Genomic DNA, 123,157 nt, shown 5'->3' with positions numbered 1-123,157 from the left:
TTCTCATTATTTAAACTGGTTAAATGGCTATTTGAATTATTAATAATTAACTGGATCTGCTGATTGACGATGAATTGATCACCAGCAGGAAGGAGTGAAAGACTGAACAAAGGAAGAAGAGATTTGAGACATTCACATAAGTGAATTTTTATAAAGATTTCTTTGGAATAGTTATTACTAGTGTGGTGAATGACTGACATCTGGTGGTAGAATTTGGTAATAAATAACTAAACAAGGTGGATCTGTGCACTCAGGAAAAATAAGTTCTGTACACTAAATGATGTCTTTAAATAGGACAATACAAGCCAAGCACTGGTAGCTCATGCCTGTATCCTAGCTATTCTGGAGAAGATCTAAGGATCATAGTTTGTGACCAGCCTGGGAAGAAAAGTCCAGAGACTGGTCTCCAGTTAACCACCAAAAAGCCAGAGTAGTGGCTCAAGTAGTAGAGCACTGGCCTTAAGTTTACAATCTCAGGACTAGTGCCTAGGCCCTGAGTTCAAGTCCCAGGACACACACTCTCTCTCCTCTCTCTCTCTCTCTCTCTCTCCCCCTCCCCTCTCTCTCTCTCTCACACACACACACAGGATAACTTAAAAGGCTGCTATTTATCCAATTGTTAGGTCAAAATCACTCCAAGTAGCTAGATACTTGAAAATATCTGCAATGTGAGATAACACCAACAGAGTCACTATTAACACACTAAAAAGAAAATGATTAAGTGTGCTAAACTTGGGTGATCAAATAAATCAAAAGGAACTTTTAAAAAATACAACCACTATCAATGAAATTAAATGATCATCTATTACTTTATTGTTCTCTACTAGATTCCTGACTAAATTTATATTGACCCATATTAGTTTGTTTTTTTGTTTAAACTACTAAACCAATCAGCAACTCAACAAGTATGTATTGACTCCTTACCCCATGCTCAGTTAACTAAGATAGTACATAGAATTATAACTAGGATTTGCATTTTGTCCTTAAAAATCTACAGCCTTATTAAAAGAAATAAAAAATAATTTATCAAAAACATAATATATTATGCCATATATAATGTAATTGCTATAATTTCCTCAGAAAATAAAATCTGGAGTTTTCAGGTATATTGTATTTGAGGTAAGTTTCTATAAACAAGCAAGATAAGATGTGGAGCAGCTCAGAGTAAGTTTTGTGAAGGACTGTTGTGGGGTTTTGTGTATTTATACAACAAGAACTTGGCATGTTTATGCTTTTTTTCACCTGGTAGTGACACAATAAAAATATGAAGATGAGGGGCTGGGAAGGTGGCTCAGTGGTAGAGCGCTTGCCTTGCATGCATGAGGCCCTGGATTCGATTCCTCAGCACCACATAAGCAAAAAGAAAAAAAGCCGGAAGTGGCGCTGTGGCTCAAGTGGTAGAGCGCTAGCCTTGAGTTGAAGAGCTGAGGGACAGAGCCCAGGCCCAGAGTTCAGGCCCCATGACCGGACAGCACCCCCCCCCCCCAAAAAAAAAAATGAAGATGAATGGGGAAAGATTAGATGAGGAATTGATAGCTCTTGTTGGGGGGGAGGGGAGGTGTAAAACGAAGAGAAGCTCCACTGTTCCTCAGTCATTCACTGTATTATTTTTCTTATTTCAAACAGTTTCTTGTCTTAACATCTTTGAGAATAAAAGGTTCACTCCAATTTTACAAGAAAATGTTAAAGAAAAATTTGTATCATTCATGCATTGAAAATAATTGTTAAAGTGAAGTTGTAGAGAAATAGTAATAAATATTTAACTGCAGAATGTATACTCTGTATTACAAGAAAAATTTAGTAAAACTGAGTGTACAAAAGTACAGCCCTTCCCCTCTCCCAGCCAGCGCCAGTGGCTCCTGCTTGTAATCCTAGCTACTCAGGAGGAGGTCTGAGGATCTGAGGATCCCAGTTCCAATTGGGCCTGGGCAGGAAAGTCCTGTGAGACTCTGACCCCAATTAACCACTCAAAAACCAGAAATAGCACTGTGGCTCAAAGCTGTAGAGAGGTAGCCTTGAGCCAAAGAGAGATGAGGAACAGCCTCAGGCCCTGAGTTCAAAGCCTATGGCAGATAAAACACAAACAAAAAAAAGCCTTCTTAAAATAAATATGAAATCTCCTAGCTAGAAACAAATGTATTGGCAGCAGGTTTCTTTGTTGTAATCAATAAAACATAATCCATGAACTCGCACATGAAATACTGTGCTACACATGTATACAATGTTTTATAAATACTAGTAAAATTTATGTGTTTTAATTTCTTTGCCAATTGTGACAGCGGCCCCATACTTCAGGGGAAATAAGACTTCACTGAATCAGTCTAGTCATGTGACATTGATCAAAATGCATTGATCAAACTGATTTATTAACTCCTGTGTATATATAAGTAACTCCTGTGTATAGATAAGTACTTGAAGATAATAAAAGTAGAATTTTAAAAGGTAATAAAAATGTTTATAAAAAAACAGAAAATAGTATCTTGAAAATATATAATTATAACTCAATAATAAAAGACAACTTAATATGCAACTACATAGTATATAAATTACAACTCAATAAATAATATAAAAATACCTCAATAATAAAAGACAACTCAACTTTAAGCAAATAATCTTAAGAAATGGGTCTCTGAAAAGACGTACAAATGACCATTAAGAAGATGAAAAATGTTTAGCATGACTAGTTTTCAAAAGGGAAATGCAATAAAGTCACAATAAGACATTGTTTTAAACAGTTTTCCATTGACACAAGAAAAATACCTGAAATAATACACAAATAGAGAGAACATGTCTAATTGGGCTCACAGTTTTGGAAATTTTGGCCCATTATTGATTGGTCCGATTGAGTCTGTGGAAAGGCAGACATCATAGTAGAAGCACATGTGACACAAATCATGGCCATGGAATGACAAACTGTAAGAGGTAGCTGTTGAAATCTTGCCAGCCCCTTCAAGGGGCCTTCCTCTATGACCTGAAGAATTCTCTATGCCTTCCAATAATGTCACAAGTAATGCATTTAATAGTCAGGTCTTTACGAAACACCTCAAATGAAAACTATAATGAATACATTTTTCCATGCACTGATAGCTATAATAAAGACAATGAGTTTATGAGACAACATGGAAAAATTGGTACTTCATATGTCATACATTGATATAGAGATGCAAACTGGTCCCACAGCTTTGGAAAATAGTGTGGCAGTTCCTCGAAAAGGTTAAACCTCTACCTCTATGTGTATACCAAAAGAAAAGAAAATGAGTATAATAATGAGGATTCATGATAACGTTACTCACAATAACCAAATGTTGGAACCAAATGTTCAGCAAATGATGAGTAGATAAATGTTTTAAATATGTATTCATTTATAATGCAATATTGTTCAGCAAAAAATAATGAAATACTGATATATAGTTCAACAATCATGAGTTCCGAAAGTGTAATCCTCAGTGATAGAAGCCAGTCACAAAGACCATGTACAAACCGACCAATAGGCAAATCTGTAAAGATGGATTACAAGCTTTTTTTTTTTTTGATTGGTCGTGGGACTTGGACTCTGGGCCTGGGCACTGTCCCTGAGTTCTTCAGCTCAACGCTAGCTCTTTACCACTTGAGCCACAGCACCACTTCCGGTTTTCTGGTGGTTAATTGGAGATATGAGTCTCTTGGATGTTCCTGCCTGTGCTGGCTTTCAACTGCGATTCTCAGATCTCAGCTTCCTGAATAGCTAGCATAGGATTACAGGCATGAGCCACCGGCACCGGGCAGATCACATGCTTTTTTAAGGTCATGAATGGTACAGCATTTCTAAAATGGGTATGGGGTGTGGGATTTATTTATCAAGTGATGACATGCCCTAAATTTAGACTGTGCTGATTTACACAATTCTGTGACTATAACAAACTACCGACTTTTCACTTTAAATGAGTGGATTTTATGCAATGCTACTTGTATTTCCATAAGGATCTTTAAAAATGAAAACACAACTGTAGTTATCATTAAGCCAAACAAATCACCATCCACCCCTCATGACCCAAAAGCTCTCTGGCACATCTGGGCCATCATTTTTCATAAGCTTCCAAAACTGATTCACAGCTCCTTCAAACATGGAATCATCCAAACACTACAAGGGCTTTAATAGAAATTCAGACATGTGACAACACACTGCATGTATCCTGCTTAGTCCAGCAGATACCCTCTCCCAAGGTGTCCTTTAGTAAATACACCATTCTTGCTCAGAGAGGCCTATAACATGGGAAAGTCATGTGTAGAAGTTTGTGTTTCACAGTACAATCATCCTTTGCTGCTGTCCTCTTGCCCCAGTTAACACTCCCCCTCCCCTGCCCATTATTGGGTAGATTGATTCTTATTTTAGCTCCTCAACCAAGGAAGCCTCAGTCTGTAAGATTCAAAACCTAATGGATTGAAAGCCTCTCCTGGGGGAGAGAAGCTAATATGGAAAGAGCTGAATTAGCTGCTTGCCCTCAATGCTCATTCTGCCTTGCCCCATTTTATATGATTTCCAGTTACTCATGGCAGTGGGGATAACACAGTGGATCTACACAGTTTTCTCAGCTCTGAGCAACATCAAAATGTTCTGCAGAGCAATAACCTCTATAGTGAAGGTGTCTTAGTAAGAATTATATACAATGTTAAGATTTTTAAATTCAGTGACAGAAATCAAAGTTTAGAAGTAAAATTGTGAATTGGAATAGAAAATATTCTAAAGAATTTTTATTCCCATTCTGAAAAAAAAACAAAACATTCCAGTTTTCAAATTCTAAATTGAGGTGAATATGAAAAAGTGACATTGGAACATCTTCAGACATTCTTCTGCATTAATTAAATTGGATTGTAATGTTCTAGGCAAAGATAAAGTAATATATACTCTCTAAATTACTGAGATTAATATTCTCCTTCATTCAATTTCCACTGTCAGAAGAGAATGCTGCCTATTGAGAACTTGCCTGCTTTATTTGTGGTCCCTTAAGCATGGTTGTAGGATTAGCTATATCTGCCAAAAAGATTAGTGGACAGAAAACTTGGCTGCTGTCATTCATAAAGCTAGGAAACATACTGGAGCATCTGCTTCCTGTAGCAAATAATGTATATATTGCCAATGAGCAATTTTTTAATCACCAGAAGTCTCAGACCACTTCAGCTTCAGCAACAGTTAACCAGAAATGTGGCACATCTATGTCAAATGAAGATCTCTGCAGCAAAGAGGAAGTCTTCACCTCTCAAAAGAAATAAGCAGTAGCAAACGTTTTCTTTTTGAGAGTTTTGGATTTGGCTGAATGGTGAATTTCTATCCTCTGAATTCTGACGCACATCCAACTGTTCTTTCAACAGATCTGATCAGATATGTAACCTAACATGTTCAAAACAGAACTTACCAGACCTTTACTTTCCAGACCTGCTCCTCCCTGTCTTGCTCATCTTTCTAAAAGTTGGAAAACATGTATACTCTACTCTTTCCCTAAAGACTTAAAATTAATATGTCATCAGTTTCTACCTTCAGAATATGACAGCTGATTTTTTTCTTCATTTCTGTATTACTGCTTCCATCATCTCCCACCTGATTCCTTTTCTACTACTCCAACGCTCTTTCCCCGTCTATTCTCACTCCAGTTGCCAGTGATTCCTGAAAATGTAAGTATAATCATGTTACTCTCTTCAAATGCCTCGTTAGTTTCCAGATTGTTTAAAATTGGCCTAGAAGCTCAGAAACAATTTACTCTACCCGCCTTACCTTTACTTCTATTTATATTCCATCTTACTCTGGGTACCATAATATGCCTCAAAATTACCAAAGAAAGATCACTGTGTCTTTAACTTGTTTCTCTTCTCTGGGATGGTTCTTCCCTCAGGTTTACACATAGTTCCTTTTCTTACCTTCTTCAAAATTCTGCTCATGTCACACTCGTTTTTTTTCTTTTCATTTATTTTTTATTGTGAAAATACTGTACAGAGGGGTTACAATTACATGGGCAAGATAATGAGTACATTTCTTATCAAGCATTGTAGCCTCCTCCTTTGTTTCCCCTTCCCATCCCTCCCCCTCCCGCCCACCCAATCCTCCCCGCCCACCCCACCAAAGTTGTAAAGTTCGTTTCTACATAACGACTTGTACTTCTCATTGTTGCAACGGGTCCACCTGTATCCCTATTTAAACGATTTGTTTTTCCCCTTCCCCTCCACAAATTATACCGACATCAAATACAGTGAAAGCAGGGGTTATACTGTGGGGCAGGGACATACAAAGCAACAAAGAAATTATCTTATAAATGCGTTAGAAACAAATGCATGAAGGAAAAAAAAACATTTGAATACATATCTTAGAGTTCATTTCCCTAATATCACCTTATCTGACCTTTTCTGCTTGACTCAGACATATACTAGATATTGCAAATAAGGGAAACCATGGGACCTATGTTTCTTTGGGCTTGGCTTACTTCACTTAATATAATTAAGTGAAGTAAAACACTTGTTTTTTTTTTCAATTCTCATTGTGTTCATCTATTTTGCCTGTTAGATGTTTCTTTTATTCCCACAGCTATGCAGTATTCCATTATTTAATAAATTATGACTAATCATATCTATTCCATTGTTGAAGGATATATAGGTTTTTACCAATGTTCTGTTAACAAAAAAATCCTGCTGTAGCATTCCTAATTTCTTGAGCAGAATTCCCAAGTATAGGTATAAGTATCTTTATTATATAATTCTAAATTGTTTTTCCAAAATAGTTATATCAATTTACACACTTACAAATAAGCATATTGTGTGTGTGTGCCTTATATATTTGCTAATAGTTTTGTTATATTGCCAATTTGGTAGGTTTTAAGCAGACTCTATTAATGTATTTTTGTGGTTACTAATAAATTTTATGTTATTGGCTATGTTTGGATTTCAAATTAAGAAAAAAATGACAAGATAAAGATAATCCAATGGAGGTAGGAATGGTCGCTCAAGCCTGTAATCCTAGTTACTTGGGAGACTGAGATCAGAGGATTGTGGTTAAAACCCAACCTGGGCATAAGTTTGCCAGACTCCATCTCCACCAATGGCTGTGCATCTGTCACCCTCAGCTACAAATAAGAGGACAACAGTCCAGGCCAACTCAGGTATAAAAGGAGAACCAAGCTCAAAAATAACTAATGGTATAAAAGGGGGCTACAGGCATGGCTCAAGTGGTAGAGCACTAGCCTTAAGGGGAAAAATGGAAGCTCAAGGACAGCACCCAGACTCAGAAATTAAGACCTAGGACCTACGGCTGGCAAAAACAAAATGGATCAACATGTGCATGGAGTATAGAAAATCCATTGAACCCCTAATGATTTTTTTCACCTCTAGCCTCAAAAAGAAAAGTTGATGAGGATACTGGAATACAAAATTTTCTTAAAGGGCAATGGCCTTTCTTTGAAAGAACACCCACAGTGCGTAAGAGAAAAGGAGCACCAATATCCTAACTTCATCAACCTCTCTGTGTTTGATCTTCTACCAAAAGATAATTTGCAAATGCCCACTGACCAATGCCATCTGTAAGTTAAAGGGGATAGTACCTCTGCTGACATGTATTCAGAGGCTAGAATCTTGGACAAGAAAGTTGATGTAGTGGGCATATAGAGACAAACAAAAAATACCTGTACAGACAATTTGGTCTTTCTCTTCTATGAAGTACCTATTCAAAAATCTTATTCATTTCTACATTATGTCATTTATCATTCTTATATTAACTTATAAGAATTCTTAATGTGAAGTTGTTTCTGCTTTAATGTTTTCTTTTCCAATCCTTCTGACTTTTTTCTTGCCTTAACAATGCTAGTTAGAGCTTCCAATACAGTAGTGATTCTTACTTGTTCATTCTTCTCTTAATTATGTTTAAGTTTCCTAAAAACTTTCAACTGGACATTACTACTTACCAAATACTTTTCTGCTTTTATGAAGTTAGTGTATAAAAATTACTACCCTACAAGCCAAATATAGCCATATATATACATATATGCATATACGTGTGTTTATGTGTGTATGTGTGTGTGTGTGTGTGTGTGTGTGTGTGTGTGTGTGTTGGTCCTAGGGCTTGAATTCAGGGTCTGGGTGCTGTTTCTGAGCTTTTTTTCCCCCTCAAAGGTAGATCTCTGCCTCCTGAGAAGCTACAATTACATGGGAGCCATGGGCATATAGCCTCTACATTTTTGTAAATAAAATAGGAAACATCACTCTATTTGTTTAGTGCATATGCCTGTTTGCACATTATAGTGGTAGAGTTGTGTGATTCAAAGACCAGACTGTCTACAAAGGTGAAAATATTTGCTATCTAAATAGCTCTTTAAAAATGTTTGTGAAATCACGGCTGGGAAGGTGGTTCAGTGGTTGAGTGCTTGCCTTGCATGCATGAGGCCCTGAGTTCGATTCCTCAGCACCACATAACCAGAAAAAAAAGCAGGAAGTGGTGCTATGGCTCAAGTGGTAGAGTGCTAGCCTTGAGCTGAAGAGCTGAGGGACAGTGCTCAGGTCCAGAGTTCAGGCCCATGACCTGACCCCCCCCCCCCCAAAAAAAAAATTTGTGAAATAAATGAGTGCATCATTTAACTTCATTTTTCATGTGATGTTGCTAATTAATCTTATCTTGCTTACCCCAAATCTATTATCTGTACTTTTCTGCCCCTTTCACTTTGGTATTTTTATTTTCTACTCCATTACTTTTCCTTATCTTGATAACTTCAAAATTTGGTTTTTAGTATATTATTTCTTAATGCCACATTAAATTGCTTAGCTTATTATTATTTTGGTGGTTCTTGGGTTTGAACTCAGAGCTTTCAGCTTGCTAGGTTCTGGCCCAGACACTTGCCTAAAGCTTTGTTTTATTCACTAGCTATTTTGGACATGGAGTTACTTTTCTGCCCAGGCTGGCCTTCAACCAAGATTCTCCATCTCAACTTCCTAAGTAGTTAGGATTACAGGAGTAAGCCCATCTAGCTCATTACTTTTTAACCTTCATTTAAAAAAATGTCATAAAATTTCCTCTGAGAAACTTTAGTTGAATATTGAAAAAATAATTTTTAATTAACTTTTGTCATTACTAAGGTTTGAACTCAGAACTTTGTATTTACTATGTGGGAATGCTACCACTTGAATCACATCCCCCAAAGCCCTTTTTACTTCCATTGTTTTTCAAATAAGATCTCATTTTTTTGTCCAGGTCCAGCTGGTTTGGACCATGATACTTTTATACATTCTGCATTTTTGGGATGACAGTGCTCAGTTCATAGTGTTATAGCCCTTTTGCCTTAGAATGGCATTATTCCAGGAGTGGATCACCATCACGTACATTTCAGAGGATGAAAATGGAAGCAGATCTTTGCTGAACAAAGAATATAAGCTGTAGCAAAGATATGTGACTTCTGCTGTTTGAAGCCATCAAGATTTGAGGAAGGTTTGCAAATACAAAATAACATGACTCATACACAGAAGACAAGTAACTTTGATGAGGAACTATTTAGAGGAGGAAGAATTTTTCTTAATCACCCAGAATTTGCAATTAAGGAATGATTCTGAATAGTTACTGCTGTCTTAAAATGGAAAAAGTAAAAGGAAGGAATGTTGCTTCATCTAAGGCACAAAAAAGGAAAAAAAAAAACTCATTTATCTAGGATATGGCCCAATTAGATTCCATCATGAACTTTGTCTTGCTGATGAAAATAGGATAATTTTGAACCACCTGTATTTTCTTAAGCCTTCTTTCTGGAATTTATTTGGTCTGTGATATGAGGTCTGAGATTGATTTCCACCTGTTCCCCAGTCACTTAGTCTTTGACTTACACAATATAATTTGCAACATCACATAACAAAATTCACTATGGTTGATGAATAAAGTATATGAGATATTCTATCATGAACTTAAGATATACACCATTGATTACCAAAGCTAAAAACGCATTTAGATTTTTGTTACTCTTCTTCATAGCAAAATCCCATCAAATACCTCTTTTTATTTTTCTTTTCTATACAACTTTCCAGATTAACTTCTTAAAACACAATTCTGCTCATGACATTTCCTTATACACAGACTCCCCATAGGTTTTGGTCTCAGAAAGTAATTGAGCTAGGCACTTGTATTTTTAGTTTGCTAGCCTACTGTAACAAATACCACAAACTAGGTGACAACAGAATTTTATTGTTTCACAGGATTGGAGACAGAAGTCTGACATGAAAAGTTAGCTTCCTTTTGAGAGTTGTATGATAAAACTTGTTCCACAACTCTATCCTAGCTTCTGAATCTGCAGAAAATCTTTGTCATTTCTTGGCTGACTCATTTTTGCTTCATTGTCATATACCATTCTTCAAATCTGTGTCCAAAGTTCTACCTTTTATAAGGACACCATTCATAAGGAACTAGAGTCCATTCTATTCCATAACAAACTATATATGAAAAAACAAGGCCACATTCTGAGGCTATGAGATTAGGAATTTGGGACGGGGCACATATCACCATAAACAATAAGAGTTCTCTACATTATCATTTCATTTTAACCCTTAACTTGTTACTCTACATTCAGAGCAACAAGAACAATAAAGTGCTGCTTTTCTGTGAATCATTAAAACTTCTCTGTCCAAACATTTCTCCTCCCTTAATTCCTTTGTGTTCACTCACTAAATCCTGTACGTTTTCAAGGGTAAAGTTCAAACAATCCTTCTTACATACAGATTTTCATAGTGCTTCTTAACATTTGTTGGATAAAATTACATAGGCTTAGAAGTAATAGTTGACTTCTTTTTGGTGGTACTAGGGGCTAAATTCAAGTCTTAATGCTCACTAGGAAGGTACTCTTACCATTTATCTTACAATCATTTTAATATGCAACATGAAAATACTTTTAAAAACACAGTTTCAGATAGTAATTCCAAACCTATCTTAAAAATTATCTGAAATTGTTTAAACAGGGATACATTATAACAATGAGATGTACAAGACAGTGTCGAAAAACAAACTTTACAATTTAGGCTGGGTGGGTGGGGGTTTGAGGGGTGGGGGGGTGGAGAGGCAGTGTAGTTGTGGAGATGGGAGGGAAGGGATCAATGCTTGATAAGAAATGTACTCATTACCTTGCTCATGTAATGTAACCCTTCCTCTGTATTCTCACAACAAAAAACTTATTAAAATTATCTGAAATTATATTAAAATTCCACATTGAATATTATACATTGAAATCATTATTTGGTAAAAGCCTACTAAACAACTTTATCTCCTACAATATTGATTGTAAAAGCCCAAACAAGACAGAAAGAATATTCATACTATACTTCATTCAGTATTTGCTAATCCCATTGTAAGAAGTTTGTTTGTTTAAAAGAGGAGAATAGTTCAGGAAAAAATGAAGCCAGGCACTGATGGCTCAGCCAGGAGGCTGAGATCTAAGGATCTTGGTTCGAAGCCAGCCTGGGCAGGAAAGTCCATGAGACTCTTGTCCCTAGTTAACCACCAGAAAACTGCAAGTAGAGTTGTGGATCAAAGTGATAGATCATTAGCCCTAAAAAGAAAATCTCAGGGATAGTGCTGAGGCCCTGAGTTCAAGCCCCATGACTGACTCCTCCCATTCCCCCCACAAAACAGAGAGAGACAGAGACAGAGACAGAGAAATGAAAATGCAATTATCCATATCACACAAAGGTTTTAAAATTTGGAGGTGGAATTTATTTGCTAAGAAGCAAAAATGCTTTTCTTGTTCTTCTATTAGGAGACAACTTGAATTCTATATACTTCCTTCACACACATCATATTCAAATATACATACGCATATTTATAAATATGTATACATATACTCTGATATTCCAATGCATTACAATTTTAGATGAATTATTTATAAACTTATATGATTTAGTCACTAGGAGTATATTAAGACACATCTATATAACATATTTTAGTAGAGAAAATATGAAGATCATATGGACTTATACAATCTAAGCCAACACTTTAAATTAATTTTGGTATTTACTAACTTAAGTACTCAAGAACTTGGTTTGAAGAGTCCAACAGACTGAAAGTCTGTTTGTCAAGAGTACCATGATCTTCTATCAATGGTGAGATTTTGGAATTTGTATATTCTAATAGTTCACGATCCTTGCTTGATGTCAGCAGTTCATTCTCAACTACACCAATAGTTGTATCTTCTACAAGTATATTTGCTTGATACGCTCCAACTGGAATTTCAGGCAATCCAATGTAGTCATGATCTGCCACTACTGAACCTTGCAAGAGATAAAGACTATCTGAAAGAAAAGACATCAAAGATTGCTTTTTAGAATTATAATTAAACATCACTTTAAAATTAAGCAATGTTAAGTGAGGAATAAAGCCCAAAGTAATATAATTTAACCACCTATGAATTAATGACATATGAATTTGGTAAGCCACTAAATAAACACACACTAAAGAATGAAATATGTGTACATAAATTGACAGGTCACATAAAGAGTTCAGGAAAATCAAGAAATTAAAAAGAGTCATTTCTTTTTTTACTTTACTAGATTTTATTTGTTATATACTTATGTGTGTAGTATAGATTACGGTAGGATTAGTACAGATTAAAAATAAATTACAAAACTGCTTTTCAGATAATGATAATATTCTTAATGTACATTTGTAACACACTTCTGACTGAATTACACTATGCTCATCAAAGGTATTTTAATATAGGTGTTAACTCTTTACATTTATAATTTTAGATAATTATCCTATCATTATAGGATCCATGTTTAGAAGATAGTATTCTATTGTCACAATAGGAATAAACTAGATGAGGATAAACTGGCCAAAGATAATCTTAAGTGAAAAGAATGTGGAAGGAGGCAGATTTCCTAAAGTAGCTTTAAACGTTCAGTTTATGTAAGTCTAATTTGATACCAAAATTTTTGAAACTTTTAAGATCTAATTCATCTATAACACTGACAAGGAAGTTTTGTTTTAGTTTTAAGAAATGTATCATTATCCTCAAAAGAAGTGTTTAAAATGACAATCTGGACAATATGTTTGTTTTGGACTCTAATCATCATGGTTTTTTTTTTCATACTGAAATGAGACACATAGTGACAGATGGAATACTGTAAAAGTGAAAATGGAGAATAGATGTAATACTTCTGTGAAACAGGGCCGCTATCTTTCACATGAACTATGAGAAGCACAGTAGGAATGAAATAAAATCTCTCAATTACAAAAGATACATTTTGATGAAACAGACTATTTGAGGTATCTACAACTATAACAAGTTTTATAAAATCTAGGAAGGAAAATAAAACCTAATTAAGAGGAAAGACATGTTTCTGAATGTTTTAATCCACCTCCTCTCTCAAACAAAGGAAAGATGGAGAAAAGTGGTAGGTATTTACCTTGTTCATTGGACTCTCTTACATAAGGCTTAAGATGGGACATTTTGATAGGCCTTTTGAGTCTAGTCCCAGTATTGTCTCTCAGGACAGCACACCCATTTTCTGTAATATAGTCTATGACACAAGGACCAACCCATTCAGACTGAAAACGACCATCCTTCCACCAGTTTTTCCTTTGTCTTAAAACTTCATGACCCACTTTTAAATGAAATGGATTTAACTGCTTTGGTTTCTTTTTAACAATAATCTTGTTTTTATTCAGTTCATCCAAATTGTTGTCCTTTATCTGTAAGTACAATGAAGATAAATGAGATGAGTAATTTCACAGAGTAAATACTATTATAAAGGAAGCTATTCATTGTGTAGTACCAAAAGGTGGGCACAATTTTTAAAACAGCATTTTAAATTCTGTATTATACCCTTACTTTAGTTTTTGCTTTTTTGTGTCAGCAGTGGGGCTTGAACTCTGGACTTAGGCGCTATCCCTCAACTCTTCAGCTCAAGGCAAGTGATCTACCGCTTGAGCCACAGCGCTACTTCTAATACCACTACTTTAGATAGAAGGAAAACTAACTTAGGTTAAGTAATTTTCCAGTCTAACTACAACCAAATAGCAAAAGTACAGATTTGACTACAGCTCTAGTTTTCTACTGTCTCTCAGAATTTCATAGCTTTTAAGCATACTGTTAAAGTAAGGTAAGCAACTTGATAAACATATTTACGAGTATATATTTGTATGCATATTATGTATAGGTACTTGCATGATAAGTATCACTTTTTAGAGTTTAGTTTTCAATTTAAATAGAATCACCTGGCCCACAGATGCAGTCTTATTCTCCATTATTTTATTAGCTTCCACTTCTTTAATTGCATCTAGAATTCTGGAAAATGTACTTGCATTATCATCATCCATTTCATGAAGACCATTTGAAGTTTCTGGCATATTAGGATTTCGATTAAACATTTGAAAATATGGTGTATTTTTAGTAGGTTCCTATTTTAAGAAAAATGAACAAATTTTGCAATGAGACATTTGTCTAGTCATTTTGATAAATTTTAGATGGTCAAATGCATATAGCTATTGAGACTATGTGATCTTCTCCTAAGAATATCCTCCTTTGGTCCCACTCTGTGTGAATGCCTAGAGACCTGTATAATTTATCATGTTCCAGTGTATTTTTTTTCTTTTACCATCTAGTGTGTCTACTTGTAGATTTATAGGCACATTCTAGTTACTACAAATGAGGAAAACCATGCAACCTGTTGCTTTGGGTCTGGCCTACTTGGCTTAATATAATTTTTTTCCAGGTCTTTCCATTTCCTTACATATGGGGAAATACCATTCTTTATGATTGATGTGTAGAATTTGTGTATACATACACACTTTCTTGAACCATTTGTCCACTGAGGGGCATTTGGATTAATTCCATATCTTAGTTATGGTAATAAATGCTGAAAGAACATAGTTGTGCTGGTAGTTTTAATGTGGCCTTGTTTGTGGTCTACTGGATAAACATCCAGGAGTAGAACAGCCAGGCCATCGGGAAATTTTATGTTTAGTCTTTTGAGGAATCTTCATATTGCTTCCTGTAGTGGTTGAACAAGTTTACATACAGTGGAGTAGAGTTTCTTTGGCTTCATCTGACCATTGCTAGCATCTGTTACTGTTAATTTTCTTGATAATGGTCATTCTGACTGGAGTGAGGTGAAATCTCAGTGTTGTTTTGCCTTGCAAGAGATGTTGAACATTTCTTCATGTGTCTATTGGTCATGCTACTTCTGAGAAATCTTTAGCCCATTTATTAATTGGGTTATTGTTTCTTTGAGAGTTTATTTTTGGGAAAATCAGGTTTCTTTTTGTTTGTTGCTGTTTCTGTTTTCATTTCCATCTGTCTTGTTTGTTCTTTGGGAGGGAAATGGCACAGAAATGGTAGAATAAAGGGTGAACAAATGCATCAGTGATACTCTTAACTAGACACTGTTGAAAATGAACTGTACAACTTGCCAGTGGGAATGAGAGAGAAAATTTGGGAGAGGGATGAAGGGGTAACATTGTTCAAAAAGAAATGTACTCTTTATCTGACTTATGTAACCATAACCCCTCTGTACATCACCTTTACAATAACAATAAAAAAATAGGCACATACCAAGTGAGTGATATTGAAAGCAAATGAAACAGTTGGCAGGTGTTCATCCCAGCTGTTCGGGTGCTCAGTACAGTGTCTGGAGAGAAAGGTTTTGATTGTGCTTGGTGTACTTTCAGATGGGTTAATAGTTCCAGAGCCATGAGAAATTATAATCTGTTTTGTACCAAACAATCCATACAGCTCAATATTGATCTAAAAATAATAACAATTTAAAATTTGTGTTATTCTATTCATTTAAAAAACCCTTCACGTGCTTGCTTCGGCAGCACATATACTACAAAACCCTTCAGAAGAACTTGAGTCTTGTCTCTTCTACTTACTATAGCCAATCAAATCCCTATATTTGTTTAAAAAATTGTACAGACTGAGTCCTTACTATGTACTGGTTAGTAGACTATGATTTCCTTTTTGTAATCTAGAAAATAATAAATGAAGCTTTATTAATAATGGCTACAGACTGATAATAGCTGCCTGACTCAATTAATAAAAATACATGATATGTGATGGTACCCTGACAGAGAAGAATCTATAAAATATAAAAGTCTGTAACAGTTTCCTTATTGATGCTTTTGCTTTTAGTAGTAAATTAATTTACGATTATAATACCTAGATTTCACCATGCTATATTTGTCACAGAATGATGGGTAGTTAGCTTAAATCTCCTGCAATGAAACAAGGTAATATTAAGATGTAAATACCTACCAAACACAGAAAAAAAATGACAGAACTAATACTTGTTAGACACATTAATGATATTAAGGAAATCATAAACATCTAAATAGTCTTCCCCCAAACTGGATTATCTTACATATTTCCTTGAAGAAATCACTTCTGTTATCAGAAAAGGGAAGCAAGGTAATACTGCATTTACAAAAACACATTCATATCCTAGTGGATGGCTTAACATAACAAAATTTTACTAAGCATATGTGCAAAACTGGCTATAAATCTGGGTGCCTCTTGAAGGTAAATGTGCCCTTTAAATACCTTAATTGCAAATTCTAGATGAGCCAAGCCATTATGCATTAAAATATTCCATCATGTGGCTAGACATTTTTCTGAAATGTCATTTTTGGATAATTAGGTTGTTTTCTATCTCGCTAATATAAATGGCTCTATTTAGTCATAAAATAGCTGTTTTTTAAAAAAATTGCTTTTGGTGCTAAAAATTAAACCCAGGGCCTCAAGAATTCCTATATTAGTTTAACACTGCTCTATACCCTCAGTCAACGAGAAATTTCTAAACTTAGATGATTTAATTAGTGTAAGTTTTTAAAAAGCATTGTTTTCCATACAGCACTTTTATAATAACAATTAAGAAATGACTACTAACTAAAAGACAAAATATACTTACAGCTTTTAGTGGATCATTGGCAAATTACTCTACAAAACAGTTTCAAGCTGCAATGCTACCAATATAATTGGGTCAATTTGCTTCCTATCTTTGCTTATGTAAATACAGAATACAGTCTTGCATCTTTTAATGCTATTGAACTTAAACATTGTTCCATGCTTACAATTTCTATTCCCTCTTGAAAATTATATTAATGCTTTTTACTAAATTTATTACTTATTTGAATTTTTTTTTTGGTCAGTCATGGGTCTTGAACTCTGGGCACACTGTCCCTCAGCTCTTCAGCTCAAGGTTAGCATTCTACTACTTGAGCCACAGTGCCACTTCCAGCTTTTTCTGCTTCTGTGGTGCTGAGGAATTGAATCAAGTGCATCATGCATGGGAGGCAAGAACTACCACTGAGCTACCTTTCCAGCCCCAGTTTATTTGAATCTTTTATAAAAAGACATTAGCACTTTATTTTTTTGCCAAAGGATTTGCTTTATTTTTTTTGATCTATTTCTTGGCCTTTATGATTTGGTTATTTTACCATAGATATATTCCTATATTCCTCATTTTTATGCAGACAAATTTGGTGTTCTGCATCGAAACTTATATTGCTGTTTCTAAGCTTTCTATATATTAGAACAAGAGAAAATTACAGGATATTTTTTGATCTGAAGTAAAATTCTTTAAAGTAAAATTTTTTAATTTATCTGAAAATTATTTGTTATGCTTAATTCTAAAATCATACTACCGAAATAAATTAAAAATTGTGGAAGTGGTGCTGTGGCTCAGGTGGTAGAGCACTCGCCTTGAGCTGAAGAACTGAGGGACAGCGCCCAGGCCCAGAGTTCAAGCCCCAGGACTGACAAAAAAAAAAAATGTTGTCCAACTGCTAACTAGTTTATTACATAATCCTTCCCTTCTCCACTTACTTGTGACACTACTTATCACTTCGACTCATTCCCAAACTCTGCCATGTTAACAATAGAAGTCAATATAGGTAGTTTCAACTAGGTTAGTATAGCTCTGTTTCAACACTGGATCAACCAATAATTCTTTTGATGACTTCATATCTTTATAGAAATGATTTTTATTTTAGCCAATGTAAAAAAGCCATTTTTATGTAAAACTCAGTAGGAAACAAGAAATGAGGATTAGTTTCTAGTAGGTACTTAAGAACAAGAAATTGGTTATTTAATAGTAAAAAAAAAAATTAGTTATTTGATGCTGAAGACTAAATCAATGCAAAACTGCCTATGCACTCTTTACCCCCGACTCAAACTCCTGGTAACAACTGTTTTTAAATGGCTATATCCCAACCAGGATGATTATAAGTTGCCGGAAGAGTTGACATTGTAGGTCTGAGACTGCTATGCTTTGAAAGGCCATTTACAATTTTGGCTATTGGCTAGTGTCTAAGATCTTGGATTTTCTTCTCACCAAAAAGGTTTTCAAACTGTTCTTCAACAGATAAGAACAACTCATTTTCTAAACAGTTCACACAAATAATGTTGTCTACATTCAACACTTTTCCTTCTAAGAGTTTTGAATATTGGCATATCCCAGGCAGATGGTGCCTCTGTGAACAGCTAGCAATACAATCTCTAGGCAGTGAGTTCACAGTGAGTTTCTCTGGTTGGCAACATTCCATATGTGCTGTCTTAAATAACTGCTGGAGAAATTAAACACATCCATGTGTAACTCTACTGAAGCTTGCATTTTATTTTTTGGTCTGGATTTCTATACATACATCTTTTGTGTTTGCTGATTCTACTTTGTATCCTTTCACTGAACAAATCATTTTTCTTTTTAAATAAAGGTGATGTACAGCGTTGGTTACAGTTACATTAGTCAGTTAATAAGTACATTTCCTTTTGAACAGTGTAATTCTCTCCCTCATTCAGTTCTAGTTTTTCCCCTCCGAACTTCCCTCCCTCTTAGGTTGTATAGTTCATTTCCAACATGGTGTCTAGTGGGTTTCAGTGGGTTTCACTGATGAATTGGATCACCATTTGTTCTACTGTTTCTATGCTTCCCCTTCCCAAATCAGATAAATATATACAAGACAAGAGGTACAGAAATCAAAAACAGTGATAGGAAGGAATAAACCAAAGAAAAATTGTTGGTGGGAATGTAAACTTGTTCAATCACTTTTGAAAACAGTATGAAGGTTCCTTTTTAAAAGACTACATGTAGCGTTCCCCTATGACCCAGCATTTACCCAGATGATCACAAACAAGGCCATACTAAAGCTACCAGCAGCTACAGCAGCATTATTCTCCATAGCTAAAATATGGAACCAACCCAGATGCCCTTCTGTAGATGAATGGATCAAGAAAATGTGATATATATCCACATACATACATACAATGGAATTCTATGCCTCCATCAGAAAGAATGACACTACCCCCATTTGTTAGGAAATGGAAAGACTTGGAAAAAATTATATTAAGTGAATAAGCCAGATCCAAAGAAACATAGATTTCGTGGTTTCCCTTATTTGCAATAACTAGTATATGTCTAGGATAATCTTACCAGATAAGCAGAAAAGGTCAAAAGCTATGTACATATGACCATATGAGATGATGCTAAACAAAATGAACCCCAAGATAGGGACACAAGAGGTTTCTTCTTGTCACTGTTGTTTTTAATGTACTATGTGATTTTTTTTGTTTCTTTTATATGTTCTTCCCTTATGTTATACGTATAACCCCTGTTGTTACTGTATTTGATTCCAGTGCCCTGTATCTTTTTTTTTTTGTCAGTTGTGGAGCTGAACTCTGGGCCTGGGCGCTGTCCCTCAGCTCTTCAGCTCAATGTTAGTGCTCTACCAACTTGAGCCACAGCACCAATTCCAGCTTTTTCTGCTTATGTGGTGCTGAGGAATTGAACCCCGGGTCTCATGCATGCAAGGCAAGCACTCTACCACTGAGCCATCTTCCCAGCCCCTGGTGCCCTGTATCTTATATATACATTTTTCTAATTTGGGGAGGGTAAGGGAAATAACAAAATGCTGAAACAAGGATACAGGTTGACCTATTGTAACAATGAGACATACAAGACACTATGTTGAAAATGAACTTTACAACTTCCAGGGGAGGAGGGGAAGGGGTAGTTAGGGAGGTGGGGAGGGAAGGAATAGTAGGGGAAAAACAAAGGAGGGGGTAATAATGCTCTATAGGAAATGTACTCATTGCTCATGTAATTGTAACTCCTTTGTACAGTATCTTTACAGGACAAAAGAACAGTACAATAAAAAAACCTCTCGTTTCTATTTCTTAGAGAACATTTTGATAAGCTTCATTTTATATGATCATATGCACATAGCTATGGAACCCTTGTGATCCTCTATGATATCCTCCTTTGTTCTCACTGTGTCAATGTTTAGATTGCTGTTTAATTAATCATGTTTAAGTATACTCATTTGTCTTTTACTATCCATTGGGTTTATTTGTAGATTTATAGGCACATTCTAATTACTACAAATGAGGGAAATCATGCAGCCTGTGTTTCTTTGGGTCTGGCTTACTAAACATAGAGCTTCCCTCTGAACCAGTAATTCTACATCCTGGGCATCTATCCAACTGACCACAAACCAGGCTACACTAAAGCCATCAGCATGACCATGTTCACTGCAGTATTGTATACCATAGCCAAGATATGAAATAAACCCAGATGCCCTTCAGATGATGAATGGATCAAGAAAATTATAAAAATTTTAAATATCACTTAAATTTAATAGTATTATATTTCTTTTTTAGAGCTTTCAACATATATTCTTGCTTGCTTATTCTTTCACTCAGGTTAATTGGAAATAAGGCCAAAGCAAGGGAAAAAAATACTTTTCAATATTGAATAGTCACATTCATTAGCATTATGCATTTTCACTTTTAGTCAAGTCCCTTTTTACCTATCATTTATTAAAAAAAAATAAGCTAGATAAAAACCATCTTCTTTTTGGTTTAATCTTCTCATTGTAATCTGAAGATACCCAAAGAGAGGTTTAAAATCCTTAATGTCACAGTATGTATTAAAATCAGTTTCCTAATTTCTATCTCAATTACCTTTGTAGTATACACTATATATCTCTATACTTATAGCAATTTATCTGAATTTATCAAGCACTCTATAATATAGAAAGCATTATTTGTTGTTCTAAACTTAAGCAATTTGCCTTACCTGTTGAATGAATTCATCACATTGATCCATTATTATTTTCTGAGGAAGTCCATACAAGAAAATTACATTGAGAATGGCTTTCGAAATTTCTGATGCTGAAGTATCATGGAGGGGTAAAAGCACAACCCACTTTGTGAATAAATCTGTCATGATTATAGCATATTCATGACTTCGGTGGCTTTTATGAAAAGGTCCCATCAGATCAACTGTAATTACATTCCATGGATTTTCCACCTTGAGAATGTGCTGTTTAGGTGCTAGAATAACTGCATTTTTTGCCACTTGGCAATGCTGACAAGCATATACCTAAAAAGAGCCAAGAATTAAAGAAAATATTATCAAATATTAAAATATTCAATATAAAATAAAGTAATCCTATAAATCAGAATTTTCAAATCGGTTGATAGGTACTTTGTAAGTTGAAGAAGAAACTTTTGGAGTGAGAGAAGCTAACTGAAAATAGCCTTGTATTCAAAACAATATGAAAATACTAGTTTTTTCTTTTAAAAAAACTATCTTTTGGGATCATATTTGCAACATAATTCTGGCTCACATTAATACATTTATTAAATCAGTAGATCGTAAAATAAGCTTTCCACTATTTCAAATGGACATACAAAAATTGTACATATTTATGAAGTATATGTGATGTTTCATTGACCTATTTATAACAGGATATAAATGTTCACAATTTCTATAGACAGAAGATACTTCCTCCTGAAGTTACTCTGAAGTTCATTCGTTTACTACAACATAAGTTGAATTAAACAATATTACAGATACCAGAAGTTTCTCTAGGCCCTGGGATAGGATAGTGAGCAGAAAAAAGTCTATGTTCTCATCAAACTTTCATTTGAATGATATGAGATCATTAACTCATAGATGATACCATTTTTCAATGTATTTCTGGAATTTCACTTTGGAAACTACTAACATTATACTAACTCTGGAAGAAACAATTTAGTAGACATTTTATTACATTATAGTCAGTTAATTCTGATGAACACTTTCACTTTTCAACTTAAACTTATTTACTAGATGTAATCACCAATATTTCTAAAAGCACATAACTATTCCTGAATGATAACGATTTAACAAAGATTTAACTGAACATTGTAAAGAAATGCATGGAAGGTTTACTATTTGATTTTGCATCTGCTTTTGAGTCTCGGCTATGGCTGACATTTTCTATCTAAAGAGGGAATAACACAAAACCTGAAAGCCCACAGTGGGCTTGACTTAATATGAACAGCACATTTATTATCTTCCACTCAATAAAACCAGTAGTACTGGCATTATGGCAATAAACATTTAATCAAGAGAAATCAAGTCTCAATTTCTTTTTTTTTGGGGGGGGGGAGGAGGAAGGTTGGTTGTAAGGCTTGAACACAGGGGCTGGACAGTGTCCCTGAGCATTTTTGTTAAAAACTAGCACTGTATCACTTTGTTGTTGTTGTTTCTGTTGTTGTTTTTACCAGTCCTGGTGCTTGAGCTCAGGGCCTGGGAACTGTCCCTGAGCTTCTTTTGCTCAGGGCTAGCAGTCTACCACTTGAGCCACAGCTCCACTTCTGGCTTTTTCTGTTTATGTGGTACTGAGGAATTGAACCCAGGGTTTCATGCATGTTACACAAGCACTCTACCACTGAGCCACATGCCCAGCCCCACTCTATCACTTTGAACCACAGCACAACTTCTGGATTTTTGATGGTTAATTGAGATAAGAGTTTCACAGACTTTCCTGCCCTGGCTGCCCTTTTTCCTCAGATCTCAGTCTCCTGAATAGCTAGGATTATAGACATGAGCCACCAGTAGTACCCTACTTCAATTAAATTTTGACTACATAAAAGAGTTCAGTGATAAAATCCTGGTTTTAAAAAAATCTTCTTACTAAATAGTTATTGGGCCGGGTATGTGGCTTAGTGGTAGAGTGCTTGCCTAGCATGCATGAAACCCTGGGTTCAATTCCTCAGTACCACATACACCGAAAAAGCTGGAAGTGGTGCTGTGGCTCAAGTGGTAGAGTGCTAGCCTTGAGCACAGAGAGGCTCAGGGACAATGCTCAGTCCCTGAGTTCAAGCCTCAGAACTGGCAAAAAACAAAAAACAAAAAACAAAAACAATTCCTCGTACCACATAAACAAAAATAAATAAATATAGGCTGTACTATAAAAATCAAAATCTAATTATTTCTCAAAAGCTTAAAGATTTTTTTTTACTACTTTAAATTATACTTTAGTGGTGGCTTAAAAGAAATGTGAAGGAAATGTCCCTTTAATTAAAAAAAAAATTTCCACAAGAAGTCCTGAATACGAGGTGATATCTACAGTAAATCTAGGGAATAATGAATTTTGTACATTCATAAGAAAAGTATGATTCAATATATCCTAAACACACAAGCCATACCCACTGTTTGACATCATTGGTCACAGAAGTCCAGTAGTAACTGGATTCCACTAGAGTAAGGGTTCTGGATATGCCATGATGGACTCCTGTGTCATTCTCGTGGCATTCTCTTAGGGCTTTCTTTTTTTCTTCATCAGAAACAATTACCAAACGATTTTGTTTTCTTTCTTTTCCAACATAAAATAGCTTTTTCTCTGAAATGATACCAGAAAGACAGAACTGTAAATTTTCATAGACTTATAGTGTTAAGATAATCATAGAGCCGGGCGCCAGTGGTTCATGCCTATAATCCTAGTTACTCAGGAGGCTGAGATTTGAGGATCACAGTTCAAAGCCAGCACAGGCAGGAAAGTCTGTGAGACTCTTTTTTTTTTTTTTACATTTCTTTTTATTATTATTATTGTGAAAATACCATACAGAGGGGTTACAATTACATGGGCAAGATAGTGAGTACATTTCTTATCAAGCATTGTTGCCTCCTCTGTGAGACTCTTCTTTCCAATAAACCATCTGAAAACTGGAAGTGGCACTGTGGCTCAAGTGGTAGAGCACTAGCCTTGAGCTGAAGAGCTGAGGGACAGTTCCCAAACCCAGAGTTCAAGCCCCACAACCAACCAAAAAAAAAAAAAAAAAAAGATAATCATAAAACCATAAGGGTTTTTTAAATTTTCATTTTACAAAATCTTTTTCCATTTAATAAAGCAGTATTTACTTGTAATGATGGCATCATGCAACTAGAAAAGGTTATCCACTGTTATACTCACTAAGTATGTAGGTAGAATACTAGCTGTAATTGTGTAGTTATAAGTGTAAGTTGAGCTAACTTTTCATCAAAGCATGTGATAAGGAAATAGGAAACTGTCATATGGGTGCACTCAAAGTAGGAAAGTGTACAGATGATTCCTGAAAATGGCATAAATTAAAACATAATGTGCTAAAACAACTCCCTAGAGCAGAATTTTCAAAAATATTGCATCATAACTGTATTATTTTTGTGAGCAGCCATGTCTCAGTTTTATCTAGACTTAATTAGAAGATACAGAGTATAGAGAACCTTGACCCTCACATTTTGCTTCTTTAAGTGAAGCAACCAGGGGACTAGAAAAGCCATTATTTTTACAGGATGGATGGAGTAGCTACTCAAATTTAAGAATGTATCTTTAAGATGTTACATGCTAACCTACATACTGACTATAAGATTCCTAACTGAAGTAGGCAGCCTATGACTACCTATCTAGCTAGGTCATCCAGGTATCTCCAGGTCCTACGATGTACTAAGAAAGTAACATCATAAATGATTAAATGAATGACAGTCTTCACTCTTTAAAGATCTAATGGTTCTGATTATTATTAAAAAATAAGGAGTTTGTGGTAGGTTATACACAGAGATATATGACCAGAAGTAGAGGCATGCCTCAAGTGGTACAGTGACTGCTGTGAATGGGAGAAAAAGCAAGAGGCCATGAATTTAGGACCCAGTAACAATGCATATACACACTACTAGTGGCATTAATATTCATTTAGTTATTTGGTGATTACTTTTTCCCTTTGAAGGAGGGCAGGAAAAAAAATGAAAAAGTGTTATGAGCTTTCAAGATAAGCATCCTACTGTCCTTTAAATATTAAATCTATCCAGAGGAAGTCAGGGTCCAAAAAAAGGTAATACTGAGAATATTTAATTATAATTAGATGGAGAGCAACAGATATGAATACATTTTCTATTTTAGTAAGCAAACTACTTAATGCTGTTGATTCTGTCACATTGAATACCAAGTAAGTTCTACACTGACAGTAGCATCAGTGCTTAAATGTGCACTATAAGAATAAGAACTACTGTAGAGCAAAAGCTGAAGAAGTTAATTTAGGCAAATATATGTAAATCTTTCTCATGGTATTTCTTTGATCTGTAACTTAAAAGGCCTTTCTTGGCTTTAATGCAATCTTCATTTTGCTTTCAATTGAATATTATTGTTAACTGAATTGATAATTGCTTAGCAACAATCAATTTCTATAGAAAGACTCAGGATTCCATAAAGAACATACGTGAAGAAAATTCTATAAGTTATCAAGAGTTTGGAAAATAACTTCACCTTTGAATACAAATTTTTTTGCTGCTCTTCTTATGCCACTTCTCTCGCTTGGCAGTGTAGTTGAATGATATTCACCTGTTCGTTTATAATATGCAATCTGCTTAAGATGAAGATCACCATTTTTCCCACTTCGAACCATCATGAACCTATTGAAATAACAAGATAATTTAGTTGCTATTTCAGTTCAGGATTCTGCCACATTTCTGCTTATGAATGAATAAAGCATTCCCAGAATATTATCTGTGAGGGCGATAATTGTGGTACAGGAAAGGAACAGAGTGATGTATATGAATGTAATATCCAAATGCTATTTTTGAGATGCATCATGACAAATTATCTTGTCCCTTTTGATGTGTTAAGAAATGCTGAAGATTTTCTTTATTCTGGAAAAAAAGAGCTTCAGCAACAACAACAAAAAATACTTCAACATCATCATCAACAACACCACCACCAACAAAAACCCATTTTCTAGGACTTCAGTTCTAGAGGTAGAGGCACTCAGAGGCAGAGGGTGAGAAAGTCATGGCTTGAGGACAGCTTGGACAAAAAGTTTGAGGGACTCCAAGTTTGTGGGACTCCCACCTGACAATTAAAAGCTGGGTGATGTGGACATCATCCAGCAATGCAGAAGTGTGAACAGGAGTATCTTGGCTCAGACTGGCCGTGGCACAAATATAAGACCCTATTAGAAAAATAATTAAGCAGAAAGGTCTGGGGGCTTGGCTCAAGGAATTAAATGTTGGCCTACCAAGCACAAGTCCCCGAGTTTAAATGCTACATGTACAACCTCCCCTCAAAACAAAATAAAACTAAATAGCCTAACTCAAATATATAGATATATTTTGTAAGTTATTAAATGGAAATGGTAGATGTTTATGGCCAAATCTCATAGCCTATTCTTGATATGCAAACCACCTGCTCTTAAAAAAATATGATTTTTTTTATGGTCCTATGTATACTTTTTCAATGTATGAAGAAAAATCTTTCTGTAGTGTAAAAATCAAACGCTTACACAATCAGGAATGAAGGGAACATAATGAAGGGAACAAAAAACATAATTTCATATAAAAGAGACTATTCTGTGACTTTTGGCCTTTGTCTCCTGGCTGCCAAATTCTTGAAGACTCATCCTGACAGAATGCACTTAATAGTTTGATTAGAACTGTCCAATAGGAGGTACTGGAAAGGCAAATCAGAATGCAGAAGAAAGAGGTCAGAATATTTATAGGATATGTCACTATGCCAAGCCCTCAATTTTTGAGACATACTACAAAATAAGATAGTGTCATACTTGCATTTCAATAAGTATATTATATGCATATATGGAAATGTCATAGTGGAACTGTATTTTGTACAATTAACTTATACTAATAAAAATATCCCATTTAAAATAAACATTTTAAATCTTCCCCAATTAAAAAAAGAAGGAACAGACAAATAGGGAATCTAGAATAGGAAATCCAGCATTACATCTCTACATAAACTTTACATCTCTACAGTTCAGATGGTAGATTTATAATAATAGCTTCAATACCATGGGAGAGGATAGGGTCTTTAAGTGATGCTGAAAAATAGTTCCTGGATAAAGAGAAAAAAATAAACCATAAACACCTACTTTGCATTACTTAGAAAAATAATTCTATGTGAATCATAAATCTAAATGTGAAAGGTAAATGACAAGGGTTCTTAGAAAAAACACAGCCAAGTACCTTCAAAATCTTGGAATAAGGTAAAAGTTTCTTAAACAAGACACAAAAGACTCTATATAAAAGAAAAAAATGTAACAAGACTTTATCGAAATCAAAAGGTCTGCTTATCAAAAGATATGACTAAGACAATGAAGAGATAAGCCACAGACTGGGAGGGATATTTTTAATAAACACAGTAGACATTTAGCCAAGACCAAAAGTGGATATATACAATTTAAACACAACTGAGTGGTATAACTTGTATGTGGATTTTTTTTTTTCATTTTCACTGTGCTTTGTCAAAAGTGTATGTAGTGAATCTATGATTAGGAGAGCTCACTAGCTCAACAAAGGACTCATATGTAGGTTCTACAGGCTTCTCTCCTCTTAATGGCAATAGTTAAAGTAGAGCAGAAACCACCTTTTAATGAGATGAGATATGGAATGGTCAGATATTGATAAACAAGAATGAATGAACTTAAACTTAGCTATGAAAGCAAGGAGCCGTAAGATAGTTGTTAGAGACAGATATGTTCATTTACTGATCAATTTGCATATTCAGACACAGCAATGGAGAAATAACAATCAAGATGTACATCTCTTGATCCATATGGAGTTTACATTCTAGTAACAATCACTAGTTTACATTCTAGTAACAATCACATTCTAGTAACAATCTAGTTAACAATCACTTTCATAGCACCTTTATTCACAATAGCTAAATAGTGGAGCAACCCAGGTAACTTCTGATAGACAAATGGATTAAATTCAATACATAGTGAATTGTTATTCAGCCCTAAAAGGAAGGAGATTCTGACAAACACTACAACATGGACAGATCTTGAAGACTTTATGCTAAGTAAAATTAAAAAGTTACAAAATGGCAAACACAGTCAAATTCATAGTGATTGGGCTTAAGAAGGAAAACAGCAAAAAATTAGTATCATCTAACATGTACAGAGTTTTATTTATATGATATGAAAAAATTCTGGAGATGGATGGGTGGTGATGGTACACAGGAATAAAAACACAGTTGATGTCATTGAACTTCATACTAAAATGGCTAAGATGGTACAGTTCCTATTATGTGTACTTTACTACAATTAAAAAAAAAACATTAAAAATAAATTATGCGGTTTTTAAAAAGGAATAACCCCAAAAGTTAGATTTTTAATGGAAGGGCTTTTAGAGACTATTGGAAATAGAAGGGAGAAAAACTATGTGACTAATAATGGTCTGAATGGCATGATCTTTAGACTGCAGTAAGAGATAGTATCTGACTCAGAAAGTTATGGGTCTTATGATCATTTCCAGTATATAATGAATAAGCAATGGAAAAAATTACTCTTCCTAAAATACTAAAAATTCCTACAAAGGCTTCTGTCTACAATGTAGACACTCTAACAATGAAAAAACCTACAAAACAACATAGGATGACAATTACTATGCTATAGATTAAATGCAATCCCGATTGGAAACAAGACTCTTCCCATCCACCCTGCAGCTCTTTTGAAGAAACTGTTAAGCTAATTCTAAAGTTGATGTGGAAAATTAAAACAAAACAAAACAGGACAGTTAAAATAACTTTGAAAAAATGGACATTGTTGAAAAAATTCACAATATCTGATTTTAAAACTTCCAAAAATGCTATATTTTATGATATATAAAGTCTGTGTGGTAATGGCAAAATGGTAGCCTTCACCCATGGAACAGAATAGTGTCTAGTGACAATCATATATAGTAAATTGATTTCCAACAAGCTAATTTAATGAAGAAAGACTAACATTTGGAACAAAATTCTGGAATAACTGAATATCCATACAAAAAAGATGAACTACAACTCATACTTCCTATCATATGTAAAAATTAATTCACAATGAACAAATGGAAAGCCTAAAACCATTTAATTTCCAGAAAAAATATTTGTGAGTTTAGGTTAGGCAATCACTTCCTGGAGAATAAAATGAATCATTTAAAAAATATAAAGTGAAAACTTTTGTTTTTTAAGTTATTGGTGAAAACAAATCACACCTGCAATCATTTTTAGTATATATGAAAAAAATGAAAAGAATTTGCACCTGGAATTCATAAAGAACTATCAAGTTGGGCGTGGTGGGACATGCTTATAAATTTGAGTTACCCAAGAGAAAGAAACTGGAGGATCATAACTGAGGCCAGCCCAGGAAATAAGTTACTGTGCTTCTATTTCAACAAACAAGCAGCATGAGACCCTATGTAAAAAAAACAAACTAAAGCAAAAATGGATAGAGGCTCAAGTGGTAGAGTATGCATAGCAAGGGGGAAAAAAAAAAGCCATGAGTTGAAATCCTAATACCACCAAAAGAAAAAACACTTGCAAAGAACATTGAATATTTTTCATATGCATCTGTCATGTGTCTTTTTATTTAACAATACATCTTCGACCAATTTAAGTTGAGCTGTTTTTTGATGGTTTTTAACTTCTTCACAGGCCTTTGGCCCCAGATGCATGCTCTTGAAGGCACCTGGGATTTAAAAACCAAAATTCCATTTTGAAAATTTCTCTATTTTTGTTCAGAAATGCCTAGGTAAAAAGGATAAAATGTTCCCTATGCATTGATTTGTTTACCACTTCTCGTGAGATCTCGTAGTCCTTTCCCGCCAGAAGAGATTTTCAACTGAGGACAAGTTTTCAGCGAGGGCAATGACAAGAGGTGAGAATTCTCTGCAGTCAACCCACAGCCCCACCCCAGGGTGGAGTCCACTCCAGACCATCGCAACTGGCAGGAAGCACGCCAACTGCGTGTCCACTGGCTTTTCAGGGCAAGGTCCTTGACACCTTGGCGTGAGCAGGAAAATGACCATGGCATTAAACAATTCCACCCACTTTAGTTACCTCCCCTATTAGCCCAACAACCGCAATTCGCCCCATCCCTAACCAGGCCAAGGTCCTCCCGCCCCAACGGCGCCTGCGCAAAACCAATCCAGACTCCTACCCTTTTTTTCCGTCAGTGAATGGTTTTGAACATTACTCTCAGGTTACACCTCACTTTCCAAAGCAGTAGATCTAACAAAGCATACCGGGATGACCACTCACCCAAGTGGTCCTTAAAATACAAACGACAGGATTTAAGCCTTCCTCTCGCGACTTATCTGGTGCTACCGGAAGCGGAACTACCCGGGTTCCTTAAGAAGGGGGAACCTGCTGGGGGATTTGGAAAGACAAGGCTGTAGATCGTTGGGCTCTTCACCGGAAGTCGTTCGGGCCGGTGGTAGATCCCTGTGAGACCCGAAAGGGCGGGAGGGAAGAGGCGTGCCCGAGATTCAAGAGGTGTGCGGAAAGCTCGCTCGGGTCCCGGGTGCCGCGGCGGCCGCGGCGGGGAGGCGTGCTCGGTCTCCGGAGCCCCACCTCACCTCTGTCCCCGGGATCAGAGGGGAGAAACCGGCGTCTGGATGGGCTCGGCTCTCCCCAACAGTTGGCGTGGCCACCGCAGCCGTGGCAGGTGAGGGCCCCAGATAACGCGGGAACCCGGGACCCGACCACCGCACCCCGAACGGGAGCTGCGGTTGCGGGGCGTGTGCTTTGACCCTTCCTTCCCGTCGGTACCGTGCGGGTCTCGGGACACATGCTCTCCAGGGAGCCGGGCGCTGGAGCCGGGGGTGGGGGGGTGGGAGGGATGGACCGACCGACCTACCGACGGACGGACGGACGGACAGCCGGGGCGGGCGGGGCGCGGGGCGGTGACAGCGCGGCCCCGAGGTCCTTAATTGTCTCGCTGTCTCTCTTCCTCCCCCTCTTCCTCCCTCATGGCTTCTCGTTTGAGTTTGGAATTTTAGTTCAGCCTGAAGCCGACCAGCCTCGCTTGTCCTCCGGGAGCCGCTGCCCCTCCGTCCAGCCGGGTGCGCAGCCGGGGTTTGGGGAGGTTTGGGGGGGGGGTTGGGGATCTGGAGGGCGGGAGGTAGGGGGGGTCGCTGTGCTGACTACTCCCTCCATTCCCCGACCCGGGGTCTTTGTTCCTCTGCCTGCCCTCGCCTCCACGCCCACTGGCCCAGAACAAAAGCATTGTGCGCTCGTGCAGCGAGCGCGGCCGAGTCGGCGGGAGGCTGCGGGTCCCGTGCCCGCCTCCCCCGGGAGACAGGACGTCGTGCCATCCTCCGGCCCCGGGGGTGACCTTTGGCTCTCACCCGCGAGTTTCTGGACGACTTCCTGGGGCGCTTATCAGGCTGTGGGAGTCCTGCGGGTACTCGTGCTCGCGTTGTAGCGTACGATGAAGGCTGGGCTGTGACAGTGAGGACGGAGGGCTGACTTCAGTGTCTCACACAGGGCTGCTGCGCTAAGTAGAGGATTTTCTTTATGCTGATGAAATTTCTCCAGTGAACTGACGAGAGTTTTAATTTCAGACAGAGAGAATGAGGATAGTTGCCATCGATGAGTCATGGTGCCAGATGCTTGACGTACATTTCCCTTTGCACCTGTCCATAATTCCGTTGCTTATCTTCGTTTATTATTCCCTCTTCCCCCGCCCCCCAAAGAAATACAGGCTTAGAGAGGTCACCCTCGTAACCTTTTGCTACAAGTCTGTACTAAAATCTGAGTATACTAGAAACCATGTATATCTAATTCTAAGTACTCTGTGCTAATTGTTATTCTGCCACAATTCCAGTTTCTACACTAAAATAACATTTTCAGTGGCTCGAAGTATTCATTTATTAGAAAAAAATTGATGTACCCCCTTATGTCAGACAAGTGACAGGCATGATCTCTATGGTTATGGATCAGCAGTATTAATTCACAACTTCAAATACTGACTGCAGCATTATTTTATAAAAAGCCAGTAGTTAAATTGATAATGCAGAAGGTTCAAAGTTAATCATGGATTGCTATTTAAGTTTTAAACTCATGAATAATTGTGAGGGTATTAAATTAATTAGATAATAAAACATAAATACCCTGCATCAAGTTAAGTACTGGGGATATATAGATGAGGCCCTTGTTCTCCCAACAGCTGCATTGCACCTGCATATAGAACATGTTGTATAACTTATTAATTGTCCCAGGTGGATGTGGTATTGTGGTTAGTGGGAGAATGTACTTTCTGTTCTAGATGCATATTTCAAGGTGATATGTGTTGAGTTGATGTACTTATTTTCAAATGCTACAGCAAATACATCTGTATGGGTGTATATAAAGAGAAGTAAATATGAAAAGATTGTCCATTGGGATAGGTACATGGACAGATAACAGTATAGTCTTTGAAACTTTCTGAATATCTGAAAATTTTCATAGTAAGAAAATATGGGGGAAAGCCCGTTCTGATAGAATCAGATATTATAAAGATAGATCTAAAAGTACCATGAAGCATAAAGGATTTTAAATGGAGCTCTGTGTTTTGGGGGGCCTGGTAGGAAAGTTGTCAGGAAAGCATTTCTTGGAGTTTTTCAGTTGGTTATTTAGAGGAGAATAGAAACTTCATGGAAACAGTGAATTCTAGGCAGAAAGCAATGCAGGCTCAGCAAGAAGATATTGTATAAATATTTGAAAAGGAAGAACAAACCAAGTTGTGTGGAACTTGGAATAAAGAATCTTAACAATGCCAGGTGCTGATGGTTCATGGCTGTAATCGTCAGGAGGCAGAGATTGACTGGTTTGACATTTGAGGCCAATCCAGGCAAAGGTTTGCAAGACCTTCAAGACTGGGTGTGGGAGTGTGCACTCATCATCAAAGCTAGTTTAGGAAGTGTAAATAGAACAATAGAAAAAAAGGGAGAGCCTGTCTCAAAAATAAGAAAAAAAGAAAAACAATTTTATGAATAATCATTGTTGCCTTTACCAGCTCTGCTTGCCAGAACTGTACTCAGTTACCCCTCTTAATGTATCTTACTAGTACTACCCTGGAATTTAACCACCATTTATAACAGTGCTTCCACTGGAAATGCTTTGGGGGGTTGGGGAAAACTGGTTAAGTGTCTGTGTTCAGGTTGAGCAAAGGGAACTGAAATTACCATTTCAACTTCAGAATTGAAAGTAAAATAACAAAGTAAAATAACAAACCATGGAGAATGTGCTTCATCTTGTATAATTCTCATTAAATTTCACTTTGTTTCAGAGTACCTGCTGCTGAGAGAGGAAAAAAAGATTTATTATATATTTTTATTTTTCTAAGAACTCATTTAAAAATATTTACAATAATGAAATAAGAATTGTCCACTTCTTTTTTTCTCTCTGCTACATGAATTTGTCTTTGATTTAAACAGACCTGACATTTACAACTTTTGTTGTGATCATTGGTTGATTTAATCAAGTTCAAATTATATAAATAGGTTTCATTTGTAATAACATGATGGACACTTATATCAAGCATTTATAAAATGAAGAAAATGCCCTATTCAGGCTGTTCATTGTAGTTACCTGTTTCTCAACTTTTTTCACATTGAAAGATACATAGAAAAGGAGTTGGAAGTTTTCAAACTGTAGGCATAGCTCAAGTGGTAAAGGACTAACCTTGAATGAAAAGCCAAATGATAGTTTGAAGCCCTGAGTTCAAGTCCTACTAGCAACGCGTGTGTGCATGCGCATGCGCGCACACACACAATCACAAACACACAGGGTAGTATTTATAATGTATCTTGGGAAAAGAGAATACTTGGCCCTGCTTAGAGGATAACAGTAAATTTCATTCCCTTGTGCAACTAAGGTCAAAATGCATAATAACGACAAGCAATCTTGAAAATTATTAAGGAATGTTTTGTGGAGAAGTATTTATCAGTTCCTTAAGAAGTGCCAAGCACTTCATCACTATTTCTTATTCATTATAGGTGCCCAATAGAATTCCCATATTGCTCCCATACTGTCATAACATAGTGACCATGTGTTTTAGTTATTGTATGCTTCATTTGTTTTACCATGCTCTCCATTTTTTAAGGTAATATACAAGTTCTTAAACTTGGCTGCTCATTGGAACCACTTGGAAAACTTTAAAACTACCTGAGTCTTACTCAAATATTCTGATTTTAATGGTATGAAATATGGTCTAGAAATTGGGACACAAGCAAGAGTTTTGAGTCCTTACAAAAAGTTACAAGATAGGTATACTGTACAGATGAGAAAATTGAGGCCCTGAGAGATTGGTCATATAGTTAATTGGAGTGAAGAATCAGCTATGGTATTTTGGCTCCTAAATCCATCCTCTTAACTATTATCTTGCAGCCCTTCTATAATATATTTGAGAACTTTCATATAACGAAGTGGAATGAGTGATTTTTAAAAAGGACTTTCTCAACTGTTTACTATTCTGAAATCTGTTCTGACCACCTTTATAACAAAAATTCTACAATTGTTTTTATAACATGTCTTTACTTTCCTTGCTTTGGTTCTCTCAAATGTAGTAGATAAAACTGAATTTTTTGTCTTAGTCCTCTATGAATGTTAGCTCTTTCTCCTACTTTATTGTCTTCCATTGCTTGCTTGCTCCATCATCATCATTATTCTTTGAGCAGAGGAAATATGCTAAACATACTTCTTTTGTTGTTGCTGTTGTTGTTTTTGTTGTTTTTTGTTTTGTTTTGTTTTTTGTTTGTTGTGGGGCTTGACCTCTGGGTCTGGATGCTGTCCCTGAGCTCAAGGTGAGCGCTCTACCACTTGAGCCACAGTGTCTCTTTCAACATACTTATTTGATGTTTTTTAATCTGAAATGCTGATTTTCCTGATTTTGTGTTTCTAAATCTGAAATGGTTTATTCCTTCATTAAATGTCTGCTCACGTGTCATCTAAGGAGAGGTCTTCCTAAGCATATTTATGTGTTGACTTATCTATTGCTATTGTCCAAAGAATGAATAAGACATTGTTTCATATCTAAGCTTATAATCACATGAGGGACATGTAACTACACATTCAGGCAGCATTAAGACCTCAATTGAATTTGAGTAGCTGCAAATTCATCAGTTAATTCATTCCTTTGGGAAAATATAATGGAATGCATACTCAAATCTGATTTCTATTCATACATACATGTGTTTTATAAAATATGTAAAAAATATCAGGAACCATATTGAAAAGATTACTAGAATAAGTAACCCAGTTAATACAAATGAGAACCACAGCCATGTCTACCCCAAGAGGTCATGGGATTATTAACTGAGTTTCAAATTTTTATTTTATGTGTCTCAGGTATTTCACAATGACTACTTTAAAATGGCAAAAAAAATTTTTTTTAATTTAGTTTTATTTCTTCCCCTTGAAACAAGATTTTGTTATCTGTTACTTTTTTTTTTTTTTTTTGTCGGTCGTGGGGCTTGAACTCTGGGCCTGGGCACTGTCCCTGCGCTCTTCAGCTCAAGGCGAGTGCTCTACCTCTTGAGCCACAGCACCACTATTATTTCTTTTTATAATTACTTTAGAACATAAATTAGAAGTACAATTGCCTACATTGAATGCTTTCCGTGATAAGTACTTTTTCTTAGCATAAATATATTCATTTCAATAAACAATGAACAAGATTGTTTTAGATTTCCACATACTACTAGTAGGCAGCTTGATTTATAGAAGTGCATATAGATCTGGGCATTACTGAGTATTTAATATCTTTCAAGAACACTACCTCACATATAGCAAGTGTTAGTGTAATTGAAGTTACATACTGTTACTATATTCTTTTTTAGTAAATGAAGAAGCTGAAACTAGCCTAAGTTGCTAGTTGTTTATGAGTATATTGAAAAAGGTATATTTAACTCTATAATCTTTAGTGAAATATTTAGAGTATACTTAAATGGGAAGAGTTTTTTAAGTGAAATTTCAAAATATTTACCATTTAGTACAGACCTGAGGTTAATCTAGTCATTGCTTCCAAGTTTTACAGCAATTGCAAGGTGTTCTTTTCTTTTCATTTCTTTTCTTTTTTAATATGGTTTTTATTGTAAAAATACTGTACAGAGGGGTTACAGTTACATAAGCAAGGTAATGAGTAATTTCTTATCAAGCATTGTTACCTCCTCCTTTGTTTTCCCCCTACCCTCCCTTCCCTCCCACTTCTACAACTATACTCCCCCCTCCTTCCTTACCTCCCTCCTCGCTTAAATTGTAAAGTTCATTTTTCAACACAGTGTCTTGTACATCTCATTGTTACAGTGGGTCACCCTGTATCCCATTTAAGCATTTTGTTTTTTCCCTTCCCCTCCCCAAGCTCGAGAAGTGTATATACAAGATGCAGGGCACCGACATCAAATACAGTGAAAACACAAGTGTTTTTTTTTCTTTCTTGCTATTGTTCCTAACATATTTATAATGTACCAGGTGATTTTTTTGTTTCTTTATATGTTCCTCCCCCATGTATAACCCCTGTCTTCACTGTTCTTTACTTTATCAGCAAACATTTAAAAATGCTAAATGGTGCAGAAAGAATAGAAACAAAAATCTTACTTTATAAATTTTTTCTTTCATTTTTTAGTCACATATTGTTCCAGATTTCAGAACACTGTGATTTAAAGATGGATGAATTCAAGGCTGACTGAGCAAATTGGTTTTAATGTTTCCAAGACAGTTTTAGGAAATTTGACTTTTGAGTTGTGCTTTCTCTGGCCTAGATATTATGTTGCTCAACTCTTCTTAATAAATATTTGATCAGGTAATTTCTTACCTTACCAGTCATCAAATGCAGCATTTTATTTGCAGTTTCATCTTGGTAGGTAATTTTTATATTACCTAGGGTACAACTGTCCATAAATAACTGTGGAATGGCATATTTTGAAACTCTATGATAGTTTTTAATTTATTTTTTCATTAGTGCCTGATTATGGAGAAATGTTATTGATTGTCAATGAATCACATAAAGGTCCTTGCATAGTTTATACACCTATAAATTGAGAGAGTCTGTAGACATTATAAGAGTTGCTGAATTATTTTAATTGTTTTTTATCTTTTTAGCAGTACTTAGTGTTTGAACTCCAGGTATTGTACTTGGCAGGCTGGTGAGGTGACCATGCCATGCCTCCAGCCTGTTTTCACTGGTTATTTTTAGATTAAAGTCTTGATTCTGGCCTGAACAATGAACCACTTACTTGAGGCTTCCTATCATTGCTGGGGTTACAGGCACACACCACTATATCTGGCTTGCCTGTGTGGAAACATAGTCTTGAGAACGTTTCTTTCCAGAATGGCCTGGCTTCCCAAGAATCTTAATCTCAGGCTCCCAAGTATCTTGGGAAATTAGTTGTGGTCTATTTCACTTACCTGTGGATTGAGAAGAGGTCTAATGAACTTTTCTGCCCATTTGGCCTCAGACAATAATTGTCTCAGCCTGGCGCTGGTGGCTCACGCCTGTAATCCTAGCTATTAAGGAAGCTGAGATCTGAGGATCACTGTTCAAAGCCAGCCCAGGCAGGAAAGTCCATGAGACTCTTATCTCCAATAAACCACTAGAAAACCGGAAGTGGTGCTGTGGCTCAAGTGGTAGAGCGCTCACCTTGTGCTGAAGAGCCCAAGGACAGTGCCCAGGCCTACAGTTCAAGACCAACAACTGGCCAAAATAAATAGATAAATAAATAATTGTCTCATTTTTATCCTCCCAAATATTTAGGATTATAGCTGTAAGTCACTGGTCCCCAGATAGATTTGCTAGAAAATTTTTTTTTTTTTAGGGTTTTAAAAAATATATTAATTTATTTTTATTAAGTAGTTGTACAAAGGAGTTCCAATTCCAGAAGTCAAGGCCACTGCGTCCACCATTCTCCCCCATCTTTTCCCCTCCCATCTCTACCCTCAAGTTACACAGCTCAACTTTTATACAATGTAAAATGGATATGACTGTATTTGTTCACCTCTCCTCTCCCCATTTGTGTGTTCCCCCCCCCCCCCCCCATGCCCTCTCCCTCGCTCCAGAGCAATCTCCCGTCATTACAGTGAAGTTTCATTCTATGAATTGCTTGAGTCAAAACTTTTGGAGCGTGACTTTCTGCTTTCTTTCAGATTCCACATCCTAGATGACAAAATCTCCAGAAGTATGCTACCAAAATACACCACCTCTGTTGCCACTACCTCAGTCCTCACAAATCTCCCCGAGAATCACCACAGTATCCTCCCAAGTGGTCTCCATGCTTCCACTCCAGCCCTCTTCCTTCCTAACTAGTCTTCCACATTCTCAGCACATGAGCTAGAGTAATTCTCTTGAAATACAGGTCAGAGTTTATAATGCCAAGTTCCAAACTTTCTACTGCTTTAAAAAAAAATCTCATTTAAAGTAAAAGCCAAAGTCTTTACCACAGCATAAAAGTGCATCATCATCTGGCTCCCAAGCTTCAGGCACATTCTTCTAGTCCTCCTCAACCTTGCCACTCTTGTCCCTCTAGCCTTCCCTTGCTTCTTGAATACATCAAGTCTGTTCTCAACTTGGCCAATGAACTTGGCACCCTTTTGCCAGGAATGTTTGTCCTCTAGATGCCTACATGGCTCAGTTGTTTTGTGATACAATGCTGCTCAAATGCTACCTTCTTATTGAGGGCTACCTGTTCATCCTTGAAAAGCATCTGTCTACTCAGCTCTGCAATCCTCTACTGTCTACACAACGCACCCTTGCTTTTTATTTTTTTTTCTTTTTTTTTTTTAAATTTAATTTAATTTTATTTGTGAACATACTGTACAGAGGAGTTACAGTTACATGGGCAGGATAATGCGTACATTTCTTACCAAGCATTGCAGCCTCCTCCTTTGTTTGCTAGAAAATTTTTAACTACTGAAAGTTTAAAACCTATTTGGGAGAAACCTTGTTTTTATTCTGGTTTTGTTGTTGATTGAACTATGAGACTAGAATGCAGAATAAAGTAATGTTTCCTTAAAAACTTATTTTTGACCTGGCCTGTTACATTTTAGGTTGACTTCTTGTTGTTAGATTCAAAAGGGGAAAAAAACGCTAGAGTAGAGGTAGACAAAGAGATAGATCAACACCAGTGCAGGTCAATTAGGGCAAAAAAAGGTAAATTACTCCAAGTAGGAGCTTCCAGCCAGAGCCAGAAACTCACTCCCTGCTTATAATCGGAAATGTTTATAAGTAGGTCTGAAAGAATGCTAAAACTGTCTAGTGGAGGTGCTTTGAAAATAACTTCTTGGGCTGGGAAGGTGGCTCAGTGGTAGAGCGCTTGCCTTGAGCTGAAGAGCTGAGGGACAGCTCCCAGGCCCAGAGTTGAGGCCCCATGACCGGACCTCCCTCCCCCCCCCCAAAAAAAAAGAAAATAACTTCTTGAGGCCTCAAGGTAAGGTCATCTAACAGTTACTTTAGATGATCATTTTTCAGTGTTTCTTTTGAAATGCGCAGTATGTTTTATATGTTTTGCTCTGTTTCATAGAGATGTTTCTGAACTATGTTCTGAGAGACTTAACTTTAACTTAATTTTGTTATGATTTGAATATTTTTCCTAATCTGTTAGATATTTTTGAATTTGAGGAATTTAATAGCTTGTTATTTTATATCATCTTATATTATTAGGTTGTATTATATTGAAGACTTAATTACTTAATTTTATGGAAGAAAATACTGTTATAGATACTGATTTTGCATTGTAAGTTAAAATTGTTTTTACATGAGTATTTTTGAAGTGCACTTTCTAAATTAATTTTTTTCACTACATTTTAGGTAAAAAGGTTGCCGTATCGACTCAGGGAAACAATAGCCTCACGATTTTTATATTTTAAACTGTATATAGCAGCAACTTCTGTATCAACAATGAAGTAATGCTATCTGAAAACAAAAAAGCATTTGCCAACTAACTCAACAGTTTCAAGTGGCTGTATAAGAAGAAAGGCACTGTAGCAAGCCTGCATATCAGCTTGTACAGAGAGAATGCTTTCTTCAGAAACTATTTATTTAAAAGTAGTTTTAATATAGATCTTGTAAGTTATATCAGATGAAATCAAAATGAGTGAAGCCCCCAGCTTCTTTGTTGGAAATGAAGATACAGAAATAAACCCTGGAAATTACCGACATTTTTTCCACCATACAGATGAAGATGAGGAAGAAGAAGATGAGTCTGTAAGTTGCTTTCTCCTTCATCACTGTGGTGAGAGAATAGTACAAGGATTTTTATCACTCTTAGTATGAATTAACACTGTGATTTTACATTAAAGTAGTTGCTACGTAAAATTTGGAAGTTTTTTTGTTTTTTGTTTTTTGTTTTTGGTCTGGTCATGGGGCCTGAACTCTGGGCCTGGGCGCTGTCCCTCAGCTCTTCAGCTCAAGGCTAGCGCTCTACCACTTGAGCTATAGCGCCACTTGCGGCTTTTTTCTTTTTGCTTATGTGGTGCTGAGGAATTGAACCCAGGGCCTCATGCATGCAAGGCAAGCACTCTGCCACTGAGCCACCTTCCCAGCCCTGGAAGTTTTTTTAAACTGTAAAAAAATGAGTGATATTATTGAATTAGTAAATAAGAAAATACAGCAAATGTACTTAGCCATCAAATTTATACGTTGTTAAATGATGCTTACTTTAGTTTTTTCCAGCTTCAGAATTGGATAGAAAAGTGACCAAGAAAAAGAAATCTGGGCTATATGTCAAAAAGATTTCTGTATATTAAATGTATAACAAATACATCATGAAGGAAATGACTATAAAGATAGTAAAGAATGATTATTCAACCAAATTTGTTAAGCACATAACATGTTATCAGTACAAATGCTCATTGATCTAAGATATCTCTATTAACTGTTCAGAAGTCTAAAAACTGAGTGAATTGAGAGGCTATGTTAAATCTGCCTGAGTATGTGTTAAAAGTGGTTTTTTTTTCTCTGATATATTAATATTGGGAAAACAATCTGTACTGTGTCTTAGGAATGACATATCTGGAATGTTAATTTTTCTAGTTATATCAGTTATATTGATATAGACATATGACTATATATATTTATATAACTAGAGATAGATAGATTGTAGATAGATAGTTATCAACCTATTCTCTAAAGCTAGTTATATCTGGTTGTATCTAGTATTCATTACCCAATTTTTTTATATAAGCCAATATTATTTCATTCTGAGAACTGATTTAAAATACAGACTTAATACATGTTTATCTTTCTTATATTTCAAATTGTAACAAAAATTTAAAAGGTAAACCTGTCATAGTTGGGAAAAGTAAAGCTAAAACAAAACTAATTATTAGATAACTCCTTAAATGGTTTTCCATAATATCATCTTCATTCACAATGAAGTTATATACATATCAAATACAAACACAAACTTAAATAATATATAAATTAACTCAAAATAGTCTTTTAAAACCTTCAGTTCAGAGCACATCCCTACCCACTACCTATGAAAAAATAATAAACTTCAAATCTTATCCTTACCACCCAAATTTCTCTTCATCTTCTTTGATTTACTTAAGCTTGAAAGCACTACTGACTCAGTCTCTACTAGTCTTACTCTTTTTCTTTGGAGTTCTGAACAGTATGAAGACCTATAGGAAAATCAAATATAGGTTTTTTTATACAGGAAATAAGAGAGTAAGAGAACATAAAAATTGATACTCAAAAGAGATGAAGATAGCAGATCCAAAGGTTACAGTTTATAACCTGTGTAATAGATAATGAAGTCCAGTGTTTGATTTGGACTCTTTGTTTTTTGTTTGTTTTTTTTTTTTTTGGGTCCGGTTGTGGGGCCTGAACTCTGGGCCTGGGCACTGTCCCTTTGGAATAGGCAGTGTAACTGTGGTAGACCCAAGAGTCATGCAAAAATTGAAGAGTGAATCTTGAGTAATTTTTTGAGTCTCTGAGCTACTCATTAAATTATTATTTATATAATCTACCCTTTTAAGCCATGATTTAGTCTAATACTGCTGAGATTAGTAATATCATGAAGTAGGAATATTGAATATAAAGACTGGAATGTCAGGGATTGGCAATCTCTGTTGACTGAGTGGCTTTCTCTAAAATTTCTTTCCATGTTGTCACTGATGGCCAGCTAATGTTGAAGATAGATTTATAAAAATAGTTCTTAGAGAGTTATGTAACTCTCTAGTTGGAAATACATTTTATTTTAGGCAACAAAATTCTTTAATAATTTCCATTGGTAGATTTACTTGAATTGGATGGGTTTGAGCCCTTATTTTTCCTTTTCTTCTGTGAGAAGAGAAAATAAACGCTACAAACATTTGAAAAAGGGGAATTTATGTTTTTGATTAAACAGAGTTGAAATGTGATGAAAGTTTTTATTTTAAAATTTTATTTCCATACCTTTGTACAAAGCTATTCAAAATGTATTTATTATAACAATGCTATACTTTAGTGTCTTTGTTGGGTAATGTCACTTTAAATATATTGAAGGCATCACCTCCTAAAAAGAAGGTAGTTATGTTTCAGAGTTCATGTTAAGTCACCTGATTTGCGGTTGTTGTTTTTATCTTTTAGCCACCAGAAAGGCAGATTGTGGTTGGAATATGTTCCATGGCAAAGAAATCCAAATCCAAACCAATGAAGGAAATTCTGGAACGGATCTCCTTATTTAAATATATCACAGTAGTAGTATTTGAAGAAGAAGTTATTTTGAATGAACCAGTGGAAAATTGGCCTCTATGTGATTGTCTTATTTCTTTTCACTCTAAAGGTATTAAAACAGGAAACCCTTTATTCTGAGTATAAATATAATGCATATTATAGAGTATTGAATAAGGCTGAAAATTAAAATTGTTCTAACTCATAGGAAAGTGATATCAACATTTTGACATACTTCTTTGCATTCTTTCTTTTTCCTGTGTATTTTTTTTTAAATTTAGTGTGGTATATATTTTTTTCATTGTTACATCAAGAGGATTTTTTCCTTCTACATCACTCTTCAATTAATTTGAGTTTTATATGGCATAATAATCATTTAGATATACTATAACATTTTTAATATCCAAATGCTTAGAATAGTTTCCAGTTTTCATTGTTAAAAATTAGAGTGTGATCAGTTCTTCAAATATATCTTTATTTGAATCAACAAATATGTCAAGCCCTACATTAGTATCATATTGAAAGCAATCATTCTTTCTTTAGGTCTTACATACTGTTTTTTAAATTAAAAAATACCATTTAAGTTTAAACATTGCTTTATATTAAAATCCTATAATCAAAATTATTGCTAAATATATATCAGAATGTATAATAAATGTGGTGAATGAATTTCCCAGTAAGCAGTAATTTAAAAGATGTACTCAATATGAAATATATTCATTTTTATTTTTTGAACATTTTTTAATGTTATCTTATTAAGTAATTGAACCAAAGAGGTTTTAATTCATCATGTCAGTTCATGAGTACATCTTGATCATGTCACCTTTCATCATTACTACTTGCAAAATAAGCAGTACTGAACTAGGTTAAAGTTGTACTTATACTTCAGCATGTGGGAAAGTTTGGAGACTTTGCATTCACCTCTAGTAAGTTGATTTTCATTATTCTTAGAGATGCATAGCTCTGTTGTTGCTGATAGAGGTTCCTTATTTCAAGAAACTTCAAAATTTATTAATCCCTGGGGATGTGTTTTTCCTTGTATCATCACATGATATTTCCTATGATAGTTATTTACCTCTAAAACCTAGGTGCTGTGTCTGAGGACATGGCCCACCTACTGTTTCTTGGTAAGAAAAAAGTTATCCTTTTTAACAACAAAAGCAGCGAGCTGATTATAGGTGTTTTCTATTTGCTGAATTCTAGTATGAGGTTTCAAGTCAGAAATATTGAGACATCTTTACAAGCGATGAATTCTGAATCTAAAGACTTGAAACTGATTCTGGTATATGGTATCTGTATTTAATTTTTAAATAGGCAATTAGGAATTACCCTCAGGATAAGTATGAATAAGTCATGTTTAACAGAACATACCTTTTTATTTTAGTATAGCTTTAGTATATTTTAATATTCTGTTCACTTTTCTTTCATTGCAGAAATACAATATCTTCACAGACTTAATGTTCAGTAGTTAAATAGTAAAGTGGTGTGTGCTCACTTATTTTTTTTTCCTATGCTTATTGTGGTTTTTGAACTCAGCCTCATGCTCTTGCTCAGCTAACTTGCTCTTGTCTGACCTTCCAGCCCTGGAACCATGCCTCCAATCTGACATTTTGTTGGTCAGTTGGACAGGGAATGTCACAGACTGTTCTATTTGTTCTCAAATTATGATCCTCCAGCTCTCAGTCTTCTGAGTAGCTAGGCTTACACGGGTGAACCTCTAGCACCTGGCATGCTTGCTGATATTCTATCATTTCTATTGATAGGATAGGTAATTATTAAAATATTGTCATTTTAAAAAGTAACAACATTTCATTTTTAGCACTTAATTTGCCAGCTATACTATGCTGTGTTTAATATGTACTTTGTTATTTGATTTCTTACCAATCCTACTAGATAAGACTGATATAATGGTCATTTAGAGCTGAGAATATAGGTTTAGAGAGGACAGATATATTTGCACAAGGTTTCATTGCTAGTAAAAGATGCAAGCAGGATTTGAACACTCATGCTTTTAACTGCTGTGGTATACCTCCCTTTAGTAATATATATTATGGATAAAATTAGTCAGTATAGGGAGTAAAACCTAACTATTAAAGTTATTTTAGGCTTCTTACTATATTTTATTCATTTTCATTGTAATTGGTAATTTTACTAAAATCTAGAATTTTTGTAAATTGATTTTCAAAATCTTAATATTGGTCCTAGCATGGCATGCTGCTCACACATTTCTATTATATACGTTGTATTAATTCATTTTTGCTTCTGCTTCGGTTTTAAAATGTAGATGAATTTTTTGAGTATTAGCTGCTTTGTATGCCTAAACATCAAAATTTCAAGTGATAAGGAATTGTTTTAAAAATCACCCAAGTGGTTTTGATACACTACTGTTATTTATGTCTAGCTTTCTCTTTATAGGTGTGGTAATTTTACATTCAACAAATGACTTGAATAGTCAGACATTGACTAAGATGTCAATGCCATAATTTGGTAATATAACCACTGACTTGGTATGCTTTATTAATAACCTAACTAGGAAAAGTGAGATTTAATAGTATAAGTTCAAAGTCTATATTATTTCATACCTTTTATTGAAGGTAGAAATGTACATGATGAAATTATTCTTTTATGAAAGGTAGCATCAAGTTAAGTGTTTAGATGTCAACTTACTTTGAGATTGTACAGAATATGTTAATAATATGTGTTCTTAGGATTTCCACTGGACAAAGCAGTTGCCTATGCAAAACTCAGGAATCCATTTGTAATCAATGACTTGAATATGCAGTATCTCATACAAGATAGGTGAGTGGTGAAGTTGGCTGAATTAAGGAAAGGAAAATTAACATTTATTTAGTGCCTACTATAGAATGATGTGGCATCAGGTGTTTCCACATATAGTGTGTTAATTCATTGCATACTTAAAAAGTACTCAGAAATAGGTATTTGTTAACTAAATTCATAGATGAGGGAACTTGAGAATCAGATAAATTGTTTTATTTAAGTGCTTAACAGACATTTAATTTCCAAATCCAACCAAATCATGGAAAATGAAACAATCTTTATATCATGTGACTGCTAATGAAATTATTTAGTTAGATTTTTGTTTTTGTTTATCTGTTTGTTTTAGGGGTATTAGTCTTTGAACTTGGCCTTACAGATGGTAGACAGGAGTTCTGTTTCGTGAGGCATGCCCTAAGTTTTATAACTAAATATTTTTATTTATTTTATGATTTTTTAAGTTTTAGTTAGAACTAATTTAGTGTAGCAAGATTAAAATAAGGAACATTTTTTTTTTAAGGAAATGATAGTTGGAGTAACCCATTTCATTGTAAATTTTAGCATTCATTGAGTAAGCCAAAAGCATAATTTTCCAGTTGATAATGTAAAATGTGTGTACATTCATCTATTTCATATCATTGGTGTTTCACTTGGTAGTTACTGGTAATTTCATCTGCATTAGCTATTATAATATGACACTACTTATCTTCAAGTACACCTGTAATTTTTTTTACTCAGTAACATTATTAATATTAAAATTGAAAAACACTTTTCCTTTGAATTATATAGTAATGTGCACTTGCATGTATTATATATGCATATTAAAAATGCTTCAGTACAAGCATAAGGAAAGCAATCCAATTCTGTTACCATATATATTGTATTTTTCATATAGGAATCAATACATCCCTACTCTCATTTTTCAGATGTGAACATTGACATACTATGAACATTTCCTCATGTCATTAACTATTATATTAACCTAAGGTTTTTAGTAGTTAGGTTCTAATCTGTAATTGCAGTTTGTCACCTTTTACGATTTCTTTATATATATTTTCATTTTTGTTTCTTAGGTTTCAGAAAAGCATTATATACAAATTTTGCTGAATATTTTTTCTCATTTTAAAAATCATCTTTCAGTAGTTATACAAAGGAGTTGTCATATAACAAAGCAGTTTATACAACTACAATAAGTCTTTTTTTTTTTTTTCTTTGCTGGTCTTGGGACTTGAACTCAGAGCCTGGGTGCTGTCTCTGCGCTTCCTTTGCTCAGGCTTGAGCCACAGCTCCATTTCTGGCATTTTTGAGTAGTTAATTGGGGATAAGTGTCTCACAGACTTTCTGGCCCAGGCTGGTTTCAAACCATAATCCTCAGATCTCCGCCCCCTGAGTAGCTAGGATTACAGGCATGAACCACCAGTGCCTGGCTTACAATAAGTCTTTTTATAGAATTGTTTTCAATCTTTAAAATGATATATTTATTTGAAAATTTAAAAAGATTGATGATATATTCTTTTTAGTTAAAAAACACAGTAAGATCATAGTTGCATAATAATACATTAATATATTAATTGTGAACTAGAGCAGTAAAGTAGGATTTTTTTTTTTTCCTTCAGGAGAGAAGTATATAGTATTCTTCAAGCTGAAGGTATTTTACTTCCTCGTTATGCAATATTGAACCGTGATCCAAATAATCCCAAAGGTAGGAGTAAGTGAAGAGATTTTAAACAATATAATGTTTGCTCCTGACATGTTTGCTTCTTACATTAACCAGGTGGAATTTGTAGTACTCCATTTAATAAGCTTTTTTTTTTTAATAATCTAAACAAATAAGTGTTATATTCATTTACAGTGTGACACAGCCTAGTATGTGGCACATCTTGTAATTACAGCACTCAGAAGGAATTTGAAGATTGGGAAGTTGAGGACAGCCTTGCCTAAATAGTGAGTTGTAGGCCAGGCTAGGTTACACAGTGTGATTCTGTTTCAAAAACCAAACAAAAAGTAGCACTGTGAGTTGCAAGGCGCACTAATAATTTAGGAGTTAAATGCACTACTTTTCTATAGTCTGTGTTTCTAAAAATCAAAAAAAATTTTGAAATTACATGCTTATAAATTTGTTTAGGGAAAAATAAGTGGTTCATCTATGACTTAGAAACTATATAATAATGATGTCATGATTAAACATCTAAGGATAGGAATTTTGAAATCATTTTAAAGCATCTGTTATTCTTTCTTTCTAGTTACCTTTAGCATGTTTTAGCTCGTCAGTATAACTTACACTAAAGAGCAAAGTGTTTGACTAAGGAGTTAATATTCTGAACCAGACGTTCTAGGAGAGACTCCTTTCAGCCAATAGAAAGCTGAGTGAGGTGGTACATGTTTGTCATCCCAGTAATATGAGAAGCATAAGTAGGAGGATCATGGCCTAAGTTGGCACAGGCAAAAACATGAAAAGAGATTGGAATTGTGGCTGGACATTGTGCCTGCCTTCAAGCCTTCAGTCCTTATTTTCAAACCCTAGTACTGCCAAGGAGAAAAAGAGATCAATGTTATGGTAATGGCATTTTAGGAAATTTAATAACTTATTAGACATAAAAAGCACCTTCTTTTGCGAATTATATATAATATCTAATCTAAGAAACTTCTCATTTGTATACAGGTGAAAAATTAATTTCCTATTTGGATTGATCACTCTTGTGTATGAGTTACTTTTCAGACTTAAATGATTTCATGTTATATAATAATTGGGATTTAAATGCAGATAGGCATTTCTGCATTTCTATCTGCATTTCTAGAAATAGTCATTCTACAGTCAATTGTCAGTTTCTTTTAATGGCATGATTTTATATCTGACTTTGAATTTTATGCCAGGATTCTATGAAATGACAAGTTCATAATATTCTGAGGAACAATTATAATTTTTGTGCCATTTTTGCCATAAATGTTGGCATGTGTTGTTTTATAAAACTACCTACCTACATTATCCAGGTTTACTTTTCTCCATAATTTTCTCCTAGTTAAAAAGAAAAAAAGTCTTTCCAGGCACTGAAGGCTTGGCTTGCACCTGTAATCTTAGCTACTTGGGAGGCTGAGATCTGAGGATTGTAATTTAAAGCCAGCCTGGACAAAGAAGTCCATGAGACTTTTATCTCCAAATAACTACTATAAAAATCTGAAGTGGAAATAGTCTCTCAAGTGATTAAGTATAGCCTTGTGCACAAAAGCTCAGAGCCACTTCCTGGGCCCTGAGTTCAAACCCCAGGACCTGCAGAAAAGAAAAAAAAAAAAGAGAGAGTGTGAGAAGGAAGGAAGAGAGGGAGGAAAGGAGATAAGAAAGAGGGAGGGAAACAGAAGGAAAAAAGTAAGTCAGAAATTCTCCAATATTCAGTGAAAAATTTTTTCATTCTTTTTTTGGTGATATTGAAGTTTGGTCATATTGAAGATTGTGCTTGCTAGGTAGGTGCTAGCCCTGTGCTTGCTAGGTTAGCTGCTTCCCTCTTGAACCACACCCCTTCTGCCAGCCCCTTGCTTTTATTTTTTATTTTTTTATTTTTTGGGTCCAGTTGTGGGGCCTGAACTCTGGGCCTGGGCGTTGTCCCTCAGCTCTTCAGCTCAAGGCTAGCACTCTACCACTGAGCCATAGCGCCACTTCCGGCTTTTTTTTCCTTTTTGCTTATGTGGTGCTGAGGAATCGAACCCGCCAGGGCCTCAGGCATGCAAGGCAGGTGCTCTATCACTGAGCCACCTTCCCAGCCCTTGCTTTTATATTTTTAATAAAGGTTATTTCTCCTTATTTTTAAACAGGGTCTCTTGTATGTACTGGGCTGCTTGGTTTACAAATCTTATTTATGCAAAGCACCATACCAAACTTTTTATTGGGGTCTCACAGTTTCCCTGGCCTGGTCTTAAACTATAATCTTCCAAATCTCTACCTCCAATATAACTGGGATTACAGAAATGAGTGAGCTGTTGTGTCCCACACAATACGATATCTACATTGAAAACTAAATTAAACTTAAAAACAAACATGAACTATTCATCTTTTAAAATTAGAATTTATTTTCAAGTAGTGCTGTAAAGTCTTTAATGGATATCAAAGATTTTAGCCATGACTACAAATCAAGTACACAAGAGGAGGTTTTTAAAAATGTTTATGTTAGACCCTACTCACTAAGATTTTATATATGTAGTTTTTCCAAAGCTGCTTGGGATGAATGATTATAGCATGCAGTCATTAAAATAAGAGAAATTCAATTTTTCTTTATTTTTCTTTCTGTGCTGGGCATTGAACCTGGGACTTTATAAATGCCAGGCCAGCACTCTACCACTGAGCTAAATTCACTTTTGTTGGTAGGGCTCAAACAGCTTTGTTGGAAGTTAGAACAATAAATTTTATTGCTTTTTGTTTCTTTTTTTAAAAAATGCTATTTAGATGTTATAACACAACGTGTTTTTTTTTCTTGCTTTTGAATTTGTCTTATAGAATGCAATCTGATTGAAGGGGAAGATCATGTAGAAGTAAATGGGGAAGTTTTCCAAAAGCCATTTGTAGAAAAGCCAGTCAGTGCAGAAGATCACAATGTTTACATTTATTATCCCACATCTGCTGGAGGTGGAAGTCAAAGACTCTTTAGGAAGGTAAACTTTTGTAACCTTTGTATGAATAATATTCTTCATTTTTATAGAAATTATATTGACACTAAGTAAGCATTTACTTATAGTTACATATTAAACTCTCAGAAATACATCATTTGGAGACAAATTCCCCAAAATGATAATTATATTCTGTTCAAAAAACAAAGCATCATTGTAGCTATTTAATAGTTTGTAGGAAAATTCCTTCCTTTAAATCCCAAGAGAGTTCCTTGGTTTTTTTCTCTACCTCCTGTTTGTGTTTCTGTCAGACTAAAAATTCAGTTCAAAATACACAGTGTTTTTGAAATATGGTCCACAAAAATAGTTTATAAAAAAGTGCTACTGAACCTCAGGCACTGGTGGCTCATTCCTATATCCTAGTTACACAGGAGTCTGAGATCAGAGTATCGTGGTTGAGATCTGAATATTGTGGTTCGAAGCCAGTCTGGGCAGAAAAGTCTTAGAGATTTTTATCTCCAATTACCTACCCAAAAAAAAAAAAAGCCTCCTTAAGTGGAGTTGTAGCTCGGTGGGAAAATGCTGGCCTTGAGTATAGAAGCTTTGGGGACAGGGACCAGGCACTGAGTTCAAGCCCCAGGACTGGCACACACAAAAATTGTACTAATAACTTTTATATGCTTAATTGCATCCATAATAAGTAGTTGCACACATCATCTGAAATACTATATTTTAATGCTTTATAGATTTACAGAGATTTTTTTTAATGAGGTAGTTGAGAAGCTTTAGGCCAAATATCATTGTCAAAAATAGAGTCTTTTAGTAACATAGTTTAGCAGAATATCAGAATTAAAAGTAAATTTGCAAATAATCTGAAATGCAAATTAGGAACACAATGAAAGAGCCAGGCCTTCGTGGCTCATGCCTGTAATCCCAGCTACTCAGGAGGCTGAGATCTGGGGATCACGGTTCAAAGCCAGCCCGGGCAGGAAAGTCCGTGAGATTCTTATTTCCAATAAAATCACTAGAAAACCGGAAGTGGCGCTGTGGCTCAAGTGGTAGAATCCTAGCCTTAAGCTGAAGAGCTGAGGGACAGCGCCCAGGCCCAGAGTTCAAGCCCCATGACCGACAAAAAACAAAACAAAACACGCACACACACACACACACAATGAAATACTATTTTTACTATAGTGTCAAATACTACATTCTAGCAAGTACAGGCAATGTAGAACAGCCATAAGTCCATTATGTATTGCCAGAGAAACTAAATTGTTAAAGCATTTTCTTAAAAACTTCTCCAATATATGTGTAATTTTTAAATGAGCCCATTAAGAATTCCTTATAGAGCTGGAAGTGGCGCTGTGTGCTCAGGTGGTAGAGCACTAGCCTTGAGCTGAAGAGCCGAGGGACAGCGCCCAGGCCCAGAGTTTAAGCCCCATGACCGACCAAAAAAAAAAAGAATTCCTTATAGACACATTTGCACATATGCCACATGGTAACACTTATAAGAATGTTTAAAGCAACATTGTTGTAATACTCAAAGATTAGAAAACAATCTAAATATTCATGAATAGGTAAATGGATACATTCTGACTTAGTTATACAGTGGCAGTTTTAGTAAAATTGAGCATAGCTGAGTTACATGTGACAACATAAAGGAATTCTAGAAACAATTCTTAAGTGTTACTCAAATTTTTATGCTTTTTAACTTACCTATAAATTACAGATACTGCAGGGAAGAATATGGTGTCCAAGACATAGTAAGCATTGTTGAATATTCATATATTTTAAAAGGTTTAAAACTATAAGATGTAAACAGTCATTATATTATTAAAATAATTTAAAATTAATTTTATATTGATGGGCATCTTTTATTTCTAGATCGGCAGTAGAAGTAGTGTATATTCTCCAGAAAGCAATGTACGAAAAACTGGCTCATATATATATGAAGAGTTTATGCCTACAGATGGTACAGATGTTAAGGTAGGATCGATAACAGTGTATTTTAAAATTCTGTACTTAAGGTGGGATGATGTTAAGATGTAGTGAATTCAGGTATTGTTGATCCTTGGCCGGTGGATGACATTATGTCTTGATAAACTTTCTAAGTAAAAAATACTTAGTAAATCGGTAGGGAGGGGAAGAGGAAGAGAGGGGAAAAGAAAGAAAATGAAAAGAATACTGTAACATGAAAATGCATTTAATAAACCTAACCTGAAAAGTATAGCTACTAGCATGGTATACTATAGATAGTGAATATTTTACAAAAGCCCATTATCGTGTTGCTGCTGTACCAGTGACTGGCGTGAGAATCTTACCATCTGTCACGGGCTCATGGAAAAATTAAAACTCAAAATTTAAGTTATGACTTCAACTGAATGCATTGCAAGTCAAGTGAAAAGTTCATAACTCAAGCCATCTAACATGGATACCATGTAGATTTTAATTTTGAATTTTGAGTTTGCCAATAAAGGATAACCATTTAGCCATATCACATTTCTGTTCTGTGTCTCTTGTGCACTTAAGGATTTTAACCTGATTTTTTGATCCAGGGACAGCTTTGGCAGTTGGAAGTTGATGGATTCTTTTTTAAGAATAGTGTTCTTATATGGTAAAACACCCAGAATTGCAACTAAAATGATTTTATTAGAATATAGCTATTAAAACATTTTAAACGAAACTTTTAATATAGCAATTTATATGTAATTCATTAAAGTGTCATTAATAATTAAATATTAGGGATAAGGATTCTAGTAGTTATTAATTTCCAGACAATGACTAACGTAAATAATACTTTGAAATCTGTGACAACGTAATGAAATATAAAATATTGCTCGTGATTTGAGTTAGTGATAAGAGTTTAATAGCTCTACTGTCAGTCAATATTTCTCTCATCAGACTGTTTCAAATGTATAAATGCCATCAGAAACCTATCCTTATAAAATCATCTGATGAATCCCACCAACTACAGGAGAATATCAACAGTTATAAGTGCTGGGTACCGGTGGCTCACATCTGTAATCATAGCTCAGGAGGCTGAGATCTGAAGATCGCTGTTCAAAGCCAGCTGGGACCGGAAAGTCCATGAGAATCTTATTTCCAATAAACCACCAGAAAACTGAAAGTGACACTGTGGCTCAAGTGATAGAATGCTACCCTTTAGCTGAAGAGCTGAGGAACAGCCCCCAGGCCCAGAGTTCAAGCCCCACAACTGACAGAAAAAAAAAAAAAGACATAAGAGTAGCATACAAGATAATTAAGTCTTCTGCCTTACAAATCTGATTTTACAGTGTGATATACAATAAATAACGTTTCCGCACATGAATATATCATGTTATTTTATACCTCTGTCCTTTGTACTCATTACCTTTGCTTAGAATGCCTTACCTGGCATTTTAGAAAGCAAAGTTTAGGATGGTTTCATTTACAGCTATCCTGGGCAAAAAGTTAGTGAGACCTTAACGAAATGTTAATTTAGTCAGGAAGATTTGTAATCTTAGTTGTCCAAGTGGCAGAATTGTGCTGTAAGCCCTGCTTAGGTAAAAATTGTAAGACACAAGTTATTTTTCTTTTCCTTTGTTAAATGTAAACAATTTTAGGATGAAGCCTCACTTTACCTTTTATAATATAACCTTTTCCAATGCATTGAAACTTTTGCTTTGTAAAATAAAACTATATACCCAGATTATACTACCTTTTATTGATTTCTTTTGAATGTATTGCTTGCTGATTATGTATTTAACCAGTAATGTATACTATATATATTTAACATTTATGAAAGGTTTATACAGTGGGTCCAGATTATGCTCATGCTGAAGCTCGAAAATCTCCAGCGCTTGATGGCAAGGTAGAACGAGATAGTGAGGGAAAGGAAGTACGATACCCTGTGATTCTCAATGCACGAGAGAAACTAATCGCTTGGAAAGTCTGCCTTGCTTTTAAGGTAAGATGTTGTATAAGCCATAGGGGCCCTTGTACTAGAATTTGAATCTTCTTTTTTGAGTAAGATACATTATTTGGACTTATATAATTAGATAAACAAGCTGAGAAAGCAATTCACACTTCTGAACTATTCATATACTTTTCAAGTGGTTCTATTAGTGTGGATATATATTTTTGTATTACTTTATTATTCTGTATAAAATAGAAAATGAACATATTTAAATCTATTCAGAAAGTACAATTACAGAATAATTCAGTGAACCAATATTTAAGACTGCCTAACTTACTGTAAGAAACTGATTGTATTGCTTTCATAGAATGATTTAAAATATTTTAATAAGCAATCCATTGACCTGATATGTGATAAAAAATGTTTAAAATATTATAAAATATGAAAGCAGTGTAATTTACTTTTAAGGAAAACTTTTAAATTGTAATATTTGACTATCTCAATTAGTCTTTATTACTAACTTTTTATCATAATACTAATAATTAAGTAGAAGTACTGCAATTTGCATTAAATGACAGATAAATTTTGCTCTTTTAAGTTTATATTATAGCAAGCCAAGCACTGGTGGCTAATGCCCATAATTCTAGCTATTTAGGAGAATGAGATCTGAGGAACTTGATTTGAAGCCAGCCCAGGCAGGAAAGACCATGAGACTTACTCAGTTAATCCCAAAAAGCTGGAAGTAGAGCTTGAGGCTCAACTGGTAAAGCATTAAATAAAAAAGCTCAGGGACAGCACCTATACCTTAAGTTCAATCCCCAGAACAGGCACAAAATAACTTTTTAATTAATACATATTACTGGTCATTAAACTTTAAAAACATTTTACAGGTTAATAATAATTTGAAGTCTCCTTTATGGAAGAAATGCTAGTCTGTAAATACATTTTAATAGATTTCTGTAACTTTTTAAAAATTCAGATTCTAAAAGCTCAAAATCACATTATACCAATATGTGATGATATGAGGATAAAATATGAAAGATAAGAATGTTCTTACAACCTGAGCAGGAACTGTATACCTCTCAGTGTATTTTATCTTTCAATTAAAACACATTTATTTCAGGTCCTCACAAATATGTGGTTATCAAGGTTTAAAATAACTTAACTACAGAACTTCAGCTACTTTTTTTTTCTTTTTACTCTCTAGTCCCTTCTTCTATATTAACTTCATGATAAGAAACTTAGATAGTTATATGGAATTCACAATGTACCTTGGTTTATGCAAACTACAAATACGTAACTTTTTGCTATCTGAAGTTGATTGAAAAATACTGTTTTTAGGCAGTTATAAAATATGATATAGTCCAATAAGACTAGGAGGGTGAATCATAATAATTTAAATGAAACCTTAAAGTTTATAACTTATTTTAAATAGCAAACAGTTTGTGGCTTTGATTTGTTACGGGCCAATGGACAGTCCTATGTCTGTGATGTCAATGGATTCAGTTTTGTGAAAAATTCCATGAAGTATTATGATGATTGTGCAAAAATACTTGGGTAAGAATTTATTACATTCCTTTTTCTTTTTACATTTCATTAAAACACTAATTTTTAACTTTTCTTGAGTAACTATCAGTGTTCATAAAAATGAGACTTCCAAAGACAGTCAGATCCCGAATTAAACTTCAGATTATCAAGGCTAGATATGATATGATCACTATAGATGAACGCCTAAATAAAGTTTTAAATTCAGATTTAAAATGCTATAACATGGTGATTTTTAGTCAAAACTTTCATCAGTTTTTCCTATATAATTATAAATGAAATGTTTCATTGTCCTATTTACTGGTACTAAACTAACATTTGTGAAATAAGTAACCTAAGTAAAATAGAATTCAGGATTGTTTTGGATGATAATTCTTCCTAGATACATATTTACTTGAAGATATTATTATAACATCAAGTTAATGTAAAAGGAATTATTATTTTATATTTTTGGTCAAAGACAATAGGTCTGTTTTCTTTATATCTTGATTCAGGAACATTTTAAATACATTTCAAAGGTATGTGAATGTGACAGAATAGTAGGAAAATGAGCACTTTAATAGTCACCTTTTATAGAATATTTCCAGTTTGTGAACTTATCCTTAAAATAAATTGAGGGGAGAATTTTACTATTAGTAAATGCTATATTTGAACACAATCAGAAGATGTAGTTACTTGAAAATCCCTTCATTGTTATGCCTATATTAGTACAGTATAGTAGTAATTTATTAAAAATAAATATGGTACCTAAAATAGTTTTATAGAAGGTATGATGTGGCTCAATGGTAGAGTATTCAGCATTCACAAGCCTCATTCAGTCCTTAGCACCATAGTGCTAAAGACAATCTTGGATTTGAGGATATAGCTAATTACAAACTATATAATCATCATGATTTATTTAAACATGGTATTGATTTCTATTTCAAAACTGAAGTAAACAAATCCCAAATTTGTGCTATTTTTACTACTTAGTAATATATTTCTTCGGTTTTAAAGGAATATTGTAATGAGAGAGCTTGCTCCACAATTTCATATTCCTTGGTCAATACCCTTAGAAGCTGAAGACATTCCAATTGTCCCAACTACATCTGGAACTATGTAAGTTTGAACTATTCTTATTCAGAACTTCCTTAAGATTTAATTAGTCTGTGTTATTGTAATAAAAAATAAAATTTGGAATGATTATTAGACAGTTTATTATTTATGTTTTCATATAATTTAGTTTGATGATGGAGAAAGAAATTATGTGCTTTTACCAGGGTCCAGGAAGCTGAAAGTCATATAATATTTTAAGTAAAATCTTAAAACGTGATTAATTAACTATTCATAGAACCACCGAATCAGCCATATAACAGTATAGATAACAATCAGTACAAAGGTTCCTAGTAGTCTTATAACTTTGGCTCTCAAGTTACATCTTGAAGTAAGTTAATTAAACCAATATTATCAGTGTTTCATAACACTGTTAAGCTCTTTGACAAGTCAGATGTGTTGAATGAATGCTACATATTCACTGCTTAGAGATGTATAGTATCATGTTAAACATTCTTGTAAGTACTGATTGGGAAGTTTATTCAAGCCAGCTTTTTCCAAATATATTTCATGTTATTTCTTTTACATAATTGTAATAATCCCTAAGGATTGTATACAGTGGTTTTACCCTTTGTCAAATGCTACATTATATTTCTTAACCTTTGCATGCTTCTAAAACACTTACCTTCCAGTAATTTGAATTATTTAAGTACTTACTCTTCACATGAGAAAAATAGAGCAAATATATAACAACCATCGAGTAAAGCTGTTTGGTTTGATTTAATGAAATTTCAGCCTATAATACTCTTAATGGAACAATATGAATATTTAATAGAGTTCAACGATCAGAGTATATTCTCTTTTATCCCAGGGTTAACACTGTCATCTCTAGGAAGAGAAAGTATTATATTATATATCTTAATATCTTCCCCTTCCTCTGGCTGCTTAAATCCTTTTCAGGATTTGATCTCATAAAATGAGACTGGATTATTATAAATACTGTTTTTTATGGGAAAGATCTTAAAATGGTAAATGATTGTCTTCAGTAATTGATTGGACACTAGAATTATAGAGTACATATCTTTGTAAGAAAATTAAGAGCATACTTTTCTTTCATTTTAGGATGGAACTTAGATGTGTCATAGCTGTCATTCGTCATGGGGATCGAACACCAAAGCAAAAAATGAAAATGGAAGTGAGGCATCAAAAGTATGGTTCAAAAAAATAAGTTAATGCTCATAATCAGATTTAATGTTTTGATATGTTAAGCTTTTTTGATAAGTATTTCATATGGAAAAAATGCTAGTATTTCTTGACCATGATAGATAAACCACTAAATTCATACAAATTTATTTAAAGAAAATATAGATGCTAATTCCTGATATTATTGTGGCTGAATCACTAAATCTTAGTCTTTTATAAAGGGAGTTACATTCTCTTGCATTGCATTCTGAAAACTATTAACCTCTTAACCTTTTGGAAGAAAAATAGTGAATTCTAAACTATGCACTGACTTCAGAGAATATATTTTTGTTTAATTTCTGTTCAGTTTTCATCTTGAGAAAAAATTTTAAATATTATACCTATTAATGTAGTTGAGGAAGGTTCTGAGTTTTATCAGAAAAGTAGAGAAGCAAAAGGTTGGTGTATTGAGATGCTATTTTTCTGAGCATTTGTACTTGAGTGGATTATGTGAACCCAAGAATTTGAGGTCAAGCTAGGCAACACAGCAACACCCTGTCTCTGAGGTAATATAAATAGTAAAGTTTCAATAAGATACAGTGAAAGTGAAAACACAATAATTACAAATCTGTAGATTTTTGTGTTTATTTCCACATTAAAATTTTGAATATATGATTTATATATGTGAATTCATTTATTTTTATATCTATCTATGTAAATGTATAACAAATAACTAACAATGCTCTATATTTTTCACAAGATTTTTTGATCTCTTTGAAAAGTGTAATGGATATAAATCAGGGAAGTTAAAACTCAAGAAGCCAAAACAATTACAGGCAAGTCTGTTTACTTTTATATTCTTTTAAAGTTTTCAGTAAATTTAAATAAAAATTAAAATCTTTTGTTAATTTATTTTAAAGGAAGTGCTGGATATTGCACGACAACTTCTAATGGAGCTGGGACAGAATAATGATTCTGAAATTGAAGAAAATAAACCAAAACTTGAACAACTTAAGACTGTTTTAGAAATGTGAGTATTTTTTTTTGAAAGTCTTAATTTTGATAACTACTTATAGTTCTTTTTCCATATTAGTTTTCTACAGCTTAAACATTTTTGTTTTCTTCTTGATCATTACAGTTAAAAAGGAATACATAAAAATCTAATGTGATAAAATAGGTTTTTATATCAATGAATTTCATTTTAATGGAAAGATTAAAAGAAGAAACATCATATTTTGATATTCCATGAAATACTACTTAGAATGAATTTCACATTGCAATATTAACCCCAGATTCAGTGCTGTTTAAATTTAAAAATGTTTCAAACTATATTTTAAGCCATCAATTCTGGAAATAAAATTTACATGTCAGTAATAATCTTAGGCTCTTTCTTACTAAAGGTAAACACTTTGATATTTTTGTATGTGTCATTCTGTTTTACTTCAGAATTGTCTAACTTTTGTCAAAACAATTTTTTACATTTTATTTTCAATAGGTTAGAATGACTGCTGTGGTACAAATTTTCTAGGAAAATTTGAAGTTTACTAAGGCTGTAACAAAAAAAGGCAGTATAGAATTAGTATTTCTCTGTTCCTCCATTTTAGTGTTCCTTAATACTAATATTAATACTAATCTTCACATTATTCATCAACACTTTATGAATCCTATTCATTTGGCTTGCCATTTTATTTTTCAGGTATGGCCATTTTTCTGGAATAAATCGTAAGGTCCAATTGACATATCTCCCTCATGGTTGTCCTAAAACATCTAGTGAAGAGGAAGGTTTGTCATTTTAATGTCTACTAAGTTTTTATATTTAGTTAAACTTTCTATGCATTGTTGATTCTTTTGAATGCTGGCCAAATCACTAAGAAGGGAAAAAATAATTCTCTGAAAAAACTGGGAGCCTTTCCACATTTGAGATTTTAAAATTAAGTAATATTTTCACAGGTACAGCAAAAGTCATTTTTAATGGAAGCAATATCCCACAAAGTAGGTACATTTAGAAAATATAATAATTTATACATGGTCCAAATTTAACTGCAGAAGAGAACACAGTGAAAAAGATTTGACATGTTTGTCAATGAACTTAACATTTGTGTTATTTGCTCATGTATTTTAGATAGTCGAAGAGAACAACCATCCTTACTTTTGGTTCTAAAATGGGGAGGAGAATTAACCCCTGCCGGCAGGGTCCAGGCTGAAGAACTTGGAAGAGCTTTTAGGTGTATGTATCCTGGAGGGCAAGGTAAGTCTTGAAATTTCTTGAATGTAATGAAAAACATACATTTTATTTTCAAATCCTGGTTTATTTTGTGATACTGTTAAGCACATGTAGAAATACAGTGAAATAAAAATATAGCTTAAGTGATTTGAGGATTTATTTCCAGGAGATTATGCAGGATTTCCTGGTTGCGGTTTACTTCGATTACATAGCACCTACCGACATGACCTCAAAATATATGCTTCTGATGAAGGACGAGTCCAGATGACTGCAGCTGCTTTTGCAAAGGTATATGAAAAAATAGTTTTAAAATTACTAGCATTTTCATCAAGTATTTTTAAACATTTTTGCCTTAGCAAAATATGAAAAACTTCAAATTTTGAACTTCCCACTAAAGACATCAATTAGCAATGACGAACTACTGTATTGTTAACTATATATTACGTTATTTTGCAGATGTGTAAATTGTTGATTTTATTTCATGTGTTTAGGGGTTATTGGCTCTAGAAGGAGAGCTTACACCCATTCTTGTTCAGATGGTGAAAAGTGCAAACATGAATGGTCTCTTAGACAGTGATAGTGATTCTCTGAGCAGTTGTCAGCAACGTGTGAAAGCAAGACTTCATGAAATTCTTCAGAAAGACAGAGATTTTACCGCTGAAGATTATGAAAAGGTAGGTCTTAGCAAACTCATTTATATTAGGCAATAATTCATGGAGAAAAGGACATAAGAAAATAGAAGACAGGCACCCCAGTGGCTCATGCCTGTAATCTTTGCTACTCAAGAGGCTGAGAACTGAGGATTATGGTTCAAAGCCAGCCCAGGCAGGAAAGTCTGTGAGACTCTTATCTCCAATTAACCACCAGAAAAGACAGAAGTGGAGCTGTGGCTCAGATGGTAGAGCAAGAGCAGTAGTGAAAAAGCTCAAGGATAGCACCTAAGCCCTGAGTTCAAGTCCCAGGACCAGAACACACACAACACACAAACACAAGCACATACACACAAACAGAGAGCTTATTGCACCATAAGGAAAGCAAGTAAAGATGTAATCACCAGGTAGAGAAATACTAGTACTAATGGGAGGTAGTTAAAATACTTTATATACAGATATAAAAGTGGAACAATTAAGATTGTTGATGTTGGTTTGGGAAGCAGCATAGAGAGCGATAGTTGGATGAAGGTATGTTTCATGCATACATGGGCACATCAAAATAAAACCCTCTTTTACAACTAATTGATGGTTATAAAAATGGAGGGAGAGAAAATTCTTTTTTTTTGTTTTTCTGGGTTTTTTTTGTTGGTCATGGGCTTGAACTCTGGGTCTGGGCACTGTCCTTCAGCTCTTCAGCTCAACGCTAGCACTCTACCACTTGAGCCACAGCACCACTTCCAGTTTTCTGAGTGATTTATTGGAGATTAGAGTCTCATGGCCTTTCCTGTCCCAGCTGGCTTTGAACCGTAATCCTCAGATCTCAGCCTCCTGAGTAGCTAGGATTACAGGCGCGAGCCACCGGCTCCTGGTGAGAAAATTCTTTATAAATAAAAAACACATAAGTTGTAAGTTGGTTCAAACTACCTAGTCCTCTATAACTAGAAATAGAGTTTTACTTCACAAATTTTATATTTTAAAATTTTACTTCATGTGATTAACTTGCAAGCTCAGTATCAAAACTGGGATTTGGAACTATTGTACCATTAATGGTTTATTCCATTTAAAAGGACACAATAGACATAGTAACTAACATAGTGATTAAGAGTACCTCCTCTGTAGCCAGAATTCAGTGTTTGAGTTGGTTTTTTCACATAATGTTTATTTGACCATAAGCAAGTTATAGCCTCAGTTAATGACTTCATCTGGAAAAATAGAAGCTTATTATAATTACATGTTGATATATGTTAAACCTATATGTATTTATTATGTAAATCAGCCAATTCTCTTCAAATCTCATCTTTTAAGCAGTGTACTTCTGCTGAGTATCTCTGTGGGTAAGCTAATGACAGTTAATATTTAATATTTTTGTAACATGAAATATTAAGATTTCTCCTTGGATCTTATTTTACTGTATGTTAGATGGAATTCTCCATCTACTGGAAAAATCATATATGGTTTTCTGAAATAACTAGGCATAATTAAATGTAAAATGTATACTTTACTCATTTACAGCTTACTCCCTCTGGAAGCATTTCTCTTATCAAATCAATGCATTTAATTAAAAATCCTGTGAAGACCTGTGACAAAGTTTATTCTTTAGTCCAAAGCTTGACTTCTCAAATTAGACATCGAATGGAAGACCCCAAATCATCAGGTAAATATATTTTTCTTAGAGCATAAAATAAAAGTTGCTGTCCAGTTTATTTAAACATTTTTAAATAGTTTTACCAGTCTTCTGATGTTAAGAAATTGAGCCTCTCTGTAAGTATAGTTATACTATAAATTAATATATATTGAGGAAAGGAAAAATAACTAACTTACGTGTTTTATCTGAGATTGCATAAAAAAGTAGAAAATTCCCATTTGATTATTTAATTATTTAACATGGCTTGATACTAAAACAGCATTAGAAAGGGGAGAAAACAAGATGTGACTATGCTTCTAGAGTTAACAACTTGAAATTTTTTGTCATTGCTATTAATCTCAAAGATTCTTTTCTGCTAATTATGCTAATTTTTAGTCTAGCAAAATAGTATTTAGAGTTTAGACTTGAAATATAATTTTATAGTTTATTGTAATTTTTTTCTTTTTATTGCTTTAAAGTTAATAATATATTTTTAAAAAAACCTTTTGTAAACTCGGTTCCTTATCCAGGTATTTATATCTAGTACTTATCCAAGTCTAAAAAAATATAGGTAATGGTATATGCCTATAGTAATATTGTATATTTAAAAATATGCAAAGCACATGCTGTTATCACTGAGCTACACCTCCAGTTATTAAAAATATGTATAATCATATATATATATATATTATAATAGTCTCTTGGTATCCTTGTATGATACCAAGGAGACTACATTAAGGAAAAACCACTATGTTCAAAACATATAGAGTTCCGTAGTAAAGTGTAGTTACTTGATTTCTTTTTTTCTTAGTGTTGTCTCACTTCTGCTAAGGACATGCTGCTTTTCATCAAATCTAAAATTTTCACATTATTCTTAAATTAAGCACATTATATGTCCTTTTCACCTTGGGAAGACTATCATAACTTTTACCTGTGTTTTAAGAACTATTTGAGTTTTAGGAATCATTTTCATTAAAGAATGTTTCATAGAGAAACATTCAAAAAATCATACAGTGGTTTAAATGCAACCAATAATGTCTCACAATATACTCAATACTTTTCTACATCAGCCAAGTCGCATAAGGAGCAAATGGAATTTTTGTTTGTTTTTGAATTCGTTTTGTGGGTTTTTTAAAAAAACTTCTTATTTGGCCATACTTCATCAAAATGTGTAACAAATTTTTAAATAAAATGATCTGTCTAAATTATCTGATATATATTAATAGTTCCATATTGTATTTTTATATAACAACTATAGCATCTTATTGTTTTACATTTTTTCACTTAAAAATCTAGTAATAGACCAGAGTCTGTAGCTCACACCTGTAATCCTACCTACTCAGGAGGCTGAGATCTGAGGATTTGCAGTTTAAAGCCATTCTGAGCAAGAAAGTCTGTGAGACTCTTATCTCCAATTAAGCACCAAAAAAACCATAACTGGAGCTGTGGTAGAGTTCCAGCCTTGAGCAAAATAAGCTCGAGGTCAGTGTCCTGGCTCTGAATTCAAGCCCCAGGTCAAGCACACAAACAAATTAACTCTAGTGGGGGCAAAACATTGTGGCATATGCCTGTAATCCTAGCACTCAGGAGCCTGAGACCAGAGAATAGGAAATTCAAGGCCAGTCTTGGTTATAAAAATAAGTTTGAAGCTGGGCGCTGGTGCTCACGCCTATAATCCTAGCTACTCAGGAGACTGAGATCTGAGGATCACAGTTCAAAGCCATCCCAGGCAGTAAAGTCTGTAAGGCTCTCATCTCCAGTAAACCACCAGAAAACTTGAAGTGGTATTGTGATTCAGGTGGTGGAGTTCTGGCCTTGAGCTGAAGAGCTGAGGGACAGTGCCCAGGCCCAGAGTTCAATCCCCATGACCAGCAAAAAAGTTTGAAACCATACTCAACCACATAGTGACATTTTGTTCCAAAAACAAAACAAAATAAAATTGTCAACATTTCCATATAAATTCTTGAGATTTTTAAACTAAATATAATAAAAATGTAATTTGTTGTAGATATTCAGCTTTATCATAGTGAAACATTGGAGCTTATGCTACGTCGATGGTCCAAGTTGGAGAAAGACTTTAAAACAAAGAATGGAAGATATGATATCAGTAAAATCCCTGACATATATGACTGTATAAAATATGATGTCCAGCATAATGGTTCCCTGAAATTAGAAAATACAATGGAATTATATAGGCTTTCGAAGGCGTTAGCAGATATTGTTATCCCTCAGGTAAGTAATTGTTAAAATTCAATTTTCTTATGTTATTGTGTAAATAAGTACTTTGAAATATCTACCACAGGTTAAGAGCTAATTGACTTGCATGATCCTGGATAACTCATGGCTTTTATAAATTTGTATTATAAGCTTATTGTTGATATTATACATAATAGCTGTTTTAACAATTTGCTTGTAGTTAAATTAAGATGAAATATAATATAAATATATTCTCTACATATGTGCAGTAGGATTTTCTCTTGGTATGATATATTCTATGGGTTTGGGAAAATGCTGTCGAATAGAGAATCCACTTAAAATAATATACAAACTTAACAATAAAGCACACAATACAAAAAATACGTTAGAGTAAAAAAAGTTCCAGATGGCATGTTAAGATCTTTTTTCCAATTTAGTAATTTCAAATTACTAAAACAATTTGGATGTTACGAAGTTGAGATTGAAGTGGATCAGATATTCCAACGGTGAACTAAAGTTCAAAAGCAGGAAAGCATGGGCTATATATACATGTATATTATGCATATATTAAATATGTATAATATATATATATATATATATATAGTTATAGTAATGTCAGTGTTTCTTAATATTCATGGAAGGTCCAAATAAATGGGATAGACTTCAAAAATTGGGAATTCAGGTAGTATACAACCTACCTGTAGATATGTATATATGCTATTACCTATACTTTTGCTATGAAAGAACCTCTATATTGTCAAGCAGTTATACAAGATATGTGTATGGTGAAGATTATTTTTTAATTAATTTTAATAATTAGTTACAAATATAAGACTTTAATTACTACTTATGGTTGAACTGGAAAAGTAGTTCTGTTGTATAGTACTTGCCTAGAATACATAAGGCTCTAGGTTTAATCCCCAATGCTAAAAAATATAAACTTTTTATAATAATTATATTCATTTTTTCAAGTTGAGTTTCAGTATATCTAAATATTATCAGTCAATGACTAAATAAATAGACATCCTTCATGTAATTGTTCTCACAATAATTTTTATTACTTGTCTTATTTAATTTTACCTCTCTTTTTAGAAATATACATTTCTAAAATATACATTTTAGAATTGAGAATGAAAATGATGGCGTGAGCCTAGAAGAGTAGTCAAGTGTTAATGGAATTTTTGAAGATAATTGTCCTCCTTACATTGTATATATGTCTCAGTCATTTTGCTTGCACAACTGAAGAAACTACTCATTATATGCTGTAGATTAAGTATTTGTAACATTTTAAAGTATCAGATTTAAAAGAAAGACTTTTTATTGTTAAAAAGATTTGAGTCATTTTTGCCTGTTAATTTTTCAAGTGTAGTTGTTATTGTATAAGTTATTTTTTTAGTCTTAGGTCTCTTTAATCTACTTATTTAATGTGACTGAGTTTGAATTTAGGGTCTTAGACTTACTAGGTAGGCACTCTATGACCAGCCAGCTCTTAAATCTTGGGACAAAACAAAAATTATACCCAAACCACTAGTCTTATTTTTGGTAAATTCACAAATTTAAAACGAAGTTTTGTTTATTTTTTAAAATATATGTTTTGGCCAACACCAGTGGCTTATGCCTGTATCCTAGCTACTAAGGAGGCTGAGATCTGAGGATCTGGGTTCAAAGCCAGCCCATGCTAAAAAGTTCCCTGAGACTATCTCTAATTAACGACAAGAATACAGAAGTGTAGCTATGGCTCAAGAGTTTAAGCCTCATGACCAAAAAGAAAATTAGAAAAAAATATATATAAGTTTTGAACTTATTTTATAAATTCAGGAACAGAAAACTTGGACTTAACATTTTGTTTGGTAGGTCTTTATTTTGGCATAAGTGGGAATTTCTTCACTGTATAATTGGACATTGAGTTCAATTTAGTTACACTTAGCCTTCATCAGTCTCCAAAATCCCCGGATAAAATTCTGCATGTATTCATAATCATTGGAAAAGTAGTTAAAATTATAAATATTTATAGTAGTCACTTGTAATGAAATACAAGTTTGAGTAGAGAAAAAGTAATTTTACATATATAGTTCCCAAGCAAATGAATACTGTAAACTTTGAGACTTGATTACTCAAATTTAAAATTTTGACTTACTTAGAAAATGCATGTTAAGAGTAACACTAAATGTTCAAGATGTGTTTATGTATTCTGGTATACTTTAACACATTACTATGCTTCTAAAAACTTAGCTTCTGCTCTTAAATTGAATTTTTATAATTATGCTATGTGAATTACATAATTCAAATCATATCTAGGTTTACATAAGACAACAAAGGTCTATACAAATCATTTTAACAGTTGAAGTAACTAATTATGCTAGATATTTATGCTATTATAAATTTAACATTTCCCTTTTATCTATCTTACCAGTAAATTTGTTCTCTGATTTAAAATTGTGCGTTAAAATAGTCATGAGAGCATGATAATAGATAGAATATGTAAAGCCCAAATCTGATATTAAAATTCTCTTAGTTAAGACAGCATACATTTTGAAGTTTGAAGATGATTACTTTCGTTAATTGTATATTATGAAATGCGGAAAATTTGTGCCATAAACTCCAACACACTGTCATGGAAATCATCACAGAAGATTTTAAATAGCCTCATCTGGTATTTTAATCAGTTCTGTTTGTGTGAGAAATATCCTAACTACATAGGAGAATAAATCTAAGAATTGTTTGGTACTGAAAGATGGTATCAAATAAGCAAAAATGTCACTTGTAAAAGTGACATATTGTATATAAATATATACCTTTTATATACCCACCTCAAAAGTCATCTATACTTGAAAAATTGTTGACTTAAGGAAATAAGCTATCCTTTAAAATAACTAACCCCAAAATATGTTATCTATTCTGATGTTTTGGCATCTGAATCTTTATGGATATTCTTTTGGCAGGAAGTAGTTTTAAGCAGAAGTGTCCCAAAATAAACATGGGGAGCAGCTGTGTGTGAATTTCTGTTAGGATATTCTCCTTTCTTCCTGTCTGGGTCCCCACTCCCCACTTTATTCCTTTTCCCTTTTCCATTGTTGTCATTCACACAAATCACAAATTTCCTTTTTTCATATAAAATCAATTTATAACCTGTGACTTTGAAGCTAATTTCATTACAGTTTACTATAAAATTACTATATTGTCTTGATTTTTCACCTTTAATCAATTCCTTATGGTTCTGATTAATTCGTGATTATAAGTGTTAAGTTTAATCATTCTGTGGCATCTTTTCTTACTACCAGTTAGAACTTTAACATATTGGCAAAAGTCTGAGTCTAATCATGTGTTGGGCTTTTTAATCTTTGCCATCTTGATCGGTAAAATTCTCTTGATTTAAGTTTCTATTTCTTTTTATGTTAATTGCCTATTCTGTATTTTAGTTTTCCTATTTTCAGTCCATCTTTTAATATTATGTGAAACTACTCATAAAAATTGTATTCCTCTGTTCATTCTGTCCTCTTTAGAAGTAAGTTCCTTGCTTTGTCAGTTTCACCACAGAATACTTCCTATTATACCTATTAATTTGAACGTAGTATATTTGCAGTTGAAAAAATGTCAAACTTTCAAGATCTCTAATGTTCCAACAAATTTTAATAATATATTTGTGTCTCAGTAGAATTCTTTATTTCAAGAGTTTGGAGCTCTTAATGATTATATCCCTTGTCTAATACTATGTATTTTCTCTCAGGAATATGGTATAACTAAAGCTGAAAAACTGGAGATTGCCAAAGGCTACTGTACTCCTCTAGTTAGAAAAATTCGCTCAGACCTTCAGAGGACACAAGATGATGACACTGTAAATAAACTCCATCCCGTGTAAGAACCTGTTAGTTGTTTTAGTCCATGTGTGTCTATTTTTGCACACTTCAAATCTACTTACTCTTTTGATGTTTTTGTGTAGAAGTCAGGAGTGTGTAATTTGGTATACTGTAGAAATAGATTGCCTAGAGATTCTTAATTAGGTTTTAGTAGTGCTAAGGATCAGATCCAGGGCCTTACACATACTTGGCAAACACTGCCACTGAGTGCCATCCCCAACATGGGTTTTTTGAGACTGGATCTCACTATAATTTAGGCTAACCTTGAACTTGATACCCCCTTCCTCCATTTCCTAAATACTAGAGTTACAGGAATGACCCACTGTGATGCTAAATTGGAGAAAATCTGTAGTGAACTTGGGAAAAGATGTATATTGTCATTATGTGGTATCATCGGTGTGTGTCCTGTGGAAAGCATTAGTGTTTGAGGATATTTAGGTCTAAGACCACTGGTGATCTCTTTTACAGTGAACTTAATTACTACAGTTTGTTAATTAAATTTACTCAACATTTACTTATTCAACATTATAATCTTTTCCTGAAAAACAAAGTGGAATAGGCTTATCCTTTCCCTTTCCTATCCCTTATCTATCAAAATATCAAAGTAAGTCCTTTGTTGTGGTTGGAAAATGTATAGATTTATATACTTGGGGCTTTTCTAATAGTGTTAGATTCTATCTTATACAACAATTTTGAGACAATAATTTTTGAGTAGTTACATTTTAGCACTGTCTACTTCTATCTTTAGGTATTCCAGAGGTGTTTTATCTCCTGATCGTCATGTCCGTACTAGATTATATTTCACCAGTGAAAGCCATGTACATTCTTTACTGTCAATACTTCGCTATGGTGCCTTATGCGATGTAAGTATAAGTTATTCCAGTCTTTAGTGACAATTTTGTTTCCTTGAATTTGTAGTCAAGTTGCTTGTACTACTGTGGTACTAATTGTTTTGATTTTCCATAACTTTTCAAGGACTTGATATATGCTGAACATGTTGTTAAGACTTCTAGAATAGAGACATGTTCTCTTTCCTTCTGAGAAGACCAATTTACTCAAGTGATAATGAAGTACTTTATATCTAAAGTACTTTAAAGTGCTATGTATATACAGGTAGGATAAAGAGATGCTGATAAATATGAGCATTTTGAGGTCAGACTTGACAAGTCTTAAGTGTATGATTAGACATGTGCCTCTTATGTGCCATATAATAACACACCAAGATTCAGAGTTCAGAGGGTTGACTAGCATCAGTTAGGTAGTTTAACTTAAGGGTCTCCTGAGGTTACAGTCAGACAGGGCCTGCCATTCATGTCATCTCAAAAATGTTCTCTCATGTTTAGTATATACTCTCATGTCTAATATATTGACTGTTAGTTGAGACCTTACCTGGAATTGTCAACCAGAGTAATATCAGACCACTCGTGTGACTTGCTTCCTCAAAATAAATTTGAGTTACAAAAGGGAGCTTCCTAGGAAACAAGCATGTGGCATTTCTGTGTCACTTCTACTGAAGCCTTTGGTCCAGGAAGACACAGAAAGCTGTATCCAGATTTAAAACAATGGAAATTAACTCACTAAGTGAGCAGAGTATTACTATAAAAAATATACAGGGTAAATATATGTGGTGGTCAATGCTGGAAAACACATTCTGCCTTAGTGTGCTTATTCAAGGGCACAACAGTTTCTTCCCACAAGCAAAGTTCACTTAGCCTCTCCAGCATCCTCTAGGTAAATTTACCACGTAAATTTAAGAGTCTAGAATCTCGTCTCTAAACTCACAAAAAGATAAAAAATTTTCCTGTGCTTTTTTTTCCAGCATATATTGGCATTCACAATTGTATACAAAGTGATCTTTAACAGAAAATTTTTTCATACTTAGAAATGGTGATGATTTGGTATGTGTCTATATCATTACTAGGCCTTGATAATAATAATGATCAAAATTATCCTAAGGCTATTTCAGTGTTTTAGTCCCATCAAAATTTCAAATTATAGCCTGGTACTGCTGATGGCTTACACCTATAATCTTAGCTACTTAGGAGATTGTGATCAAGACAAGAGTTTGTATACTTTATTTTTTTGGAGGGAAAAGAGACACGTATCTCTAACATGGTACTCTTGTTAATCCTTTATATACGATATAAAGTAGAAAGAACATGAAGAGTATAGGAACTGATAGAATGCCTGTGTTTAGAATGATGGATAAACTGGCAGCAGATAAGGATTCCAAATCTGCTTGGATTTCTAATGTGAGTAGCAAGGTTTAAAGCAGAGAAGTGTGTGATAAAGACTTGGAAGTTGTCAGTCATGTAATTTGGACAAGGGTTGTGGGAGTGGATCTAGAGCTTATTGGGATATATTGAATGTAGACTTGCTTTCTAGCACAAAAACAAAACAGTCCTACTCTTTAAAAAATATGTACTTCAGAAAAATTGATGTATTGTCTAAAGTAAAAATTAATGATGATACCAATGGTGTCCTATTTTCTAATTTTTTTTTTGTTTGAATTGAATTCAAAATTCTAGCTAGATTTCAGAAGTTAGGTACAGAAAGTGGTCTTCACTTTAAAAAAATGATTGTGGTTTCTTACATACTGTGTTCAAGAAGATACCACTAAATGTTATTTAATTTTAAATATTCTTTAGGACAGACTTAGTAAAAATCTGCATCTATAACACTGAACCTAGGTAGTATTCTTTATAATGTATAATAAAAATCTCATTTACTTCATCAAATAAAATAGTATTTAATTTAAGCTTATTATTTTTAATAATTTGCATTTAGTGAAACTTAGAAATACTATACTAATTTATGCTATTTACAGTTTTGAAATTTGAACATATTATCACAAATATTCATCCCCGAAACACATACATCTATTCACCTACAAAGTGATACCTTTTTATTTTAATTCTATAGCTTCTTAGTTTAGGAAAAACAATGTAAAGGAAATACTAAATACTTTGAAGGAAATACTAAACAGTGAAAAAGAAATATGAAATAAGAAATATGTAATGGCAAGAAGTCTTATATATTTTTTAAAACAAGCACATTCGATAATGAAGTTCACAATATTATATGCCTTTGTTAGGTATAAAATTGTTGAGTGCTTTTATAGTACACTTAAGGCTTACATACAATAAAAGAAAACTATCTTCGGGCTGGGAAGGTGACTCAGTGGTAGAGCGCTTGCCTTGCATGCTTGAGGCCCTGGGTTAGATTCCTTAGCACCACATAAGCAAAAAAGAAAAAAGCCGGAAGTGGCACTGTGGCTCAAGTGGTAGAGCACTAGCCTTGAGCTGAAGAGCTGAGGGGCAGCGCCTAGGCCCAGAGTTCAGGCCCCATGACCGGACCCCCGCAAAAAAAAAAAAAAAAAAAAAGGAAAAAAAAAACTATCTTCAATCTACATAAAGTTTGTAAAGACTTTGATGACAATTAACTATGGACTTTACTTTTTGACTAATTTTACATCTTCTACTTTAATGCTTATAACATATGTTCTGTAATAATATCTTTTGATTCTGATGTTCTGTGAAGATATTTAAAGATCAGTAATTCTCTAAATGAAGATGGGGGAATGGTACAAGATGGTAAGGTCAATGGAACTTCAATATGCCTCCTCCTGCTGACATTTTAGAATCATTGTATGTAAAGGATATTCACTATGTATGTACATCACAAACACAGACTTCATTATATTGAGAAGAAAAACATACGGTTAATATATGGTGTTAAGAACTATGATAGCTACTCTGCTTGGTATCTTTGTTCCTTACCCTCTGTTCCTTCATTAGTGGGTGTCATATTTCAAAACATGATTTTTATTTTGTAGAAACTGTTTCAGGACTTAAGAGTTTCTGATACTATTGATATTTGTTTAAACTAGCTTAAGACACAGTAAGATGGTGAATTTGAAAGATTTTTCATGTAAGTATTCACCTAATATATATGGTATCACACAGGATTAAACAAACTCTGAAATTGATAATAAAGTGAATTTTAGGAATATAGAATGGAAAAATTCTTACCCTATACCATTTGATTAGGAATCAAAGGATGAACAGTGGAAACGAGCTATGGACTATTTAAAAGTTGTTAATGAACTCAACTACATGACACAGATTGTTATCATGCTTTATGAGGATCCTAACAAGGTAAAAGAGTTCTTGATTTATGTTACCAGGGGCAAATGAATACTTGAAGTTCTTCACTGTAAAGATATTTTTCATATTTTTAGGATCTTTCATCAGAGGAACGCTTTCATGTTGAATTACACTTTAGTCCAGGAGCCAAGGGCTGTGAAGAAGATAAAAATTTACCATCTGGCTACGGATATAGACCTGCCTCCAGAGAGGTAATGAAGACATGTAGAGAACTTGCAGTGCTTGGTTACCACCGTCCTAGATTTCCATAAGGCTTCTTGAAGTTTTCTGTTATGTCCTATACATAATTCTTATCACCAACAGCTTAAACTTTTGAAAATATGATTTAGATGGACATTTTTAAAATTTTTAAAATTTTAACTTTCTAAATTTTTCATTTGAAGCCAAATGTTCAGATTGGCAAAGTATAATTTTTGTTGTTGTTTTACTGAAGTAGTACTTCTGCTAAATAGTACTTCTGCCTAGCGCTTGATGTGAGATATTCCATTTTCATTTTTTCTGTATTAAGGACTAAATACTGTCTGGATGATTTTATATAAGTTTTGTGCTATTTTTTTACCTGAAATACTTATTAAAATTGGTTGTGTAGAAACTCTCTAGATATGAAATATTTAAGACTATTTGGGAATATTTTTACTTACATTTTCAATTTCTTTAATTAATGTACTACTGATGACAGAGATCTAGTCTCCTGAATTCAATGATTTTAATTCATAAATATATTGTGGGATATATTGAATGTAGACTTGCCTTCTAGCACAAAAACAAAACAGTGCCACTCTAAAAAATATACACTTCAGGGAGAAAAGGAAATAAATGTTTATTAAATTTTCCAGTCAAAATGAGGACTATATAAGCTTTCTGTCTTACAGAAAGCCCCAGACGTGGTAGTGCACAGTTGTAATCTTAGCACTTGTGAGTCTGAGGAAGAAGGATCACAAATTCAAGGGTAGCCTGGGCTACAAAGGAAGATTGTCTCAAAAAAAATAAAACAGATAATTAACAGAGAAAATTGGAGTTTATACTTGATACTTCTTTCTGTCAGGAGCTAGTCTATAAGAAAGGGTATAAAAGACTGTAAGAAAATGAATGACCCTATAGCCTTTGAAATGGGTCTTGTGATTAAAAAATGAATCTTTCCTCCTGGAAAAAACTCAAGTATTCTTCATATACTCTTATAAATCATATGCATACCTCACACATGCTTCTCTTCTATATGCTTTTTACTCACATTTATTCTTTATTCTTATGTATACTGAACCTCTTTGGCTTCCTAATTTATTTCTAGTAGGATTTCTTACCATTAGTGTGTAAATTGTTTTCAGGTTTCTCAAATAACACAATAATTCTGGTGAGTATGTCCTCAATTCTCACAAGTATAATAAAATGGTATAATAAAATATTCTGGATGTACATTACATGTATTGTCTGATAATATGTTAGCAGTTAATTCTCTTGTGAAATCTCAGTTGAAAAGGATTAAATGGTATCTCTTTTCCCATTACGTCTTCCTACCCATTTACTTTCAACCTTTTGTAGTGTGACTTCTTTAGATAAAATATATTTAAGTTTTGAAGGAATGACATTGATCAAGATACAGTTTTCTTAAAAACTGATATGTTGAATTGAAATTCTTTTGTACAACCACTTAAAGATATTTTTTAAAAAGATACATTTAATTTTTATGCAGTTTCATAATCTTATCTTTGAATAATAAAACTTGACTTTTGGGAGGGTTTATTATATCACCTTAAACCACTCACTATTTTTCTATTTGTTCTACATTTTTGTATTTGTTTTCTTCTCATTTATTGACTTTCTTGAAATTATTTTCCACCAATAGGATGACTGGTAATTTTACATTATTTTGCTATCATTTTAATGGCTAGTCTTGAGTAATAATATGAATCCCTGACTTGTTAATGTCAGAAGAACTTTTAATATTTAGTAGGCAATACGAAATATTTTAATTATATTTACTCTCCCATCTTATTGTTATATTTTTACTTACTCATATTTTAGGAAATATATTTTAAATCTCATTATTATTGTTTAAGTAAATATTTGTTTAGACTAGGACCATTAGAATGCTCTTATAGAATATTGCTGACCATGCTAACTCATATCTATAAATTGAGCTACTCAGGAGGCAAAGATAAGGATCGTAGTAGTTCAAAGCCAGCCTGGGCAAAAAGTTATCAAGTCTGCAAATCAACAAATAAACCTGCATGGTAGTACATACGTTTTTAATACCAAAAAGCCTAAAAAGATGGCCACTATCCAAAGCCAGCCCTGGTTAAAAATATGAGGCCTTATGTGAAAAATAACTAAAGTAAAAAGGGCTGGTCGTGTGAGTACCTAGTAGTAGAGTACCTGCCTAGAAAATATGAAGACTTGAGTTCAGCAGAATCATAGCTTGAGGCCTCATCCTAACTCACGGAGCTGAGCTCAGTGGCATGCCCTATAATCAAAGCTACAGGAAAAGGTAAGATTGGGAGGACTGTAATTCCAGGCCAGCTTTGGCAAAAACGTTTATAAGGCCTCATCTCAACAGAAAAGGCTGGGTATATTGCTTGTTCCTGTTAGCTGTTTTGGGAAGTGTAAATAAATAGTAGGACCACGGTCTAGGCTGTCTGATGCAAACAAATGAGACTCTGTGTCAGAAATACCCAGAGCAAAGCCAGGTGGCTCACTCCTATAATTCTTGCTAACGAGGAAGCTGAGATCTGAGGATCATATTCTGAGCCAGCCAAAACAGAAAGTTCATGAGACAGTTATCTTCCAATTAACGACCCAAAAGCTAGAAGTGAAGCTGTGGCCCAAGTGTTAAAGTGCTAGCCTTGAGCAAAGAAGCTCAGGGACAGCACACAGGTAGGTAGGTAGGGAGAAGAAGAGGGAAGGATAGAGAGGGAAGGAAGGAGGAGGGAAGTCAGGAAGGTCAGCAGAAAGGTAGAAGGGAGTGGGGGGAGAGGAAGGCAGGCAGAAAAGGAGGACAGGAAGGAAGGAAGGAGGGAGGGAGGAAGCGAGGGAAAGGAAAAAAGGAAAGGAGGGAGTGACCAGGGCAAAAATGAAGATTTAGTGCCTGCTATAGCAAGCACAAAACCCAAATCCCAGGACAGTCCCCGTTCTCCCCGCCCCCTCCCCACCTAGAAAAGAAAAAGAAAATTGTAGAATGGAAATTGTACTTTATGTATCTGTATCCTAGAATAATCCCTAGTACATGGTATACATTAAATGTAGTATTAATATATTATTGAATGATTATTTTTATGCATTATCACATTTATTGGAAATATTTAGGGTAGAATTAAAGAATTCTAAAATTCACATATTTTAAAGCTGTTTTATTTTGTCCCTGGATTGAGAACATTTCTATATATTTAAATGAATTTTTTTATTTTATTTGTATTTTTCAAATAAGTTTTTTTTATTGTGAAAATACTGTACAGAGGGGTTACAATCACATGAGCAAGGTAATGAGTACATTTCTTATCTTCCTCCTTTGTTTTTCCCCTACCATCCCTATCCTCCCATCTCCACAACTACAACCCCCCTACACACACACACACACACACACACACACACACACACACACACACACACTCACACACACACACACACACACACACACACACACCTGCCTAAATTGTAAAGTTTGTTTTTTGACATGGTGTCTTGTACATCTCATTGTTTTAAAATTAATCTTTACTTTCATATTGTTACCTGTTATTGTTGTTTGCATGTTTGATGATACTGAACTGAATACTTCATATATACATAAATTTCTTTTTAACCTGTGGGTTTGAACTCATGGCCTCATGTTTGTTAGGAACCCGAACCCCTGAGCAATCCTCAACTTCCATTTTTTCTTTGCATTAGTTATATTTTAGATAATGTATCACACTTCTGCCTTCCATTCTCCTACCTGTGCCTCTGCTCGGATTATAAGCATGAGCCACCATGCTAGTATTATTTTATTAGATGGAGTCTCTCTAACTTTTCCCCAGGTTGGCCTGAAATTGAACTTCTCATGGCCTCTGCTTTCTTAGTAATTGGGATTATAGGCAGAGCTACTGTGCCTGGAAATATATGTTTTTTTAATTGTCTTCTTAAAAATTTGTTGGTTTAACATCTCCATAGAGTACATATTTTGAAGTCAAGACTTTCTCAAGCTACCTAGTAGTATAAAATTAGATTGTTATAAGAGTTTGTTTAATATTAATTCATTTGAGACAAAAAAAGTTATGGTGATTACTTATTGGTATTTGAATTTGTTTTTGAATTTGAAAGAATTTTGTTTGGGGAGGGGAGTAAGTGGTCCTTTGAGAAAGGATCTTACCACGTATCCCCTACCAGCCCGGAAATCCCGATCTTGCTGCCTCAGTATCTTGAGTGTTCAGATTATAGTGCTTTACCACTATCACTCTAAGGAAATTTTTTAACTTGAATTTTAAGTGTACTGTATTTTCTCACAGAATGAAGGCAGGAGATCTTTTAAAATTGATAATGATGATGAACCTCATACTTCTAAAAGAGATGAGACTGATCGAGCTGTGCTATTGTTTAAACCAATGGTATCAGAACCAATTCATATACACAGGAAGTCTCCACTTCCTCGAGCTAGGAAGGTGGCTACCAGCGAAGTAAGTGTATCTGTCAAAGCATGTTTTTCGTAAAGTTAACTAACTATATATATATATATATATATTTATCAATAAAAATGAAAAGAAAATACAGCTTTAATTATAGAGCTTGGGATCCTGACAAATTTTCGTCAACTTTGTCTATTTTTTCAAACAAATTTTTTAAATGTAGCAACAATAGGAAAACAAACAGATGAGTTTTAAAACAGCACTTTGTATATAATTTTTACTAGAATTTAATTCAAATATTAAATAAGGCCTTCATAACAACTTGATAGACTGATATTTGTCATGTCACATTAGATTATTCTTCAATAAAAATTATTTTAAAGAGTCTGCCTTTTAGTGCATAAAAATTTTTTATTTTGTTAAAAGTATACAAGAATTGCAAAAAGTGCTTCAACAATAACTGATTCCAGTAGCACTCAGGTTAAAATATGCTATTCCAAATTTTTAACATGATTGTAAATATCTGTATATAAGTTTGAGATTTTTATGGTATAACTGAAAAAGCTACCTTTGTATTAAGAACTATAATTAAATAGGTAAACAGATTATACATACTAACAGAACGATATTTAAATAACCAAATCCTTCAAATTAAAGTTGAACAATTAGTATAGTGATTAAATTTTTTATCATCTTATTTTTTTGTACTCCTTATTTTGAGTTATCTACTCTAGAATGATTTTTGTAGTTCTGATTAGTGTCAATACTTAACGTCTTTTCTAACAAAAACTAGCTAAATTAGTCTAAAGCTAGAACCACCAGATTTTAAGATACATTTTTGTTGAAGTTTGCATATAACAAGTCTTAACAGATAAGAATATGAATAATCAAAAAGAAAAAAGAAAAGTTCATTTTTACAATAACAAATTGTATAAGTGTGTTTTAAGATTCTCAAATCTCAAATAACTTGACAATTGTATCTAAGAAAACAATCTATTAATAATATAGATCCTTTTGGCTTGATCATTTAATAAAAAGTAGGTCATTATAAGTTATACTAATTAGGCTTATCTTGAATATGACATTTTATTTTAATTATAAAAGGGGGGTTATGTTTTAAAAACAAAGAGAATGGTTAACAAGTACTTGATTATTTATTCTATTATATTTTATTTGAAAAATGAGAATTCTGTGGCTATGTCCAGGTATGCTAATCTTTGAAATGCTAGAAATGATTTCTATGAATATAACCTAAACCACCATTTGTGTGAGGTCAGTGATTTTGATGTGTTATGAACAGCAATCTGCAGTTAACCAGTTTGTTTAGAATTTCACAATCAAACCCTCTTCTGCCTCCCAGAAGGCCTTTGTAATACGGACACAGCACAAAATATTTTGAGTCTTGACTTTGCAACCCATCTATATTTATAAAGCTTCAACTAAATCACTGCCCTTGTCCCTTAGAGTACAGAACATATTTTCTCATGAATACTTAGTTGTTTGTGAGAGATTATGTCTCTACCATACAAAACATTTACTTCCTTAAGATAAATTATTCAAGTAAAACCTTGAAGACTCTTTCTGACACATGGAGATAGAAATTTGTACTTTCAAAAGATATACAGAGAAAAAGACTATTGTTTTCATTTTGTGCAAGTAGATTTTACTTTGTCCTCATGGATACAAAACTGAATATGCAAACACAAACATGGAACAATTAGAATGTTTTGCTGCATGTTTTGCCTACTGAACTTTGTAAAATAATCTTTGGGAGTGGATAAACACATAGCCTGAAAGTATAAAAAAATACAATCAGTGTCCATCTTATGAATTTTTTTACATGTCAAGCAGACAGACTTTTTCACAGTATATGAAAAATCTTTAACCCTTTATACAATCTTTGTGCTTTTACTGAAGTACTCACCTCAAATAGCACAAAATCTTATCAATATCTAAAATGAAGCAAAATACTTTCATATTTAAATAGTTGCCAAAAAAGAAGTATTAAAATTATTCCAGTTTTTAGAGAGAAATTTTAATTATGAAAGCAGTATTAAAAGTATTTTAAGTTAATCAGATATTTTTATAATCATTATCCTTTGGCTCCCAAATTACTGTTTAATAGTTTTTAAACTGTATTTTTTTTTCTTTCTGATCATTTGGCTCTGTTGTATCTAACTTTGCATGCTCTGCTTTTTGTTTGTTTGTTTGTTTGTTTTTTGCCCCCTTTCTCACTTCCAGGAAGAGAGCCCCCTGAGTGTGTCTAGCCCAGAGGGTACTGGTACCTGGCTGCATTATACCAGTGGTGTGGGTACTGGGCGTCGAAGACGCAGATCAGGGGAACAAATCACTTCTTCCCCTGTCTCCCCCAAATCATTGGCTTTCACATCCAGTATTTTTGGCTCATGGCAACAGGTTTTTAAACTTTACTTCATTAAACATTTTTCTTCCCTGCATTCAGAGCAACAAAGAGCTGTCTTTGAGGACATCTAATCCCTTACAATTTTACATCAGAGTAAATCCTTCTGTTTTTAAATTTTAAGCTTGTTTAAAAATAATTTGATATCTGACAATATTTGAGGGAAAGAATAACTGCTCACATTGCATGCGCTTATTAGCCTTTTTACTGAGAAAGTTTTACATATCCAGGATTTTTTAAAATCATCAATAAATTTTATTCTGGATCTTTAGCCTGCTGATTTAATTACTTACAAAGAAAAAATCTTTCTTTTACTTGTTTTTTGAAAACTTTTAGAAAAATAATTATGAAATTTCATTATATGAAAGTGTACTTAGCCTGTACTCCATAAATAAAATTTTTTTATTCCATTTGAAATGTGCTGAGAATTTAAACATTTAAGTGTCAAAATTTACATGGCCTGGTGTAAATAGCAAGATACATCTATTAGTGATTGCTCTTTCCCTCACTATTCCTTTATGTCACAGTGTATAATTAAGGGATATATATAATATGTTTTTTAAGGGATATATACAATATGTTTTTCTTTGAACTTTAACAGGCAAGTCGTATGTGCCCATCAAACCATATAATTAAAAATAAAATGACTTCAGAAGGACTTTCTGTGATGTCATTTAGAAACTTAAAATACTTTTTGTTTTGTTTCAATGGAAGATCTGCTGTCACAGATGACTTCATTGATAATTTCAGCAATTTCCTTTGGAAATATAATGCATTTAATTATAGCAAAAGGGATTATGGTATCCATTAAGGCTGTCAATATTTAAAGGTTACTCTGATAAAGCCCATGCATGGATCAGTACTTCTATGGTGACCTCAACAGTCTCTGTCTTTTCTTTTGTTTGTGGTTGTTTTTTCCCCCCTTCAAATACAGGAGCTGTTTAAGAATGGGAATTTGGCTTCTTTTAAAAGAGAATAAAATTATATCAATCTAGTAATTATTTCTTCTCATCTGTCTTGTTTCATACATGATGTTTCATTCTGAATGCCTGCTTTGCACCACCTCATTGCAACGACCACATATGAAATGGACTCCCTTAAGACGGGATCTTGCATGATCTTTCATGTTTTGTGTGTCTCTACTAATATTTATCATACAGCTTATTAACCTTTGTCTGTCTGAAACAGGCTGCATATGAAGTATGGATTTTTGAGTTCCTTTTTCTGTTTTATTTCACTTATTTCATGTTCCTTACACAGGTTGTATCTGAAAATGCTAATTACCTACGAACACCAAGAACTCTAGTGGAACAGAAGCAGAGCTCTACTATAGGTATGTGGTGCAAAGGAAATTTTGTATTATATATCCTTCATAAACTCACTATTGTATACATGTGTAAAACTCATCAGGGGTAATAGCATGACCAAATGTTATGCTTAGTTTGTAATTAATATGTACTAATTCAGAAATGTTTTGTTGTACAGCTCAATGAAAATTTTTAATTTTGTGTTGTAACCCTTTGAATGCCTACTACGGTAACCATTTAATCTACTTGCCAATGCTGTGTTCTAACCTTGTACTGTGTAAGTTAATTTATGAAGGACATTTCATTTCCCTGATTGATAATGAATGAAAAGATGCTATTGCCTGCAAAAAGCTTCTTTCTACTCGAAAGATATTTAAGTGAAAAGTGTTTCAAACCCAATTTGAGTTTATTCATTTTCCTTGTGAGCAGATTTTAAGGAAAACTAAAGCAAAATTAATGCACAGTTTCAACCTTACCTTTTTTTTTTTTTTTGAGCTCTAAGCATAAGTGCTTCTTTGCTGACAGCAACATTGGAAAACAAGTTTTAAACCCAATATTGATTAAAAAAAAAAAAAAAAACTTTTGATAAATTCTTGCCCAAATAAGTTGAATGAAAGCATGAATAGACTTCATTGTAAGTTAAACTCTGTATATATATACTATAGTCTCTCTACTTGGTGTTTGAGCTATATTGATTCCCATATATGAGGATCTTTCTTGAGCTAATTACATACATATGCCATATATTTAAGGCTTAATATTCACAAGTTTCATTATGGAAACTTATATACTAACCCTTTTTATTTAACTGTCACTATATTTGACAGAAATAATGGTTATACTTTTGCTTGAATGTAAGAATTCTGCTAAAAATTAAGCATAAATGTACACTGGTTTGCATGACTGAAATTTTTTTGCCTGTTGTCACAAATAAGTAAGATTTAATTACTTTCTTTTTAAGAATTATTGATAATTCTTAAGTCAAGGCATCAGAAAGATTTTTTGCAAGCATTTAAAGAATACTGATTTATTGTAAATTAATTGTGCCAGGAAATATGCTTTTTTTATTTTTTATTTTTTTAATTGCCGGTACTGGGGTTTGAACTAGGGCCTAGGCTCTGTCCTTTAGCTTTTTCACTTAATGTTGGCTGAATACCACTTGAGCCACTTCTCCACTTCTGGCTTGTTGGTGGTTAATTGTGATAAGAGTTTCATGCACTTTTCTACCTGGTCTGGCTTTGAACTGAGATCCTTAGATTTCAGCCTTGTGAGTAGGGTTGGATTACAGGCAGTAGCTACTGGCGCCTGGCTATATATTGATTCTTAAAAGTAGGTTTTCCAAATTCCTTCTCATCCTAAACTATTTTATATGGTGGTATTTTTAATATGTTTAGGATGTGAATGTCTGGTCATTGTCTGGGGATATTTTCTCAAAGGTAGCATTTTTTCCAGCACTGTTTGCCTCATTCATAAATTTGATATATAATAGTGCTTATCAAAAGCATTGTATTAAAACTATCACTATTAAAACTGCAAGCATATGTGAGCCTGTTCAAGGCCCTGCCACAGGCTACCTGTGTGTTGGTAAGACCATGTTAACTGCATGCTGCATGATTTCCCAATGTGAATGGAAGAACACCCGTTTTTGTATGTATTTTCTCTAACTTCCATCAGGGTCTCACTGTTCGGGCCTGTTTAGCACCTCAGTGCTCGGGGGTTCTTCAAGCGCTCCTAACCTACAAGATTATGCTCGTACTCATCGTAAAAAGCTGACTTCTTCTGGCTGCATAGATGGTATGTGCACATATGCACACTCAAACTCATACCTACACCCACGCACACACCCATGAGCAGTATTTCTCAAAAGCAAGTCTAAGGCCAGCGTGGAATCCTATCATCCTTTTCATAAATGACTTCTAGTGCTCTCTGTTTTCCACAGCTCGAATCTATCTTTGATCAAACAGTTAAAACCTGTATTAAACTTATAGAACTTATACAATAAGTAGCTTGCTATAATGGAAAATAAAAAGCTTCATTATGATCTTCTTTTAGATAACTGATAATCCATATTACAAAAATTAACTTTTTTTCATCTTAAACTTTTCTTCATTGTTAACCTCTGATATTGACAAACTAAAGCAAATGTCATGTTTATTAATACAAAAAATATATAGGTGATGTTTTCATAAAATGAACATAGAATAAGAATATAAAGGAAGTCCTGTACTGTTGTTAATGTAACTTTTGATATTTTGATACTCAAAATACTTTTGAGATTCACAGAAAATGTGTCCCTTTTGTTCACCAAGAAGCTTTTTAGCTCTTTCACAACCAGTATTTCTTCAAATATATACATGAGTTTACTTTAGTTATTACAACATGGGTTTACCTGAACTGCCAGCTCATCCTGCTTTTCTTTCTTTATGTATTTCTTTAAACATTTTGCCTCTATCATCAAGCCAGTTTACTGCTTTTAACCAGTATTTGGCTTATTACTTTCTCTCACTGTCCCTTCTGCATGTCACCTAACTCTAACCTCCTCATATATTTGTTTTTCCCTCTTTTTGTTAAGTGTTCTTTTGGCAGCTATTACAAATTTCAGGTACCTGTTTTTCTCTTTCTCAGACGCCACACGCGGTTCTGCTGTTAAAAGGTTTTCTATCTCATTTGCTCGACACCCAACCAATGGTACGTTTTGCTTTTATTTTAAAAGATACTCCCCTGCTTCATCCCTTTTTAATTTTTCTTTTATTTGACTGGGATATACAGTATCATTCTCCATCCTTAATTTTAATTGGCATATAGTTCCAATTTATTACTTGCCCAAATTATTGATACTGTCTAGCTCTTTTTTTTTCAGTTGTAATTTCATAGTAATTTAACATTACTCATCAAACATTTAAATGACCACAATAATAATGAGTTTTAATCCTAAATTAACACCTGAAAATTCTAATTTTTAAGTAATCAGTTTATACAGATTTTTAAATACAATCAATATTTCTTAATTTGTTCTTAATTCTTAATAATTTTAATGTTTTTTTTTTATTTCCTTCCTAATTCCTTTCCTAGTCACATGGTTTTTATTACTGAGATAGTTAATAAAAATACAGAGCAACCCATGTCAAAGAGCCAAATGAGAAATGTCTTTAAAAATTTCCAGGAAACCAGCTCATCCAGGTGTCCCTGTGTATTACTGTCCCTGGCTATTTGTCTAACGCAGAACTGGACTTGGTCTGGAGCACTCTGGAAACTGCAGCATTTGCTTTGTCCTTATGTTGCAATATAGTTTGCTATTTCCAAACAACCACTTCCTCTGGCATACTGCTTTTTCTTAAAATGTGGAGGATTTCTAGGTAGGAAGAAGATTCAAATTAAAATCTAGAGAAACAATTGAGCTACATTCAGTTTTTGGAGCTAAATAGGAACATGTTTCTTGGCCATAATTTATAAGTTGAATTGCGGTTGTATTATAGCTTCCTAAATAAATAATGAGCTTGTGGTTTAAGAGGGAATATTTACAGATTTTTAAAAAATATTTAAGTTCCAAAGTATTGTTTTAATAAGTAATATTAAAATATTTTCACCTCTGGAGCTCTTTTTATTCTTATTTTTACTTTCAAACTTTTAATTAAAATTTTTTAAAAGCACAAACTTTTATGATATTTAAGGATTCAGCTGTTTGTGGTCATTTCTTCCTTTGGGGACTCCTTTAACAACACATCTAGATTACAGTGCATTAATACTGCTTGAAGGTGAAATAAGATCTCATCCTCAAGTAAAAGTTTAGCTTTAAAGCCTAACCTGCTTTCTTCTATTACAGCTATTTAAATGGTACTTAAAAAAAAAAAAAGTATCCAGCTATTTAAATGGTACTTAAAAAAAAAAAAAGTATCCGTAAGAACCTCTCAGAAGTAAAGCACAAGTCACAAGAAAAAAGTAAAATTTTAAGAAGAATATCAGTAGTGGACCATGTGCACTTATGTGTTTTAAAGCCAGTATTGCAGGTTTTATATGGGAGAACTGCATTTAACTGAGAATAAAAAAATAGTAATACATATGTTAGATGTGTATTACTTTTTTTTTTTTTTTTTTTTGTCGGTCGTGGGGCTTGAACTCTGGGCCTGGGCGTTGTCCCTCAGCTCTTCAGCTCAAGGCGAGCGCTCTACCACTTGAGCTACAGCGCCACTTCCTATATGTTAGATTAAAGTGAAAATAGAGTAATTTTATTGCTTTGATTTAGGCTTTTCTTTTTTAATGTTGCTTTTCGTACATTATACAACACAGTGCATATAAAACACATTCCTTTAAATTCTAGAAATACTTCTTTTTTAATGCAATTCTTTTTTTATTACAAAGTTCATGTGCAGAGGGGTTATAGTTAATAAGTAAGGTAGCTAGTACGTTTATTTTAAACAATGTTACACCCTTGTAGAAATATGTTTTTCAAGTTTTTTTGATGCTGTGGTTGTTGTCTATCTGTCCTATGAATTGTCATTTGAATCTTTCACTTACCTTTTTTTCCATATAACTTTCGTGTTATTTCCATGTTTAACATATATCATAGACTTACCCTTCCTTCATCTTTAGTTCAAGGAACATGCTGAGACAAGTGTCTTCTGGCAGTGCTTTCCCTTGTTTTCGGGGCCTGTGTGCAGAACACTACACCTCTATAGGTGCTGGTCTGTTTCCCCTGTGGAAATTCTAGGCTCCAGTGGTATGTTTTTATGGCTTCTAAACATGTCAGCAGAGTGGCTTTTTAAACTTCTCACTAAACTTTTCATTACACATTAAACTAATTTACACTAAAGGTAAATGGTGAAAAAAATGTAGTCCAAAGAAACTTTATTGTATTGTCATTTGACTTATAAAATCTAGCAGACAAATGAAAGACAATAATAATTACCAAAGATATGAACATCCTGGGGTAAGGAGAAAAACACGTGTCAAGTTTAATGTAATGCAAAGAAAGGATTTGAGCTTGTTTGCATGAATTTTATACTAAAAAAAATGTAATGTACAAGCCTAATTTCTTCAGTACTTAACTGAGATGTTTTAGCTGCTGTTATATTTTTAGGTTTTGTTGTTTTGAAGTATGTGAAATGTGTTGTCATGTTTCTGTTTGCATCTGAAAATTAAACATCACTTTTGTAAATTGTTTATATAGGAAAATTAGATTTCTTTTCATCAGTTTCCCTATCCTAGTTTAAAATTTCAGAAGTTATGGATGAATATTTCTCTCAAGATTTAGATAAATAAAATAATAATCCACTCTTAAATGAGCACATGCTCATTTTTACTAATTTTTACTTTTTAAATACTGTATTGGATTTTTATGTGAGAGTAAAAAATTTATTTCTTTGAAGGAGAATTAGTCTGAACTTTTGGGAAAATGGATGCAGAAAAACTTGATACTTTTAAGAGTATGTAAAAGCAATTTTTAAAAACATTCAGTTGAATAAGCTTTAAGTGAAAATTTTCTTAAAAGTGAATAACCTGTATCTTATTTTTGTAAATTAAACTGTGTTTAAGTGCCTTTGCTTCTTACTGATTAATACATATTAATATATGTTAATAACTATATTAATATATACATATTAATGCATATCTGCATGGTGGTTTCATGAATTTTTTATATTTCTGTGTCACTGTTAAGTATGGACATATTTCTATCTTGTATTGCTTACTTATTTGACCTAAGCACTCACCAAAGATTTCTAATAATAGAAATTATTGGTGTTAATTCAGTACAGGAAATTCATTCTTCATAAGTAATGGTTTACTTGACAAGAAATTACCTTTACCATTCTGGCATGAGGTACATACCATGACATTATCTTATTCACCTATTGAAAAGATTCAGCTTTGAAAGACAAAACTGAACCAGGCACGATGTCACACACCTGTAATCTCAGCTGCTCAGGAGGCAAAGTTTGAGGCATTTCTGGACTAGATACAAGTTCAAAGTCAGTCTAGGCAACTTAGGGAAGCATTGTCTCAAAAAAGTAAAAATTAAGGGCTGGGATGTGGCTCAGTGGTGGAACACTGCAAATAGAAGGCCTGGGTTCAATCTCCAGTTTTAAAAAAAATGTATTTTTCCTCTTTGGTTTTTCCCCTTTTAAGTCTTATTCTTAGGTTGTATCAATATAGCAGGAAATTGTGCTCATGATGTACTATGTGATTACATCTAAACTGAAATCTTTGTTACATCTTGTTTCAACTCCATATTGCAGAGCATCTGGTGTCATGACTTGAGACATCTGTGTGTTTGCATGTGTTAACTTGGAAATACCTAAATTTTCCACTTCTAAACAATGGTTCTCTTCCTTTTTAGTTATCAGTTTTAAAAATACTCAATTTTACTTTTCATTTTTGTTTTTGTTTTTTTTTCTCTTGTAGGCTTTGAATTGTATTCCATGGTGCCGTCTATTTGTCCTCTAGAAACTCTTCACAATGCTCTATCTTTAAAGCAGGTGGATGACTTTCTTGCTTTCATTGCTTCTCCATCAAGTGAAGCTCTAGACAAGACTCCTGAAATGTGTAGGAAGATTTACCTTCATATTTCATTGTTGGGCAGTAGATAATGTAAAAATATAAACTTAAGTAATACTTGGAGTGAGTAGAACTTTAGGAGGGAAAGGGTATAATGTACAATGTACTATTTTTCTTGATTTCTCCTCCAGTCACTTTCTTGTATAAAAGAAATATCTACAATCCAGCAACAGTATAATGTAGAGCCATAATCTTTTGTAGAAATATATTTGCTAGAAATCTTACATTCATATAATTTATTATCATCTTAAATAATTTCTAAAAAAAAAAACAAAAAAAATAATTTCTAACATAATTTAAAGAATAATCAGTCCACAGGATAGTTCCTGTGAACTCACACATACACGCTTGCCCCTCCTCTTACTACTTTGGGTAAGTAAGTAGGAAATAGCTCTTACTAAAAAATAACAACTTAGGACAGTAATTTTTTTATGTTTCTTAGAAATATTCTGAAGAATTTATTCATTTGTATGAACAGAAGGCATTGACTAAGTAAGTTTTACAAACTACTGTATCTTTACCTCCCTTTGGAAAAGTATAGTTAAGTTAGAACATAAGAATGATGAAGTACTGGAAAAAACACAGTAACTCAGATTTGCCAAAGCTTTTTTTTTTCATTTTTTTAAAAGAAAAATATCTTTTGTAACATTGAACATAAAGTAACACTATTTTGAGACCTGTCATTTTGGAAATTGCTTTGACTAACTTATTTTGTGTGGAAAGTCATTTTTTCTGTATAACATCTCTAAGCATGTTAGAATTTCCAGTTCAGTCAGCATTAATTTTAAGAAAGAATACTTTTCTTCAGTGATAAGACCTTGCTTTTCTAGCCATTAAACTTTGGGGATAACTGTTGGAAAGATTTTTTAATTTCAGATTTTTGCATGTGAAATGTATCTGATACCAAGCATCGATAATATTCCAAATAAAGTAACAGCTACAAAGTCAAAACCAGGAAAATGAAAGGAGTTCATCTCTTTTTATGTTACTTCTAAGGAAGTAGAATAAGCAATGCCGCTTCCTCAAAATCATCTAAATAAATTGTAGTTTACTCCTTTGCCTTATACTTGATAAGCCATTGCTTCCTTGGGATAAGGATTTCAAATTTTCAAGCTTGAAAGAGCTTCCAGTAAGTACATAAGTGTTTGGAGTAGATATCAATACTGTTTAATTTTGGAAGATTTACAGTGTATAACTTCAATGTAGTGGAATAATGCTGACTGTTCTGACAGAATTTTAATGGAATAGTTAGAAAAAGAATCTTTTAAAGTATATGCTGTAATAGTGTTACTTGATGACAGCTTCATTTTTGTAATGAATTCAGTTCATCAACGTGTATTAATAAGATATATTAATGGAGCAAAGACTATTAGATTCAACTTGCAGGTGTGCTAATTAACTCTTCTCTATAACTTGGGTCCAAATTATATCCCAAGTCTTTCTAGCTCTCTTAAAATTTCATTGTTAAGAAAACTATATGAAAAAGTTAGTTACTTTATGCAGCTCATAGAATTAGGTAAACTTTAACCAATAATGTAGATTTTTGGTCTACATGAAAGAACCTTTTGTTCCCAAAAATCTTTGGTATCCATCAGAAAGAGAAAAAGTTAAATGGTGAGAGCTTGAGTTTACTATGGCTCTTCATCCAGAGTATTTATGTGCATTGATCCATTGTTTTTTAATAATTTGAGGAAAGTTTACAGTTTAAATGAAAAAAAAAAGCATAGACATAATTGAGGACTATTAACTATTAACTACTTCATTGAGCCAGACACATTCAGATCTTCTAGATTATGAGGATGTTTTTTTTTTTTCATTCTTTTTGAATGAAGGAATTATCTGAATTTTATATGGTTTAGATTACCTATGAGTTGATATTTACTTAATATACTATAGTTACATTTTTTGCACTTAATAAGAGCAGAGACACTATGGCATGGTTTTAACTGAAAGAGCATTTTCTTTTTGCCCCACTCTGTTCTCTCCGTTTTGGCTAGAAAGCAGTACTATGGAGGGTATAAAACAACTTCCAAATTCCCTCCCTTTCATGATGATAAATCTCAGCTGGGTAAAACAGGAATGCAAGATGATTGCTTAACTATATATATTCTAGTTATAGTATACTCTCAGATTGATACAGTCATTACTCGAATCTTGATTGATTATTGAAACTCAGACTTAGAAGTTACAGACTGTTGTAGTAAGAATAAAACTATGCCATCAGCTCTCAGCCATCCCTTAAGTGACTCAGTTTGTATCATGCAAGGTAAAACTCAGTATGTTACTTTATTCTTGTTGGCATTCCTACTGGCAAAGTGTTTATAATATGAGCAAAATCTCTATTTTGATAAGACCATGAAAGAACTTTTTTTTATGAGGAAGATGATTTTACTGAATTTGCTCTGTAGACTTTACTATGTCTATTATCTACTACTACTATTTATGTCAATTATTATGCATCTTTTAGAGTCACTAAATTATGTCATGAAAACACTTTACAGTGTGAAGGTAGAATTGGCAAGAATTATTAACTTTTCATGTGTGATTTTTGTTCATTTGATCTTGTTCCAGCCTATACTGTCTCACGATCCAGTCCAGTCCAAAGAAGAAAAATATCTCTAAATACATATACACCTACAAAGATTCTACCAACACCATCAGCTACCTTAAAGACTACTAAAGCAAACCAGAAAGCAGGTTAGGAATGTGTGAGTTTGTGGATTCTGAATGGCAGTTGTTGTAGGAATGATAATACTTTTCTTTTTAAATGTAAAATCTGTTCTTAAGTAGGATCATTACATTTTCTAGTACTTTCTTGAATAATATTCTTCAACATTCAAAATCTATTATCATAGCCTATTTGTATATATTTTTATTTCTGTTATCTCTCCTTCCCTTCTAGTCTGGTACTTATTTCCTTTTCCATGGACTCATTTCTCTTAATAAAATGGCTTCAAACTCATACTTTTCTTAAATTAGTTTACAGATTTTCTTCAATTTTTACATTTTACATGTTTTTTTTCTTGTCTACATTCTCAATTTGACTACCAAATTAAATTATCTTTCATCAGTGTTTTTTTGACTTGTTGGCATATTTTACTGTTTCTCTTAGTACATCTTTAAAGGTACTACTTTATCTTAGTGCTTTTTCCAAGTCTCTAATTCTCTTGCTTCAAGATGAGACAGAAACAGTCTCATCTTGTTCATTATTTCTTTTCTTGAGTCTTTTTCTCAGAAATTCTTACAGCTCCATTGCTTTTGATGTTAACCTCATGGGAAATGTCATTTATTTCCCTTCTAATTTTTTTTTTTTCGGGGGGTAAGTCGTGGGGCTTGAACTCTGGGCCTGAGCGCTGTCCCTCTGCTCTTCAGCTCAAGGCTAGCACTCTACCACTTGAGTACAGTGCCACTTCCGGTTTTCTGGTGGTTTATTGAAGATAGGAGTTTCACGGACTTCCCTGCCCGGGCTGGCTTTGAACCACGATCCTCAGATCTCAGCCTCCTGAGTAGCTAGGATTACAGGCATGAGCCACCAGCGCCTGGCCTTTTTTTTTTTTTTTTTTTTTGTCTTTTTGTCATGGGCCTGAACTCTGTCTGGGCCTGGGTGCTCTCCCTCAGCTCTTCAGCTCAAAGCTAGCACTCAACCACTTGAGCCACAGTGCCACTTCCGGCTTTTTCTGCTTATGTGGTGCTAAAGAATCCAACCCAAGGCATCATGCATGCAAGGCAAACACTCTACCACTGAGCCACCTTCCCAGCCCTCTTCTAACATTTTTAAATAATCTTCTAGTAAGAATTGTATTTAGCTAGGCACCTGTAGCTCATGTCTATAATCCTAGCTACTCAGGTGACTGATAGCTGAAGACTGAAGTCCAAAGCCAGCCATGGCAGGAAAGTAACTCTTATCTCCAATTAACTAGCAAAAAAACAGTAGAGCTGTGGCTCAAGTGGTAGAGTGCTAGCCTCAAGCAAAAAAACTCAGGGGATAGAGCGCAGACCCTAGGACCACATAAACAATAAAACATAAAAAGAGATTGTACTTAGAAGCTACAGAACCCACATTAATATTTCAGCTCTGCTACTTAGTAGCTATATTACCTTGAATAATTTTCTTAAGCACATTAATCCAGTCTTGAAGTAATAAAAGTATGATAATGGTACCCCCTTCATAAAATTGTCAGAGATGAATATAATAACATAGAGTAATGTACTTGGCACATCTTATAAACACTCACTAAATATGAGCTGCCATTATTACTGTTTTATTATAACCAAACTCTTTACCTTTGCCCAAATAAATCCCTCTAGCCCTTGTGACATTTTTCCCCCTAAATTCTTAATCCTTTCCATCATTCTAGACCCAACTCATCCTCCACCATTTATGATATAATTATATGATTGTCAAAACAAGTGCATCAGTGATATTCTGTACTGCTCATTTGTTCTATCACACCCGAATATAGCTCCCACCAAATACCTGGGCTTTGAAATCAGTATTTTAAATACATTTGAACCTTGTGTATTCTAATCAGAAAATTAAGCTACAATGATAGGCAGACATCTTGGCACACACCAGTAATCCTAGCACTCAGGAGATTGATGCAGCTGTGTCTTGGTTCATGGACAGCCTGGACCACATAGCAGTACCTTGTCCTAAAATCAACAACAAAAACTAGTGTTTAAGGTACTAGTGTTTAAGGTAAGTATCTTAAATTTCATTCCATACACAAGACAACTGAAATTTATGTAGTTCCTTTTTTTGAGGAAGTTACTATATAAAAATTACCATTAAGATCATGACTTACACCAGTCCACAAAGCTAGTAGTCACTGAACCTAGCATTTGTATTATTTGTTCATTTATTTTGTCTTAGCATTGGTGAGCATCAAACCTACAGCTTCACAAAGGCTAGATAAACGCTACAGCCCAGTTCCCTAGGATTTGAATGAGTTAGGATTCATAATACATTGTTCTTTACATATTAAACACACAATAAACCCATCATTTCATGAGCATTTTAAAATAAGAATGTTAAAATGGTAGTATATGTGGTGTAAATGGCTTTTCAAATGCTTAGCTAATATGGTATTTCTGAGATGAACCCTACCTTACTTGATCGTGATGTGTCACATAAACATCAGAACAGCAAAAAAAAAAAAAAACCCCACAAAATTAGTGAGCCAATTCAGTTGGGAGGATTTTTGTATCTATATTTTTTAAAGATTTTATTCTGGGGGCTGGGAAGGTGGCTCAGTGGTAGAGGGCTTCCCTTACATGCATGAGGCCCTGGGTTCGATTCCTCAGCACCACATAATCAGAAAAAGCCAGAAGTGGCGCTATGACTCAAGTGGTAGAGCGCTAGCCTTGAGCTGAAGAGCTGAGGGACAGCACCCAGGCCCAGAGTTCAGGCCCCATGACTGGCAAAAAAAAAAAAAAAAGATTTTACTCTGTATTTTTCAAGTAATGGCTTTTTTGTGTGTGTTTTACTATCAGGTTAGTGCTGTTTTCATTATAAGATTTGAGAAGTATTCTTCCTTTTGGTTTTTATGAGATTTTTGTCAGTTATTTTATTTCTTTAAAAGTTTGATAGAAGAAATTTTCTGTTTCATTTTTATGTCAGACTTGTCAATTTTCATTTTTCAAGTAATTTACTCATTTTTTGTGGGAAACAGTACTAGGGTTTGAACTCTGGGCTTTGTACTTGATGGGCATTTATTTACTATTGGTTGAACCACAACTCCCATGCTTTTACTCTGATTATTCTTTAGAAAGGGCCTCACTTTTTACCCTGGCTGGACAGGATCAAAATCCTCCTATTTATGCTTTCCGCTGTAGCTGATAGCACAGGCGCGTGCCAGCACAAACAGCTTGGATGGTGGAAATGTCTCACGAACTTTTTTGTCTAAACTAGCCTGGAACTATAATCTTCCCAATTTCAACTTTTCTAGTGGCTGGGATTATAATAAGTGTGAGAGACAGCATCAGTTTTTATGAGTTTTTTTAAATGACTGTGTTAACCTCTCTTTAATACTAGGAAGTTTTTTTTATTAGTTTTATTAGAGATTTTTCAGTGTTATTGGCCTTTTCAAAGAGCCAACTTTATCACTTTTTTTTCTGTTGTATATGAAAATTATTTCTCTTTTATTTTTTTTCCACTTTGTGGTTATTTTTATCCAGTTTCTAGTTTCTTAGATCACTGATGGTTATTTCTTCTCTTGCTAAATAAAATTTAAAGCTCTAACTTTCCCTCTAAATACTTTTAAGTAACTTAAAAAGCAAAAAATTGTTATTTTGTATTTTTTATTATATAGTTAAATACATATAATAATATATAAATAAATGTAATTTCATTGATTTGTGAAGCACTTAGGGTTATAATGATTTAAAATCCAATTATTTGGGTGGGAGTTAGATATCTTTTTTTATCAATTTTTATTTAATTCCATTAAATTACAAACCCACTATATGATTTCAGTTGTTTAAATGTGAGACTTGTTTTATGACCTAACATTGGGATATCTTTCTATAAGTATGAAGTTGTATAAATTTGTCCACCTTTCCTGCATGCCATATATAACTCCCACACATAATCACTAAACTACAGCACTATGGCACTTGATTTAAATAATCATATTTATTTTAAAAATTTAGAGGAGAAAGAAAATCCTATAATTATCCACACATTGACTATTTTTTATGTTTTTTAATTCTGGTTTCCTTTGCCTTAAGGCCATTAGCATTTTTTAAAAAATAGAAACCACATATTATTACCAAAAAAAAAAGTCTCTTCTGAATTCTGGCAAGTTCATTCTATATCTAATTTTTATAGATTGAGAATTCTAAATAAAATGATAGTTTTTTGTTTATCTTCATTTTTCTGCACTTTTAAAGAATTTCTTCTGTTTTCTGGTTCCTATTGTTTCCAATGAGAACTTTTAGTCAATTTGAATTCTTTCCCAGGTATACAATGTTTTTTTTAGTTTTTCTGCTTGATTTCCGTGTTTGAGTTTCAACAATTTGTTTATGCTGAAGTCTTCCTTTGTTTCTTCTTGTAATAATTCTCATTACTTTTACCTGTCCTCCTTTTGTTGGTAAGCTCAGCCAATTTTCATTTTAGATATTTTATTCTACATTATTTAGTCTGTAGAAAATTTCTCATTTTTATTCATTGTAAGCATATTTTTCTACAGCATAAAGTTGCTGCTTTAAAAATGTTGCCTATTGATAGCTCATCTTGATCATTCTTTTAAAAAAAAATGTTTTTTCTGTCTTCTTTGATGTGTTCAATAATTTAGGACTATGTTCTGGGTATTAAGAATGGTGTGTTGTAGAGACTAGATTCTGTTCTTTCACTTCTAGTGCTCCAAAGAATATTTTGTTGTTGTTGTTGATTATTTTTAAAGCAAAGAGTTCACATTTTATCAACTTAGTTGCAAATCTATGTCAGTTGAAGTGACTGGCAACTCAAATTTCACTTTACTTTTTAAAGCCTTAGCCAAGCCATTTGGAGCTTAATCGGCTAACCCCAAACATTGATCAAGGTTCACATACAAAATTTTTGTCTCTGATTTTTCCTTCCTAGGCTCTCATTTTTCCAACAACTCCTCTCATGTTTTAAGTGCAACTGCACTTAGAATAATTATTGATATTGGTTCAGGTGTGGGAAAAATGAGTCTGAAGTCAAGAATGTTTCTTTTTTTTAACTTTCTAACCTAGTAATGAGTAATGATAGTAATGCGATAGAAGATACAGGAGAAAATTGATAGTCAATAGGGAAAATGTTTAATTTTATTCATTAAGTCTATGATTCTTACCAAATATCTTAAAAAAAAATACCAGCAGGCAACTGCTATCGTAAGTTAAGGTAAAAAGCTGTACAAGTATATATTTGAAAATGATATATGGAACAGGGTGCCAGTAGTTCACTCTTGTAATCCTAACTACTCAGGAGGCTGAGATCTGAGGATTGCAGTTCAAACCCAGCCCAACAAGGGTAGTCTGTGAGACTCTTATCTCCAATAAACTGCCAAAAAACTGGAAGTGGCTCTGTGGCTCAAGTGATAGAATGCTAGCCTTGAGCTGAAGAGCTGAGGGATAGCACCAAGGCCCAGAGTTCAAGCCCCATGACCGACAAAAAGGAAAAGATAAAAATGAATTACAAACAGCCTATTGTTATTTATTTTCTCTATTTTTTTCTAGATTCTAAAAGTAAAAAATGTTTTAGGATTCATTCGCTCTACAGTGGTAACAATTACTCTGTCCTTCAACAGTAAAATGATAGTGCAGACTCTGGATTCCCACATAAATCTAAGCAGTCATTTTTCTTTTTGTATAGCTGCCAGTGGACCTTCTGGTTCGGGTCTTCCTAATACTTCATCTCGAAAAAAGAGTGTAGCTATCAAACCAGAAGTGCCTGAATCCAAAAAAAGCACTGGGAAAAAAGAAATGAAGCAAAAATGAGAAGCAGAAACTGGAACCTCTTGTATTTAGAAAAAAGCACTTGTACAGTAAAAACAAATGTATAATAAATCTTGGCTGAAAACTGTCAAAGCAAATAATTTGTTTCCTGTATACATCTCTGTATTCATATAGAAACTCTTTATAGCCTAGAAGGTTCTTTGTTTATATTCATGACAGCAGTTCTGTCATGGTCTGAAAATGTTTATCATTCTGTGAGTAGTACCATTTGTGAGAGATCTCTATCGTTACTAATACAATACTTACTATGTATCTGGAATAAGGACATAAAAGCCTAGCTGGCCTTTACCAAAGCACAGCCTTATTCAGTAGCCTCTGCACACACTTGTATCTCCATAAGGTTATATCTTAGCTATAAAAGCTTTCAGCTTAGCAAAATTGATAGGTAATATTACGTACATATTGGAGACTTTACACAATTACGTTTCCAAAGAGATCTCATTGGCTATTTACAGTAGAAAAATGTTTTAATAGTTGTAGTGACATACATATATGCTGCAGTATTTAATAACTGGAATAATAGCATGGGTTAATTTTTAAATCCATGCTTTGACTTATTATTGCCAGTTATTGGAAAATAGTACATATACAGTTGGGAGGAATCTACCTTTATGCACATAAATTTGTATATTATTTTGTAGAAAATATTTTCTTTATGTATTTCCTTACCATAAAAGGTGCTTGACCATCTAGGAAATTTTGGCTTTAATATTGGCAAGAAAGGCATCTAATTTAGAGTTTCTTTGTAAGGAACTCAGCTCAAAAAATGGAAATTGTCCATTATGTTAGCAGGTATTATATAGAGCATCTTTTTTTTTTTTTTAACCCATTGTCATCTATGTGTCCATCAGTCAATCTCATTGAGAAAACAAAGATTGAACCTTGGAAATACACTTTTTAATAAGTGATTGGGTTTTGAAGGGAAATTGAAATTGTGTTATAATTTCATCCATGATGTGGAAAAACATGTGTCATCCTAATTATTGGTGCTTTCCCCTCAGTGCATAAAAATTGTGAACCATTTGAAATGACTTAAACTATAAATCAAATAGTGCAACCTTCTAAAACTGTCATTCATTGCAAGTTACATAGCTGAACTTGGTAAAATTTTACCTTCAGGCTTATATTGAGAGAAATCACTGGAACTTCTCTGTATGAATGAAATTTTAATTCTTCAAAGGGACCCTTTTAACCCTAAATAACCTATATTAGCTGTCTTAGGAATTAGCATATTATTTCTTAGTGTTAGTCACTTTGAAAGGCATCAGATACAAAAGTAAAAAAAATCTATACAATTAAATAAGTTCATATACTTCACATGAATGTAAATGTATTATATGGTGATTTGTCTTGTAAGCAATTGAATGTAAGTTGAGAATGTGGTTAATGTATTCATGGTGATAAGGAAACATTTTTTAAGTGGAATTCAATTAAAATATTTTCTTTCTAGTATCAGAGTGACATTTTTCTCTTTTTCTCTTCTTAGCTTTCCAAATAGAATGCAGAAACTTTTTAATATTGAATAATATTTAGATATTAAATAACAATGCTTACTGGCCATCAGTAGAGCAATTCACTGCTTCACAAACTGGAAAGTATAGCTGGACCTGCAGCTCCATCTTCAGCCCTCAGCGGGCCAAGGCTGGAGGATTATTAGTTTGTGACCTACCTAATTTGGGTAGTTTGGGCTACCTAATAAGATTCTTGCAAGCACATGTTCTAACCTACACAATAGAACTGTTGAGTTTAATGACTGCAGTGAAGTCATGCTTTCTACATAATAATGGAAAAAGTGACTTACGTTGTCCTTTTTAGTTTTTTTTTTATTTCTTTTGAGACTATATGGTTGGCAAAATCATTTTTCTTCAAAACGAAAACTATGTCAGGGCTAAAATTAAAGTTTATTATGTAGTGGAAGTTTGACTTAATTCCTCTTTTTCACTTGACTCTATTTCCAGTAGATGGTGAGTTTGGAGGGAGAGAATTAATAGTAAATTCTAGGGAATTCCAATAATAGCCCAATATTCTAACCATCGTAGAGTTAAAATGGCCAACCTGGGAAACTATCCAGCTACCCTATGATGTTATTCATAATTTACTCTTCATCCTTAATCCTCTATATAATGCAGTTAAGTTCGTGGCATTAAATTTTTAACCTTTTTCATGGTACACAATATTCTAGGTGAGCTGCTCATGACTCAAACCTATAATCCTAACCACTCAAGTAGCCAAGATCAGATTATCACAGATCAAAGGCAGCTTGGACAAAAAAGTCTATGTAAACTCCATCTGCAAAACAACAACAACAAAAACCCTAAAAACCCTGGGCTTAAGAAATGTCTCCAGTAGTAGAGTGCCAGCTGTTAGCAAACAAGCACAAGGGTCCAACTTAGCCCTAGGCTTCCCTCCCCCACAAAAAAAGAAAATTCTTATTTTCCATTGGATACTTTGCACCCTGTAGTTTGCAAGGTTAGATATTAAGATTATGACCTATACTTTAGTTTGGCTAACATTTGACTGACATTTGTAATTAGTTTTTAATTGGTTTTCTTTGTGGTTTAATTTTAAAATTGCTCTTATTTAACAAATTAGTATAATCCAGTTTTATCCACATGTGTATATGTCTATATACATATATATGTATATACACACATACACATATAGAGAGGTGTATGCTCTAGTTTTGTTTTTGTTTTTGGTGTTTGAACTCAGCCTGGGCACTGTCCTTCAGCTCAAGGCTAGCGCTCTACCACTTGAGACACAGCACCACTTCCGACTTTTTCTGCTTGTGTGGTGCTGAGGAATCGAACCCAGTGCCTCATGCAAGCAAGGCAAACACTTTATCACTCAACCACCTTCCCAGCTGCTATGCTCTGGTTTTATTACTTTTTAATTTCTTGGATACCTGCAACTGTATTTTTCATTGCAAGTAAAAAATGCTAATTGAAACTGCCTACACTAAGAAAATTTATTGTTTCACATTTCTAAAGGTCTAACAGGGCTGGCTTCAGCCACAATTCTATCAACCACAATGTCATCAAGGACTCTCTTCCTCTGGCTTAGCATAAACTATCCCACAGTTGTGCCCCATCACAGCCCTGATACAGAAGTCAGTAAGAATCAAAGCTGCTTATTTCATTGTTAAATGACCACTTCGGCCAAGCTGATGATGATTCTTCTCCAAGCATAAAAGAGTAACTGGTTCACTTCAGTATGATTTAACCAAACAACTTCAATGGTCATCTGTCCACCCAAAGATGAGGTCAGTTCTCCCAAAGGCTCAGCACCATTGGCTTTTTGAATCAGATCTTCATCATGGAAGGCTGGTTGGTCTATACATTGCAAATTATTCATCACTATCGGCCTGAACTATGAAGACACTTAAGGCAAATGAGCCAAAATTAACAAATTTTTATTCACTTTATAGTAATGTCTTAAGCAAAAGACCAAGCTGGGCACTGGTGGTTCACATTTGTAATCCTAGCTACTCAGGAAGCTGTTCAAGCCAGCCTTCACAGGAAAGTCCATGAGACTCCTTATCTCCAAAAAATAAAAGTGGAGCTGTGGCTCAAGTGGTAGAGTGCTAGCCTTAAGCTCAGAGTGCCTAAGTCCAAGCCCAGGACCATAAATAAATAAATATATATATATAAATAATAGGACCAGAAAGGAAAGAAGTGCAGGCTTCTATCCTATTTTTACCCTGTGAACAAGCATGAAGCACAGATCAACTAAATTGTTTTCAGAACAGGCAGAGGAAAATAATCTGTTGCTCAAGAGCAATGAACAAAAGTTTCTACTATTTTATGGCCCTGGTAGAAGGAGTAGAGGGAGAAAACAACAACAAAACCACCAGTCCAAGTGGAAAATAAGCTTCAGTCGAAGCCCCCTGATAGGAGAGCTCAAAGGTAAGATTACAGTAAGGTGTCAAGAAGTCCTGACACCTTGACTACTCTGTCCAGAGGTTGCTGTGCATTGACTGTTTTCTAAATCTAACCATTGCCCCTTGACACCTTTCAAAGCAAAGCCCATAATTGAGCCTAAACAGTCATACAGGATTTGGGGCTAGAGATGTCTTTTTATCTTAGCCTCTACACGAAATGCCAATAGCATCCCCAGATGATATTGATCAAAAGTATCTCTAGTTGTTATCAAATGTCTCCTTAAGGGCAGAATTGCCCCAAAAATCATTGCTCTAAATCCTATGATCAAGCAGGAAAAAAAAAGTGATATATGACTAAAATCAGTATTCTAATAACAAGGAAGAATATAAGACAATGGGTATCAGCAATATGTACCATCTACTACATTTGATCCATGTTTACTATTGTTTGCTTATTCACTACTGGATTGCTTCTTAATTATAATTTTGAGTGACATTTCATTTGAGTGTTATTTGTAGAAAATCCTTTCTGTGGGTAATAATCAATTAGTATATTGCTTTTCTTCTATACACTTAGTTTATTGTATTATTCACTATATACTTTCAGTTTATTTGCTTAGTTCTTGTGTTTACCTTTTTATCCACAAGTATTTTTATGCCTTTAGTACTTGTTTAGATTTAAAGCACCGAATTTTGAGATGACTAAATTATTTTATTTTATTTCCCTTTGTTTCTTGTTAATTAGTTCTGTATTTCTCATAATAGGGCCTCATTTCTGGGATGCTTTAGTTCTTCCTTTTCCTTTCTCTTCTGACCTCTATGTTGAACTTTTTGTGATCATTTTTTTTTAATAACAGACATACATACTGTTTTTAACATGGTCAAAGATACATGACTAAGCCCAATTTTGTATTTTTTTTTTAAAATCTAGCTCAACAGTACGTTCATGCAGTTTCTTACAGAATATTGCATAGATCAATAGAAAATATATTTGGGCATAAAAATAAACAAATTAAGAGTATCTCTAAGCAGCACTTATTTCTGCGAGACAGTACCTTGTACTGATTGAATAATCAGAATAAAATCTTAGCAGATGAACAGAATAGCTCAATAGCTTTGTATATATGACCATATAAGATGATACTAAGCAAAATGAACTCCAAGACATGGACACAAGAGGTTTTTCTTTGTTGTTGTTGTTTTTAATGGACTGATTTTTTTATTCTTTAGTATGTTCTTCTCCCTATGGTATATTCTCTGTTGTTACTGTACTTGATTTTGGTACCGTGGTGTTGTATAGACATTTATTTGAATTGGGGAAGGGTAGGGGAACAACAAAATGGTGAGACAAAGGGCAAGGGGGGAACCAATGCAATAGCGATCTACACAAGACAGTAGTTGGAAACAATCTGTACAACCTGGGGGTGGGGTTGGGAGTGAAAATAGGAGAAAATTGAGGGAAAGGGCAACAGATTTGACAAAAAATGTACTTATTACCTTACTTACGTAACTGAAAACCCTCTGTACATCATCTTGACAATTAAAAAACACATGTTCTTAATAGACTGTCACTAACAGAATGACCTAGTACTTTTACTTCAGTGTGAATGATTTAGAAGCTAAAGCTTTCAACCACAAAAATGATTTTATTTTTATTTAGATGTTTTTAGCAAAAGGCAGAAAACGTATTTCAAAGTACAATCAGCATTCTATAGAATTACAGTATCATCTGTGAAAGCTTTATTTCTCACAGCACTGAGCTCTTCTGTGTTGCCTAATGCAGGAAAGCAAGGAAACAGTGGTACTATCCACTCCCACACAAGCTCTTCCCTGGCACAGCTTCAGGAGTACAGTTAGACAACACCCATCAAAATACCACACAGCACAACAAAACTGACTGCATTTTATTTTGACTTTTTTCCATGGTATTTCGAATCCCCCATATTTGTATGAACTTTGTTTTCTTGTACTCTTTGAAATAGCACAGCATATTTGATTATATTGTTTTGCACCGTCAGTGGGTTCATTTTTTTTTTTTCTGTTCAGTGATTTTTATCTCCTGTTCTCCTTTTCTTGGAGTGTTTTGCTATGAACATTGCAAGTCTGTTTTCAACTTATTACATTAAATAATGTAAGTTCTTTGTGGCTTATTTGCTTAGCAATGCACACAGTGGGAAAGAGTATTTGGAGGTAAACAGTCTTCTTTGGGTTACATCAAAGCTCCTAATGACAGGACTGTGGGTCTAGGAGCTATTTTAATCTTTTATTCTCTCCTGAGACAACATAGTAACAAGGCAGGATTACTCACTCACCTTTGGGAGTCACTTTGGCCTTTGCCATAACTACAGATGTTTCTGTGAATATGTCATTTACCACACAATAGTGTTTTGTCAACAACCTGCCACATACATGATAGTGGTCCTGTGATTACAATGGAACTGAAAAATTCCTGCTGTCTGGTGATAGCTCATGGCATCCCTCGTGTTTATGACAGTCTTTGTATAAATCCAAACCTGTTAGCCTGACAATCATATCAAATTATAGCATGTGCAATTGTGAACATGAATTTTTTTCTGCAAAATAGTAAACTATAGTGCCCCAGCACTATCATTATATGACTCATGTTTGTGACCTCTTGAGATTTCATTACAAGACCACATTAAGTGATTGACCTACACCATTCAAGTTTGAGGAATTACACCCTACCCAGGTATTCCTGTTAAGTGGCAAATGACTCTTTTCCTTTAAAGCTTGCTTCCCCTGTAACAGATAGTGTCTCAGAAAACCTCTCTTATTATCACTCATCCCAGTTCTGTTGTTTTAGAAAGAATTAATTTTTCCCCAACTGGAGACTACCCTATCTGTTGTGGAGACTATTGATCTAATCACCAAATGAAATCCAGAGATGTAGGTATCTTCCCTGGTGTTTTCCTGTTTGACCTTTACTAGATTTGGCAGCTCTGACTCACTGTGATCAAGTCCATAATGTCTTCTAGTTTTGTTGAAGATGGTTTATGTTTACATTTCATATTTAGAGATAATGTTTGCTGAGAAACTATTTCTCCATTTTAAAACTGGACATTGCCTTTTTTTTCTTTGTTACTATCCTCTGACAAGAAGAAAGAAAAGAAGGAAGAACAAAAGATGCTCAGACCTTACTAGACTGCTGGTCACGGTTAATATTTTTTTTAACAGCATTAATGGTTGTCCTGCCTACAGTATATTGTTGTCAAAATCAAGTAACAATGACATTTGCTAAACTAATGTCAGCCAGGCCTTCACTTTCAGTGACATTTCAGCATTTTTACAGCCAAGGATGTTCTAGATAGCTCCTTAAACCCTTTTCTGAATGCTTATGTTGCCAAGGGAACAGCCAGTTACCTATCAATCCTCCATTCCCCCATCCTCCCAAAAGATCAAGGTTATTCTTGCATCTTCCCTTCTTAAGAGAATCTTTATGAAATAATTTAGTCCTCAAATTACTTTACACACACACACACACACACACACACACACACACATTTTTAACAAAGTGGAGTCAGGGGCATGCTCCACTCACCCATCTCATATTGTAAGTTTTGAATGACATCATTGTGTAATCTTGTGGGATAATGGATATACAGGTTAAATGTCAATTTAAAGCACTTATAAAAAGAAAACTTGAGGCTAGCGGACAAAGAAATACTTTGTCATATATGCATGATGTTTCAAACATGATTAATATGTGCAAGGATTATATTTTTTAAAGAAAATAATGAATATACTTTCTGAAAGTTTTTCTGCTTTTAAAAGTCAATTTTCTTTAGCTTGTCAGTGCTGAGTAGAAAGCTCAGAGATATATGTGGGGGATGGATGGATGATGGATGGAAAAATGACAAAGGAGAGAGAAAGAGGGAAGAAATCCTTGCTGATTTAAGAAAAGGAACAGTAGCCAAATAACTAGGCCCGCCTCTCACTCTACATGCAATTTCTACTTACTTTTTTTTATAGCCCCTGCCATGGTAAAATTTGTGACAATAAAATTAATGCAGACGTCTCAAGTGTTACCACGCCTGCAATTTTGTGTAACTGATTCCTCACTGGCCATCAAGAAGCTGCCATATTTGTCTCCCTCAGTGGGATAGATGGAAAATCCCCAAAGTTAGAATGAATGACACAGTAGTGCTGCCATTAGAAAAGCACAGAGCCAGTGTCACCAGGGGGGACTGCAATTACCTTTAAAAATGAAAAAGATAAGTTTCAAAACTCAAACAAAGCCTACAGTAATTTCAGAAGTTCTATAAAACATGGTAACTGTCCAGCTAGTCATCACGACGGATACTATCATGTGTTTGTGCCATAAGCTTGACAAGAAAATAAAGCACTGAGTAGACATTTTTTTATTTCTAAAAAAATAAATAAATAAATCTTTAAGAAGTTGTATGAAGGAGTTTCAATTCAACATGTCAATTTGTGAGTACAGTGAATCTGATGGATGACATTCCTTTCATCATTTTCCTCATCACTCCCAACCCATCCTTTCCATCCATTTTCCTAGATACATTTTCACATATCGACATTGAATATGATGACGTCATTCTCCCACCTTTCTTCTCTTCATTGTCTATCCCCCTCCCCTGACACCCCAAGTCCCAGCTTCCTACTATTCATTTTGTTAGACTGTAAAGTTCATTGTTTGAAGGAATTATACTACTGAATATTTCTCCTGCATATACCATACTTTACTTCATATATTTGTTCATATATAAAATGGACACTTCAATTTCTCTCAATGAATTCTATGCATGTAAAAATACTCGTGTTGAACTGCTCTGTTATGGTTTTCTCTATATTTTTCAAAGTCCCTCCAGAAACAAGCACAGTGGTCTGTTATAATTGAATGAGGAACTGGGAAAAGGAGACCTGGGTTTCTAGCTCAGCTCTACAACTAAATATCTTAGAACTTCGAATTCTCTATATTTTGATGGACTTAGTTTCCTTTCCTGTAATCCATGGGTTGTCTGATGGACTATTATTTCAACAATCTTATGACTTGCTTTTTCTTTCCCTTCTTTGTCAGAATGCTAGGGCCTTTTTCATTCTTGTTATCACTAGCTCCCTCCTTCATCACAGTCAACAAATGACTTTTGAACAATTTTGCTAAGCGAAATGAACCCCAAGGTATGTATTATGTGATTTTTTTTTGTTTCTTCTGTATGTCCTTCCCCCTATGCTATATCCCCTGTTGTCACTGTACTTGATTTGAGTACCCTGCACCTTGTAAATACATTTGTGTAATTTGGGGAGGGGAAGGGAAATAACAAAACACTGAAACAAGAACACAGGATGACCATTGCAACAATGATTACCCACAAGACACTATATTGCAATGAACTTTACAACTTTGGGAGGGGAAGGAGCGAAGAAGGCAGGGGAGGGAAGGGATAGTGGGAGAACAACAAAGGAGGGGGCAACAATGCTCAACCAGAAATGTACTCATTCCCTACTTATATAACTGTAACCCCTCTGTACAGCATCGTTACAATAAAATAAAATTTAAAATAGAGAGTATAACTAATCATAGTAACTAATCCTCCTGATTCCTATTACTATTCCCTCTTGCTCCCTAGTGCTCTTCAGAGAAATTTGCTTGGTTAACTTAATACAATTAATGCCTTAGTATTTATAATGATAATGTTGACAATTATCTGCATGATATAACCTATTTACGTAATAGCTTCTCACTATTACCTAGAATTCATTTAATTCTGGTTATTGGTTGATATTGTGAGTTTTCATATTGGCCTAAATAAAATGAAATATAGTTATGGAAATGTTCCTGCCACAAGGAAAAGGGTTATACAGAGCAAGGACCCCTATTTGGAAGCTATGTCCTAGACTATAAAAGTAGTGGCTATAAGGGAAATCTCTGAGTTTCAGAATAACCTGTGTTTCAACCTGTCCTGGTTATTAAACTGATATACATAAAATTAATCTGGCAAATGAGCCTGTGGATTCTGATCTATCTTAAACAGTTGTGATGCTGTGGTTCTAAAGCAAAGAATAGTCCTTCCTTGATACTTTGAGTCCTCTGTACTCTGGCCAATGCTGTAGCCACAAATAACAATATTATGCCTTGCTATAATGAGATATTCATCTTAATGTTTGGTTATAAATCAATTTAACTATATATATTTATGTATTTGTATATAGTCATGTATATATACACACATATATCTGTATCTCTTTTATATATATATTACACACACACACACATACACACACACACACACATATACATACATACCTGTAGTTACCATAGGGTTTAGATGTCCTCATATTACTTGGTTAGGATGGAGGCTACTAACTCAGCAGAAAAGTCAGTTGCCAACTATGTTGTAGCAATTAGGAGGTATTTACCTATTTTAAAAAGTATCACCTACTTTCTCTATATAAAGTTGGATAGTTCAACATTGGAGATCCCTACTCACCATCAATAAAAATAGAAAACTCAGTGAACTCCTTGGAAAGCACAGAGGTGGCCCCTTTTAAAATGCAAATGCACTTGGGAGGCATACTTTCTAATCTAGTTATTAACCCATAATTAGATGCCTGTATCCTAGTAACATGAGAACAGGCCTTCCTTCACTAAACGTGTGCTGAGTGCCTAGCGTAAGCCAGTTGATGTGCTAAGCCCTGAGGATAGAAAAAGCTGTCTTTTTTCCATTTGTGTAGAAATTTCCAAATTAGTCAAGTGCTCAGAAGTAATCTTCAAATCTGATAAAATGACCTAATCAATTCCAAGCACTTAGAAATTCTAGATACTTATTTTGGAAAAAGATTTATAATATCTTAAAAGCAACTTTGAAAAAGATAATAAAATCTGACAACAATCAGTGGCTTAATCAAGTTTGAGATCTTTCTTTTTGAAGGACATGAGGCTCGCTAAACACCAAAGTCTAGGGATGTTGGGCATGGGGGTGGCAATCCGAATTGTGGCCACAGGAAGAGATGGGTTATATGCATGACAGGTTGCTGAAACTGGACTCCACTCATAAAGGGTGACACAAAAAAAGGAACTGCACTGTCCATGAACCAGAAGTGTAAGATATCATATCTTCTTATAAAGGCCTATAGAGACTCACAATAGAAGACAAATGTCAAAACATTCCATGGGAAAACTCTGCAACCCGAGCTACCCATATGACTCCACCATAGGAAACAACACTGCAGAAAAACGTAAAACAAAGACACTCTGTAATTCCCAAGATATGTTCTACAATGCAGAAAGAAAAAATTGTCACCTTTTAACCCTTTTTATTTTCATCTAGTAAAACTCGATTTTCCTATGATTTCCTTGAGCAATTTTCCTGAGTAATCACTATATCATTATCTTTTCTAAGTTTCTTATTCCATGTGGGATGACATCTCCCATGTTATAAAGTATTTATCATCTTTAAAACTATCATCTTGCAATTTTGGCATTTTATTTTAAAAGTTGTTATAGTTTTTTTTTGCCAGGTGCTGGTGGCTCATGCCTGTAAACCTAGCTACTTGGGAGGCTGATCTGAAAATCATTGTTTGAAGCCAGCCCAGGCAGGGAAGTCTGCAAGATTCTTACCTCCAGTTAATCAGGAAAAAACTGGAAATAGAGCTGCAGCTCTAGTTGTAGAGTGCTAACCTTGAGCACAAAAAGAAGAAAAGAGAGAATAAAAGAAAGAAAGAAAAAAAAGCTCAGGGACAGTGACCAGGCCCAGACAACCCCCCCCCCCTGCACATGTGTGCATACACACACACACACACACACACACACACACACACACACACAGAGTTATCACTTTATTAAAGTAATATAGGAATATAAAGTCCAATGCTACTAAAAATATACCCAAACTTTTCAAATTCAGAATCCTTTCTTCTTATTTTTGAAATACACAATACTTTTACCTTCCTGTGCAACCAAACAACAGATCTTATTTTTCCTAACTGTAAATTAGTGCCACTCAGCTAATCTTTGGAAGTCAAAGAATGATAAATACTTGAAAAATCTGTGCTTACCTTGATTCGACCATTGCACATGCATATGGATACATCTATGTCCCATATATATGTATATATGTATATATATATATGTAATTTCATACCAGTTGAAAACACAATGAAGGGTTCACAAGATTCCTTTTTTTTAAAGGTAGATAGGGAACATTTATAGTTTTTAAAAGGGCAAAAGAAATACAAAATGCAATAAGCCATTTGACCAATTCAGTAGAGGTGGCAGTCTTCATGCCCTGTATGAGTAGAGAGGAAAATTAAGTAACACTTTAAATCTAAGCAATGCAGCTTGCACAACACCGTGCTCCTTTAGGTAAGAGAGTGTTTTATATAGCAGTCAAAAGCAGTGCTTACTGAGTCTTATTGATGTTGAAGGCTATAATCTAGTGTTTACTCAAGCCAAGTTTCCCAATATTAACTTTGAGCAAGCTGAAAATATGGCCATAAAATAATATGAAATAGCAGTTTCAAAATTTTGGTCATATATAGTATACTTTTTTCGAAAATGAGAAAGACCTCCTCGTCTTTTAATCTTGAGAAGGTTTAGGATAAGTCTGTGGAATATTTAAGAGAATCAAAGCAAAAGTAACAGTATTTTTTGAGCTAAGGGATCACTACATTTTTGTGTTTTGTGTAACTAATATTTAAGAAAATTTGGCCAATGGAGTTAATGTGTCAGGTTCGGCACCTGAAAGTTGAACAGGGCTTTTTTTTTTTGCACATAATTAGCGTTTAGCAGTTGTTATTATAATAAAAATGAGCTCTATCACTAGCAGCCTTTTTGTAATCCACATACAAAGTTATTACACCTTTCTGGAGTCTTGCCAGCTATTAGATAATGATGTTAACTACATGAATAGGAATACAATTTCCTTGCTTCATTGTTCTAGTGTATTACTGAAAAGCTGTATACCACAGCTACACAGAATCCTAGCTTTTCTGTTTCTGTTTTCAGTGTGCAGAGACTAATATATGCAAAAAATCATTTGGCTAGAAACCTATTCAACTTCAGATTCCTGCCTCATTCTTCTGAATCTGAAGATAAGACAGGTTTGTGACTACAAATCTGATCTCAAATAATATTGTCATTAAAACGTATACTAGAAATCATAGATTGGTATAGTCATTAGACTATCAGAATACTTTATTGTATTTTCCAAACTTTGCACATTTTACCTGAAATAAAATGTACAGTGAAAATCCTAAGCATTTATATTATCAACATCAAAACATCTGAAGTTCTAGTCAAATGACTCAATCACACATCTTTCATTTGTGTGGAGACATACTCTTTTTAGTTTCCTTTTTCTTTCTTTTTTTTTAGTTTTATCATACATTATTTTACTGAGTTCTACAAGAACCCTGGAAAGTTACCAAAGCATGAGGTATTTATTATGCTTACTGGACAGATAAGGAAGTTGGCTCCTGCAGAATTTGCCAGAGGAAATGCTGTGAGTTAGTGAGAAAGCTAGAAATAGAATTAGGTGCTCCAACTCCTGGGCACTTCTGCTTCACAGAATGCTTTTCTCTCACTCCTAGTACTGGGGTTTTGAATTCAGGGCTTTACACTTGTTAAGCAAGTACTCTACCTCTGAGCCATGCCCTATTTGGTATTATTTCTGAGAGTCTGGTGTTTTTGCCTATTCCAGACTGTTCCTAGTCTTCCTTATGATTCCTGGGTACCTTGGAATACAGGCACCAAGTCCTTATGCATTGGATGTACAAATAGTACTTGTTCTGCTCTGTGTCGCTGATAGGAGGAGTAAGCAAGAGAATGGATATAAAGTTCTAAAACTTATTATAATTTTAACATTTATTATTATTATTATCTTTAAGTAGTTGTACAAAGAAGTTCCCATTCTACAAACCAGTATATGAATACAAGGTGTCTGACAACATTGCCACCCATCACTCCTAACCCATCCCTCTCTCACTTTTTTTTCCCTAAAAACTATTATAAATTTAAAACGTATAATACAGTCGTCCAACTTGCAATTCATATATTAAACACCAGATGGCAGTTTGGCTAACAAAGATAGTTCAAGGAGTCAGGTTATCAACAAGCATGAATATCTGAAAAGCAGGACAACTAAATTCGAGAGGATTTCTGTGAAAATAAATGAATGTACAACCTCTATACGAATAATTTTATAATAGATCACAGAAATAATGGTAAACAAAAGGCTTAAAGAAGACATTTGGTTGTACTAGTTGCTTTCTGCCACTGGCCCTTCAAATTATAGGTCAATAATTTACTGATTAAACATCTAAGGATGAACTATTTATCTTTTATAAGACTCAAATTTTCTAACCTGAAATGTACTGTCTGCATTTACTAACAACAGAAAAGTTTTTGTTTGTTTGTTTTGTTTTGCAGTTCTGGTAATCAAACTCAGAACCTTGTGTATGCTAGGCAAGCACTCTAACACTGAGCCACATCCCAGGCCTGAGCTGAGTTCCTATTACATATCAGGCGTTTGACCTAGAAGCCAAAGATACAGGACGTTAAAAGAACAAGTATCACATGCTGTTTACCACGTGTAGAATTTGGGAGTGTGGAGGGAAAATAGGTGGCAACAGAACAAGAGAAAAGGAAGAGAGGATCGGAACAGAGGGGATGAATATGATCACAGTACGTTTTATGCATGCATGGAAACATCATTATAAGACCCATTACTAGGTATAGTAAATATATGCTAATAAAAATGAATAGAAGGAAAGAACAGAATGTAACTTGAAGGCTATATTCTAGTCATGAGAAACCAGTGGATAACTAAAGACACTACCATTCAAAAGCATTTATACCTTTGTACTAGGATGTTAAAGCACCTTGTAATAACTCAGTCTTCTCAAAGGCAAGGTCAAAGTGGGCTTAAATATTTCTATATTTTTATACCAACGTCTTTGATAGACTACAGCTGCTGTACTTGCAAAGGGGTTGTCAACAGCAACAAGTTGTAGTTCAGTCTGTGCCCCAAGCACACAAGAGTGTAGAATTGCACTGTTTTTGTTTATTTTGTTTCATTTTTGTGCCCACGGACTCGGCTCTGTCATTTAGTTTTCTCTCTCTAGGCTATCTTCTATCACTTGAGCCACACTTCCACTTCTGGCTTTTTGTGGTCAACTGGAGATAAGAATTTCATAGACCTTTCTGCCTAGGGTGGATTTGAACCATATCCTTCAGATCTCATCCTTTCCCTGAATAGCTAGGATTACAGGCATAAGCCACTGTCCCTACCCAGAAGTTTCATTTAGAAAGAAAGGATGGTTTTTAAAGAACCTTTGTACAACGGCAGTTGCCGGAAGACTGTATCCCAACCCCAGAGAAGCATGGATAATGTTCCTTTTTACCTAAAGGAGAAAAGGTTCTTCCAGAGGGTTGTTAGAAAGGCTTGGCTGGAGTCCCCCCCACTCCCACCATCATCCCCACCTACATCCCCATCCCCATCCCCCGGAGCCAAAGCACAGGTCTGCGCATGCTTAGGCTGAAGTGGTGGAGCTGCTGGAAGAAATCTGCACTGAAACGCAGTGCACTTCTACGGCTGACCTGCAAACAAACACAAGTGTTCCTCATAAGCCTGATATGAACTTGAGAATGCTAACAACTCCTATTTGAAGGAGAATACAATGCTACAAAGAGATGAGTCAGCAGCAAGATGTTCAGGACATGCAGGAACAATGATGTGCATTTGAGGACAAACTGGCCAAGTCTTTGAGATGCTCTACCAGAGAATCAGTGCTGGCAAGAGCATCGCCACAAGGCAGCCCATGGCTTCTATCTGTGCCAGACAAGTAGAACTTTCCTATCCATCTCCTTCCCCTTTTTCCACTCCAGCCCCATTCTGGTGTGAGGGCATTAGGAGCTGCCACAGAGGGCAGGAAGAAAGGGAACAGTGCTACCAGTTCCTCCATCCCTGTGTAGAATAACACCCACCCATAGCAGACCACTCGCAGGCCAGGAAGAAGTACTGACTCTGGAAGAGAGTTTGGAATTCTATTATCCTATGCATGAATATTTTAATGATTAAAGTGAGAATCTTCTTGGGGCTAAAAGGGACTAGAGGATTTATGCAATTATTAATATTATAAAAATAATGGGAAGTGCCTTACATTTTATCCAGGAAGGGAAAATAATCCTCTACATAAAGTGAAAATACATTTACACACAAAACACTTCACATAGTACATAAACACTTTCTGTTTTCATCAGCGAAGAATGGGGGGAAGGGCCTTACTAGATAGCTGCAGAATGAGTATATTTGGGAATGGCTACAGCAGGGTGAACAAGGGTGGGTTCCTCTGGGAATTGTGGTGTTGAAGCAACTGAGGTACATTTCAATGATGCCTTCAGAAATGTTTCTTTCCTCCAGGACTACATGGTGTTTGCACCACAGGGCAGCATTTTTCAAAGTGATATCCTGCCAACTCTTCCAGACATGAATACAATTGTAGAGAGCTTGGGTAATGCACAGTATACTTGGGAAATCTTTTTCCTCCCTGGTACCTGAACATCAGTATATTGTAGTTGTCCAAAGTATAAAGGCTAATTTTGCTAAAGCTAGAATATTTACTGACGAGTAGGAGGTTTCTCTGTGTGATGTTTGCATCCTTGTGACAAGACATTCTTCTGTGTGGTGACATTGTGGGAAAGGTACAACTAAGTATTGCCTCCAGAAAGGGGCAATATGTAAGGAAGCTAATGGAGAGAGTATCCCAAGACACAGTCCCCTGCACCAGAGAGCAGTGTTGCAAGGGGAACATCCATGAAGGAATGGTCACTTATGATAAGAAGAGGAAGGACCTGGGTGCCAGTAGCTCATGCTACTCAGTATGCTGATATCTGAGCATTGTGGCTCAGAGCCAGTCCAAGCAGGAAAGTCTGTGAGACACTTATCTCCAATTAAGCACCAAAAAGAGCCAGAAGTGGAGCTGTTGCTCAAATAGTGGAGTAGCAGCCTTGAGCACTAAAAATCTCAGGGACAGTGCCTAAGACAATGCCCAGGTCCCAATTTCAAGCCCCAGGACTGAAAAGAGAGAAGGGGGAGGAAGAGAAGAGAAGAGAAGAGAAGAGAAGAGAAGAGAGAGAGAGAGAGAGAGAGAGAGAGAGAGAGAGAGAATGAGAATATGAACGATCAAGGAAGGTATGAAAATCACTGTAGCTGGAAGATTGGGTGGTGGAAAAGAAGTGGAAAATACAGTGTTTTGTGATTCTGTGTAAGACAAGATATAGAAATCCCATTCCATATTATGATAAAGGAGTAGAACTGGAGGGAATGCTTTAGTATAGAATTGAGAAGAAATGAATTTTATCTTTAATTAAGACTTGTCTACCACTCTATATGTCACACATTATTTAGAGCACAAGTATTCATTCATCAAATTCTGACAATAGTCTTTAAAGCAAGTACTATTGATCATCTAGTTTCAAAGAGGAGGGAACTAAGGCCCAGAAGACCTTTATTAATAGATTCATTGGCTGAGCCTGGAAGCTGAGGTTTTCTAGCTCCATCACCCATCTCCTCTTTGTTGTTGCTCTATGGAGCCTTTGAAAATCTATAAAGTAATATGCAAGATACTGCTTGGGTAAGAGTCTATCACTAAATAGGCCAGACTTCAACTGCAGATCTGAAGAAAGAGATTTCCATCTTCCAGGTCCTTTGAAATGGAGAAAAATCTCACTTTAATCAGGATTAATTGACATTCATGTTCATTCTAGTAACTTCTTGATATGACCTTTGTAGACCCCAGATGAAACTGAAATTGATGGGAGAGTGTTCCAGTTAAAACAACCCAAGTAATAAAACATGTTACCTCAGCAGTGCAGCCCAAGGGACACTTACATTTTTCATGGAAAGTGTTAAGCAGAAGGTGTTGATGTCATTTTACACACCATTTCACCAGATTTAGCTCTATGAAGAAGGAGCAATGAAAAAAAAAAGGGGGCTGCACTTTTCTTCTAAAAATATTACTCCTATCTTGGCATGAATGTAATTCATGCATGCTACAGATAATTTTGAATAATCATAAAATTATACTTAAAGGAAATCCCATACTCCTAAGACTCTGTGAAACTATAATGTTTGTTCTGATGTCTGTCTTCTTGTTTTAGGTTTTGTACTATTATGTTTTGATGACATTTCCTTTGCTCTCTATCTTTCATTATAGAAAATGTAGTTCTTTTGCTTTTATCTCCCCAACTGATTTGTATCATTTTCACATCTAGCTGTACTTATAAAGGAGCAAATGGGTTCCTAATATAAAGTGAGTCATACTGAAATGGGCTCCTTTACTTAGCCCACTTCCACAGATAAGCTTTTTATGTTTCTACTTCCTTACACTCATCCTCCACTTCTTTGTCTTTCTTAAAATAATGTGGTCTTTAAATTTTGTTTAATCATATATACATACGTACATGTATACATATATATGCTTTTAAGGAGGATTTAACATTTGTAATAAGTCTTGTGACTATTTTTCAGAAGTAATTTCAAATGTACAAAATACTACAAAAAATAGTACAAGGAAATCAACACTTCTATAACTTTTACTTATGTCTGTCTACCATCAGCGTTTTATTCAAATTTTGGTTTGTCTAAATCTGTCTATATCTGTCTTCTATTAATTCCTCCTCTGAACCATTTGAATAAGATGAGAATTATCAGTGGATGCTAAATCCTTGAAGAAGTGTTGATTAAAAGTAGGGTATTTGCAGGATCTTAAATTGTATCCTGACAAATGAAGTACTAATTGAATGATTTTTTGAAAAATTGTAATTATGCCAGGCACTGGTGGCTCACACCTGTAATCCTAGCTACTCAGGAGGCTGAGATCTGAGGATCACGTTTCAAAGCCAGCCCCGGCAGGAAAGTCCATGAGACTCTTATCTCCAATAAACCACTCAGAAAATCGGAAGTGGTGCTGTGGCTCTAGTGGTAGAGTGCTTGCCTTGAGCTGAAGAGCTGAGGGATAGCACCCAGGCCCAAAGTTCAAGACCAACGACCAACTGCTCCCCCACCCCCAAACTGTAATTTTACAATGAGGAAATTAGGTAACAGTCTGGGCTAATGGTTAAAATGACCATCATCAGCGAGGGACAGATGTGTGTCTAGATGAAATATGGAAAAGACAAAGTTCTTGTCTCTATTTAACTGTGCAAACATCAGATAATCAGAAAAGTTGATAGTACAACAAGGAAATAAAAGCATAAGAACACAGAAGTCTTGAAAACATAATCAAAAAATTATAACCAATATTCATAGAAAAGTCCACTCAAAAGCAGAATTCACATGCTTCCTAATTTCCACAGTAACATTAATGAGGGAAAACTATATTATATGATATAAAAAAGGTCTTATTTAATTTAAGGACTCAAAACACACAAAATGTCTTCTCTATCACTAATGGAATTTGAAATCAATAGCACAAAGATTTCTGGTAAAATCACCAAATACCTGTAAGCAAACAATATCAACCACTTAAGATTGGATGTCAAAGAAGAAATTAAAAGGTAACACAACATATTGTAATCTTTGGGATGTAGCTAAATGAGTACTTAGCAGATAAGGTCTCAGAAAAGAACAATCTCAAAACAACAACTTGCATCTAAACTGTGTGTAGAGAACAACAGGTCTATCTCCATTTGAGAGAGAGAATTTGCTAAGCAGTTAGCCACAGTAAATGAACAACCCTTTCAGAATGGGTTTGAGGAGATGTTCCAGTGGACCAAGGAGGGCAAGTTATGGGAGTTCCCAATTAACAATGAGGCAAGTTTTGATGATGATGGTTCAGAATTTCATGAGCATGTATTTCTGGATAAGAACCTTAAAGGTTTTCCAAAACAAGGTCCCATCCGCCACTTCATGGAGCTGGTGACCTTGGGCCTTTCTAAAAACCCGTATCTGAGTGTTAAGCAGAAGATTGAACACATAAGGTGGTTTAGAAATTATTTCAATGAAAAAAGGGACATTCTAAAAGAAAATAACATACAGATCAATTAATATCATGGAAGTTTTTTTTTCAAGCTGTGAAAAGGTGAACATTGTAACTAAATAAAAATTTACTAGGAAAAAAAACAGGTCAAACCTAAAATAGTGTGAAAAAGGTATTAACAAACATCATAATAGCTGAAATTAAAAAAATAAAAACAATGAGAAAATTGGCAAAAGCAAAATATGGTTCATTGGGAATACCAATAAAGTTACTAAAATTTATTTAGAATAATCAGGAAAAATAAAGACATAAATCACAAATATCAGAAAGAAGAAAGGTAAAAACTTGCATATCAAGCAATAGAAAAAGAAAAATATGAGATAATTACTGAGTAATTTAATGTAAATGAATTTGACAACTTAGAAGTAAACAAATTTCCTGAAAGACACAGGCACCAAAGCATCTTTTTTTTTTAATTTTATTTTTTATTGTGAAAGTACTGCCAAAGCATCTTAATGAAGAAATAGATGGTAATATCACTGTGCTCCTAAAAAAGACTAAATTTCTGGTTGAAAAAATAAACTTTGGTTCACATTGCCTTGCTGACAAAAAAATAAAAGAAAAAAATACCAATTCTAACAAAATCCTCTGAAAACCAAAGATAAGTATATACTTCATATTTCAGATTTTAATCCACAATCACTCTGATATCACAAGAGAAACAACAGAGATCAGAATCCTTCAGGTTCTGAACAGGTTCTGAAAAATTTGAACAATATATTATCAATAAAAAGGACAACAATACCATGAGAAATTAGTTTGCTTCAATATGTAAAGATGCTTTAACATTTAAAAATTGGACAGAGTATTACTATAATCAAAGACTGAGGATAAGACTGTATAACCATCTCAAATGATGAAAAGAAGTATTTGACAAAATTGTATGTCTCTTTATAATAAACTCTCTCAAAAATTGAAATTAGAAAAGAACTTCATCAATCTAATAAAGAACACCAGACCTCTAAACTATCCCTATTTAAAGTTGTGTAAGACTGAATATTTCCCCTAAGATAGAAATATATCAAAGATGTCCATTTAATTAATTAAAATTCATTATGTGGCACTAGGGTTTGAAGTCAGAGCCTCAAAATTACTTGGACCCTGCATTATTCTGATTTTTTTTTGGGGGGGGGGGGGAGTTGGAATTCCTATGAACTCTTGCCTGAGCTGTTTTCCAACCATATTCTTCAGATCTCACCCTCCTGAATGGCTAAGACTACAAATGTGAGCCACTAGCACCTACAACTTGCATTATTTCTATTTCACATTATGTGAGAGATTCTAGCTAGGGTACTAAAGCAAGAAAAAAAATGAAGAGTAATCATATTAGAAAAAATATCAATCTTTTTTATTTATAAACTCATATTTTTTGTAGAAAATTATTTCAAAAGACATAATGAGGAAACAAACAACCTCATTAAAAAGAAGTAAAATGTTTCAAACACTAAGTCACAGAAACAAATAAGCACATGAAGAATGTACCATATCAGTATTCATCAGGGAAATATAAATTAAAACTTCAGTAAGATACTAGTACCCTGGTTAGAATGGAAAAACAAAAAAATAAATCACTGAAGATACTAAGTGTTCCAGAAAAACTGGAATGCTCATGTGCTGCTAATGGGATGTACATAGTATAATCATTTTGGAAAGAGCTGACAGCTATTTTAGAATTAAATACATGTCTGTAATTTGACTCAGTCTTTCGACTCCTGGATGTCACTCAAATATAATATCAAAATATAATGTCCATAAACAAATGAATGGGTAAACATTGACAGTTTATTTGGTTTTTCATAGCTAACCCATTATGCTTCCCTTTTCCTCTATTTTCTTTTCTTCCCCTGCATCTCTCTTTTCTCCCTCTCTTTCCACTCTAAGTTATTGAGCAATTACTATGAACAACACTGAATAAAATTGGAGATAAGAGCAGGGAACTGCTGTGGTCACTGAACTATACACCTTCCACAAAACAATTAAGATTAGTGAGCATTGCTCGATGGTTGGAAGCTTTGTGCTAAGTACCCTGGGGGACAGGAGATTTGAAGGAGTAAAGAACCTATTGATTGTATGTCACCAGATGTGAGAATGAAGAAAGTTGCTAGTCCAGGATTTGTAGCAATGGATAGGCAAGAACAAAGACTTTAGAAATATGATAAAATCACCGTAGGTTTAAAGGAAGGAATCTATTCAGCCCTGTCAGAAATGTGGGGTTTTTCTTCTTTCTCTGTTTGTCTGTACCTGTCTCTGTCTCTGTATATCTGTCTGTCTCTCTCATTCTCTGTCTCTCTCACACACATATAACAGCATATTTGAGTTATGAATCTATCTTAAGCATAATGTGATTTCAAGAGCCAAATAGTTCACATGACCTTATGATGATTTCACACTTAAAGAATAAAAGTTTTTTTTTTTTGGGGGGGGGGGTCCGGTCATGGGGCCTGAACTCTGGGCCTGGGCGCTGTAGTTCAGCTTTTCAGCTCAAGGCTAGTGCTCTACCACTTGAGCCATAGCGCCACTTCTGGCTTTTTTCTTTTTGCTTATGTGGTGCTGAGGAATTGAACCCAGGGCCTCAGGCATGCAAGGCAAGCGCTCCACTACTGAGCCAGGGGGAAACAAAGGAGGAGGCTAAATGCTTGATAAGAAATGTACTCATTATCTTGCCCATATAATTGTAACCCCTCTGTACAGTATTTTCAAAATTAAAATTAAAATTAAAAAAAAAGAATAAAAGTTTTCAACTGGGGACTATGAAGGGGTTAAAAATGTAGCATCTCTCACGTGATTATGGTACTCAACAGCATGTGAGCCAAAGAGCAGATTTATGACTTCTGCCTGATGAGTCAATAGGGTGGGCTAAAATTTCAAAAGGAATCAATAAAGGAACACTGCAAAAGCAAAATACCTTATAAGGAAGTCATAGTCATCTTGGTTGCTAATGGCACTTAGCATGATAACTCCTTGATTAAAATTGCTGATTTGTGGGGAATGGCCGTACCACTTCCTTGCAGGCTCTATCAGGTATTTTTTAAAAAATGGACATGTGGAGAGGCTCTCTTACAAAGAGAACATATTCAAGAAAATACTGCATCAGAAATCATTATTGGTGGGTTAGGAACGTGGCTTAGTGGTAGAGTGCTCCTTGCATGCATGAGGCCCTGGGTTCATTTCCTTAGCACCACATAAGCAGAAAAATCCAGAAGTGGCACTGTGGCTCAAGTGGTAGAGCACTAACCTTGAGCTGAATTGCTGAGGGACAGCACCCAGGCTTAGAGTTCAGGCCCCACAACTAGAAAAAAAAAAAAAAAACAGAAATCATTGTTCGTAAAATTAAAAATAAAATATGTGCATATTCAAAGAATAGGAGAATTAGCTTGAAGGAGTGTTGAGTTGGACTTTTGAACAACGTAAGGCTCTTGAGTTCAGCCTTGCCCAGATAAAGGTCAATGAGCAGATCTTTATCAAATCTACTATGACAGGTGTAGTTTTACCTGAACTCCAGATCAGCAGGCTTTTTAATATCTCATTGGTTTCTTTCACAGGAAGAAATATTTTCCCTGGAGAAGTAATTAAATGAATTTTCTACTTGAAATCTTAATCTTACATGACTCTGGGGAGTGAATTTTACTTTGGGTATTAGAAAATGAATGAAGTGGGCTGTTTAACAGGGCTACCAAACTGCAGCTTCAGGTGACATACTTTTGGCACTTCAAAGCCGTTGTCATGTACATGAGAAGCAGCAAAACTCAGTCTTATAATATGACTATCTTTTAAGCAAATGTACTGAAGATGAGATGAGTGAACGAATGTATGGATCCTCACATTATATCCCTGGGATTCTTGGTTTATGTTCTGCTGGCCACTCAGAATGTTGGATCACATACAAACAGCTCCAGTTAAATAGGTATAAGAAATGGTATTTAAATTATGAAAATTTATTTGCCTACTACTATTTAAATTATAAAATGAATGTCCTGTGAGTGGACGATTCTTTTAACTAAATTCTATTTTGAACTAAGAAATTAGCACACAAATTGGGCACTGACCAAGGCAGAATACTCTGGAAAGCGATTGTTAGGGTCATATATTATTGTAGGGATTAAAAATGAAACTGGAAACGAGCAAGACTGATCTTTGAAAAATCGTTCATCACCTGTATCATCATTATAGAAATACATCTAACACATATAGCTATCAAAGAAATATGGAAACATCTAAAAAATATCATGAGTTTGGTTCATTTTATTTTGGAAATGTGTATGTGTGACCTGTGCTAAGTTAAGGTGGATGAGAATGCAGGTACAGCACATTTCCTGTTATCCTGTTTTTTTGTTGTTTTTTTTTTTCAAATTCTTTATTGTGATTAAGTGATTACATAATTCCCCAAATTTCACAGTATTGTGGGATAGTGATGCTTTGTTAAAGTCACAAACACATTCTAACTTTCATGGGGCAAATTTATGAGTTCTATGAGCTTTGCAATACAGTCCTGTTATCCTGTTTTAACAAATTCATATTGATTTGTTGTCTCCTTTGATGAAGTAACCACATGGATGAAAATTTTCTACCTTTGGAATTTTATTCTTGAGGAAAGAAAGCATCCAAGAGAAGAAGAGGGAGAGGTAAATGTGGAGATTGTAGTGGCTTTAAATAGGTGTTTTTATGTCACAAGTAAAGATATTGTTTTGGTCTACCGAGGGCAAGGAATGTGGCAACCTCCTCTCAAAGCCAGGCACTGGCGACTCATGCCTATAATCCAGCATTCTCACCCATCCCTTCTCCTATCCATGCTTTCTCTCACTCTTATGAATTTTGTATGGATATGCATTGATTTCTTGATGGAATTCTTCCCCTCTTCTCCTCTTCATTCATCCATCCCTTTCTCCTTGACCCCACCCAATCATTTTCAAGTACTAGCACCTGGTACTTATTTTGTTGAACTTTGCCTTTGCCTTTCTAAGCAATTACACTATTTGAGTTCTCCCTTGAAAATACCATATTTCAGTCAATACAATTGTATACCACCCAACATGTTTACTTACAAGTTTATAAGCTAAACCTAGCTTCTACATATAAAGAAAAACATAAATTCTTTGTCTCTCTAGCCCCAACGTACTTAACATATTTTTTTCCAGGTCTTTCTTTTCTTTTTTCTTTTTTTGGTTGGTCATGGGGCTTGAACTCTAGGCCTGAGCACTGTCCCTGAGCATTTCAGCTCAAGGCTAGTGCTCTACCACTTGAGCAGCACCACCACTTCCAGCCTTTTCTGTTTATGTGGTGCTGAGGAATCAAAACCAGGGCCTTATGCATGCAAGGCAAGCACTCTACTGCTAAGCCACCTTCCCCGACCCAGGTCTTTCTATTTCTTTACATATGGTATAGTATCATTCTTTCTAATGGATGATATCATTCTTTTACACATATTAATTAATTATTTTTATTGTTATTATAAAGATGATATATAGAAGAATTACAGTTACATAAGTCAGTACATTTCTTCTTGAACAGTTTCACCTCTTCCCTGATTTTCTCCCAGTTTTTTTCCCTTTTCCCCACCCTCACAAGTTGCATAGTTCATTTTTTACCTACTGTCTAGTGAATATCACGGCTGCATTTGTTCACCCTTTGTCCCACCACTTCTGTTCTCCTCCTTACTCTCCACCAAACAGATAAACTTACATACAAAACAAAAAATACAGAAATCCCAAATAATGACAAAGGAAAAAAAAGCAAAATACAAAAAAACTTCTTGTTTCCATTTCTTGGATCTCATCTTGAAAAACATAATTTCATTCTTTCTAATGAGTGCATATATACCACAGTTTCTTGATTTATTTGTCTATTGAGGGGCATCTGGGCTCATTCTACACCTAGGCTACAGTTACTATGGTGTTACTGTACCCTGGTTTGGATAAATTCTTAATCTTTTGGATAAATGCCCAAGAGCAGAATTGCTGGATCACATATTTGTTTTATAGATAGGGAAACAGTCATAGTTTAAACCATTTCAACAAAGATATATGGCCAGAAGTACACAGATTGTACACTTCCAAAGTCCATACTGCCACTGGATATTTAATCATTTTATATATCATAAAGTGGTTTGATGACATGATAAAATGTCAAGACTATTCCAACTGACCCATATGTGAAATAGTTTGCAGCAATAAGCACAGGAGTTTTTTTTTTTTTATTTCCATCTACTATATTGTGTTTGTGAGGGGGTGTAAAAGTTAGTACATAGGACTACACCTTCTGAACTAAAAATAATAAAGATTTTTTGGCTACCTGGGAATAAAACAAAGCTATGATATACCAGTAGTTTAATAATCAAAAAGATTTTAAAAGCCACTGCACATGATTTCTCACTAGAAAATTAACAAATTAATCAAGGCTGCTTACACTTGGAAAGTCTCCAGCTTTGATTAGTTGAAAAATGTTAAATTGATACCAAAATTATATTTTTGAATGAGATCCATTTTTATTAGCTTATATAAGTTATTCAGGGGGCAGATTTCATTCTTACATCTCCATACATATTTATTCCTCTATCACTTTCCCTGCCCCCACCAAAGGCATTCCTAACAGGTTTCCTTGTTTTGTTTTCAAAGTTGCAAATAATTTATTTTGACAGCATTCAACCTCCTCTTATCCTCCCCAGCAGCCCAGCCATCTCCCTATAATACTTGCCCACCACAGAATTTATTTCTCTTCCTCCTCCACCCTCCTACTGATCAACAGATTGAGTTTTTCTGTGCTGCATATGTGTGTCTGTGTGTATGTGTGTGTGTGTATATATACTTGCAATATGCTATAATGTTATTCTCTTTCTTTTTCCATTCTCCCTTCCCCTTCTCCTCCTAAGTAGCTTCTTAGTTTGGTTTATGTTCTATGTTTAATCATATATAAATTGGTATATGATATATATTTGTGTATATCTATCTATATATATATATATAGATATACACACATGTCCATGCATATGTATGTCTCTTAGGCCTACCTTCCATATATGAGTGAAAGCATACAATATTTTCTTCTTTGGATCTTGGCTTGTCTTACTCAGCATGACATTCTTTAGTTGCATCCATTTGCTACAAATGTCATAAATATTTTTCTTTATAACTGCATAAGATTGCCTAATATGTTTCTATAAATGGTATTTTCTTTGTCCATTGAATTGGATCCATTTTACATAATCAAAATTCAACATATACAGAAGAATACACAATACAACTTTACCTATTATGCCTGTTTCCAGCCATCAACTTTTCCTCCCTAAAGATAATTTTTCCACTTGCTGGATATGATTCTAGAGGTAAGTTCTAAATATACATGTTGGTTCTTTTTTTGTCTGTTGTTTGGTTTTTGTGTGGATCATGGGGCTTGAACTGAGGTTCTGTTCCTGAGCTTTTGTGCTCAAAGTTAAGGCTCTACTACTTTGAGTCACAATTCCATTTCCAGCTTTTTGATAGTTAATTGGAGAT

At 34.3% G+C, this 123,157-nt stretch overlaps 2 protein-coding genes across 15 annotated transcripts; one reads left to right on the top strand and one right to left on the bottom strand.

The window, feature by feature from the left end:
- Window positions 1-11,780: 11,780 nt before the first annotated feature.
- Window positions 11,781-30,396, bottom strand: Gin1 (gypsy retrotransposon integrase 1). 3 transcript variants are annotated; one of them, XM_042690693.1, is made up of 8 exons: window positions 30,308-30,396; window positions 25,544-25,689; window positions 23,454-23,647; window positions 21,052-21,357; window positions 15,534-15,725; window positions 14,198-14,380; window positions 13,387-13,672; window positions 11,781-12,270 (listed from the first exon to the last, which is right to left on the bottom strand). In XM_042690693.1, exons 2-8 carry the CDS (start codon window positions 25,683-25,685, stop codon window positions 11,996-11,998), a joined length of 1,578 nt encoding a protein of 525 aa, XP_042546627.1. In that variant the 5' UTR covers window positions 25,686-25,689; window positions 30,308-30,396; the 3' UTR covers window positions 11,781-11,995. The 3 variants fall into 3 exon arrangements, with proteins under 3 accessions (XP_042546627.1, XP_042546628.1, XP_042546629.1); XM_042690694.1 differs by having other exon boundaries at window positions 30,207-30,349; XM_042690695.1 differs by lacking the exons at window positions 23,454-23,647; window positions 30,308-30,396 and having other exon boundaries at window positions 25,544-25,624.
- Window positions 30,397-30,454: 58 nt separating this feature from the next.
- Window positions 30,455-97,222, top strand: Ppip5k2 (diphosphoinositol pentakisphosphate kinase 2). Of its 12 annotated transcripts, none has more exons than XR_006149089.1 (32): window positions 30,455-30,713; window positions 39,831-40,226; window positions 42,597-42,792; window positions 45,389-45,479; window positions 47,072-47,157; window positions 49,942-50,096; window positions 51,933-52,034; window positions 53,833-53,994; window positions 55,379-55,500; window positions 56,485-56,586; window positions 57,643-57,729; window positions 58,463-58,538; window positions 58,623-58,732; window positions 59,399-59,484; window positions 59,825-59,950; window positions 60,093-60,214; window positions 60,418-60,600; window positions 62,092-62,233; window positions 64,212-64,435; window positions 68,127-68,254; window positions 69,005-69,119; window positions 72,306-72,413; window positions 72,497-72,613; window positions 76,898-77,065; window positions 79,256-79,429; window positions 80,694-80,766; window positions 82,415-82,534; window positions 83,366-83,428; window positions 87,140-87,280; window positions 87,735-87,784; window positions 88,169-88,421; window positions 89,864-89,896. XR_006149089.1 is itself a non-coding variant. In XM_042690690.1 (31 exons), coding segments are annotated over exons 2-30 (3,495 nt in total). In that variant the 5' UTR covers window positions 30,455-30,713; window positions 39,831-40,112; the 3' UTR covers window positions 87,737-87,784; window positions 89,864-89,896. The 12 variants fall into 12 exon arrangements, 10 of the variants coding, with proteins under 10 accessions (XP_042546624.1, XP_042546618.1, XP_042546617.1 ...); XR_006149088.1 differs by having other exon boundaries at window positions 88,154-88,421; XM_042690690.1 differs by lacking the exon at window positions 88,169-88,421.
- The last annotated feature ends 25,935 nt before the right edge of the window (window positions 97,223-123,157 follow it).

This window comes from Dipodomys spectabilis, unplaced genomic scaffold, assembly GCF_019054845.1.
Source record: "Dipodomys spectabilis isolate Male_0828 unplaced genomic scaffold, ASM1905484v1 ptg000140l, whole genome shotgun sequence".
NCBI lineage: Eukaryota > Metazoa > Chordata > Mammalia > Rodentia > Heteromyidae > Dipodomys > Dipodomys spectabilis.
This window is presented reverse-complemented; position numbering and strand designations above follow the sequence as displayed.

What these genes read in the sequence shown, in the direction of transcription:
- Gin1 (XM_042690693.1), bottom strand. Translation starts at nt 25,685, where the DNA reads ATGATGGTTCGAAGTGGGAAAAATGGTGATCTTCATCTTAAGCAGATT. An exon ending in CTTTCAATATCACTCACTTG is followed by an intron (nt 14,381 to 15,533) that starts GTATGTGCCTAT and finishes TTCTTAAAATAG; the next exon opens with GAACCTACTAAAAATACACC. An exon ending in AAGAGAGTCCAATGAACAAG is followed by an intron (nt 12,271 to 13,386) that starts GTAAATACCTAC and finishes CTTTTCTTTCAG; the next exon opens with ATAGTCTTTATCTCTTGCAA.
- Ppip5k2 (XM_042690683.1), top strand. Translation starts at nt 40,113, where the DNA reads ATGAGTGAAGCCCCCAGCTTCTTTGTTGGAAATGAAGATACAGAAATA. An exon ending in CAGATGGTACAGATGTTAAG is followed by an intron (nt 52,035 to 53,832) that starts GTAGGATCGATA and finishes CATTTATGAAAG; the next exon opens with GTTTATACAGTGGGTCCAGA. An exon ending in GGAAGGTGGCTACCAGCGAA is followed by an intron (nt 77,066 to 79,255) that starts GTAAGTGTATCT and finishes TCTCACTTCCAG; the next exon opens with GAAGAGAGCCCCCTGAGTGT.